Genomic DNA, 132,500 nt, shown 5'->3' on the forward strand with positions numbered 1-132,500 from the left:
GAACTGTTCAGACAGACCAGTGGAACTGTTCAGACAGACCAGTGGAACTGTTCAGACAGACCAGTGGAACAGTTTAGACAGACAGACCAGTGGAACAGTTTAGACAGACAGACCAGTGGAACAGTTTAGACAGACAGACCAGTGGAACAGTTTCGACAGACAGACCAGTGGAACAGTTTAGACAGACAGACCAGTGGAACAGTTTAGACAGACAGACCAGTGGAACTGTTCAGACAGACCAGTGGAACAGTTTAGACAGACAGACCAGTGGAACAGTTTAGACAGACAGACCAGTGGAACAGTTTAGACAGACAGACCAGTGGAACAGTTCAGACAGACAGACCAGTGGAACAGTTCAGACAGACAGACCAGTGGAACAGTTCAGACAGACAGACCAGTGGAACAGTTCAGACAGACAGACCAGTGGAACAGTTCAGACAGACAGACCAGTGGAACAGTTCAGACAGACAGACCAGTGGAACTGTTCAGACAGACAGACCAGTGGAACAGTTTAGACAGACAGACCAGTGGAACAGTTTAGACAGACAGACCAGTGGAACAGTTTAGACAGACAGACCAGTGGAACTGTTCAGACAGACCAGTGGAACTGTTCAGACAGACCAGTGGAACTGTTCAGACAGACCAGTGGAACTGTTCAGACAGACCAGTGGAACTGTTCAGACAGACCAGTGGAACAGTTTAGACAGACCAGTGGAACAGTTTAGACAGACAGACCAGTGGAACAGTTTCGACAGACAGACCAGTGGAACAGTTTAGACAGACAGACCAGTGGAACAGTTTAGACAGACAGACCAGTGGAACTGTTCAGACAGACCAGTGGAACAGTTTAGACAGACAGACCAGTGGAACAGTTTAGACAGACAGACCAGTGGAACAGTTCAGACAGACAGACCAGTGGAACAGTTCAGACAGACAGACCAGTGGAACAGTTCAGACAGACCAGTGGAACAGTTCAGACAGACAGACCAGTGGAACAGTTCAGACAGACAGACCAGTGGAACAGTTCAGACAGACAGACCAGTGGAACAGTTCAGACAGACAGACCAGTGGAACAGTTTAGACAGACCAGTGGAACAGTTTAGACAGACCAGTGGAACAGTTTAGACAGACCAGTGGAACAGTTTAGACAGACCAGTGGAACTGTTCAGACAGACAGACCAGTGGAACAGTTTAGACAGACAGACCAGTGGAACAGTTCAGACAGACAGACCAGTGGAACAGTTCAGACAGACCAGTGGAACAGTTTAGACAGACAGACCAGTGGAACTGTTCAGACAGACCAGTGGAACAGTTCAGACAGACCAGTGGAACAGTTTAGACAGACAGACCAGTGGAACAGTTTAGACAGACAGACCAGTGGAACTGTTCAGACAGACCAGTGGAACTGTTCAGACAGACCAGTGGAACAGTTTAGACAGACAGACCAGTGGAACAGTTTAGACAGACAGACCAGTGGAACAGTTTAGACAGACCAGTGGAACAGTTTAGACAGACAGACCAGTGGAACAGTTTAGACAGACAGACCAGTGGAACTGTTCAGACAGACCAGTGGAACTGTTCAGACAGACCAGTGGAACTGTTCAGACAGACCAGTGGAACTGTTCAGACAGACCAGTGGAACTGTTCAGACAGACCAGTGGAACAGTTTAGACAGACCAGTGGAACAGTTTAGACAGACAGACCAGTGGAACAGTTTCGACAGACAGACCAGTGGAACAGTTTAGACAGACAGACCAGTGGAACAGTTTAGACAGACAGACCAGTGGAACTGTTCAGACAGACCAGTGGAACAGTTTAGACAGACAGACCAGTGGAACAGTTTAGACAGACAGACCAGTGGAACAGTTCAGACAGACAGACCAGTGGAACAGTTCAGACAGACCAGTGGAACAGTTCAGACAGACCAGTGGAACAGTTCAGACAGACAGACCAGTGGAACAGTTCAGACAGACAGACCAGTGGAACAGTTCAGACAGACAGACCAGTGGAACAGTTCAGACAGACAGACCAGTGGAACAGTTTAGACAGACCAGTGGAACAGTTTAGACAGACCAGTGGAACAGTTTAGACAGACCAGTGGAACTGTTCAGACAGACAGACCAGTGGAACAGTTTAGACAGACAGACCAGTGGAACAGTTCAGACAGACAGACCAGTGGAACAGTTCAGACAGACCAGTGGAACAGTTCAGACAGACCAATGGAACAGTTTAGACAGACAGACCAGTGGAACTGTTCAGACAGACCAGTGGAACAGTTCAGACAGACCAGTGGAACAGTTTAGACAGACAGACCAGTGGAACAGTTTAGACAGACAGACCAGTGGAACTGTTCAGACAGACCAGTGGAACTGTTCAGACAGACCAGTGGAACAGTTTAGACAGACAGACCAGTGGAACAGTTTAGACAGACAGACCAGTGGAACAGTTTAGACAGACCAGTGGAACAGTTTAGACAGACAGACCAGTGGAACAGTTTAGACAGACAGACCAGTGGAACAGTTTAGACAGACCAGTGGAACAGTTTAGACAGACCAGTGGAACAGTTTAGACAGACAGACCAGTGGAACAGTTTAGACAGACAGACCAGTGGAACAGTTTAGACAGACAGACCAGTGGAACTGTTCAGACAGACCAGTGGAACTGTTCAGACAGACCAGTGGAACAGTTTAGACAGACAGACCAGTGGAACAGTTTAGACAGACAGACCAGTGGAACAGTTTAGACAGACAGACCAGTGGAACAGTTTCGACAGACAGACCAGTGGAACAGTTTAGACAGACAGACCAGTGGAACAGTTTAGACAGACAGACCAGTGGAACTGTTCAGACAGACCAGTGGAACAGTTTAGACAGACAGACCAGTGGAACAGTTTAGACAGACAGACCAGTGGAACAGTTTAGACAGACAGACCAGTGGAACAGTTTAGACAGACAGACCAGTGGAACAGTTCAGACAGACAGACCAGTGGAACAGTTCAGACAGACAGACCAGTGGAACAGTTCAGACAGACAGACCAGTGGAACAGTTCAGACAGACAGACCAGTGGAACAGTTCAGACAGACAGACCAGTGGAACAGTTCAGACAGACAGACCAGTGGAACTGTTCAGACAGACAGACCAGTGGAACTGTTCAGACAGACAGACCAGTGGAACAGTTTAGACAGACAGACCAGTGGAACAGTTTAGACAGACAGACCAGTGGAACAGTTTAGACAGACAGACCAGTGGAACAGTTTAGACAGACAGACCAGTGGAACTGTTCAGACAGACCAGTGGAACTGTTCAGACAGACCAGTGGAACTGTTCAGACAGACCAGTGGAACTGTTCAGACAGACCAGTGGAACTGTTCAGACAGACCAGTGGAACTGTTCAGACAGACCAGTGGAACAGTTTAGACAGACCAGTGGAACAGTTTAGACAGACAGACCAGTGGAACAGTTTCGACAGACAGACCAGTGGAACAGTTTAGACAGACAGACCAGTGGAACTGTTCAGACAGACCAGTGGAACAGTTTAGACAGACCAGTGGAACAGTTTAGACAGACAGACCAGTGGAACAGTTTAGACAGACAGACCAGTGGAACAGTTTAGACAGACAGACCAGTGGAACAGTTCAGACAGACAGACCAGTGGAACAGTTCAGACAGACAGACCAGTGGAACAGTTCAGACAGACAGACCAGTGGAACAGTTCAGACAGACAGACCAGTGGAACAGTTTAGACAGACAGACCAGTGGAACTGTTCAGACAGACAGACCAGTGGAACAGTTTAGACAGACAGACCAGTGGAACAGTTCAGACAGACAGACCAGTGGAACAGTTCAGACAGACCAATGGAACAGTTTAGACAGACAGACCAGTGGAACAGTTCAGACAGACCAGTGGAACAGTTCAGACAGACCAGTGGAACAGTTCAGACAGACCAGTGGAACAGTTTAGACAGACAGACCAGTGGAACAGTTTAGACAGACAGACCAGTGGAACAGTTTAGACAGACAGACCAGTGGAACAGTTTAGACAGACAGACCAGTGGAACAGTTTAGACAGACAGACCAGTGGAACAGTTTAGACAGACAGACCAGTGGAACAGTTTAGACAGACAGACCAGTGGAACAGTTTAGACAGACAGACCAGTGGAACAGTTTAGACAGACAGACCAGTGGAACAGTTTAGACAGACAGACCAGTGGAACAGTTCAGACAGACAGACCAGTGGAACTGTTCAGACAGACAGACCAGTGGAACTGTTCAGACAGACAGACCAGTGGAACTGTTCAGACAGACAGACCAGTGGAACAGTTCAGACAGACAGACCAGTGGAACAGTTCAGACAGACAGACCAGTGGAACAGTTCAGACAGACAGACCAGTGGAACAGTTCAGACAGACAGACCAGTGGAACAGTTCAGACAGACAGACCAGTGGAACAGTTCAGACAGACAGACCAGTGGAACAGTTTAGACAGACAGACCAGTGGAACTGTTTAGACAGACAGACCAGTGGAACTGTTTAGACAGACAGACCAGTGGAACTGTTTAGACAGACAGACCAGTGGAACTGTTTAGACAGACAGACCAGTGGAACTGTTTAGACAGACAGACCAGTGGAACAGTTTAGACAGACAGACCAGTGGAACAGTTCAGACAGACAGACCAGTGGAACTGTTTAGACAGACAGACCAGTGGAACTGTTCAGACAGACAGACCAGTGGAACAGTTCAGACAGACCAGTGGAACAGTTTAGACAGACAGACCAGTGGAACTGTTCAGACAGACAGACCAGTGGAATTGTTTAGACAGACCAGTGGAACAGTTTAGACAGACAGACCAGTGGAACTGTTCAGACAGACAGACCAGTGGAACAGTTCAGACAGACAGACCAGTGGAACTGTTCAGACAGACAGACCAGTGGAACAGTTTAGACAGACCAGTGGAACAGTTTAGACAGACCAGCGGAACAGTTCAGACAGACAGACCAGTGGAACAGTTCAGACAGACCAGTGGAACAGTTTAGACAGACAGACCAGTGGAACAGTTTAGACAGACAGACCAGTGGAACAGTTCAGACAGACAGACCAGTGGAACAGTTTAGACAGATCAGTGGAACAGTTCAGACAGACAGACCAGTGGAACAGTTTAGACAGACCAGTGGAACAGTTCAGACAGACAGACCAGTGGAACAGTTCAGACAGACAGACCAGTGGAACAGTTCAGACAGACAGACCAGTGGAACAGTTCAGACAGACAGACCAGTGGAACAGTTCAGACAGACAGACCAGTGGAACAGTTTAGACAGACCAGTGGAACAGTTCAGACAGACAGACCAGTGGAACAGTTTAGACAGACCAGTGGAACAGTTCAGACAGACAGACCAGTGGAACAGTTCAGACAGACAGACCAGTGGAACAGTTCAGACAGACAGACCAGTGGAACAGTTTAGACAGACAGACAGTGGAACAGTTTAGACAGACAGACCAGTGGAACAGTTTAGACAGACAGACCAGTGGAACAGTTTAGACAGACAGACCAGTGGAACAGTTTAGACAGACAGACCAGTGGAACACTTTAGACAGACAGACCAGTGGAACAGTTCAGACAGACCAGTGGAACAGTTCAGACAGACAGACCAGTGGAACTGTTCAGACAGGCAGACCAGTGGAACAGTTTAGACAGACCAGTGGAACAGTTCAGACAGACAGACCAGTGGAACTGTTCAGACAGACCAGTGGAACTGTTCAGACAGACCAGTGGAACTGTTCAGACAGACCAGTGGAACTGTTCAGACAGACCAGTGGAACAGTTCAGATAGACAGACCAGTGGAACTGTTCAGACAGACAGACCAGTGGAACAGTTTAGACAGACAGACCAGTGGAACAGTTCAGACAGACAGACCAGTGGAACAGTTCAGATAGACAGACCAGTGGAACAGTTTAGACAGACAGACCAGTGGAACTGTTCAGACAGACAGACCAGTGGAACTGTTCAGACAGACCAGTGGAACAGTTCAGACAGACAGACCAGTGGAACAGTTTAGACAGACAGACCAGTGGAACTGTTCAGACAGACAGACCAGTGGAACAGTTCAGACAGACAGACCAGTGGAACAGTTTAGACAGACAGACCAGTGGAACAGTTCAGACAGACAGACCAGTGGAACAGTTCAGACAGACAGACCAGTGGAACATCTCAGACAGACAGACCAGTGGAACTGTTCAGACAGACAGACCAGTGGAACTGTTCAGACAGACAGACCAGTGGAACAGTTCAGACAGACAGACCAGTGGAACAGTTTAGACAGACAGACCAGTGGAACAGTTTAGACAGACAGACCAGTGGAACAGTTTAGACAGACAGACCAGTGGAACTGTTCAGACAGACCAGTGGAACTGTTCAGACAGACAGACCAGTGGAACTGTTCAGACAGACAGACCAGTGGAACTGTTCAGACAGACAGACCAGTGGAACTGTTCAGACAGACAGAGCTATTGCTCTAAATGCTGCATCTGCAGGTTGAGGGAGTGAATTGGATCTCATGGAGGGAAAGAGAATGAGGACAGTGAATTGAATCTCATGGAGGGAAAGAGAATGAGGACAGTGAATTGAATCTCATGGAGGGAAAGAGAATGAGGACAGTGAATTGAATCTCATGGAGGGAAAGAGAATGAGGACAGTGAATTGAATCTCATGGAGGGAAAGAGAATGAGGACAGTGAATTGAATCTCATGGAGGGAAAGAGAATGAGGACAGTGAATTGAATCTCATGGAGGGAAAGAGAATGAGGACAGTGAATTGAATCTCATGGAGGGAAAGAGAATGAGGACAGTGAATTGAATCTCATGGAGGGAAAGAGAATGAGGACAGTGAATTGAATCTCATGGAGGGAAAGAGAATGAGGACAGTGAATTGAATCTCATGGAGGGAAAGAGAATGAGGACAGTGAATTGAATCTCATGGAGGGAAAGAGAATGAGGACAGTGAATTGAATCTCATGGAGGGAAAGAGAATGAGGACAGTGAATTGAATCTCATGGAGGGAAAGAGAATGAGGACAGTGAATTGGATCTCATGGAGGGAAAGAGAATGAGGACAGTGAATTGAATCTCATGGAGGGAAAGAGAATGAGGACAGTGAATTGAATCTCATGGAGGGAAAGAGAATGAGGACAGTGAATTGAATCTCATGGAGGGAAAGAGAATGAGGACAGTGAATTGAATCTCATGGAGGGAAAGAGAATGAGGACAGTGAATTGGATCTCATGGAGGGAAAGAGAATGAGGACAGTGAATTGAATCTCATGGAGGGAAAGAGAATGAGGACAGTGAATTGAATCTCATGGAGGGAAAGAGAATGAGGACAGTGAATTGAATCTCATGGAGGGAAAGAGAATGAGGACAGTGAATTGAATCTCATGGAGGGAAAGAGAATGAGGACAGTGAATTGGATCTCATGGAGGGAAAGAGAATGAGGACAGTGAATGTGTATCCCATCCTTTTAAGTAACCATTATCTAAACCCTCTACTTTGATGATGATGATGTCATTACAGGCTCTTTGATTTATATAAGCCCCAGTGTCATGTACAGCATTCTTTTTGCATAGGCTACCCCTTTAAAATACATGCAGTCTTGATTCTGTCATACATTTTCAACGTTGATGTGTTGATTTTGCATAAGTCATGGCAAAGACATTCTTTATCTTTTATCGAGTCATTTAGTAGTCTAGTACAAGCAGCCTATAGGCCAAGCCAGTGAGGTTAGTACATTTGGGTGGTCAGGTGTGTATAAACTATGTACGCCTGCCTCTGTCATCATAGCAAAGCTTTTGACGCCCTGATGATGCACAAGCAGGTTCCTAAGAGGCGAGGCGGATGAATCCCGACAGATGGCTCCCGGTCCCGTTAACTCATTGCCATTGCCGTCCCGGTGCGCGTGGATTCCCCGCATTGACTCGTGATGAGTTCAGCAGCAGAGGAGGCGCGCGGAGAGAAAAGAGGAGGGGGAAATCAGGGGGCCCGCGCGCGCCACACGGGTTTCAGCCGGTGACGTAGCTGCCTGTTAACTCACCAAGCGACATTACCGTATTTACATTTCTGTATCAGAGAACTCGCGAGGTGTAGGCCTGCTTCCTACCGGCATTTTATCAGTACGTTTCTAAAATATCCCTTATATACAGCGTATATATATACAGCGTACGCGAATATCTGACAATGATCGTCCCACACCACTGATTTCCCCCTATTTAACCACCAATCTGGTAAGTGTATAAACTTTTAGTTTATGATTTTGCTTGTTTCATGTTAAAGCCTCGTTTTGTCTGGTCTCTTCTGCTATTGGTTAGATAGCTTTTTGAACGTTTTATAAGTTTATGTAAGGTATAGCTAGATTTGTACTTTAGAGCTGGTTCTTACAATGAAGATGTTTCACTCCCGATTAAATTGAATCGGAGTTGTGGTGTTTTAATGTCTTGCTATAGCATGCAACCCCATTTTGTTAATAGCCTATACTTTTGAAGATCTATAAGGATGGGAAGTATATGTACCACTTTGTTTGGTTGTATTCACTGAAACGATGTCACCACGAGTTAATGCTTGTGTTCAAGTTTATCCTAATGTCATACTTTTGTTGTGAAGTCCATGTTTAGGATAGGCTATTGTAACATATTTTGGTGGTGTATGTGTATTGTGTTGCTCTGTCTGAGTTTGTGGGATAGTAAAATGAAAGTAATTGGCGAATTTAGAGAGATGCATCTCCCTAGCCACAGAAGGCAGTGCTGTTCCCTCGTCAGCAATGCTACAATGTCTCATGGCGAGTGGAAATATGGACAGCGCATGATGCCATGTCTTTATGACTCATGTGTCGCATATAGCTTAGATGAACTTGAGCAGTAGCCAATGCCGGGCTATATCCATAATACATCATGAAAATGGTATAACCTGTTATTAGGGCACAATAAACATAGACGTTCATTGTTAAAAAGTTGTCAAAACTTAGAGGTTCTTCTGTCAATTTTTTTCAACTCGCTTCTAAAGTATCCGGATAGTCTGTGAGGGAAACGTTTTACGTGAGATGTGATCCGTTACATTGTAACTAAGTGTGCGTGATGACTTCACTGTAGCTAATTAATCATGGAACCTTCAGGGGTTCCGCTAATGACAACTGCCACTCGGTCATAATTGACTATATCGTAAATATTTTAATTTGGTTTAAGGTCAGGGTTAGGCATAAAGTTAGCAGTGTGGTTAAGGTTTGGTTTAAAATGACATTTTAAGAAGATAAATTGTAGAAATAGGCGGGGTTTATTACTTTGTGGCTGTGGTAACTAGTGATGACCACAGTGGATAGACTATTTGATTCTTCAAAGTAGCCACCCTTTGCCTTGATGATAGCTTTGCACACTCTTGGCGTTCTCTCAACCAGCTTCACGAGGTAGTCACCTGGAATGCATTTAAATTAACAGGTGTGCCTTTATTTCCTTCTTAATGCGTTTGAGCGAATCAGTTGTGTTGTGACAAGGTAGGGGGGTATACAGAAGATAGCCCTGTTTGGTAAAAGACCAAGTCCATATTATGGCAAGAACAGCTCAAATAAGCAAAGAGAAACGACAGTCCATCATTACTTTAAGACATGAAGGTCAGTCGATATGGAATATTTCAGGACTTTGAAAGTTTCTTCAAGTGCAGTCGCGAAAACCATCAAGCTCTATGATGAAACTGTCTCTCGTGAGGACCGCCACGGGAAAGGAAGTCCCGGAGTTCTTTGCTGCAGAGGATAAGTTCATTAGCGTTAACTGCACCTTAGATTGCAGCCCAAATAAATGCTTCACAAAGATTAAGTAACAGACACATCTCAACATCAACTGTTCAGAGGAGACTGTGTGAATCAGGCCTTTATGGTCGAATTGCTGCAAAGAAATAAGAAGAGACTCTCTTTTGCCAAGAAACACAAGCAATGGACATTAGACAGGTGGAATTCTGTTCTTTGGTCTGATGAGTGCAAATGTGCGATTTTTGGTTACAACCGCCATGTCTTTGTGTGGTTCCCACCGTGAAGCATGGAGGAGGAAGTGTAATGGTATGGGGGTGCTTTGCTGGTGACACTGTCAGTGATTTATTTAGAATTCAAGGCACACTTTACCAACATGGATACCACAGCATTTTGCAGCGATACTCCATCCTATCTGGTTTGCGCTTAGTGGGACTATCATTTGTTTTTCAACAAGACAAAGACCAAAAACACACCTCCAGGCTGTGTAAGAGCTATTTGACCAAGAAGGAGAGTGATGGAGTGCTGCATCAGATGACCTGGCCTCCACAATCACCCAACCTCAACCCAATTTGAGATGGTTTGGAATGAGTTGGACCGCAAAGTGAAGGAAAAGCAGCCAACAAGTGCTCAGCATATGTGGGAACTCCTTCAAGTCTGTTGGAAAAGCAATCCTCATGAAACTGGTTGAGAGAATGCCAAGAGTGCAAAGCTGTCATCAAGGCAAAGGGTGTCTACTTTGAAGAATCTCAAATATATTTTGATTTGTTTAATACTTGTTTGGTTACTACATGATTCCGTATGTGTTATTTCATAGTTTTGATGTCTCACTATTCTACAATGTAGAAAATAGTAAAAATAAAGAAAAACCCAGCAATGAGTAGGTGTGTCCAAACTTTTAACTGGTTGTGTGTGTGTGTGTGTGTGTGTGTGTGTGTGTGTGTGTGTGTGTGTGTGTGTGTGTGTGTGTGTGTGTGTGTGTGTGTGTGTGTGTGTGTGTGTGTGTGTGTGTGTGTGTGTGTGTGTGTGTGTGTGTGTGTGTGTGTGTGTGTGTGTGTGTGTGTGTGAAATAAAATATCCCAGAAATGTTCCATACCCACGAAAAGCTTATTTCTCTCAAATTCTGTGCAGGAATTTGTTTACATCCCAGTTAGTGAGTATTGCTCTTTTGCCAAGATAATCCATCCACCGGACAGGTGTGGCATATCAAGAAACTGATTAAACAGCATGATCATTACACAGGTGCAGCTTGTGCTGGGGACAATGAAAGTCCACTTGTGCAGTTTTGTCTCACAACATAATGCCACAGTTGTCTCAAGTTTTGAGGTAGCGTGCAATTGGCATGCTGACTGCAGGAATGTCCACCAGAGCTGTTGCCAGAGAATTTATGTTCCCTTGTTGGTGGGGTTATGGTATGGGCGGGCATAACCGAAAGACAACAAACACAATTGCATTTTATCGATGGTACAGAGACACCGTGATGAGATCCTGAGGCCTATTGTCGTGCCATTCATCCACCACCATCACCTCCATGTTTCAGCATGATAATGCACGGCCCCATGTCGCAAGGATCTGTACACAATTCCTGGAAGCTGAAAATGTCCCAGTTCTTCAATGGCCTGCGTACTCTTCAGCCATGTCACCCATTGTGTCTGTTTGGGATGCTCTGGATCGACGTGTATGACAGCGTGTTCCAGTTCCCGCCGATATCCAGCAACCTCGCACAGCCATTGAAGAGGAGTGGGACAACATTCCACAGGCCATAATCAACAGCCTGATCAACTCTATGCGAAGGAGATGTGTTGCACTGCATGAGGCAAATAGTGGTCACACCAGATACTGACTGGTTTTCGGATCCACATCCCTATCTTTATTTTTAAGATGCGTATCTGTGACCTACAGATGCATATCTGTGTCCCCAGTCATGTGAAATCCATAGATTCCGGCCAAATGAATTCATTTCAATTGACAGATTTCCTGATATGAACTGTAACTTAGGAAAAATCTTTGAAATTGTTGCATGTTGCATTTCCATTTTTGTTAAGTGTATATCGATCATTCATAGGTTTAGGTAAGACTGAACTTGAATGACATGCCTGTGACTCCAACATATTTAAATGGAGTCTACTGTGGTACTACTATAGCCATCTGACATAACTTTGATACCGTAGATGTCTATAGAGCCACACTATCAACATCTTCACTTAACTTCTTATGGCTGGGCGCAGTATTGAGTAGCTTGGATGAATAAGGTGCCCAGAGTAATCTGCATGCTACTCATTCTCAGAAGCTAAGATATGCATATTATTATTATATTTGGATAGGAAACATTCTGAAGTTTCAAAAACTGTTTGAATGATGTCTGTGAGTATAACAGAACTCATATTGCAGGCAAAAACCTGAGAAAAAATCCAACCAGGAAGTGGGAGGTTTGACATGTTTCTACGGACTGTAAAATAACCAGATGTTTTTGGAACTACTAAACATAACGCGCCAATGTAAACTGAGATGTTTTTATATAAATATGAACTTTATCGAACAAATCATACATGTATTGTGTAACATGAAGCCCTATGAGTGTCATCTGATGAAGATCATCGAAGGTGATGATTTTTGTGACTCCTCTCTTTGGCTGGAAAAATGTTTGTGTTTTTCTGTGACTTGGCTCTGACCTAACATAATCGTTTGTGGTGCTTTCGTCGTAAAGCCTATTTGAAATCAGACGCTGTGATGGGATTAACAAGAAGTGTATCTTTAAAATGGTGTGAAATGTTTGAGGAATTTTAATTATGAAATTTCTGTTTGAATTTGGCGCCCTGCACTTTCACTGGCTGTTGTCAAATCAATCCCGTCATCCCAAAGAGTTTTTAAAGTGGAATTTGGTACAAGGCACTATCTGGGCCATTGACACCAGCCCAAAGCAGTTGCAGAGAGAATAATTCAATGTTGTATCAACAATAAATAGCTTTAGTTGATTTAGTTTTTGATGCGTTATTGTCAGCAGTGTCAGCAGTGAATAGCATCCTGTGGCGGACTGCACTAGTCCCCGCGATATGCAACTTTTCAGAGAAGTCAGAACCAATACACACAGTCAGTTAGGAAACACACACAGTCAGCTTACCGATCGCTGCAGCTGTACACAGCCCATCTGTAAATAGCCCATCTGTAAATAGCCCATCTGTAAATAGCCCATCTGTAAATAGCCCATCCAACTACCGAACTCATCCCCATATTGTTTTTATATACTTTTTTGCTCTTTTGCACAGCAGTATATTTCTACTTGCACATTCATCATCTGCACATCTGTCACTCCGGTGTTAATTTGCTATATTGTAATTACTTCGCTACTATGGCCTATTTATTGCCTTACCTCCTTACGCAATTTGCACACACTGTATGTAGACATTTTGTTTGTTTATTCCATGTGTAACTCTGTGTTGTTGTTTATTCCATGCGTAACTCTGTGTTGTTGTTTATTCCATGTGTAACTCTGGGTTGTTGTTTATTCCATGTGTAACTCTGGGTTGTTGTTTATTCCATGTGTAACTCTGGGTTGTTGTTTATTCCATGTGTAACTCTGGGTTGTTGTTTATTCCATGTGTAACTCTGGGTTGTTGTTTATTCCATGTGTAACTCTGGGTTGTTGTTTACTCCATGTGTAACTCTGTGTTGTTGTTTATTCCATGTGTAACTCTGTGTTGTTGTTTGTGTCACACTGCTTTGCTTTATCTTGGCCAGGTCGCAGGTGTAAATGAGAACTTGCTCTCAACTGGCCTACCTGGTTAAATAAAGGTGTTCTCAACTGGCCTACCTGGTTAAATAAAGGTGGAATGAACTGACGGTTGGTCTGTGACACTATCCACAGGTGTGACCTACTAATTATGACATAATTGTTCCATCATTGTAATGCCTTGCTTACTGGGTGTGTCAGGTCTATCTGTAATATCTACTGTATTTGTCTGTGTGTGTTTTGGCAAACCATGGATTGCCCCTGTGCAGAACTGTGAATCCATTTTATGGATGTCATTTAACTGGCCACAGACTGTAGCCAGCCAGTAATTTAGACATGCATTTCATTTCTCTTAAAACTATATTCTGTCATTGCCCACAAAAGGAAAATGGCCCAGCAGTGATTAAAGTGTTTGATGTCCCCGGAGGAGGACATACTGTATCAGCGTTAACCCTGCTGACACACAGACACGTGTACTATGGACACACACACGCATGTACTATGGACACACACACACGCATGTACTATGGACAAACACACACACATGTACTATGGACACAGACACGTGTACTATGGACACACACACACACATGTACTATGGACACAGACACGTGTACTATGGACACACACACACACGCATGTACTATGGACACACACACACATGTACTATGGACAAACACACACACATGTACTATGGACACAGACACGTGTACTATGGACACACACACACACACGCATGTACTATGGACACACACACACACGCATGTACTATGGACACACACACGCATGTACTATGGACACACACACGTACTATGGACAAACACACACACACACGTACTATGGACAAACACACACACACATGTACTATGGACAAACACACACACGCATGTACTATGGACAAACACACACATGTACTATGGACACACACACACGCATGTACTATGGACACACACACACACGTACTATGGACACACACACGCATGTACTATGGACACACACACGCATGTACTATGGACAAACACACACACACATGTACTATGGACACACACACACGCATGTACTATGGACACACACACACGCATGTACTATGGACACACACACACGCATGTACTATGGACACACACACATGTACTATGGACAAACACACACACGCATGTACTATGGACAAACACACACACGCATGTACTATGGACACACACACACGCATGTACTATGGACACACACACACACATGTACTATGGACACACACACACACACATGTACTATGGACACAGACACGTGTACTATGGACACACACACACACATGTACTATGGACAAACACACACACGCATGTACTATGGACACACACACGCATGTACTATGGACAAACACACACGCATGTACTATGGACAAACACACACACATGTACTATGGACACACACACACACATGTACTATGGACACACACACACATGTACTATGGACACACACACGCATGTACTATGGACAAACACACACACATGTACTATGGACACACACACACACACACACATGTACTATGGACACACACACACACACATGTACTATGGACACACACACACACACATGTACTATGGACACACACACACACACATGTACTATGGACACACACACACACATGTACTATGGACACACACACACACATGTACTATGGACAAACACACACACACATGTACTATGGACAAACACACACACACATGTACTATGGACAAACACACACACACACATGTACTATGGACACACACACACACGCATGTACTATGGACACACACACACACGCATGTACTATGGACACAGACACTGATGCTCCTGAAGCTTTCTCCAAGAGGAGGAGAGTCATGTTATCATGCAGGCCAAATTCTTGGCAGAAAGTTCCATTGTAAAGGGCCAAATTCCTGCTCGATTAAATAAATAGGCGCCATCCCACTGTAGCTGAGGAGAGGAGAGGGTCTTTCATAATTCACTCCTCGCTGTCCTTCCTTCCTTCCTTCCTTCCTTCCTTCCTTCCTTCCTTCCTTCCTTCCTTCCTTCCTTCCTTCCTTCCTTCCTTCCTTCCTAGTGGCCTGGTTATGTAATGTGTAGGGCTTTGTGACCTGACCAGGGGAAACTCTGTGTTCTAAATGAGAGGGGTTCACCCCAATACCTTCTGGTAGAGTTGGCACGGCCTGGATATAGACGAGGGTGTGTCTATGTGGGAGTGTATCCCCTTATTGGTTTGTCATTTCTTTGAGTGAATGTCTTGTCTAAAGGAGGAGGGAAAGAAGTGGAGTGGATAAGGAGTGAAAGGAAGAGATTAAGAACAGTGGATAAGGAGTGAAAGGAAGAGATTAAGAACAGTGGATAAGGAGTGAAAGGAAGAGGTTAAGAACAGTAGATAAGGAGTGAAAGGAAGAGGTTAAGAACAGTGGATAAGGAGTGAAAGGAAGAGGTTAAGAACAGTAGATAAGGAGTGAAAGGAAGAGGTTAAGAACAGTGGATAAGGAGTGAAAGGGAGAGGTTAAGAACAGTGGATAAGGAGTGAAAGGAAGAGGTTAAGAACAGTAGATAAGGAGTGAAAGGGAGAGGTTAAGAACAGCAGATAAGGAGTGAAAGGGAGAGGTTAAGAACAGTAGATAAGGAGTGAAAGGAAGAGGTTAAGAACAGTGGATAAGGAGTGAAAGGAAGAGGTTAAGAACAGTGGATAAGGAGTGAAAGGGAGAGGTTAAGAACAGTAGATAAGGAGTGAAAGGAAGAGGTTAAGAACAGTAGATAAGGAGTGAAAGGAAGAGGTTAAGAACAGTAGATAAGGAGTGAAATGAAGAGGTTAAGAACAGTAGATAAGGAGTGAAAGGGAGAGGTTAAGAACAGTGGATAAGGAGTGAAAGGGAGAGGTTAAGAACAGTGGATAAGGAGTGAAAGGAAGAGGTTAAGAACAGTGGATAAGGAGTGAAAGGAAGAGGTTAAGAACAGTGGATAAGGAGTGAAAGGAAGAGGTTAAGAACAGTAGATAAGGAGTGAAGGGGAGAGGTTAAGAACAGTGGATAAGGAGTGAAAGGAAGAGGTTAAGAACAGTGGATAAGGAGTGAAAGGAAGAGGTTAAGAACAGTAGATAAGGAGTGAAAGGAAGAGGTTAAGAACAGTGGATAAGGAGTGAAAGGAAGAGGTTAAGAACAGTGGATAAGGAGTGAAAGGAAGAGGTTAAGAACAGTGGATAAGGAGTGAAAGGGAGAGGTTAAGAACAGTGGATAAGGAGTGAAAGGAAGAGGTTAAGAACAGTGGATAAGGAGTGAAAGGAAGAGGTTAAGAACAGTGGATAAGGAGTGAAAGGAAGAGGTTAAGAACAGTGGATAAGGAGTGAAAGGAAGAGGTTAAGAACAGTGGATAAGGAGTGAAAGGAAGAGGTTAAGAACAGTGGATAAGGAGTGAAAGGAAGAGGTTAAGAACAGTGGATAAGGAGTGAAAGGAAGAGGTTAAGAACAGTGGATAAGGAGTGAAAGGGAGAGGTTAAGAACAGTGGATAAGGAGTGAAAGGAAGAGGTTAAGAACAGTGGATAAGGAGTGAAAGGAAGAGGTTAAGAACAGTGGATAAGGAGTGAAAGGAAGAGGTTAAGAACAGTGGATAAGGAGTGAAAGGAAGAGGTTAAGAACAGTGGATAAGGAGTGAAAGGAAGAGGTTAAGAACAGTAGATAAGGAGTGAAAGGAAGAGGTTAAGAACAGTGGATAAGGAGTGAAAGGAAGAGGTTAAGAACAGTGGATAAGGAGTGAAAGGAAGAGGTTAAGAACAGTAGATAAGGAGTGAAAGGAAGAGGTTAAGAACAGTGGATAAGGAGTGAAAGGAAGAGGTTAAGAACAGTGGATAAGGAGTGAAAGGAAGAGGTTAAGAACAGTAGATAAGGAGTGAAAGGAAGAGGTTAAGAACAGTGGATAAGGAGTGAAAGGAAGAGGTTAAGAACAGTGGATAAGGAGTGAAAGGAAGAGGTTAAGAACAGTGGATAGGGAGGAGGAGAAGGAGTGAAAGGAATGTCACCCAGCATGCCTCGACAGACAGACAGACAAACAGGCAGACCTACGGGCAGACAGACAGAAAAGAGGAGACACCACAATCAAGCTCTTAAATGTCCCAGCTGATAGTGACTGTAACTGTGGTTACTCCAACAGCAACAGGAAGCTTACTGCAGCCTCTCACCTCTGAGGAGTTGGGACAAGAGGAGGAAACCAACCTAAACTACACACATTACACTGTATTCACTGGGAACACACACACACACACACACACACACACACACACACACACACACACACACACACACACACACACACACACACACACACACACACACACACACACACACACACACACACACACACACACACACACTGTACAAAGTCATACATGATCTATGGTAATAGTTAATGGGTTTGTTCCGGTTCCGGTTGGAGCGAGTGGTCGCATCTGCACGTCGCTCCAACGGGTAACTTTTTCATTATATTTCATTATATCACAACGGTTTGATTTGTCTTATCTTAGCAATTTCTTCTCAGCTAGCTACATAGCCGTCTTTGTATCAAAGATAATTGCGTAATTATCGTATTTCGCCGTCCTAACGTAGTCTTCACTAGCCAGCTAGCTAACGTCCACTGATTAGCTGCACTGGAGAAACTGTTACACTCAACTGAACGACTTCATTAGTTTAGTGTTAGCTAGCTACATAGCTGTCTTTGCTGTCTTCGTATCATCGTATCATCGTATCCAAGATAATTGTGTTGTTTAGGTTTAGAGTGTGTAGTCTTAGAGTGATTATCTTAATTTACCGAGGTTAGCTAGCCAGCTATCTGTCGTCCTTAACGTAGGTGACTCTGCTAGCTAGCCAACAGCTAGCCAACGCTAGCCAACGTCTTCTGTATAGAACTCAACTACCCGGTCGCATTCACAGGTTGTATCACATTTTCACTTCATTTTCATTACAGTACAACGGTTTGATTTGTTTGATCGTAGCTAGCTACTTAGCTAGCTACATAGCCGTCTTTGTATCAAAGATAATTGTGTAGTCTAGAGCGATTTTCTAGGTTCGCTAGCCATCTATTGTCGTTATTTTAACGCAACGTAACGTAAACAACACTGCTAGCTAGCCTGCTAGCCCCCGATTAGCAACACTGCAGAAACTATTACACTCAACGGAACGACTTGATTAGTGTAGTGTCAACAACGCACCCACTGCCAGCTGGCCTACTTCAGCAGTACTGTATCATTTTAATCATTTTAGTCAATAAGATGCTTGCTACGTAGCTTAACTTTCTGAACATTCGAGACGTGTAGTCCACTTGTCATTCCAATCTCCTTTGCATTAGCGTAGCCTCTTCTGTAGCCTGTCAACTATGTGTCTGTTTATCCCTGTTCTCTCCTCTCTGCACAGACCATACAAACGCTCCTCACCGCGTGGCCGCGGCCACCCTACTCTGGTGGTCCCAGCGCGCACGACCCACGTGGAGTTCCAGGTCTCCGGTAGCCTCTGGAACTGCCAATCTGCGGTCAACAAGGCAGAGTTCATCTCAGCCTATGCCTCCCTCCAGTCCCTCGACTTCTTGGCACTGACGGAAACATGGATCACCACAGACAACGCTGCTACTCCTACTGCTCTCTCTTCGTCCACCCACGTGTTCTCGCACACCCCGAGAGCGTCTGGTCAGCGGGGTGGTGGCACCGGGATCCTCATCTCTCCCAAGTGGTCATTCTCTCTTTCTCCCCTTACCCATCTGTCTATCGCCTCCTTTGAATTCCATGCTGTCACAGTTACTAGCCCTTTCAAGCTTAACATCCTTATCATTTATCGCCCTCCAGGTTCCCTCGGAGAGTTCATCAATGAGCTTGATGCCTTGATAAGCTCCTTTCCTGAGGACGGCTCACCTCTCACAGTTCTGGGCGACTTTAACCTCCCCACGTCTACCTTTGACTCTTTCCTCTCTGCCTCCTTCTTTCCACTCCTCTCCTCTTTTGACCTCACCCTCTCACCTTCCCCCCTACTCACAAGGCAGGCAATACGCTCGACCTCATCTTTACTAGATGCTGTTCTTCCACTAACCTCATTGCAACTCCTCCAAGTCTCCGACCACTGCCTTGTATCCTTTTCCCTCTCGCTCTCATCCAACACCTCCCACACTGCCCCTACTCGGATGGTATCGCGCCGTCCCAACCTTCGCTCTCTCTCCCCCGCTACTCTCTCCTCTTCCATCCTATCATCTCTTCCCTCCGCTCAAACCTTCTCCCACCTATCTCCTGATTCTGCCTCCTCAACCCTCCTCTCCTCCCTCTCTGCATCCCTTGACTCTCTATGTCCCCTATCCTCCAGGCCGGCTCGGTCCTCCCCTCCCGCTCCGTGGCTCGATGACTCATTGCGAGCTCACAGAACAGGGCTCCGGGCAGCCGAGCGGAAATGGAGGAAAACTCGCCTCCCTGCGGACCTGGCATCCTTTCACTCCCTCCTCTCTACATTTTCCTCCTCTGTCTCTGCTGCTAAAGCCACTTTCTACCACGCTAAATTCCAAGCATCTGCCTCTAACCCTAGGAAGCTCTTTGCCACCTTCTCCTCCCTCCTGAATCCTCCGCCCCTCCCCCTCCTCCCTCTCTGCAGATGACTTCGTCAACCATTTTGAAAAGAAGGTCGACGACATCCGATCCTCGTTTGCTAAGTCAAACGACACCACTGGTTCTGCTCACACTGCCCTACCCTGTGCTCTGACCTCTTTCTCCCCTCTCTCTCCAGATGAAATCTCGCGTCTTGTGACGGCCGGCCGCCCAACAACCTGCCCGCTTGACCCTATCCCCTCCTCTCTTCTCCAGACCATTTCCGGAGACCTTCTCCCTTACCTCACCTCGCTCATCAACTCATCCCTGACCGTTGGCTACGTCCCTTCCGTCTTCAAGAGAGCGAGAGTTGCACCCCTTCTGAAAAAACCTACACTCGATCCCTCCGATGTCAACAATTACAGACCAGTATCCCTTCTTTCTTTTCTCTCCAAAACTCTTGAACGTGCCGTCCTTGGCCAGCTCTCCCGCTATCTCTCTCTGAATGACCTTCTTGATCCAAATCAGTCAGGTTTCAAGACTAGTCATTCAACTGAGACTGCTCTCCTCTGTATCACGGAGGCGCTCCGCACTGCTAAAGCTAACTCTCTCTCCTCTGCTCTCATCCTTCTAGATCTATCGGCTGCCTTCGATACTGTGAACCATCAGATCCTCCTCTCCACCCTCTCCGAGTTGGGCATCTCCGGCGCGGCCCACGCTTGGATTGCGTCCTACCTGACAGGTCGCTCCTACCAGGTGGCGTGGCGAGAATCTGTCTCCTCACCACGCGCTCTCACCACTGGTGTCCCCCAGGGCTCTGTTCTTGGCCCTCTCCTATTCTCGCTATACACCAAGTCACTTGGCTCTGTCATAACCTCACATGGTCTCTCTTATCATTGCTATGCAGACGACACACAATTAATCTTCTCCTTTCCCCCTTCTGATGACCAGGTGGCGAATCGCATCTCTGCATGTCTGGCAGACATATCAGTGTGGATGACGGATCACCACCTCAAGCTGAACCTCGGCAAGACGGAGCTGCTCTTCCTCCCGGGGAAGGACTGCCCGTTCCATGATCTCGCCATCACGGTTGACAACTCCATTGTGTCCTCCTCCCAGAGCGCCAAGAACCTTGGCGTGATCCTGGACAACACCCTGTCGTTCTCAACTAACATCAAGGCGGTGGCCCGTTCCTGTAGGTTCATGCTCTACAACATCCGCAGAGTACGACCCTGCCTCACACAGGAAGCGGCGCAGGTCCTAATCCAGGCACTTGTCATCTCCCGTCTGGATTACTGCAACTCGCTGTTGGCTGGGCTCCCTGCCTGTGCCATTAAACCCCTTCAACTCATCCAGAACGCCGCAGCCCGTCTGGTGTTCAACCTTCCCAAGTTCTCTCACGTCACCCCGCTCCTCCGTTCTCTCCACTGGCTTCCAGTTGAAGCTCGCATCCGCTACAAGACCATGGTGCTTGCCTACGGAGCTGTGAGGGGAACGGCACCTCAGTACCTCCAGGCTCTGATCAGGCCCTACACCCAAACAAGGGCACTGCGTTCATCCACCTCTGGCCTGCTCGCCTCCCTACCACTGAGGAAGTACAGCTCCCGCTCAGCCCAGTCAAAACTGTTCGCTGCCCTGGCCCCCCAATGGTGGAACAAACTCCCTCACGACGCCAGGACAGCGGAGTCAATCACCACCTTCCGGAGACACCTGAAACCCCACCTCTTTAAGGAATACCTAGGATAGGTTAAGTAATCCCTCTCACCCCACCCCCCCTAAGTTTTAGATGCACTATTGTTAAGTGACTGTCCCACTGGATGTCATAAGGTGAATGCACCAATTTGTAAGTCGCTCTGGATAAGAGCGTCTGCTAAATGACCTAAATGTAAATGTAAATGTATACTCTTTGTAAGTTGTGGATCTTACTTTGACTCTCCTACACACCTTGGGAACGTTTAATGCCCTGACTTAAAAACATTTTGGCCTGTGTGTGTGTGTGTGTAGGATACAGAGGTGTGGCTGGGCTGTTATGAAGCCGTCCGTCTGTCCTGCCGTACATACAGGAAATGGATCAGTTGGGAACACATCCAGGCGTCCCGTGCCACTGCAGTCCCCATTCCAATGTCAGCCAAGAATATCCCTGCCAAGGAAATTCCCACTTCAATCCCAAGTCTCAATTCGACCTGGGCCCAGTTCTCTGGACACAGGGCTCAGGAACATTGTAATTGAAGGAGAGACTGCGACACGAGCTAGAGGGGGAACTATTTCAGACCTGGAACGCTATATCCTAGTCTTAGTGATCAGAGGGGGAACTATTTCAGACCTGGAACGCTATATCCTAGTCTTCGTGATCAGAGGGGGAACTATTTCAGACCTGGAACGCTATATCCTAGTCCAAGTGATCAGAGGGGGAACTATTTCAGACCTGGAACGCTATATCCTAGTCTTAGTGATCAGAGGGGGAACTATTTCAGACCTGGAACGCTATATCCTAGTCTTTGTGATCAGAGGGGGAACTATTTCAGACCTGGAACGCTATATCCTAGTCTTAGTGATCAGAGGGGGAACTATTTCAGACCTGGAACGCTATATCCTAGTCCTAGTGATCAGAGGGGGAACTATTCCTGAGACACAAACCATATGGGGAACTATTTCTGAGACACGAGCCATATGGGAAACTATTCCTGAGACTCTGAGACACGAGCCAGAGGGGGAACTATTCCTGAGACACGAGCCAGATGGGGAACTATTCCTGAGACTGAGACACAAGCCAGATGGGGAACTATTCCTGAGACACGAGCCAGATGGGGAACTATTTCTGAAACACGAGCCAGATGGGGAACTATTTCTGAGACACGAGCCAGATGGGGCACCATTCCAGAGACTCTGAGACACGAGCCAGATGGAGAACTATTCCAGAGACTGTGAGACACGAGCCAGATGGGGAACTATTCCTGAGACACGAGCCAGATGGGGAACTATTTCTGAAACACGAGCCAGATGGGTTACTATTTCTGAGACACGAACAAGATGGAGTACTATTCCAGAGACTGAGACACGAGCCAGATGGGGAACTATTCCTGAGACACGAGCCAGATGGTGAACTATTCCAGAGTCTCTGAGACACGAGCCAGATGGGGAACCATTCCTGAGACACGAGCCAGATGGGGAAAATATTCCTGAGACACGAGCCAGATGGGGAACTATTCCTGAGACTCTGAGACACGAGCCAGATGGGGAAACTATTCCTGAGATTGTGAGACACGAGCCAGATGGAGAACCATTCCAGAGACTGTGAGACACGAGCCAGATGGGGGACCATTCCAGAGACTGTGAGACACGAGCCAGATGGGTACCATTCCAGAGACTGTGAGACACAAGCCAGATGGGGAACCATTCCCGAACCCGGAGAGCTGTATCCCAGTGATCTCGGTTTTAGACACGCAGCGGAATTACAAGTTTCAGGAGATGCTCAGAAACACGGCATTGGAATTAGGTTCTCTAATTCTATAAAATAGACACAGAAGCACACACACCTGATGAACCACATCTCAATTTCCTCTGAAATATTTGTGATTATAACCAAAGGCTTTTCTGCTCTCTCTTTTGTTAATTTGATTGAATGAATCCAGGAGATGGGAGGGGCTAATATATTATGAAGAGGGGTGGGTCTAGGGGAGAAGGAAGAAATGGTGAAACCATCTATTCATTCAAGGTCAAAGTGTGAGATGTCAGGGAGTGCATGACTTTAGGAATGTCCTCTTCAGAACTGGGGTCAGCTGAAGCCACAGAAGAGAGACCACAGGAGTGGCAGCCATCTTAGAAAACGAGAAGCGACAAAAGCCACACTGCTGACAAACTGAGCAAGATGTGGCCACAGCTACATCCAGCCAAACCTCATCACGCGCACACACACACAAACACACATATACATACATGCACACACACACACAAACACACACATACATACATACATGCACACACACGCACAAACACACATACATACATGCACACACATGCATACGTACATATGTAACAGTATAACTTTAGTCTGTCCCCTCGCCCCGACCCGGGCGCGAACCAGGGACTCTCTGCACACACAGACAACAGTCACCCATGAAGCATCGTTACCCATCGCTCCACAAAAGCCGCGGCACACTACTTCAAGGTCTCAAAGCGAGTGACGTCACCGATTGAAACGCTATTAGCGCGCACCACCGCTAACTAGCTAGCCATTCACATCGGTTACACATACACACACACACACACACACACACATACATACATACATACACTAGAGGTCGACTGATTGTGATTTTTCAACGCCCACATCGATACCGATTATTGGAGGACCAAAAATGCCGATACCAATTAATCGGACAATTTTATTATTATTATTTTTTTGCAATAATGACAGTTACAACAATACTGAATGAACACTTATTTTAACTTAATATATCAATAAAATCTATTTAGCCTCAAGTAAATAATGAAACATGTTCAATTTGGTTTAAATAATGCAAAAACAAAGTGTTGAAGAAAGTAAAAGTGCAATATGTGCCATGTAAGAAAGCTAACGTTTAAGTTCCTTGCTCAGAACATGAGAACATATGAAATCTGGTGGTTTCTTTTAACATGAGTCTTCAATATTCCCAGGTAAGAAGTTTTAGGTTGTAGTTATTATAGGAATTGTAGGACTATTTCCCTCTATACCATTTGTATTTCATTAACCTTTGACTATTAGATGTTCTTATAGGCACTTTAGTATTGCCAGTGTAACAGTATAGCTTCCGTCCCTCTCCTCGCTCCTCTCTGGGCTCGAACCAGCAACACAACGACAACAGCCACCATCGAAACAGCGTTACCCATGCAGAGCAAGGGGAACAACTACTAGAAGGCTCAGAGCGAGTGATGTTTGAAATGCTAATTCCTCGCGCTAACTAGCTAGCCATTTCACTTCGGTTTCACCAGCCTCATCTCGGGAATTGATAGGCTTGAAGTCATAAACAGCGCAATGCTTGACACACAACGAAGAGCTGCTGGCAAAACGCACGAGAGTGCTGTTTGAATGAATGTTTACGCGCCTGCTTCTGCCTACCACCGCTCAGTCAGATACTTAGATACTTGTATACTTAGTCAGATCATATGCAACGCAGGACACGCTAGATAAAATCTGGTAATATCATCAACCGTGTGTAGTTAACTAGTGATTATGATCGTTTTTTATAAGATAAGTTTAATGCTAGCTAGCAACTTACCTTGGCTTACTTCATTCACGTAACAGGCAGTCTCCTCGTGGAGTACAACGAGAGAGAGGCAGGTCGTTAATTGCGTTGGACTAGTTAACTGTAAGGTTGCAAGATTGGATCCCCCGAGCTGACAAGGTGAAAATCTGTCGTTCTGCCCCTGAACGAGGCCAGGCAGAACTGAATTTAGCCTCAGTCAATCATGCAACTATTTCAGCAGCCATGTTTGATGCCTAACTGCCTGACTATGACTGTGTCTGAAAACAGAACAACCACCAAGTAATGACATGGCATTCAGCAGGAAATTGAGACCTTGAATTTCCGCAGGCAGCATAAAGATATTGAACCCAACTAAAATGTTTATGATGCATATGATGCAAAAAATATAAATAATTAAAGCTGTCATTCTTCACTTTAACTTTGAAGTACGGAGACAAAACAACAACATTGTCACCATCCCAAATTGTTTTGAGCTCACTAGATATGGTGTATCTATCAATGGGGCCGTGTGATTCATTCCCTAACCTGAGCTCACTGTAGATATGGTGTATCTATCAATGGGGCCGTGTGATTCATTCCCTAACCTGAGCTCATTGTACATCCTTGACAGAGGCTGCTAAGTGTGTCATGCTGTGTTGCTGAGGGAAACGGGGACAGTGTAGCTCTGCACCACTAGTGTCCCTCTTCTGTTTCCATTGTGACATCAGATGTCGTACTCCAACTTGCCGGAGAACTGGATGAAACCACTGACTTGCGAGTTGATGTGATGAGCACCACCGCATGTAGTTTAGAGGGGATATCCTGTCCACTAACTCTATGGCTCTGTGTGTTATCCTGTCCACTAACTCTATGGCTCTGTGTGTTATCCTGTCCACTAACTCTATGGCTCTGTGTGTTATCCTGTCCACTAACTCTATGGCTCTGTGTGTTATCCTGTCCACTAACTCTATGGCTCTGTGTGTTATCCTGTCCACTAACTCTATGGCTCTGTGTGTTATCCTGTCCACTAACTCTATGGCTCTGTGTGTTATCCTGTCCACTAACTCTATGGCTCTGTGTGTTATCCTGTCCACTAACTCTATGGCTCTGTGTGTTATCCTATCCACTAATTCTATGGCTCTGTGTGTTATCCTGTCCACTAACTCTATGGCTCTGTGTGTTATCCTGTCCACTAACTCTATGGCTCTGTGTGTTATCCTGTCCACTAACTCTATGGCTCTGTGTGTTATCCTGTCCACTAACTCTATGGCTCTGTGTTATCCTGTCCACTAACTCTATGGCTCTGTGTGTTATCCTGTCCACTAACTCTATGGCTCTGTGTGTTATCCTGTCCACTAACTCTATGGCTCTGTGTGTTATCCTGTCCACTAACTCTATGGCTCTGTGTGTTATCCTGTCCACTAACTCTATGGCTCTGTGTGTTATCCTGTCCACTAACTCTATGGCTCTGTGTGTTATCCTGTCCACTAACTCTATGGCTCTGTGTGTTATCCTGTCCACTAACTCTATGGCTCTGTGTGTTATCCTGTCCACTAACTCTATGGCTCTGTGTGTTATCCTGTCCACTAACTCTATGGCTCTGTGTGTTATCCTGTCCACTAACTCTATGGCTCTGTGTGTTATCCTGTCCACTAACTCTATGGCTCTGTGTGTTATCCTGTCCACTAACTCTATGGCTCTGTGTGTTATCCTGTCCACTAACTCTATGGCTCTGTGTGTTATCCTGTCCACTAACTCTATGGCTCTGTGTGTTATCCTGTCCACTAACTCTATGGCTCTGTGTGTTATCCTGTCCACTAACTCTATGGCTCTGTGTGTTATCCTGTCCACTAACTCTATGGCTCTGTGTGTTATCCTGTCCACTAACTCTATGGCTCTGTGTGTTATCCTGTCCACTAACTCTACTGGCTCTATGGCTCTGTGTGTTATCCTGTCCACTAACTCTATGGCTCTGTGTGTTATCCTGTCCACTAACTCTATGGCTCTGTGTGTTATCCTGTCCACTAACTCTATGGCTCTGTGTGTTATCCTGTCCACTAACTCTATGGCTCTGTGTGTTATCCTGTCCACTAACTCTATGGCTCTGTGTGTTATCCTGTCCACTAACTCTATGGCTCTGTGTGTTATCCTGTCCACTAACTCTATGGCTCTGTGTGTTATCCTGTCCACTAACTCTATGGCTCTGTGTGTTATCCTGTCCACTAACTCTATGGCTCTGTGTGTTATCCTGTCCACTAACTCTATGGCTCTGTGTGTTATCCTGTCCACTAACTCTATGGCTCTGTGTGTTATCCTGTCCACTAACTCTATGGCTCTGTGTGTTATCCTGTCCACTAACTCTATGGCTCTGTGTGTTATCCTGTCCACTAACTCTATGGCTCTGTGTGTTATCCTGTCCACTAACTCTATGGCTCTGTGTGTGTTATCCTGTCCACTAACTCTATGGCTCTGTGTGTGTTATCCTGTCCACTAACTCTATGGCTCTGTGTGTGTTATCCTGTCCACTAACTCTATGGCTCTGTGTGTTATCCTGTCCACTAACTCTATGGCTCTATGTGTGTTATCCTGTCCACTATAATACTAATTCAATGGCTCTGTGTGTTTGTCTCTCTGACACACCACGAGTGAGGGATGTCACCATGTCATTCCAGTGGAATTTTACCCCAGTGACATCACATAGTCTCTACTGTGTCTCTGTAAGAGATTGTATGTATCTGGTTGGCTTCTCTCTACTCCCCAGTCAGATGAACACTGCACAAGCTGAGAGGGTGGAATATTATCTTGATTGTGCCTCATTAAATCCCCCCCCCCTCCCTCCCCAATAGAAGTCAAAGATAAGACAAGGAGAATGCTGGCAGGGATAATGTACCCCAGATACCTATATTAAAAAATAGAGCACTCGCAGACTTATTCCAGTCACTCTTTTTGTGACTGTTGTGGTTACATGCCTCCTATTTCCCTGTTTCTTTAACCCCAAGGTTTTTCTCAGTGTGGCCAAGCATGACATCATGGGCCCAAAAAAATACTTGACACACTGTGGTGGTGATTTCAGACTTCACCCGAAACCACCGTGGAATGATGCACATGTTTATGCCATCTATTCATTTTGTTGTCTTTTTCAGCCCGCTAACAAAACAAAAACTTGACCGTCAAACAGTGGGCATCATATCCTATGTTTTTCATTGGTCAATCAAAGATGGGGGAGTTTGGCAAAGCCCAATAATTACTGCTTAACACAGCTGACCAGATTTAAATTGTATTTCTCCTTCTCTCCTGTTCTTAACTTCCTATTCCTCTCTATCCTTTGTTTTTTCATTTTCAGTGCCATCTTCTGCGTTTGTGTTGGTTCTTTATTATAGTCCGATGCATTTTTGGAGATTTCAGTTATTTTCAGTTACTTCACACTCTATTCCTCAGTCCATCGCTCTACATCTGCGTGCCTCTCACTTCCTCTCTACATCTGCGTGCCTCTCACTTCCTCTCTACATCTGCATGCCTCTCACTTCCTCTCTACATCTGCATGCCTCTCACTTCCTCTCTACATCTGCGTGCCTCTCATTTCCTCTCTACATCTGCGTGCCTCTCATTTCCTCTCTACATCTGCATGCCTCTCATTGCCTCTCTACATCTGCATGCCTCTCACTTCCTCTCTACATCTGCGTGCCTCTCACTTCCTCTCTACATCTGCATGCCTCTCATTGCCTCTCTACATCTGCATGCCTCTCATTGCCTCTCTACATCTGCGTGCCTCTCACTTCCTCTCTACATCTGCGTGCCTCTCACTTCCTCTCTACATCTGCGTGCCTCTCACTTCCTCTCTACATCTGCATGCCTCTCATTGCCTCTCTACATCTGCATGCCTCTCATTGCCTCTCTACATCTGCATGCCTCTCATTTCCTCTCTACATCTGCGTGTCTCTCATTGCCTCTCTACATCTGCGTGCCTCTCATTTCCTCTCTACATCTGCGTGCCTCTCATTTCCTCTCTACATCTACATGCCTCTCATTTCCTCTCTACATCTGCATGCCTCTCATTTATGTGCATGCCTCTCATTTCCTCTCTACATCTACATGCCTTTCATTTCCTCTCTACATCTACATGCCTTTCATTTCCTCTCTACATCTGCGTGCCTCTCATTTCCTAAACATCCTCATGCCTCTCATTTCCTCTCTACATCTGCATGCCTCTCATTTATGTGCATGCCTCTCATTTCCTCTCTACATCTGCGTGCCTCTCATTTCCATTCTACATCTGCGTGCCTCTCATTTCCTCTCTACATCTGCGTGCCTCTCACTTCCTCTCTACATCTGCGTGCCTCTCACTTCCTCTCTACATCTGCGTGCCTCTCACTTCCTCTCTACATCTGCGTGCCTCTCATTTCCTCTCTACATCTGCATGCCTCTCACTTCCTAAACATCTGCATGCCTCTCATTTCCTCTCTACATCTGCATGCCTCTCACTTCCTAAACATCTGCATGCCTCATTGCCTCTCTACATCTGCATGCCTCTCACTTCCTAAACATCTGCATGCCTCTCACTTCCTCTCTACATCTGCGTGCCTGTCATTTCCTCTCTACATCTGCGTGCCTGTCATTTCCTCTCTACATCTGCGTGCCTCTCATTTCCTCTCTACATCTGCGTGCCTCATTGCCTCTCTACATCTGCGTGCCTCTCATTTCCTCTCTACATCTGCATGCCTCTCATTTCCTCTCTACATCTGCGTGCCTCTCACTTCCTCTCTACATCTGCATGCCTCTCATTTCCTCTACATCTGCGTGCCTCTCATTTCCATTCTACATCTGCGTGCCTCTCATTTCCTCTCTACATCTGCGTGCCTCTCACTTCCTCTCTACATCTGCGTGCCTCTCACTTCCTCTCTACATCTGCGTGCCTCTCACTTCCTCTCTACATCTGCGTGCCTCTCATTTCCTCTCTACATCTACATGCCTCTCACTTCCTAAACATCTGCATGCCTCTCATTTCCTCTCTACATCTGCATGCTTCTCATTTCCTCTCTACATCTGCATGCCTCTCATTTCCTCTCTACATCTGCGTGCCTCTCATTTCCTCTCTACATCTGCGTGCCTCTCTGCCTCTACATCTGCGTGCCTCTCATTTCCTCTCTACATCTGCGTGCCTCTCATTTCCTCTCTACATCTGCATGCCTCTCATTTCCTCTCTACATCTGCATGCCTGAATGAGTGAATTGGTTAGCGGGATGGAACAGAGAGGAGAGACTGAGAAAGGGGTAGTGAGCGGGATAGAAGAGGGATGGGGGAGAGAGGAGGAGAGAGAGAGAGGAGGGATGGAAGAGAGAGGGAAAGAGGAGGGATGGAAGAGTCAGAGAGGAGGGATGGAAGAGAGAGAGAGGGGAGGGATGGAAGAGGGAGAGAGGGGAGGGATGGAAGAGAGGGGCGGGAGAGGAGAGGGAGGGATGGAAGAGAGGGGAGGGAGGGGGAGAGAGGAGGGATGGAAGAGGGGGAGGGGGAGAGAAAGGAGGAATGGAAGAGGGGGAGGGGGAGGGAATGGAAGAGAGAGAGAGGGGAGGGAATGGAAGAGAGAGAGAGAGGGGAGGGAATGGGAGAGAGAGAGAGAGAGGGGGGGAGGGATGGAAGAGAGGGGAGAGAGAGAGGGGAGGGATGGAAGAGAGGGGAGGGAGAGAGGAGGGATGGAAGAGAGAGGAGGGAGAGAGAGGAGGGAGGGAGGGAGAGGGAGGGATGTGAGAGAGAGGAGGGATGGAAAGAGAGGAGAGAGAGGAGGGAGGGGAGAGGAGGGATGGAAGAGAGGGGGAGAGAGGAGGGAGGGAAGAGAGAGGGGGAGGGAGAGAGAGGAGGGAGGGAAGAGAGAGGGGGAGAGAGGAGGGAGGGAAGAGAGAGGGGGGAGGGAGGGAGAGAGGAGGGAGGGAAGAGAGAGGGGGGAGACGAAGTGGAAAACATTTAGGTCAATGTTCTCTGGTTTCACTCCTGGAAACCATTCAAAGGATTCTCTTGATCAGAGCTTGATGATTGGTGGATTACTTTCATCTGGGGTGTTGGTGCTGGACTGCAGCAGACATGTTCACACCCCATGGTTCCTAAAAGGACGCTCCCAAATCATTCCAATTTGTTACTTGACAAGTTCCAAAACAGCAACTGTTAATTGCTTGTCCGGTTTTGTTCCTTCTCGTGGTTTTATTGATCAGGAGGTTTTTCTCAAGCTGTCCCAAAGCCACAGCTTCTTAAGGCAGAGGAGCAATATGCTTGGCCAACGACCTGTAATTAGCCTACATCCAACCCCTTTAACCAAGGGTTTAAATATCACGCCTTATCTGCTAATGTAAACCTGTCTCTGTCGACCTCTCCTCTTTCTCTCTCTGTCCTTCTCTCTCTCTATCCAGCTTTCCCTCTCTCTCGCTCACCCTCAGTTTAGAGAGGCAACTCCTCTCATCATTTTTGTTGTTTGAAGTGGTGTTTTTTAAAACTCTCAGATGGTCGTTCTCCCTCTCAGTTTATCGTTCTCCCTCTCAGATGGTCGTTCTCCCTCTGATGGTCGTTCTCCCCCTCAGTTTATCTTTCTCCCTCTCAGATGGTCGTTCTCCCTCTGATGGTCGTTCTCCCCCTCAGTTTATCTTTCTCCCTCTCAGATGTCGTTCTCCCTCTCAGTTTATCTTTCTCCCTCTCAGTTTATCTTTCTCCCTCTCAGATGTCGTTCTCCCCCTCAGTTTATCTTTCTCCCTCTCAGATGTCGTTCTCCCCCTCAGTTTATCTTTCTCCCTCTCAGATGGTCGTTCTCCCTCTCAGATGGTCGTTCTCCCTCTCAGATGGTCGTTCTCCCTCTCAGTTTATCTTTCTCCCTCTCAGTTTATCTTTCTCCCTCTCAGTTTATCGTTCTCCCCCTCAGATGGTCGTTCTCCCTCTCAGTTTATCTTTCTCCCTCTCAGATGGTCGTTCTCCCTCTCAGTTTATCGTTCTCCCTCTCAGATGGTCTTTCTCCCTCTCAGTTTATCTTTCTCCCTCTCAGTTTATCGTTCTCCCTCTCAGTTTATCGTTCTCCCTCTCAGTTTATCTTTCTCCCTCTCAGATGGTCGTTCTCCCTCTCAGATGGTCGTTCTCCCTCTCAGTTTATCGTTCTCCCTCTCAGATGGTCTTTCTCCCTCTCAGATGGTCGTTCTCCCTCTCAGATGGTCTTTCTCCCTCTCAGATGGTCGTTCTCCCTCTCAGATGGTCGTTCTCCCTCTCAGTTTATCGTTCTCCCCCTCAGATGGTCGTTCTCCCTCTCAGTTTATCTTTCTCCCTCTCAGATGGTCGTTCTCCCTCTCAGTTTATCGTTCTCCCTCTCAGATGGTCTTTCTCCCTCTCAGTTTATCTTTCTCCCTCTCAGTTTATCGTTCTCCCTCTCAGTTTATCGTTCTCCCTCTCAGTTTATCTTTCTCCCTCTCAGATGGTCGTTCTCCCTCTCAGATGGTCGTTCTCCCTCTCAGATGGTCGTTCTCCCTCTCAGTTTATCGTTCTCCCTCTCAGATGGTCGTTCTCCCTCTCAGATGGTCGTTCTCCCTCTCAGTTTATCGTTCTCCCTCTCAGATGGTCGTTCTCCCTCTCAGTTTATCGTTCTCCCTCTCAGATGGTCGTTCTCCCTCTCAGTTTATCGTTCTCCCTCTCAGATGGTCGTTCTCTCTCTCAGTTTATCGTTCTCCCTCTCAGATGGTCGTTCTCCCTCTCAGATGGTCGTTCTCCCTCTCAGATGGTCGTTCTCCCTCTCAGATGGTCGTTCTCCCTCTCCCTGAAATGATTCCCCGGAACCCTGTCATTTGCCACAGCCGCCATGTTTAGGTCCTCAGGCGAAAAATCTGAAACTCAAATGTTGTATGTGAAAATGTTTTGTATTTGTGGGTACTAAGAGATCGTTGGTCGTTGGTTCAGAGGCATGAATCTGCAGAGGTTGTTTCTGGAAGTGTGTGAGACTGGGAGGATGGGAGTGCTTTCCAGACCTGTGTTAAGTTACAGCCGAGACACACACACCCCCCACTGCCCTCAGTTTAGTCATGGTACACAGATGTAAATATCCAACTGTTTACTAGGACTGTGTAGAGCAGATGAATATATTAAACTGTTTACTAGGACTGTGTAGAGCAGATGAATATATTAAACTGTTTAGTAGGACTGTGTAGAGCAGATGAATATATTAAACTGTTTAGTAGGACTGTGTAGAGCAGATGAATATATTAAACTGTTTAGTAGGACTGTGTAGAGCAGATGAATATATTAAACTGTTTAGTAGGACTGTGTAGAGCAGATGAATATATTAAACTGTTTACTAGGACTGTGTAGAGCAGATGAATATATTAAACTGTTTACTAGGACTGTGTAGAGCAGATGAATATATTAAACTGTTTAGTAGGACTGTGTAGAGCAGATGAATATATTAAACTGTTTAGTAGGACTGTGTAGAGCAGATGAATATATTAAACTGTTTAGTAGGACTGTGTAGAGCAGATGAATATATTAAACTGTTTACTAGGACTGTGTAGAGCAGATGAATATATTAAACTGTTTACTAGGACTGTGTAGAGCAGATGAATATATTAAACTGTTTAGTAGGACTGTGTAGAGAAGATGAATATATTAAACTGTTTACTAGGACTGTGTAGAGCAGTAAGGAATGGCATACAAAGGCATTCATCATTCAAATCACCAGGTGTGTGTGTGTTTAAGGTGAGCCCAGTACTGGACAGTGTGATGTTGACCCCAGACCACACAGCAAAACATATTAGTTAGTGTCACCGGTCATAACCAATACTTTACCCTGTCTAATCACTGTGTGTGTGTGTGTGTGTGTGTGTGTGTGTGTGTGTGTGTGTGTGTGTGTGTGTGTGTGTGTGTGTGTGTGTGTGTGTGTGTGTGTGTGTGTGTGTGTGTGTGTGTGTGTGTGTGTGTGTGTGTGTGTGTGTGTGTGTGTGTGTGTGTGTACGTGAGCAGAGGGTGCTGGAGAGCATATAGGGGCAGGGCCAGTGAGCAGGAAGGGGTGTGGCTGGTGAGAGGGACAGTATAAATGATGACAGTTATTTAGTCACAGGTACACTACAGCCAGCCTAGCCTAAGAGAGAGAATAATAAGTGTGTATGTACATGTATGTGTGTGTGTTCAAAGAGAGTGAGAGAGAGCGTGTGTGTGTGCCACTCTGAGTGTTCTGTAGGGCTAGGCAGTGTAAGGTGTGTGCAAGTTCACTTTGCTTGTGTCACGGACCTCTCTGCCCAACTGAGAGAACAGTGTGTGTGTGTCTGGTAGAAAGAGAGAGACCCAAACAGTGTATGTATTTCCTTGACTCAGCATTGTAGCATCATCCGTAGCATCCTCAGTCTGTTGCCAGGGCAACTGAGTCCAAGTCCACTGCCAGTCTGGGGTGAGTTTGCCCACACTCTGTGTCTCTCTCTCTCTCTCTCTCTCTCTCTCTCTCTCTCTCTCTCTCTCTCTCTCTCTCTCTCTCTCTCTCTCTCTCTCTCTCTCTGTGTCTCTCTGTGTGTGTTTAAAACTGTGATTTAGGGGCAGTTTTATTGACCACAGAGAGGAGAGGAATCCTCTGAAAGTTAATTGTTCCTTTATTTAGCTGCTGGACAACTTTCCACTTTGTCTCAGTGGAACAGCACAGAGAAGGAGGGAGAGAGAGCGTTGCAGAGAGAGGGGAGGGAGGGGGAGGGAGGGAGAGGGAAGGAGGGAGAGAGAGAGCGTTGCAGAGGGGAGGGAGAGAGAAGGGGAAGGAGAGAGAGAGCGTTGCAGAAGGGAGGGAGAGAGAAGGGGAAGGAGGGAGAGAGAGCGTTGCAGAGAGGAGAGAGAGAGAGGAAAGGGGGGAGAGAGAGTTGCAGAGAGAGGGAAGGAGGGAGAGAGAGCGTTGCAGAGAGGAGAGAGAGAGGGGGAAGGAGGGAGAGAGAGAGAGTTGCAGAGAGGAGAGGGAGAGGGAAGGAGGGAGAGAGAGAGAGTTGCAGAGCGAGGGAACGAGGAAGAGAGAGAGCGTTGCAGAGAGGAGAGAGAGAGAGAGGGAAGGAGGGAGAGAGAGAGAGTTGTAGAGCGAGGGAAGGAGGGAGAGAGAGCGTTGCACAGAGGAGGGAGAGAGAGAGAGAGGGAAGGAGGGAGAGAGAGAGCGTTGCACAGAGAGGGAAGGAGGGAGAGAGGCCAAATGGAGCTCCGTACCACAATGCAGGGGGCTCTGTGTAGCTCCATAGCGCTCCATATCGCACCGTATATCTACGTATAGCTCCAAATACATTTTCTATAGGATTGAGGGCTTTGTGATGGCCACTCCACTCTAAGGTTGCGAGATCGAATCCCTGAGCTGCCAAGGTAAAAATCTTGTTCTGCCCCTGAACAAGGCAGTTAACCCACTGGTCCTAGGCCGTCATTGAAAATAAGAGTTTGTTCTTAACTGACCTGCCTAGTTAAATAACGGTAAAATAAATAAAAAATACCTTGACTTTGTTGTCCTTAAGTCATTTTGCCACAACTTTAGAAGTATGCTTGGGGTCATTGTCCATCTCTTGGTCATTGTCCATCTCTTGAAACGCGTCTCCTTCCTAAGCGGTATGACGGCTGCGTGGTCCCATGGTGTTTATACTTGCGTACTATTGTTTGTACAGATGAACGTAATACCTTCAGCCGTTTGGAAATTGCTCCCAAAGATAAACCAGCGTTGTGGAGATCTTGGCTGATTTATTTTGAGTTTCCCATGATGTCAAGCAAAGAGGCACTGAGCTTGAAGGTACATTCACAGGTACACCTCCAATTGACTCAAATGATGTCAATTAGCCTATCAGAAGCTTCTAAAGCCATGACATCATATTCAGGAATTTTCCAAGCTGTTTAAAGGCACAGTCAACTTAGTGTTTGTAAACTTCTGACCCACTGGAATTGTGATACAGTGAAATTATAAGTGAAATAATCTGTCTGTAAACAATTGTTGGAAAAATGACTTGTGTCATGCAAAGTAGATGTCCTAACCAACTTGCCAAAACTATAGTTTGTTAACAAGAAATTTGTGGAGTGGTTGAAAAACGAGTTTTAATGACTCCAACCTAAGTGTATGTAAACTTCCCACTTCAACTGTAATTATATGATGTATTCTTAGAAACCTCCATGACCAAACTATCTATTTGTGGCTCTGCTGTCACCTCTGAATATCTCTTTGTGTCACTGTCTGACCTGTGACCACTGTCCATGAACACTGGCTGTTACCTCAATACTATTTACCAGCCTGTAACTGTCTCTCAGTCATTGTTGTGACAGTATTTATTATGTCAGGTTATTACTGTAATGATTCAGGAGTGTGTTATGTCAGGTTATTACTGTAATGATTCAGGAGTGTGTTATGTTGGGTTATTACTGTAATGATTCAGGAGTGTGTTATGTCAGGTTATTACTGTAATGATTCAGGAGTGTGCTATGTTGGGTTATTACTGTAATGATTCAGGAGTGTGTTATGTCAGGTTATTACTGTAATGATTCAGGAGTGTGTTATGTTGGGTTATTACTGTAATGATTCAGGAGTGTGTTATGTCGGGTTATTACTGTAATGTTTCAGGAGTGTGTTATGTCAGGTTATTACTGTAATGTTTCAGGAGTGTGTTATGTCAGGTTATTACTGTAATGATTCAGGAGTGTGTTATGTCAGGTTATTACTGTAATGATTCAGGAGTGTGTTATGTCAGGTTGTTGCTGTAATGATTCAGGAGTGTGTTATGTCAGGTTATTACTGTAATGATTCAGGAGTGTGTTATGTTAGGTTGTTGCTGTAAACAGCAAGTAATGCAGATGTAGAAGCACGGTGACTAGGAAAAACTCCCTAGAAAGGCATTAACCTAGGAAGAACCTAGAGAGGAACCAGGCTCTGAGGGGTGGCCAGTCCTCTTCTGGCTGTGCTGGGTGGAGATTAAAACAGAACATGGCCAAGCTGTTCAAATGTTCATAGATGACCAGCAGGGTCAAATAATAATAATCACAGTGGTTGTAGAGGATGCAACAGGTCAGCACCTCAGGAGTAAATGTCAGTTGGCTTTTCATAGCCGATCATTCAGAGTTAGAGACATCAGGTGCGGTAGAGAGAGAGTCAAAAACAGCAGGTCTGGGACAAGGTAGCACGTCCGGTGAACAGGTCAGTGTTCCATACCACAGGCAGAACATTTGAAACTGGAGCAGCAGCACGGCCAGGTGGACTGGGGACAGTAAGGAGTCATCAGGCCAGGTAGTCCTGAGGCATGGTCCTTGGGCTCCAGTCCTCCGGGAGGGAGAGAGAATTAGAGGGATCCTACTTAAATTGACACAGGACACCGGATAAGACAGGAGAAGTACTCCAGATATAACAGATTCACCCCAGCCTCCTGACACATGTTGAATCACGCTTTAGTCAGAGGTCTATCTCCTCAGGCAAAACCAGACTTCTTGATTATGCATTCGATTTCCTCCCTGACTATAGCTCACCCGTTGTCCCATGATCCTCTCTGTTCTAGATCATATGTTCATAGAAGAATACCTGGAAGAAGATGAGGAACCACCTTTGCTGCTCAGCTCTTGTCCTTCTCACGGTGTGTGTGTGTGTGTGTGTGTGTGTGTGTGTGTGTGTGTGTGTGTGTGTGTGTGTGTGTGTGTGTGTGTGTGTGTGTGTGTGTGTGTGTGTGTGTGTGTGTGTGTGTGTGTGTGTGTGTGTGTGTGTGTGTGTGGCTCAGCTCTTGTCCTTCTCACGGTGTGTGTGTGGCTCAGCTCTTGTCCTTCTCACGGTGTGTGTGTGTGGCTCAGCTCTTGTCCTTCTCACGGTGTGTGTGGCTCAGCTCTTGTCCTTCTCACGGTGTGTGTGTGTAATTATTTGTGTCACTGATCTGTGTGTGTATTCCAGGTGTTTGGCACTGGAGGGACTGTAGCCGTGCAGTGTCGGTGGGGGGAGGGGTGTGTGTGTCTGGAGTGCCCCAGTGGCCAAGAGCCAATCAAGGTAGGACAGAAGTTCTAACATAACTCACCTCTCATTACCCTGTCATCATAACTCACCTCTCATTACCCTGTCATCCTAACTCACCTCTCATTACCCTGTCCTCCTAACTCACCTCTCATTACCCTGTCATCCTAACTCACCTCTCATTACCCTGTCATCCTAACTCACCTCTCATTTTCCTAACTCACCTCTCATTACCCTGTCATCCTAACTCACCTCTCATTTTCCTAACTCACCTCTCATTACCCTGTCATCCTAACTCGCCTCTCATTACCCTGTCATCCTAACTCGCCTCTCATTACCCTGTCATCCTAACTCGCCTCTCATTACCCTGTCATCCTAACTCGCCTCTCATTACCCTGTCATCCTAACTCACCTCTCATTACCCTGTCATCCTAACTCACCTCTCATTACCCAGTCATCCTTACTCACCTCTCATTACCCTGTCATCCTAACTCACCTCTCATTACCCTGTCCTCCTAACTCACCTCTCATTACCCTGTCCTCCTAACTCACCTCTCATTACCCTGTCATCCTAACTCACCTCTCATTACCCTGTCATCCTTACTCACCTCTCAGTACCCTGTCATCCTTACTCACCTCTCAGTACCCTGTCATCCTAACTCACCTCTCATTACCCTGTCATCCTAACTCACCTCTCATTACCCTGTCCTCCTAACTCACCTCTCATTACCCTGTCCTCCTAACTCACCTCTCATTACCCTGTCATCCTTACTCACCTCTCATTACCCTGTCCTCCTCACTCACCTCTCATTATCCTGTCATCCTTACTCACCTCTCATTACCCTGTCATCCTAACTCACCTCTCATTACCCTGTCATCCTAACTCACCTCTCATTACCCTGTCATCCTAACTCACCTCTCATTACCCTGTCATCCTTACTCACCTCTCATTACCCTGTCATCCTAACTCACCTCTCATTACCCTGTCCTCCTAACTCACCTCTCATTACCCTGTCCTCCTAACTCACCTCTCATTACCCTGTCCTCCTAACTCACCTCTCATTACCCTGTCCTCCTAACTCACCTCCCATTACCCTGTCCTCCTAACTCACCTCTCATTACCCTGTCCTCCTAACTCACCTCCCATTACCCTGTCATCCTAACTCACCTCCCATTACCCTGTCCTCCTAACTCACCTCTCATTACCCTGTCATCCTAAATGTTTTTATAACTCACTTGTCACTATACAGGCCAAACCCCCCACCCTCTCTTCCACTACATTACCACCGTCAATCCCTCTGTCAACAGAGGCCACCTCTACCTCTCCACTTTCTCCTCCTTCTCACTACATGGAAGTTGTGTTTCTCCCCACTGGGAACAGATGTCAATTCAACGTCTACTCCACGTTGGTTCAACGTAGTTTCATTGAAATGATGGTGAAACAACTTTGAAACAACTTTTCCCAGTGGGTCTGCTCTTATTCTATATATGACCAATATGCAGATGTAGGATCTTAATTTGATCACTCTTTTGTTGCTGAGAATTGTCCTCCTCATCTGGAAGAACAGATGAGTTTTGGGATTAACATCAATTCACGGAAAACCAACGTTAACACATGGTTATATTGACCGCATTCTTTTGTCCAGCTAATAGACAAACCACCAATGAAGCAACATCATGGACGATACGTTAAAATCCTGTTGCTGCAGGATTGTTTTGCCACGACAGCACTGGTCAAATTAAGATCCCACATTTGTACTATGTTTTTGTTAATTTGTTGATACATGCCTAATATATATATACAGTTGAAGTCAGAGGTTTACATAAACTTAGTTTGGAGTCATTAAAACTCAATTTTCAATCACCCCACAAATTTATTGTTAACAAACTATAGTTTTGGCAAGTCTGTGAGGACATCTACTTTGTGCATGACACAAGTAATTTTTCCAACAATTGTTTTCAGATAGATTATTTCACTTATAATTCACTGTATCACAATTCCAGTGGATCAGAAGTTTACAAACACTAAGTTGACTTCTGCCTTTAAACAGCTTGGAAAATTATGTCATGGTTTTAGATGCGTCTGATAGGCTAATTGACATAATTTGAGTCAATTTGAGGTGTACCTGTGGATGTATTTCAAGGCCTACCTTCAAACTCAGTGGCTTTTTGTTTGACATCATGGGAAAATCTAAATAAATCAGCCAGGACCTCAGAAAAATAATTGTAGACCCCCACAAGTCTGGTTCATCCTTGGGAGCAATTTCCAATCGTCTGAAGTTACCACGTTCATCTGTACAAACAATAGTATGCAAGTATAAACACCATGGGACCATGCAGCCGTCATACCACTCAGGAAGGAGATGAATGTACTTTGGTGTGAAAAGTGCAAATCGATCCCAGAACAACAGCAAAGGACCTTGTGAAAATGCTGGAGGAAATAGGTACAAAAGTATCTATATCCACAGTAAAATGTGTCCTATATCGACATAACCTTAAAGGCCACTCAGCAAGGAGTAAATACCGCCATAAAAGGTCAGACTACGGTTTGCAGCAGCACATGGGGACATGTCCTCTGGTCTGATGGAACAAAAATAGAACTGTTTGGCCATAATGACCATCGTTATGTTTGGAAGAAAAAGTGGGAGGCTTGCAAGCCGAAGAACACCATCCCAACCGTGAAGCACGGGGGTGGCAGCATCATGTTGTGGGTGTGCTTTGCTGCAGGAGGGACTGGTGCACTTCACAAAATAGATGGCATCATGGGGTAGGAAAATTATGTGGATGTCTTGAGATGTTGCTTCAATATATCAATCAGGAAGTTAAAGCTTGGTCGCATATGGGTCTTCCAAATGGACAATGACCCCAAGAATACTTCAAAAGTTGTGGCAAAATGGCTTAAGGACTTCAAAGTCAAGGTATTGGAGTGGCCATCACACAGCCCTGACCTCAATCCTATAGAAAATTTGTGGGCAGAACTGAAAAAGTGTTTTGCGAGCAAGGAGGCCTACAAACCTGACTCAGTTACACCAGCTGTGTCAGGAGGACTGGGCCAAAATTCACCCAACTTATTGTGGGAAGCTTGTGGAAGGCTACCCAAAACGTTTGACCCAAGTTAAACAATTTAGAGACAATGCTACCAAATATCTAATTGAGTGTATGTAAACTTCTGACCCACTGTGAATTTCACATTCTTAAAATAATGTGGTGATCTTAACTGACAGGGATCTTAACTGACAGGGATTTTTTTACTAGGGATTTTTTACTAGGATTAAATGTCAGGAATTTTGAAAAACTGAGTTTAAATTTAGTTGAGTAAGGTGCATGTGAACTTCCGACATCAACTGTATATATAAAAAATAATTGGTTTCATATGAAAATGTGTACATATGAATCTGAAAAACAGGTAATGTATCTTAGTTTCTGTCCAAAACGGCAGTGTTAGTTATTTTGGAACATCTTATTGAACACAGAACACTGTAATTACAGTGGTTCATGTACTCTGTTCTGAGATGTGAGGATGTGTTCTCCTGCCAGGCATGCTGGCAGGTCGAGTGGCCAGGCGAGGCGATGCGATGCCAATCTTGTCCAGCTGGTACTTTTTCGGACGGCTATGACTCTGATCAATGCCGCCCACATTCCTCCTGTGGGGTCCTCAACAAAAAGGTTGTGACCTCTGGTACATCGCACTCTGATGCTGTCTGCGGAGACTGTCTGTATGGGTATGTATCCACATACAAGACAATCTCTACCCTCTCCCTTTGTAATCTCAATATTCACCAAACAAGTCGGACAAGTACCAACAAGCACCAACAAGCATGTGTTTTTCTTCATAAGCCACATTAGATACAGGCAAAACGGTTGAATGATTCTTCTGCTGTAAAACAACACTGCAACACAATAATCTCTCTCTCTCGGTGGCCCTGCTTAGTAAACAGGTGTATTACTGTGGTCCTACATCTTCATTTGTTATTTGATGTTATTTGCGGGTGTAGCGAAATGCTTGTATCCTGACCAGTCACTGTATAGCCCGGTTAGCATGTCTCTACCCTCCGACCAGGACCACCCCTCTCTACAGAAATAGACTGTTGACCTTTAAATATGGTCAGTTGGAAAAGTTTTACTTACTAGGACTTTGATATGGGGTTGTCTCACTTAGCTACCTTAAGACGAATGCACCAATAGTAAGTTTGTCTGGATAAGAGCGTCTGCTAAATGACCATGAAATGAATACACTGCTATGATAACATGGTATGGTTCTGTTGTGATATTAATATGTGCCTGTGTTGGTGCCACCAGGTTCCACCCCACTGCTGGGAGGACAGCCTCTTCCCTGGCCTGTGTGAGAGGTGAGTGTGGACAGAAACAATATCACGCCAACAAATAGTTGAATCGATTGTTTCCACTGGAGGAATAATGGTTTTAACAGAGCCATATTCTCTCACTTTCTCTCTCCCTACCCCCCTGCCCCCCCAGCCCAGTCTACCCACGTGCGCGTGGTGCGTACGGTGGATAAAGGTTCGACGGGCAGTGGCGGCCTGCCGGTGAACGGTACAGCAGTGCGGAGCCCGGAGGAGAAGAGTACAGAGTATGCAGTGTTCGCCCTGGTGCCAATCTTCTGTGTGATGGGACTCCTGGGGATCCTCATCTGTAATATCCTCAAGAAGAAAGGATACAACTGCACTGCTGAGAAGGAGGGAGGAGACGAGGAGAATGCTACACCACAGAAAGAGGGTGAGAGAGACACAGATAGAAAGACACAGATAGAGACAGATAGAGACAGATAGAGAGACAGATAGAGAGACAGAGAGAGACAGAGAGAGACAGAGAGAGACAGAGAGAGACAGAGAGAGACAGAGAGAGAGACAGAGAGAGAGACAGAGAGAGAGACAGAGAGAGAGACACAGAGAGAGAGACAGAGAGAGAGACAGAGAGAGACACAGAGACAGAGAGAGACACAGAGAGAGAGACACAGAGAGAGAGACACAGAGACAGAGAGAGAGACACAGAGACAAGAGAGAGAGAGACACAGAGACAAGAGAGAGAGAGACACAGAGACAAGAGAGAGAGACACAGAGACAAGAGAGAGAGACACAGAGACAAGAGAGAGAGACACAGAGACAAGAGAGAGAGACACAGAGACAGAGAGAGAGACACAGAGACAGATATACAGGTATCTGGGCTGTGCCTTTTAGATTTTCTCTTGAATAAGTGTTTTCAAGGGTCCTTACAACAATGCATGAACTGATATTTTGGATGACCAGAGGAGACACCAGGGCCCAGTTTTTCATGATCAGAGGAGACACCAGGGCACAGTTTTTCATGACCAGAGGAGACACCAGGGCACAGTTTTTCATGACCAGAGGAGACACCAGGGCACAGTTTTTCATGATCAGAGGAGACACCAGGGCACAGTTTTTCATGACCAGAGGAGACACCAGGGCACAGTTTTTCATGACCAGAGGAGACACCAGGGCACAGTTTTTCATGACCAGAGGAGACACCAGGGCACAGTTTTTCATGACCAGAGGAGACACCAGGGCACAGTTTTTCATAATTATCCGGATCCTTTAATCCTGTTATTTGGTGTCCAGCCTTTAATTGCTGTTGAGCCTGTTTAAAAAAAAAGAAAAAAAGAAAATAATCAGATAAGATAATTCTGATCCAGATACCACAATATCAAGATCAAAGAATCTGGATAGATTTTCAGTGCTTTGAACAGGACTACGCCTTGCCATCTACTAGTCAGGTTGTGGTACTACATCTACACATTTCTTTACCTTTATTTAACCAGGTAGGCCAGGTGAAAACTCCTTTATTTAACCAGGGAGGCTAGTTGAGAACACCTTTATTTAACCAGGTAGCCTAGTTGAGAACACCTTTATTTAACCAGGTAGGCTAGGTGAGAACACCTTTATTTAACCAGGGAGGCTAGGTGAGAACACCGTTATTTAACCAGGGAGGCTAGTTGAGAACACATTTATTTAACCAGGTAGGCTAGTTGAGAACAAGTTCTCATTTACAACTGCGACCTGGCCAAGATAAAGCATAGCAATTTGACACATACAACAACACAGAGTTACACATGGAATAAACAAAACATACAGTCAATAATACAGTAGAACAAAATAAAACAAAATGTCTATGTACAGTGAGTGCAAATGAAGTAAGATAAGGGAGTTAAGGCAATAAATAGTCCGTGGTGGCGAAGTAATTACAATATAGCAATTAAACACTGGAATGGTAGATGTGCAGAAGATGAATGTGCAAGTAGAGATACAGGGGTGCAAAGGAACAAGATGAAGAAATAAATACCAGTATGGGGATGAGGTAGGTAGATAGATGGGCTGTTTACAGATGGGCTATGTACAGGTGCAGTGATCTGAGCTGCTCTGACTGCTGGTGCTTAAAGCTAGTGAGTGAGATATGAGTCTCCAGCTTCAGAGATTTTTTCAGTTCGTTCCAGTCATTGGCAGCAGAGAACTGGAAGGAAAGACGACCAATGGGAGAATTGGCTTTGGGGGTGACCAGTGAGATATACCTCCTGGAGCGCGTGCTGCTATGGTGACAATTGAGCTGAGATAAGGCGGGGCTTTACCTAGCAGAGACTTGTAGATAACCTGTAGCCAGTGGGTTTGGCGACGAGTATGAAGCGAGGGGCCAACCAACGAGAGAGTACAGGTCGCAATGGTGGGTAGTGTATGGGGCTTTGGTGACAAAACGGATGGCACTGTGATTGTCATGTTTTGTCATTGATTATCATGTCTTGTCCCTGTGCTTCCCCTTCTATTCGTTTCCCTCTGCTGGTCTTATTAGGTTCTTTCCCTCTTTCTATCCCTCTCTCTCCCCCTCCCTCTCTCACTCTCTCGCTCTCTCTTCTCTCTATCGTTCCGTTCCTGCTCCCAGCTGTTCCTATTCCCCTAATCAATCATTTAGTCTTCCCACACCTGTTCCCGATCCTTTTCCCTGATTAGAGTCCCTATTTCTCTCCTTGTTTTCCGTTCCTGCCCTGTCGGATCCTTGTCTATTGTTCACCGTGCTGTGTCTGTGTATCGCCCTGTCGTGTCGTGTTTCCCTCAGATGCTGCGTGGAGAGCAGGTGTCTGAGTCTGCTAGGTTCAAGTGCCTTCCCGAGGCAACCTGCAGTTCTTGATCGAGTCTCCAGTCTGTTCTCGTCATTACGAGTGGAATTATGTCTTATGTTTGTAGAATTACTTTACTGGATTAAAGACTCTGTTTTCGCCAAGTCGCTTTTGGGTCCTCATTCACCTGCATGACAGTGATAGACTGCATCCAGTTTGTGAGTAGAGTGTTGGAGGCTATTTTATAGATGACATCACCGAAGTCGAGGATCGGTAGGATGGTCAGTTTTACAAGGGTATGTTTGGCAGAATGAGTGAAGGATGCTTTAATTGCGATATAGGAAGCCAATTCTAGATTTAATTTTGGATTGGAGATGATTAATGTGACTCTGGAAGGAGAGTTTACAGTCTAACCAGACACCTAGGTATTTGTAGTTGTCCACATATTCTAAGTCAGAGCCATCCAGAGTAGTGATGCTGGACAGGCAGGCAGGTGCAGGCAGCGATCGGTTGAATAGCATACATTTAGTTTTACTTGTATTTAAGAGCAATTGGAGGCAACGGAAGGAGAGTTGTATGGCATTGAAGCTCGTCTGGAGGTTACTTAACACAGTGTCCAAAGAGGGGTCAGAAGTATACAGAATGGTGTCGTCTGCGTAGAGGTGGATCAAAGAATCACCAGCAGCGAGAGCAACATCATTGATGTATACAGAGAAGAGAGTCGGCCCGAGGATTGAACCCTGTGGCCCCATAGAGACTGCCAGAGGTCCGGACAACAGGCCCTCCGATTTGACACACTGAATATCAGAGAAGTAGTTGGTAAACCAGGCGAGGCAATCATTTGAGAAACCAAGGCTGTTGAGTCTGCCAATAAGAATGTGGTGATTGACAGAGTCAAAAGCCTTGGCCAGGTCAATGAATACGACTGCACAGTAATGGCTCTTATCGATGGCGGTTAAGATATCATTTAGGACCTTGAGCGTGGCTGCACCCATGACCAGCTCTGAAACCAGATTGCATAGTGGAGAAGGTACGGTGGGATCCTTTAACCTCTTGCTCCTACCTGACACGCAGGCGTCCCATCTAGACATCTGGAAATGCAAATGCACTACGCTAAATGCTAATAGTACTAGTTAAAACTCAAACGTTCATTAAAATACACATGCAGGGTATTGAATTAAAGCTACACTCGTTGTGAATCCAGGCAACAAGTCAGATTTTTAAAATGATTTTCGGTGAAAGCATGAGAAGCTATTATCTGATAGCATGTAACACCCCAAAAGACCCGCAGGGGATGTAAACAAAATAATTAGCATAGTCGTCGCTACACAAACCGCCCAAATAAAATATAAAACATTCATTACCTTTGACCATCTTCTTTGTTGGCACTCCTAGATGTCCCATAATCACTATTGGGTCTTTTTTTCGATTAAATCGGTCCATATATAGCCTAGATATCGATCTATGAAGACTGTGTGATAAACGGAAAAAAATAGCGTCTTATAACATAACGTCATTTTTTTCAATTAAAAAAGTTGACGATAAACTTTCACAAAACACTTTGAAATACTTTTGTAATGCAACTTTAGGTATTAGTACACGTTAATAAGCGATCAAATTGATCACGAGGCAATGTATATTCTATAGCTGTACGTCTGGAAATAATGTTCGGGTAAATCTCAACCAAAATATCTGGTCGGAGACCTGAACAAATGGCTTGTCTCTTCTTCGTTTGACCAAGAAACAAAGCCTAGGCAAATGACAAGACTGTTGACATCGTGTGGAAGCTGTAGGTATTGCAACCTCAGCCCCATTTAATGTGGTTCGCCTTTAACAATGGGTTGAAGTGGCGGATGGATATATTTTTCCATTTTCAGTGATCAGATTTTCCTGCGCTTTTCAATGAAACGCACGTTCTGTTATAGTCACAGCCGTGATTTAACCAGTTTTATGAGTGTTTTCTATCCACACATACTATCCACACATACTAATTATATGCATATACTATATTCCTGGCATGAGCAGCAGGGCGCTGAAATGTTGCGCGATTTTTTACAGAATGTTCGAAAAAGTAGGGGGTAGGAGTAACAGGTTAATGACATACAATCCTGATTTAAGGTTAGATTGGATTACCAAATCCTTATCCCTATCCGGAGGATCAGAATCTAATTTTCAGATTAGAAAAATCCCAATTCTAACATTTAACCCTATCCTATTGTCAAAATTAGATCATATCACTTTACAAAAACTGGGTCTCGACAGTAACCCTGACTCCTCAGACTCTAATTCAAACCTGGCATCTATTTTCAAAGCCTTCCCCCAATATGGGTAACCTAGTTTTAGCTCTTCAATGGTTGCTTAGCTTTATACGTAAGGGGATACACATGGGCATCGCATGTCCTGTTGCTCACACACTGGGAAGCAGGGCCCTGAAACAACATACTATTATGTCTCTAAGGACAGAGAGAAATGAAGGTCCTCTGGTACAGATGGTAGCTGTGTCACGACTACACCTCTCACGATCACAGGGCACAAACACATCTCTTCTTTCAGCCCTTTTCATAGACAGTAGTCATGTTAGACTATAAGCCATGTAGACAGTGTGGTGGTGGGAACTAAACGTTGGATTAAACTCTGACGCTTGGGAATGACACATTCTAACCCCCTACAGGTCAGAGGGCAGCTCTCTGGAAATACAATGCATTCCTAATCATACCACACACACACACACACACACACACACACACACACACACACACACACACACACACACACACACACACACACACACACACACACACTCCTAATCTGGTTGGCAGTCTCCACCTCTTTGTCTAGTGTTGCTAGTGTCTCAGTCTCCATCTCCTTGTCTAGTGTTGCTAGTGGCTCAGTCTCCATCTCCTTGTCTGGTGTTGCTAGTGTCTGTCTCCACCTCTTTGTCTGGTGTTGCTAGTGTCTGTCTCCACCTCTTTGTCTAGTGTTGCTTGTGTCTCAGTCTCCATCTCCTTGTCTAGTGTTGCTAGTGGCTCAGTCTCCATCTCCTTGTCTGGTGTTGCTAGTATCTCAGGCTCCATCTCCTTATCTGGTGTTGCTAGTATCTCAGTCTCCATCTCCTTATCTGGTGTTGCTAGTGTCTCAGTCTCCATCTCCTTGTCTAGTGTTGCTAGTGGCTCAGTCTCCATCTCCTTATCTGGTGTTGCTAGTGTCTCAGTCTCCATCTCCTTGTCTAGTGTTGCTAGTGGCTCAGTCTCCATCTCCTTGTCTGGTGTTGCTAGTATCTCAGGCTCCATCTCCTTATCTGGTGTTGCTAGTATCTCAGTCTCCATCTCCTTATCTGGTGTTGCTAGTGTCTCAGTCTCCATCTCCTTGTCTAGTGTTGCTAGTGTCTCAGTCTCCATCTCCTTATCTGGTGTTGCTAGTGTCTCAGTCTCCATCTCCTTGTCTAGTGTTGCTAGTGGCTCAGTCTCCATCTCCTTGTCTGGTGTTGCTAGTATCTCAGGCTCCATCTCCTTATCTGGTGTTGCTAGTATCTCAGTCTCCATCTCCTTATCTGGTGTTGCTAGTGTCTCAGTCTCCATCTCCTTGTCTGTTGTTGCTAGTAACTGTTCAGTTCAGTTGAGCGTACTAGTGCTTCACCCGTCTACCGAAAGTTGATGCTGTTGCTATGCAATCTCTTGCTAGCTAGTTAGCATAACACATAACTAGCTAGACATTTTACGACTTCGGGTGTGTTCTTAAAGTTAATCTAGAATGCCAGAGTGCGCAAATCCAGAGCGTTATCAGATTGTCTGTTTGTAAATTCAGAGCGTTTCACTCTCGGGTCTTACACTGGACGCTCTGGCCGAGGAGGGTTGATCCAAGCGTTCTGACTTCACAACGGCAGTCAAGCACCCAAGCTAACTGGCTAACATTGACTATCTTGCTAGCTACTTCCATCACAAAAGAGAGAACACCTCACTCTGACCATTTTACTCACCCTAGCAGAGCTGGTTAGGATGTTTTCATGTTGTCTAGAGCGTTGGTGACTAACTGTGCTGCTGGCAACAATTTAATTACGCTTGTTTTTGCTGACGTTTATTGACACCGGCCATATTGAACGGGTGTTGTGTTCGTAAATTCATCAGTTATTCTGCGCTCTGGCACACTCAGACGAGACTGCTCTGAAACCGGAGTAGATTGCCAGAATTAACAATGCCGATTGAGAACTCACAACGACTATACCACTTAGCTAAGAATGACGTAAATAATCAAATCAATAAATGCTGGCTAGTTAGTTAAATAGCATATAGTTAATATACTGCCTGGCAAGTTCCATGTATTAGTAGCCAACTAACGTTAGGACGGTAACTAGCTAACATACCGGTACAAACTGTAATGCTATGTGGTTCGTAAGGATAGAGTAGCTAACAAATTGTCAGCCAACTTATTTGAAAAGTCATTACTTTATTACATTGCTCAACATTTTCTCAACATTTGTCATAATTAGTTAAAGTAATGAATTTGTATCCACTGTCGTCTGACTATTTTTCACCATTTTCTACAAATCTGAAAGCGTTGTGAAGCCACGCCCATTTTCAGAAGAATTTGCATTATGGGCCCTAAAAGCACAGAAATGGTCTCCACTGCAAATATACTTTGTATTTTGGTGAATTTAGTACGACATCTGGGAACTTTTAGCATACTAACTATATCCATACTATGACCAATAAGCATAGTATATACTCAATTTACATCACAAATAGTACAGTTAGTGAGGTTAGTATGAGTAATGGAACACAGTTCCTGTATTGTGAAACCGTAGCTGCCCTGTACCATGTAGAAACACCCACCCCTCCTTCTTCTCTATCAATCTATCTCTCCTTTCCCAGATCAATTATTCAATAATTTATTCTCTACTTTCCTATCTCTTCTATCATACACTTCTCTTCTCCTTTCCTATCTCTCCTATCATCCACTTATCCTCTCCTTTCCTATCTTTCCTATCTCTCCTATCCTCCACTTCTCCTTTCCTATCATCTACTTCTCCTTTCCTTTCCTATCTCTCCTTTCCTATCTCTCCTATCACCCACTTATCCTCTCCTATCCTCTCCTTTCCTATCTTTCATATCAGCTACTTCTCCTTTCCTTTCCTATCTCTCCTATCATCCACTTATCCTCTCCTTTCCTATCTCTCCTATCATCCACTTATCCTCTCCTTTCCTATCTCTCCTATCATCCACTTATCCTCTCCTTTTCTATCTTTCCTATCATCCACTTATCCTCTCCTTTCCTCTCTATCATATCATCCACTTCTCCTCTCTTTTCCCTTCCTATCCTCCACTTCTCCTTTCCTCTCCATCATATCATCCACTTCTCCTCTCCTCTCTCCCCTCCCTGCTCCGTCCCTCGGTGTCAGTGTGTTGCTGTGTGTTTGGACATGTTCCAGGTCTCAGGTCTTTAGGGTTTACTGTTGCGTGCAGCATTGAGGGCAGCTGCTGCAGTGGTGCAGAGACAGACAGAAAGAGAGAGACTGAGAGAGAGCGAGATGGGGGGGGGGTAAAGAGAGGAGGATGGTGTCAAGTGATGGGTAATAGTGAAAAATAAAAGGAACTATGAAAGATGAAGAGGGGAGAGCGAAGAGCAATACTGGGTGATAGAGGGAATGAGGCAACAGAGGTTAGAACTCATCTAATTAACATCCCTCCTGTTCATCCATCTCTCTCTCTCTCTCTCTCTCTCTCTCTCTCTCTCTCTCTCTCTCTCTCTCTCTCTCTCTCTCGCTCTCTCTCTCTCTCTCTCTCTCTCCCCCCTACTCTCTCTCTCTGTATATATGCTTACATAACAGTGCTGTCTGACAGTGGGCTAATCCTGAGTGGGCTGAAGAGAAATCCCTTACACCAGCACTTTACCCATTCGTGTGTGTGTGACACCTTTTCCTACGTCAGTTCTCTTTTAACTCCACTCAAGGGGAACACTCATTTGAGAACATGGGGTTGTACAAGCTCTACAGAATACGTATCTGCTAGCATTAGCTGGCTGTGATACGTATCTGCTAGCATTAGCTGGCTGTGATACGTATCTGCTAGCATTAGCTGGCTGTGATACGTATCTGCTAGCATTAGCTGGCTGTGATACGTATCTGCTAGCATTAGCTGGCTGTGATACGTATCTGCTAGCATTAGCTGGCTGTGATACATATCTGCTAGCATTAGCTGGCTGTGGAAGCACACAGAGATAGGTCAACTCAGGCTGCTGCTGAGATATTGTTGTCCATGGAGACCAACACACACACTCTAGCAAACACCGAGTGTTGAATGGAGCGTGTAGCGGAGTGAGCTATTCTAGTTCCCCCATCTGATCACCTCTGGTGCTATGGGTTGGTGCCGGTTGCTACAGAGACATCTATTCTCTGTTGGTTGCTCTCATACATACATACCTTTTATCAGAGAGGCTGAATACAGAGCGAGACAGATCAGAAAGAGTGTGAGAGAGAGTGTGAGAGAGGGAGAGAGTTTTATTTTACCTTTATTTAACCAGGTAGGCTAGTTGAGAACAAGTTCTCATTTGCAACTGCTACCTGGCCAAGATAAAGCATTGCAGTGTGAACAGACAACACAGAGTTACACATGGAGTAAACAATCAACAAGTCAATAACACAGTAGGAAAAAAAAACATTTTAAAAATGGGAGTCTATATACATTGTGTGCAAAAGGCATGAGGAGGTTTTGCAGATTAACACTGGAGTGATAAATGATCAGATGGTCATGTACAGGTAGAGATATTGGTGTGCAAAAGAGCAGAAAAGTAAATAAATAAAAACAGTATGGGGATGAGGTAGGTAAAAATGGGTGGGCTATTTACCGATAGACTATGTACAGCTGCAGCGATCGGTTCGCTGCTCAGATAGCAGATGTTTGAAGTTGGTGAGGGAGATAAAAGTCTCCAACTTCAGCGATTTTTGCAATTCGTTCCAGTCACAGGCAGCAGAGAACTGGAACGAAAGGCGGCCAAATGAGGTGTTGGCTTTAGGGATGATCAGTGAACTGAGATAAGGCGGAGCTTTACCTAGCATGGACTTGTAGATGACCTGGAGCCAGTGGGTCTGGCGACGAATATGTAGCGAGGGCCAGCCGACTAGAGCATACAAGTCGCAGTGGTGGGTGGTATACGGTGCTTTAGTGACAAAACGGATGGCACTGTGATAAACTGCATTCAGTTTGCTGAGTAGAGTGTTGGAAGCAATTTTGTAGATGACATCGCCGAAGTCGAGGATCGGTAGGATAGTCAGTTGTACTAGGGTGTGTGAGAGAGAGAGAATTCACAAATGGGACAAACACCAAATTGAAACTCTGCATGCAGGATTATGCAAAAAAGATTGTCTGTGTACAACGTAAAACACCAAATAATGCATGCAGAATAGGATTAGGCCGATACCCACTAATGATCAAAATCCAGAAAAGAGACGTTAAATTCTACAAACACCTAAAAGGAAGCGATTCACAAACCTTCCATAACAGAGAGATGAACCTGGAGAAGAGTCCTCTAAGCAAGCTGGTCCTGGGGCTCTGTTCACAAACACACCCCACAGAGCCCCAGGACAGCAACACAATTAGACCCAATCAAATCATGAGAAAACAAAAAGATTATTACTTGACACATTGGAAAGAATTAAGAAAAAACAGTGAAAAACTAGAATGCTATTTGGACCTAAACAGAGAGTACACAGTGGCAGAATACCTGACTACCGTGACTGACCCTAAACAGAGAGTACACAGTGGCAGAATACCTGACTACCGTGACTGACCCAAACCGAAGGAAGCTTAGTGAGCATAGCCTTGCTATTGAGAAAGTTGGCAGACCTGGCTCTCGAGAGAAGACATGCTATGTGCACACTGATCACAAAATGAGGTGGAAACTGAGCTGCACTTCCTAACCTCCTGCCCAATGTATGACCATATTGGAGTCACATATTTCCCTCAGATTACACAGATCCACAAAGAATTTGAAAACAAACCCAATTTTGATAAACTCCCATATCTACTGGGTGAAATACCACAGTGTGATGTCATAGCAGCAATATTTGTGACCTGTTGCCACAAGAAAAGGGCAACCAGTGAAGAACACACACTGTTGTAAGTACAACCCATAATTATGTTTATTAATTTTCCCTTTTGTTCTTTAACCATTTGGACATCGTTACAACACTGTAAAAATACATATGACATTTGAAATGTATTTATTATTTTGGAACTTCTGTAAGTGTAATGTTTACTGTTTTTTTATTGTTTATTTCACTTTTGTTTATTGCTATGGCAATATTAACATATGTTTCCCATGCCAATTTAGCCCTTAAATTGAAATTAAATTAGAGAGAGAGAATTTCAGAACAGAACGGGAGATTTAGCAAGTTTACTCATCTCTGTTGGTGTGCAACAGCCCTACAGTTTTTTCACATACATCACACTGAAGTGTCACTCAAACACATACATCACACTGAAGTGTCACTCAAACACATACATCACACCTATTCAAATAGACAAAGACCGTCTTCATGATTTCCTTTGTGCCTCTTTAATGAAAAGTAATTTTGGTTCAAATCCCTGTGGAATGTTTCCTTATTTCTAAACCCAGTTCCGTCACTGTCTGGTTCCCCGGTCTGTTACTTAAAAATGGCCTGTCTTTTTCTCTGGGTAGTAATGTTGAATATTTCTCTCCCTCCGTCTCTCTTTCTCCCTCACTCCCTCTGCGCCCCCCCCCCTCTGTAGGTAATGCTTGTCCCTACATCGTAGACGATCCTAATGAAGACACCATCAGTGTTCTAGTGCGCCTCATCACAGAGAAGAAAGGTACTAGTTCATTTATGATGACGTCACTGTTTCTGATGACGTCACTGTTTCTGATGATGTCATGGGCCTGAGTGTAAAGCAACCCCTAGCCTTTACCCCTTCTGTGTTGGTGATTTGAAAGTGAAAATGATGGGTGTGGGCTCTCCTATGCCCATTACAAGGCCAGGTTTAGGCATATTGCCTAGTCTGTTCAGATCTGCAAACACAGAGAGACGTCTCTGCTAATAGGTTTGTGGGTTTTGAAACCACTAACTTCATCAATACGAGATAATAGCCAATTGAGTTTGAGCGCGGTCATCACACTGATCTGATTTCATCCACCGTCAATAATATCTTCCCTAAAGAATCTCTCTCTGTGTGTGTGTGTGTGTGTGTGTGTGTGTGTGTGTGTGTGTGTGTGTGTGTGTGTGTGTGTGTGTGTGTGTGTGTGTGTGTGTGTGTGTGTGTGTGTGTGTGTGTGTGTGTGTGTGTGTGTGTGTGTGTGTGTGTGTGTGTGTGCGTGCGTGTGCGTGTGTGTGTGTGTGTGTGCGTGCGTGCGTGCGTGCGTGTGTGTGTGCGTGCGTGCGTGGGTGCAATCACTCCTACAGTTATGTATGTAGTAATTCTAGGCAGTATTTGCTGAAGTGCTGTATGTGTTGTAGAGAACGCTGCTGCCCTGGAGGAGCTGCTACTGGAGTACGAGAGTAAACAGATGGCCATCAGCAAAGCCTCTTCAATCAAGTGAGAACCCTAAATATAATACATGCATAGACATACCTACCTTAAACAGTGTTCTGCTCAGTCCTATTGGGTGAGAGCAAGGCCTGTACTCAGATCCTTCACAAGGTATTCATACCCCTTGACTTATTCTACGTTGTGTTACAGCCTGAATTCAAAATGGATGACATGTATTTATTGCTCACCCATCTACACACAATACACAATAATGACTAAGTGAAAATATGTTTTTAGAATTTTTTGGCAAATTTATTGAAAATTAAATACAGACGTATCTCATTGACATAAGTATTCACACCCCTGAGTCAATACTTTGTAGAAGCACCTTTGGCAGTAAATACAACTGTGAGTCTTTCTGTATAAGTCTCTAACAGATTTCCACGCCTGGATTGTGCAACATTAGGCAATTTTTATTTTCTAAATATGTCAAGTTCTGTCAAAATGGCTGTTGGTCATTGTTAGACGGTCATTTTCAGGTGTTGCCATAGATTATCAAGCATATTTAAGAGAAAACTGTAACTCTGCCACTCCGGAACGTTCACTGTCTTCTTGGTAAGCAACTCCAGTGTAGATTTGGCCTCGTGTTTTAGGTTATTGCCCGGCTGAAAGGGAAATTAATCTCCCATTGTCTGGTGGAAAGCAGAGTGAACTAAGTTTTCCTTTAGGATTCTGCCTGTGCTTAGCTCATTTCCTTTCTTTTTTATCCTGAAAAACTTGCCCGTTCTTAACAATTACAAGCATACCCATAGCATGATGCAGTCACCACTATGCTTGAAAATATGGAGTGGTACTCAGTAATGTGTTGTATTGGATTTGCCCCAAACATAGCACATTTGCAGTATTACTTTAGTGCCTTGTTGCAAACGGGATGCATGTTTTTGAATTTCTTATGTACAGGCTTCCTTCTTCTCACTCTGTCAACTAGGTTAGTATTGTGGAGTAACTACAATGTTGCTGATCCATCCTGAGTGGTTTCCTTCCTCTCCGGCAACTGAGTTAGGAAGGACGTCTGTATCTTTGTAGTGACTGGGTGTATTGATACACCATCCAAAGTGTCATTAATAACTTCACCATGCTGAAAGGGATATTCAATGTATTTTGTATTTTATTTTTACCTATCTACCAATAGGTGCCCTTCATTGCCAGGAATTGGTCTTTGTGGTTGAATCTGTGTTTGAAATCCTCAACCGAGGGACATTACATATAATTGTAAATGAGATAGTCATTCAAAAATCATGTTAAACATTATTGTTGCACACAGAATGAGTTCATGCAACATACACATTTAAAAAAACACACAAGTCCACTTTAACATTGTGGGTATTGTGAGTAAGCCAGTGACAAACCATCTTTATTCAGACTCTAACACAACTAAATGTATTCATACATGGTTTTCATGTGTTATATCTGTTTCCATATTATCCATGACTTTCTAGTAGAAGAGACCATAATGGTTCATGAGAAAATATCCTAATCAAGTAATCAATTACCTCAATTGTCACCAGTTTGACACCAGAACATTGACAACAAATATATTTTGACATTGTAAAATACATATATTTTCCTTAGTTTGTAGAAAATATATAAAGGATATTTCATGCTGAAACCCTCATATTAAAACACTTAGTATTCACTAAGTTGACAGTTTATATTAAGTATAATGATTTACAGCTTTGTCATTCTATTTAATTTATTGTAAAATAATTTGCTTAATGATTTCATATATTTGACATGTGGTAAGGCCTCACAGTGGGCCAGAGATAATTAGACACCTGAGATAATCTGAAGTTCCCAAAAGGGCCACTAGATGTTTTGTGATAAATGACAAAAAAATATAGAAAGATACAAGCATTCTGGTAGCTTACTGGTAAACTTAGAAAGTTTCCAGTAATATCCCCTCCCTTTGAGATCCTATGTGAAGACTCAATAGCCCATCTAAGCCAAATGACGTCCGTTAAGATGGTGTCTCATGAAGACATGACAGTTTGAGCTACTCCAGGAAGTGATGTTGCAGGGTACGTCAGTGCTCTCTCATTGAGTAACTCAAGTTAAAGGCCGACCGGGGTACTGCAAGCTACAATTAATCAGGGCTGTCAAACTCCTTCCATGGAGGGCCTACTGTCTGCTGGTTTTAGTTTTTTACTTTCAATTAAGACCTAGACAACCAGTTGTGGAAAGAGCCTTTGTAATCAGTGACCTTAGTTCATCAATCAAGTGCAAGGAAGGAGTGAAGACACTCGGTCCTCCGTGGAATGATTGTCGTCAAAACATGTTTTTATTTATACGAAGACTGACCACACAGTTTTCTTTTTTCCATTCACTAAAATGGTGGAACCTGTTTTCTGCCGACAATGCCTACAGTAGCGCGGTCGGCCTTGAATTCCTGTGTCTTCACACACACTGACTGACGGACCGGTTCTCTATACCCTGTGCTGTAAAACACAGGTTACAGGACAAGGTGTAAAACACAGGTTACAGGACAGGGTATAGCACACAGTGTATAGAACACAGGTTACAGGACAAGGTGTAAAACACAGGTTACAGGACAGGGTATAGAACACAGGGTATAGAACACAGGGTATAGAACACAGGGTATAGAACACAGGGTATAGAACACAGGGTATAGCACACAGGTTACAGGACAGGGTATAGAACACAGGTTACAGGACAGGGTATAGAACACAGGGTATAGAACACAGGTTACAGGAAAAGGTGTAAAACACAGGTTACAGGACAGGATATAGAACACAGGTTACAGGACAGGGTATAGAACACAGGGTATAGAACACAGGTTACAGGACAAGGTGTAAAACACAGGTTACAGGACAGGGTATAGCACACAGGTTACAGGACAGGGTATAGAGAACAGGTTACAGGACAGGGTATAGAGAACAGGTTACAGGACAAGGTGTAAAACACAGGTTACAGGACAAGGTGTAAAACACAGGTTACAGGACAGGGTGTAAAACACAGGTTACAGGACTGGGTATAGAACACAGGTTACAGGACAAGGTGTAAAACACAGGTTACAGGACAGGGTATAGAACACAGGGTATAGAACACAGGTTACAGGACAAGGTGTAAAACACAGGTTACAGGACAAGGTGTAAAACACAGGTTACAGGACAGGGTGTAAAACACAGGTTACAGGACAGGGTATAGAACACAGGGTATAGAACACAGGGTATAGAACACAGGGTATAGAACACAGGGTATAGCACACAGGTTACAGGACAGGGTATAGAACACAGGTTACAGGACAGGGTATAGAACACAGGGTATAGAACACAGGTTACAGGAAAAGGTGTAAAACACAGGTTACAGGACAGGATATAGAACACAGGTTACAGGACAGGGTATAGAACACAGGGTATAGAACACAGGTTACAGGACAAGGTGTAAAACACAGGTTACAGGACAGGGTATAGCACACAGGTTACAGGACAGGGTATAGAGAACAGGTTACAGGACAGGGTATAGAGAACAGGTTACAGGACAAGGTGTAAAACACAGGTTACAGGACAAGGTGTAAAACACAGGTTACAGGACAGGGTGTAAAACACAGGTTACAGGACTGGGTATAGAACACAGGTTACAGGACAAGGTGTAAAACACAGGTTACAGGACAGGGTATAGAACACAGGGTATAGAACACAGGTTACAGGACAAGGTGTAAAACACAGGTTACAGGACAAGGTGTAAAACACAGGTTACAGGACAGGGTGTAAAACACAGGTTACAGGACAGGGTATAGAACACAGGTTACAGGACAAGGTGTAAAACACAGGTTACAGGACAGGGTATAGAACACAGGGTATAGAACACAGGTTACAGGACAAGGTGTAGCACACAGGTTACAGGACAGGGTATAGCACACAGGTTACAGGACAAGGTGTAAAACACAGGTTACAGGACAGGGTGTAAAACACAGGTTACAGGACAGGGTATAGAACACAGGGTATAGAACACGGGTTACAGGACAGGGGTATAGAACACAGGTTTACAGGACAGGGTATAGCACACAGGTTTACAGGACAGGGTATAGCACACAGGTTTACAGGACAGGGTATAGCACACAGGTTTACAGGACAGGGTATAGCACACAGGTTTACAGGACAGGGTATAGCACACAAGTTACAGGACAGGGTATAGCACACAAGTTACAGGACAGGGTATAGCACACGGGTTTACAGGACAGGGTATAGAACACAGGTTACAGGACAGGGTATAGAATACAGGTTACAGGACAGGGTATAGAATACAGGTTACAGGACAGGGTATAGAACACAGGTTACAGGACAGGGTATAGAACACAGGTTACAGGACAAGGTGTAAAACACAGGTTACAGGACAGGGTATAGAGAACAGGTTACAGGACAGGGTATAGAGAACAGGTTACAGGACAGGGTATAGAATACAGGTTACAGGACAGGGTATAGAACACAGGTTACAGGACAGGGTATAGCACACAGGTTACAGGACAGGGTATAGAACACAGGGTATAGAGAACAGGTTACAGGACATGGTATAGAACACAGGTTACAGGACAGGGTATAGAGAACAGGTTACAGGACAGGGTATAGAGAACAGGTTACAGGACAGGGTATAGAGAACACGTTACAGGACAGGGTATAGAACACAGGTTACAGGACAGGGTATAGAGAACAGGTTACAGGACAGGGTATAGAGAACAGGTTACAGGACAGGGTATAGAGAACAGGTTACAGGACAGGGTATAGAGAACAGGTTACAGGACAGGGTATAGAACACAGGTTACAGGACAGGGTATAGAGAACAGGTTACAGGACAGGGTATAGCACACAGGTTACAGGACAGGGTATAGAACACAGGGTATAGAGAACAGGTTACAGGACATGGTATAGAACACAGGTTACAGGACAGGGTATAGAACACAGGTTACAGAACAGGGTATAGAACACAGGTTACAGGACAGGGTATAGAACACAGGGTATAGAACACAGGTTATTGGACAGGGTATAGAACACAGGTTACAGGACAGGGTATCGAACACAGCGTATAGAACACAGGTTACAGGACAGGGTATCGAACACAGGGTATAGAACACAGGTTATTGGACAGGGTATAGAACACAGGTTACAGGACAGGGTATCGAACACAGGGTATAGAACACAGGTTATTGGACAGGGTATAGAACACAGGTTACAGGACATGGTATCGAACACAGGGTATAGAACACAGGTTATTGGACAGGGTATAGAACACAGGTTACAGGACAGGGTATAGAACACAGGGTATAGAGAACAGGTTACAGGACATGGTATAGAACACAGGTTACAGGACAGGGTATAGAGAACAGGTTACAGGACAGGGTATAGAGAACAGGTTACAGGACAGGGTATAGAGAACAGGTTACAGGGCAGGGTATAGAACACAGGTTACAGGACAGGGTATAGAGAACAGGTTACAGGACAGGGTATAGAGAACAGGTTACAGGACAGGGTATAGAGAACAGGTTACAGGACAGGGTATAGAGAACAGGTTACAGGACAGGGTATAGAACACAGGTTACAGGACAGGGTATAGAGAACAGGTTACAGGACAGGGTATAGAGAACAGGTTACAGGACAGGGTATAGCACACAGGTTACAGGACAGGGTATAGAACACAGGTTACAGGACAGGGTATAGAACACAGGTTATTGGACAGGGTATAGAACACAGGTTATTGGACAGGGTATAGAACACAGGTTACAGGACAGGGTATCGAACACAGCGTATAGAACACAGGTTACAGGACAGGGTATCGAACACAGGGTATAGAACACAGGTTATTGGACAGGGTATAGAACACAGGTTACAGGACAGGGTATCGAACACAGGGTATAGAACACAGGTTATTGGACAGGGTATAGAACACAGGTTACAGGACAGGGTATCGAACACAGGGTATAGAACACAGGTTATTGGACAGGGTATAGAACACAGGTTACAGGACAGGGTATCGAACACAGGGTATAGAACACAGGTTATTGGACAGGGTATAGAACACAGGTTATTGGACAGGGTATAGAACACAGGTTACAGGACAGGGTATCGAACACAGGGTATAGAACACAGGTTATTGGACAGGGTATAGAACACAGGTTACAGGACAGGGTATCGAACACAGGGTATAGAACACAGACAACAGCAGAAGGATATAATGTGCAGCTTAATGGAAAAGACCTTCAGATGTTCTGAAATATTCTGCTGTTCTCTCCTGTGAGTTTGTGACATTGCCTGTCAGCTTGCGTTCTGGAACGCTCTACATGCTCACACACACACAAGCATTATGCACACATGCACACAAACAGACATACCTTTTCTGTGGTCCAGGGGTAACCAGAGGTTAGTGGGGGTCGTTGGGGTCAGAGATTCATCACAGGACCCTCCCACACAAAGGAACAATAGGCAGCTCTGCACTGGGTGGTTTCATAAAGGCTGGGATGGCAGAGCCGCTTGGACATTGCATTTTAATAAAGGGAGGCTCTGCCCCTTGCCAGGCATTTCCCTGGTAGGCTAGGGGCTTCAGTAGACCAGGGGCTTCAGTAGACCAGGGGCTTCAGTAAACCAGGGGCTTCAGTAGACCAGGGGCTTCAGTAGACCAGGGGCTTCAGTAGACCAGGGGCCTCAGTAGACCAGGGGCTTCAGTAGACCAGGGGCTTCAGTAGGCCAGGGGCTTCAGTAGACCAGGTGCTTCAGTAGACCAGGGGCTTCAGTAGACCAGGGGCTTCAGTAGACCAGGGGCTTCAGTAGACCAGGTTCTTCAGTAGACCAGGGGATTGAGTAGACCAGGGGCTTGAGTAGACCAGGGGCTTGAGTAGTCCAGGGGCTTGAGTAGTCCAGGGGCTTGAGTAGGCCAGGGGCTTGAGTAGGCCAGGGGCTTGAGTAGGCCAGGGGCTTGAGTAGGCCAGGGATTTCATAAGGCTAGTGGGGTTGGTTTCTGAAGAGGGCGATGTAGTTGGACAGAAACCAGATGTGGGGTATTGCTGTCTGTCCCTACCCTATTACACTTACACACACACACACGCCTAAACCATGTAAAAGTGTGTGTTTTGCATGTGTGAAGCACTATGGTCATTTCCCGGTCTGTGCATACCTGCTTTTGTGTGTGTGTGTGTGTGTGTGTGCCTGCAAACCTGCTCATACATGTTCTCTCTCTCTCTCCCAACTCCAGGTTCCCGGTGCTGTCTCCGTTGACTCATTTCCTCTCCTTACCCAGACTATGTCCTCACCAGTCTCACCTCCACACCATCTCTGGTCTGTCTGGCCTGTCTGGCCCCCGACACGGCTACTGCTGCTCCCGCTGTGCCCAGAAGAAATGGCCCCCCATCCTCCCGCCCCCCCTCGGCCCCCTCAAACCCCCAAAGTTCCTCCTGACCCCCTCAAACCCCCTCAGTCTCTCATGTTACCCCCTCTGGACCTCCAGAAGACCCCTCTCCTGCCCCCCGTGGACACACACCACTCCACCACTAAGATCTCCCAGACGCCCAGGGCTGGGTCAGGATTACTCCCTGAAGGGAAGTGGAGGATTCCTGGGGAGGTGACCCGGTCTGTTGGGAGGTGAGGATGGAAACACACACACATACTGTTGCTAAGTGTGAGCATTGTGTACATACAGTTGAAGTCGAAAGTTTACATACACCTTAGCCAAATACATTTAAACCCAGTTTTTCACAATTCCTGACATTTAATCCTAGTAAAAATTCCCTGTCTTAGGTCAGTTAGAATCACCACTTTACTTTAAGAATGTGAAATGTTAGATTAACAGTAGAGAGAATGATATATTTGAGCTTTTATTTATTTCATCACATCCCCAGTGGTTCAGAAGTTTACATACACTCAATTAGATATTTGGTTGCATTGCCTTTAAATTGTTGGGTCAAATGTTTTTGGTAGCCTTCCACAAGCTTCCCACAATAAGTTGGATGAATTTTGGCCCATTCCTCCTGACAGAGCTGGTGTAACTGAGTCAGGTTTGTGGGCCTCCTTGCTCGCAAACACTTTTTCAGTTCTGCCCACACAGCTTCTATGGGATTGAGGTCAGGGCTTTGTGATAGTCACTCCAATACCTTGACTTTGTTGTCCTTAAGCCATTTTGCCATAACTTTGGAAGTATGCTTGGGGTCATTGTCCATTTGGAAGACCCATATGCGACCAAGCTTTAACTTCCTGACTGTCTTGAGATGTTGCTTCAATATATTCATATAATTTTCCTTCTCATGTTGCCATCTATTTTGTGAAGTGCACCAGTCTCTCCTGCAGCAAAGCATCCCCCACAACATGATGCTGCCACCCCCGTGCTTCATGGTTGGGAAGGTGTTCTTCGGCTTGCAAGCCTCCCCCTTTTTCCTCCAAACATAACGATGGTCATTATGGCCAAACAGTTCTATTTTTGTTTCATCAGACCAGAGGACATTTCTCTAAAAAGTATGATCTTTGTCCCCATGTGCAGTTGCAAACCGTAGTCTGGCTTTTTTATGGCGGTTTTGGAGCAGTGGCTTCTTCCTTGCTGAGCGGCCTTTCAGGTTATGTCGATATAGGACCTGTTTTACTGTGGATATACAGTGGGGGGGAAAAGTATTTAGTCAGCCACCAATTGTGCAAGTTCTCCCACTTAAAAAGATGAGAGAGGCCTGTAAGTTTCATCATAGGTTCACTTCAACTATGACAGACAAAATGAGAAGAAAAAAATCCAGAAAATCACATTGTAGGATTTTTAATGAATTTATATGCAAATTATGGTGGAAAATAAGTATTTGGTCAATAACAAAAGTTTATCTCAATACTTTGTTATATACCCTTTGTTGACAATGACAGAGGTCAAACGTTGACTCAAATTATGGCAATTATCCTATCAGACACTTCTAAAGCCATGACATCATTTTCTGTAATTTTCCAAGCTGTTTAATTAAAGGCAACAGTCAACATAGTGTATGTAAACTTCTGACCCACTGGAATTGTGATACAGTGAAATAATCTGTCTGTAAACAATTGTTGGAAAAATTACTTGTGTCATGCACAAAGTAGATGTCCTAACCGATTTGCCAAAACTATAGTTTGTTAACAAGAAATTTGTGGAGCGGTTGAAAAATGAGTTTTAATGACTCCAACCTAAGTGTATGTAAACTTCCGACTTCAACTGTACGTAGGCATATCCATGCACCGTATATATCCATGCACCGTATATCCATGCACCAATCTTCCGCTTGATTGACAGGTTTCAGGTGGCTCAGATTCAGGAGCAGAGGCCTGGTTCCGTGGAGATGACGTTCTGCCCAGAGTCGAGTGACTCAGACTCAGTGGAGGATTCATCTCTGCTGGGGGCGAACAAGTCATCCTCGTCATCATCCTCACCAGCTGCCAGGGGTACACAGGAGGTGATGGTTACTTCCTGTCTTGCTGATACTCCCTCTCGTTTTATTTTCACCTCCTCTCTTCCTCTTTCCAGTCCACAGAACAATCTGCTTCTTGAGTTCTCTCAGGAGACCCTGGCAGCACACAGAGGAGATCATATTCTTCTAGTGACTGCTGAATTATGGAATAGTAACACATTGCCTGTCATTGTGGTGCTGGGAAGAACTCCCTCAACAACACACACTCACTCCCTAGTTAGTCATCAGTGACAAAAACACACATGTCTAGCTCAGCACGTTTAAATGTGACACACACAATCACGACACACTTACGGTTTGTCAGTGCTGACGAGTGAATGAATTAAATTGTATTTTTGCATCAAATTGCCAGTTGGCATCCCATCCCTGACAGTTAGTGAGGAAGCTACTGACCCCTGGTGGTGACATTGGGAACACACACACACACCACCTCTCAAGTCCTGCCTGTAAGTCACATTCCCATGAATCAACATCCTGTGAGTCAACGATCAACCATTCTAATAATCTCTCTCTCTCTCTCTCTCTCTCTCTCTCTCTCTCTCTCTCTCTCTCTCTCTCTCTCTCTCTCTCTCTCTCTCTCTCTCTCTCTCTCTCTCTCTCTCTCTCTCTCTCTCCTATCTCTCTTTGTCTCTCCGTGTCTCTTTCTCTCTCTGTCTCTGTCTCTCTGTGTCTCTCTCTGTCTCTCTCTCTCTCTCTCTCCTATCTCTCTGTGTCTCTCTCTCTCTCTCTGTCTCTCTCTCTCGCTCTCTCTCTCCCTCTCCTATCTCTCTCTGTCTCTCCGTGTCTCTCTCTCTGTCTCTGTCTCTCTCTCTCTCTCTGTCTCTCTCTCTGTCTCTGTCTCCGTCTCTCTCTCTCTCTCTCTCTCTCTCTGTCTCTCTCTCTCTCTCTGTCACTCTCTGTCACTCTCTGTCTCTCTCTCTCTCTGTCTCTCTCTCTCTGTCTCTCTCTCTCTCTCTGTCTCTCTCTGTCTCTCTGTGTCTCTCTCTGTCTCTCTCTCTCTCTCTGTCTCTCTCTGTCTCTCTGTGTCTCTCTCTCTCTCTCTCTCTCTGTCTCTCTGTCTCTCTCTCTGTCTCTCTCTGTCTCTCTGTGTCTCTCTCTGTCTCTCTCTCTCTCTCTCTCTCTCTCTCTCTCTCTCTCTCTCTCTCTCTCTCTCTCTCTCTCTCTCTCTCTCTCTCTCTCTCTCTCTCTCTCTCTCTCTCTCCTATCTGTCTCTCTCTCGCTCTCTCTCTATCTGTCTCCCTCTCGGTCTTTCTCTCGCTCTCTCTCTCCTATCTGTCTCTCTCCTATCTGTCTCTCTCCTATCTGTCTCTCTCTGTCTCGTCTGTCTCTCTCTCTTTCCACTTGCTCTCTCTCTTACAGGTTAACAGATAAACATTCGAAGAGAGGAATGCTGGGTAAAAATAACTCTACCTCGCTGATCGATGGATGTGATGGGATTCCAAAATGGCGACCAGAGAGGTTGTGATTTGGGAAGTTAGCCTGGGTGCCAGACAAAGGGAAACCCTTGTATTTTAACACAAACAAGTTGTATCTATTCCTATTGTCTTTAGAGGCAGGGAGAAGAGAGGAGGAACAAACTATGAATTAACCCAACCGTGTGGTCAACACAGTCTGCACTCGACACTGTGCAATACACACACACACACACACACACACACACACACACACACACACACACACACACACACACACACACACACACACACACACACACACACACACACACACACACACACACACACACACACACACACACACATGGGGGTAGGCCAACACACATAGAACGCATACAAAAAAGAACAAGTATTATTATAGGAAACGACTCCAATTTGTAGTGTAGAGAACTTTTAATCATTTTTCTAACACTTTCAGCTGTTTTGACTTGTTATATTTGAAACGCTGATTAGCGTAAGTTTTAGGCCTTCTTGATAATGTTGAATGTAGTCTCCAACATTGATAGAGAGACATAATAATATACAAACAGCATGAACTACATGTTGTACTCTTTAGCTCTTATAGATGGCATTTAACTTCATTTAGTTTCTGATTAAAGTTGAACATGTGGTAACAGCAGTGTAAATGACTGTATATATGTACATAGGGCTGTGAATATTGAAACTCTTAGATTTGACCAGAGGAGGGTCGGACAGCGACAGGGAGAGAGTCAGGGAGAGGGTCAGGGAGAGGGTCAGGGAGAGAGTCAGGGAGGAGGTCAGGGAGGAGGTCAGGGAGGTCAAGGAGGAGGTCAGGGAGAGAGTCAGGGAGAGAGTCAGGGAGGAGGTCAGGGAGGAGGTCAGGGAGAGAGTCAGGGAGAGAGTCAGGGAGAGAGTCAGGGAGGAGGTCAGGGAGGAGGTCAGGGAGGAGGTCAGGGAGGAGGTCAGGGAGAGTCAGGGAGAGAGTCAGAGTCAGGGACAGCGTCAGTCAGGGACAGCGTCAGTCAGGGTCAGGAACAGAGTCAGGGAGAGAGTCAGGGACAGGACAGTCAGGGACAGGACAGTCAGGGACAGAGTCAGTCAGGGACAGAGTCAGTCAGGGACAGAGTCAGTCAGGGACAGAGTCAGTCAGGGACAGCGTCAGTCAGGGACAGGGACAGCGTCAGTCAGGGTCAGGGACAGCGTCAGTCAGGGTCAGGAACAGAGTCAGGGACAGGAACAGAGTCAGGGACAGGAACAGTCAGGGACAGGAACAGAGTCAGGGACAGGAACAGAGTCAGGGACAGAGTCAGTCAGGGACAGAGTCAGTCAGGGACAGAGTCAGTCAGGGACAGGGCAGAGTCAGGGACAGGGCAGAGTCAGGGACAGCGTCAGTCAGGAATCGAGTCAGGGACAGGGCAGAGTCAGGGACAGCGTCAGTCAGGGATAAGACAGTCAGGGACAGGACAGCGTCAGTCAGGGATAAGACAGTTAGGGACAGGGTGTGGGTTTGCCAGTAGTTTGCGGTGCCTCTTTTGACGCACTTAAGTATGTCCCAGGCATTTTGGGGGAGATGTGCTTTGTCCTGTGACTTCCTCTCTCCTGGCGTGTCACAGATCTAGGATCAGTTGACCCTCCCAGCTACACTGACCATTGATCAGTGGCATCCTACTCCATGTGGCACTTAGCTCAAACCATGACCTCACTTCCTGCCTTGTGACAATTGCCTTTCAACAAACATAGACTAAGTTATTAGGATAATCAACAAGTCTCTTTTGCCCCCACAGATAAAGCACTACAGATGCATTATTCATTCCGTTTTCAGTCAACTGTTATTACGTATTGCTACACACACACACACACACACACACACACACACACACACACACACACACACACACACACACACACACACACACACACACACACACACACACACACACACACACACACACACACACACACACACACACACACACACACACACACACACACACAAACTGTCTTACTCCTCCAAGGAGAGCATGCAGACAGACACTATCATCTCTGGGTAATCTGAGTAAAAACTGTATTCTCAGTCCTCCTAAAGGGAACTACATTATCATAGGAATATTTAGACTTTGACCATCTCAATGTCCCTCAGCTGCATTTCAAGTGTTTTTACTTCAGTTTTTTGTTTGTTATTTGAATAGGTTTCCGAGTGGCTGACGGAGCTGCTTCACTGTGGAAACACTTTGGCTTTTGCAGTTTACATTTGATAAAGGGTGGACGATGATCAGGATCTAGTTGAACTATTTTTTATATTCTGTATGTTGCTGTTTTTGCCGTTTAGAACCATGGTCTGGATTTGATCATTTTTATTGGTTGAACATTTCCATGTTTTTATCTGATTTATAACCATGTTATAAACTGAAGTGTTGCAGAACGGAAAACAACTCATCTTCTTTACATTGTAGATTTGTATTTATTATGATATTGCATTTTTCTCTATGATATTTCTACTCTTGAAATAAATGAGCGGTTTATTTTGACTGGTCTGTGTGGTCTGTGTTATAATGCATGAACTTTCCACGGTAAACACGCATGTGAGTCTATATGAGCCCAGGGTAAACACGCGTGTGAGTCTATAAACACGCGTGTGAGTCTATATGAGCCCAGGGTAAACACGCGTGTGAGTCTATATGAGCCCAGGGTAAACACGCGTGTGAGTCTATATGAGCCCAGGGTAAACACGCGTGTGAGCCCAGGGGTAAACACGCGTGTGAGTCTATGAGCCCAGGGTAAACACGCGTGTGAGTCTATATGAGCCCAGGGTAAACACGCGTGTGAGTCTATATGAGCCCAGGGTAAACACGCGTGTGAGTCTATATGAGCCCAGGGTAAACACGCGTGTGAGTCTATATGAGCCCAGGGTAAACACGCGTGTGAGTCTATATGAGCCCAGGGTAAACACGCGTGTGAGTCTATATGAGCCCAGGGTAAACACGAGTCTATATGAGCCAGGGTAAACACGCGTGTGAGTCTATATGAGCCCACGGTAAACACGCGTGTGAGTCTATATGAGCCCAGGGTAAACACGCGTGTGAGTCTATATGAGCCCAGGGTAAACACGCGTGTGAGTCTATATGAGCCCAGGGTAAACACGCGTGTGAGTCTATATGAGCCCAGGGTAAACACGCGTGTGAGTCTATATGAGCCCAGGGTAAACACGCGTGTGAGTCTATATGAGCCCAGGGTAAACACGCGTGTGAGTCTATATGAGCCCAGGGTAAACACGCGTGTGAGTCTATATGAGCCCAGGGTAAACACGCGTGTGAGTCTATATGAGCCCAGGTAAACACGCGTGTGAGAGCCCAGGGTCACGCGTGTGAGTCTATGAGCCCAGGGTAAACACGCGTGTGAGTCTATATGAGCCCAGGGTAAATGAGCCCACACGCGTGTGAGTCTATATGAGCCCAGGGTAAACACGCGTGTGAGTCTATATGAGCTATATGAGCCCAGGGTAAACACGCGTGTGAGTCTATATGAGCCCAGGTAAACACGCGTGTGAGTCTATATGAGCCCAGGGTAAACACGCGTGTGAGTCTATATGAGCCCAGGGTAAACACGCGTGTGAGTCTATATGAGCCCAGGTAAACACGCGTGTGAGTCTATATGAGCCCAGGGTAAACACGCGTGTGAGTCTATATGAGCCCAGGGTAAACACGCGTGTGAGTCTATATGAGCCCAGGGTAAACACGCGTGTGAGTCTATATGAGCCCAGGGTAAACACGCGTGTGAGTCTATATGAGCCCAGGGTAAACACGCGTGTGAGTCTATATGAGCCCACGGTAAACACGCGTGTGAGTCTATAAACACGCGTGTGAGTCTATATGAGCCCAGGGTAAACACGCGTGTGAGTCTATATGAGCCCAGGGTAAACACGCGTGTGAGTCTATATGAGCCCAGGGTAAACACGAGTAAACACGCGTAGTCTATATGAGCCCAGGGTAAACACGCGTGTGAGTCTATATGAGCCCAGGGTAAACACGCGTGTGAGTCTATATGAGCCCAGGGTAAACACGCGTGTGAGTCTAGCGGGTAAACACGCGTGAGTCTATATGAGCCCAGGGTAAACACGCGTGTGAGTCTATATGAGCCCAGGGTAAACACGCGTGTGAGTCTATATGAGCCCAGGGTAAACACGCGTGTGAGTCTATATGAGCCCAGGGTAAACACGCGTGTGAGTCTAGGGTAAACACGCGTGAGAGTCTATATGAGCCCAGGGTAAACACGCGTGTGAGTCTATATGAGCCCAGGGTAAACACGCGTGTGAGTCTATATGAGCCCAGGGTAAACACGCGTGTGAGTCTATATGAGCCCAGGGTAAACACGCGTGTGAGTCTATATGAGCCCAGGGTAAACACGCGTGTGAGTCTATATGAGCCCAGGGTAAACACGCGTGTGAGTCTATATGAGCCCAGGGTAAACACGCGTGTGAGTCTATATGAGCCCAGGGTAAACAGGGTAAACACGCGTGTGAGTCTATATGAGCCCAGGGTAAACACGCGTGTGAGTCTATATGAGCCCAGGGTAAACACGCGTGTGAGTCTATAGCCCAGGGTGAGTCTATATGAGCCCAGGTAAACACTATATGAGCCCAGGGTAAACACGTGTGAGTCTATATGAGCCCCCAGGGTAAACACGCGTGTGAGTCTATATGAGCCCAGGGTAAACACGCGTGTGAGTCTATATGAGCCCAGGGTAAACACGCGTGTGAGTCTATATGAGCCCAGGGTAAACACGCGTGTGAGTCTATATGAGCCCAGGGTATGAGCCCAGGGTAAACACGCGTGTGAGTCTATATGAGCCCAGGGTAAACACGCGTGTGAGTCTATATGAGCCCAGGGTAAACACGCGTGTGAGTCTATATGAGCCCAGGGTAAACACGCGTGTGAGTCTATATGAGCCCAGGGTAAACACGCGTGTGAGTCTATATGAGCCCAGGGTAAACACGCGTGTGAGTCTATATGAGCCCAGGGTAAACACGCGTGTGAGTCTATATGAGCCCAGGGTAAACACGCGTGTGAGTCTATATGAGCCCAGGTAAACACGCGTGTGAGTCTATATGAGCCCAGGGTAAACACGCGTGTGAGTCTATATGAGCCCAGGGTAAACACGCGTGTGAGTCTATATGAGCCCAGGGTAAACACGCGTGTGAGTCTATATGAGCCCAGGGTAAACACGCGTGTGAGTCTATATGAGCCCAGGGTAAACACGCGTGTGAGTCTATATGAGCCCAGGGTAAACACGCGTGTGAGTCTATATGAGCCCAGGGTAAACACGCGTGTGAGTCTATATGAGCCCAGGTAAACACGCTATATGAGCCCAGGGTAAACACGCGTGTGAGTCTATATGAGCCCAGGGTAAACACGCGTGTGAGTCTATATGAGCCCAGGGTAAACACGCGTGTGAGTCTATATGAGCCCAGGTAAACACGCGTGTGAGTCTATATGAGCCCAGGGTAAACACGCGTGTGAGTCTATATGAGCCCAGGGTAAACACGCGTGTGAGTCTATATGAGCCCAGGGTAAACACGCGTGTGAGTCTATATGAGCCCAGGGTAAACACGCGTGTGAGTCTATATGAGCCCAGGGTAAACACGCGTGTGAGTCTATATGAGCCCAGGGTAAACACGCGTGTGAGTCTATATGAGCCCAGGTAAACACGCGTGTGAGTCTATGAGCCCAGGGTAAACACGCGTGTGAGTCTATATGAGCCCAGGGTAAACACGCGTGTGAGTCTATATGAGCCCAGGGTAAACACGCGTGTGAGTCTATATGAGCCCAGGGTAAACACGCGTGTGAGTCTATATGAGCCCAGGGTAAACACGCGTGTGAGTCTATATGAGCCCAGGGTAAACACGCGTGTGAGTCTATATGAGCCCAGGGTAAACACGAGCCCCAGGGTAAACACGCGTGTGAGTCTATATGAGCCCAGGGTAAACACGCGTGTGAGTCTATATGAGCCCAGGGTAAACACGCGTGTGAGTCTAGAGCCCAGGGTAAACACGCGTGTGAGTCTATGAGCCCAGGGTAAACACGCGTGTGAGTCTAGAGCCCAGGGTAAACACGCGTGTGAGTCTATGAGCCCAGGGTAAACGCGTGTGAGTCATATGAGCCCAGCACGCGTGTGAGCCCAGGGTCACGCGTATATGAGCCCAGGGTAAACACGCGTGTGAGTCTATATGAGCCCAGGGTAAACACGCGTGTGAGTCTATATGAGCCCAGGGTAAACACGCGTGTGAGTCTATATGAGCCCAGGGTAAACACGCGTGTGAGTCTATATGAGCCCAGGGTAAACACGCGTGTGAGTCTATATGAGCCCAGGGTAAACACGCGTGTGAGTCTATATGAGCCCAGGGTAAACACGCGTGTGAGTCTATATGAGCCCAGGGTAAACACGCGTGTGAGTCTATATGAGCCCAGGGTAAACACGCGTGTGAGTCTATATGAGCCCAGGGTAAACACGCGTGTGAGTCTATATGAGCCCAGGTAAACACGCGTGTGAGTCTATATGAGCCCAGGGTAAACACGCGTGTGAGTCTATATGAGCCCAGGGTAAACACGCGTGTGAGTCTATATGAGCCCAGGGTAAACACGCGTGTGAGTCTATATGAGCCCAGGGTAAACACGCGTGTGAGTCTATATGAGCCCAGGGTAAACACGCGTGTGAGTCTATATGAGCCCAGGGTAAACACGCGTGTGAGTCTATATGAGCCCAGGGTAAACACGCGTGTGAGTCTATATGAGCCCAGGGTAAACACGTGAGTCTATATGAGCCCAGGGTAAACCCACGCGTGTGAGTCTATATGAGCCCAGGGTAAACACGCGTGTGAGTCTATATGAGCCCAGGGTAAACACGCGTGAGTCTATATGAGCCCAGGGTAAACACGCGTGTGAGTCTATATGAGCCCAGGGTAAACACGCGTGTGAGTCTATATGAGCCCAGGGTAAACACGCGTGAGTCTATATGAGTCTATATGAGCCCAGGGTAAACACGCGTGTGAGTCTATATGAGCCCAGGGTAAACAGTCGAGCCCAGGGTAAACACGCGTGTGAGTCTATATGAGCCCAGGGTAAACACGCGTGTGAGTCTATATGAGCCCAGGGTAAACACGCGTGTGAGTCTATATGAGCCCAGGGTAAACACGCGTGTGAGTCTATATGAGCCCAGGGTGTGAGTCTATATGAGCACGCGTGTGAGTCTATATGAGCCCACGGGAGTAAAGCCCAGGGTAAACACGCGTGTGAGTCTATATGAGCCCAGGGTAAACACGCGTGTGAGTCTATATGAGCCCAGGGTAAACACGCGTGTGAGTCTATATGAGCCCAGGGTAAACAGGGTAAACCCAGGGTAAACACGCGTGTGAGTCTATATGAGCCCAGGGTAAACACGCGTGTGAGTCTATATGAGCCCAGGGTAAACACGCGTGTGAGTCTATATGAGCCCAGGGTAAACACGCGTGAGTCTATATGAGTCTATATGAGCCCAGGGTAAACACGCGTGTGAGTCTATATGAGCCCAGGGTAAACACGCGTGTGAGTCTATATGAGCCCAGGGTAAACACGCGTGTGAGTCTATATGAGCCCAGGGTAAACACGCGTGAGTCTATATGAGCCCAGTAAACACGCTGTGAGTCTATATGAGCCCAGGGTAAACACGCGTGTGAGTCTATATGAGCCCAGGGTAAACACGCGTGTGAGTCTATATGAGCCCAGGGTAAACACGCGTGTGAGTCTATATGAGCCCAGGGTAAACACGCGTGTGAGTCTATATGAGCCCAGGGTAAACACGCGTGTCTATATGAGTCTATATGTCTAGCCCAGGGTAAACACGCGTGTGAGTCTATGAGCCCAGGGTAAACACGCGTGTGAGTCTATATGAGCCCAGGGTAAACACGCGTGTGAGTCTATATGAGCCCAGGGTAAACACGCGTGTGAGTCTATATGAGCCCAGGGTAAACACGCGTGTGAGTCTATATGAGCCCAGGGTAAACACGCGTGTGAGTCTATATGAGCCCAGGGTAAACACGCGTGTGAGTCTATATGAGCCCAGGGTAAACACGCGTGTGAGTCTATATGAGCCCAGGGTAAACACGCGTGTGAGTCTATATGTGAGTCTATATGAGCCCAGGGCGTGTAAAGCACGCGCGTGAGTCTATATGAGCCCAGGGTAAACACGCGTGAGTCTATATGAGCCCAGGGTAAACACGCGTGTGAGTCTATATGAGCCCAGGGTAAACACAGTCTATATGAGCCCAGGTAAACACGTGAGTCTATATGAGCCCAGGGTAAACACGCGTGTGAGTCTATATGAGCCCAGGGTAAACACGCGTGTGAGTCTATATGAGCCCAGGGTAAACACGCGTGTGAGTCTATATGAGCCCAGGGTAAACACGCGTGTGAGTCTATATGAGCCCAGGGTAAACACGCGTGTGAGTCTATATGAGCCCAGGGTAAACACGCGTGTGAGTCTATATGAGCCCAGGGTAAACACGCGTGTGAGTCTATATGAGCCCAGGGTAAACACGCGTGTGAGTCTATATGAGCCCAGGGTAAACACGCGTGTGAGTCTATATGAGCCCAGGGTAAACACGCGTGTGAGTCTATATGAGCCCAGGGTAAACACGGTGAGTCTATATGAGCCCAGGGTAAACACGCGTGTGAGTCTATATGAGCCCAGGGTAAACACGCGTGTGAGTCTATATGAGCCCAGGGTAAACACGCGTGTGAGTCTATATGAGCCCAGGGTAAACACGCGTGTGAGTCTATATGAGCCCAGGGTAAACACGCGTGTGAGTCTATATGAGCCCAGGGTAAACACGCGTGTGAGTCTATATGAGCCCAGGGTAAACACGCGTGTGAGTCTATATGAGCCCAGGGTAAACACGCGTGTGAGTCTATATGAGCCCAGGGTAAACACGCGTGTGAGTCTATATGAGCCCAGGGTAAACACGCGTGTGAGTCTATATGAGCCCAGGGTAAACACGCGTGTGAGTCTATATGAGCCCAGGGTAAACACGCGTGTGAGTCTATATGAGCCCAGGGTAAACACGCGTGTGAGTCTATATGAGCCCAGGGTAAACACGCGTGTGAGTCTATATGAGCCCAGGGTAAACACGCGTGTGAGTCTATATGAGCCCAGGGTAAACACGCGTGTGAGCCCAGGGTAAACACGCGTGTGAGTCTATGAGCCCAGGGTAAACACGCGTGTGAGTCTATATGAGCCCAGGTAAACACGCGTGTGAGTCTATATGAGCCCAGGGTAAACACGCGTGAGTCTATATGAGCCCAGGGTAAACACGCGTGTGAGTCTATATGAGCCCAGGGTAAACACGCGTGTGAGTCTATATGAGCCCAGGGTAAACACGCGTCTATATGAGCCCAGGGTGAGTCTATATGAGCCCAGGGTAAACACGCGTGTCTATATGAGTCTATATGAGCCCAGGGTAAACACGCGTGTGAGTCTATATGAGCCCAGGGTAAACACGCGGTATATGAGCCCACGGTAAACACGTGTGAGTCTATATGAGCCCAGGGTAAACACGCGTGTGAGTCTATATGAGCCCAGGGTAAACACGCGTGTGAGTCTATATGAGCACGCGTGTGAGTCTATATGAGCCCAGGGTAAACACGCGTGTGAGTCTATATGAGCCCAGGGTAAACACGCGTGTGAGTCTATATGAGCCCAGGGTAAACACGGGTAAATGAGCCCACACGCGTGTGAGTCTATATGAGCCCAGGGTAAACACGCGTGTGAGTCTATATGAGCCCAGGTAAACACGCGTGTGAGTCTATATGAGCCCAGGGTAAACACGCGTGTGAGTCTATATGAGCCAGCTATATGAGCCCAGGGTAAACACGCGTGTGAGTCTATATGAGCCCAGGGTAAACACGCGTGTGAGTCTATATGAGCCCAGGGTAAACACGCGTGTGAGTCTATATGAGCCCAGTAAACACGCGTGTGAGTCTATATGAGCCCAGGGTAAACACGCGTGTGAGTCTATATGAGCCCAGGGTAAACACGCGTGTGAGTCTATATGAGCCCAGGGTAAACACGCGTGTGAGTCTATATGAGCCCAGGGTAAGTCTACACGCGTGTGAGTCTATATGAGCCCAGGGTAAACACGCGTGTGAGTCTATACCCAGGGTAAACACGCGTGTGAGTCTATATGAGCCCAGGGTAAACACGCGTGTGAGTCTATATGAGCCCAGGGTAAACACGCGTGTGAGTCTATATGAGCCCAGGGTAAACACGCGTGTGAGTCTATATGAGCCCAGGGTAAACACGCGTGTGAGTCTATATGAGCCCAGGGTAAACACGCGTGTGAGTCTATATGAGCCCAGGGTAAACACGCGTGTGAGTCTATATGAGCCCAGGGTAAACACGCGTGTGAGTCTATATGAGCCCAGGGTAAACACGCGTGTGAGTCTATATGAGCCCAGGGTAAACACGCGTGTGAGTCTATATGAGCCCAGGGTAAACACGCGTGTGAGTCTATATGAGCCCAGGGTAAACACGCGTGTGAGTCTATATGAGCCCAGGGTAAACACGCGTGTGTCTAGAGCCCAGGGTAAACACGCGTCTAGTCTATATGAGCCCAGGGTAAACACGCGTGTCTATATGAGCCCAGGGTAAACACGCGTCTAGTCTATATGAGCCCACGGTAAACACGCGTGTGAGTCTATATGAGCCCAGGGTAAACAAACACGCGTGTGAGTCTATATGCGTGTGAGTCTATATGAGCCCAGGGTAAACACGCGTGTGAGTCTATATGAGCCCAGGGTAAACACGCGTGTGAGTCTATATGAGCCCAGGGTAAACACGCGTGTGAGTCTATATGAGCCCAGGGCGTGTGAGTCTAACCCACGGTAAACACGTGTGAGTCTATATGAGCCCAGGTAAACACGCGTGTGAGTCTAACACGGTAAACACGCGTGTGAGTCTATATGAGCCCAGGGTAGTCTATATGAGCCCACACGCGTGTGAGTCTATATGAGCCCAGGGTAAACACGCGTGTGAGTCTATATGAGCCCAGGGTAAACACGCGTGTGAGTCTATATGAGCCCAGGGTAAACACGCGTGTGAGTCTATATGAGCCCAGGGTAAACACGCGTGTGAGTCTATATGAGCCCAGGGTAAACACGCGTGTGAGTCTATATGAGCCCAGGGTAAACACGCGTGTGAGTCTATATGAGCCCAGGGTAAACACACGCGTGTGAGTCTATATGAGCCCACGGTAAACACACGCGTGTGAGTCTATATGAGCCCAGGGTAAACACGCGTGTGAGTCTATATGAGCCCAGGGTAAACACGCGTGTGAGTCTATATGAGCCCAGGGTAAACACGCGTGTGAGTCTATATGAGCCCAGGGTAAACACGCGTGTGAGTCTATATGAGCCCAGGGTAAACACGCGTGTGAGTCTATATGAGCCCAGGCGTGTGAGTCTATATGAGCCCACGGTAAACACGCGTGTGAGTCTATATGAGCCCAGGGTAAACACGCGTGTGAGTCTATATGAGCCCAGGGTAAACACGCGTGTGAGTCTATATGAGCCCAGGGTAAACACGCGTGTGAGTCTATATGAGCCCAGGGTAAACACGCGTGTGAGTCTATATGAGCCCAGGGTAAACACGCGTGTGAGTCTATATGAGCCCAGGGTAAACACGCGTGTGAGTCTATATGAGCCCAGGGTAAACACGCGTGTGAGTCTATATGAGCCCAGGGTAAACACGCGTGTGAGTCTATATGAGCCCAGGGTAAACACGCGTGTGAGTCTATATGAGCCCAGGGTAAACACGCGTGTGAGTCTATATGAGCCCAGGTAAACACGCGTGTGAGTCTATATGAGCCCAGGGTAAACACGCGTGTGAGTCTATATGAGCCCAGGGTAAACACGCGTGTGAGTCTATATGAGCCCAGGGTAAACACGCGTGTGAGTCTATATGAGCCCAGGGTAAACACGCGTGTGAGTCTATATGAGCCCAGGGTAAACACGCGTGTGAGTCTATATGAGCCCAGGGTAAACACGCGTGTGAGTCTATATGAGCCCAGGGTAAACACGCGTGTGAGTCTATATGAGCCCAGGGTAAACACGCGTGTGAGTCTATATGAGCCCAGGGTAAACACGCGTGTGAGTCTATATGAGCCCAGGGTAAACACGCGTGTGAGTCTATATGAGCCCACGGTAAACACGCGTGTGAGTCTATATGAGCCCAGGGTAAACACGCGTGTGAGTCTATATGAGCCCACGGTAAACACGTGTGAGTCTATATGAGCCCACGGTAAACACGCGTGTGAGTCTATATGAGCCCAGGGTAAACACGCGTGTGAGTCTATATGAGCCCAGGGTAAACACGCGTGTGAGTCTATATGAGCCCAGGGTAAACACGCGTGTGAGTCTATATGAGCCCAGGGTAAACACGCGTGTGAGTCTATATGAGCCCACACGCGTAAACCCACACGCGTGTGAGTCTATATGAGCCCAGGGTAAACACGCGTGTGAGTCTATATGAGCCCAGGGTAAACACGCGTGTGAGTCTATATGAGCCCAGGGTAAACACGCGTGTGAGTCTATGAGCCCAGGGTAAACACGCGTGTGAGTCTATATGAGCCCACGGTAAACACGCGTGTGAGTCTATATGAGCCCAGGGTAAACACGCGTGTGAGTCTATATGAGCCCACGCGCGTGTGAGTCTATATGAGCCCACGGTAAACACGCGTGTGAGTCTATATGAGCCCACGGTAAACACGCGTGTGAGTCTATATGAGCCCAGGGTAAACACGCGTGTGAGTCTATATGAGCCCAGGGTAAACACGCGTGTGAGTCTATATGAGCCCAGGTAAACACGCGTGTGAGTCTATATGAGCCCAGGTAAACACGCGTGTGAGTCTATATGAGCCCAGGGTAAACACGCGTGTGAGTCTATATGAGCCCAGGGTAAACACGCGTGTGAGTCTATATGAGCCCAGGTAAACACGCGTGTGAGTCTAACCCAGGGTACGCGTGTGAGTCTATATGAGCCCAGGTAAACACGCGTGTGAGTCTATATGAGCCCACACGCGTGTGAGTCTATATGAGCCCAGGGTAAACACGCGTGTGAGTCTATATGAGCCCACGGTAAACACGCGTGTGAGTCTATATGAGCCCACGGTAAACACGCGTGTGAGTCTATATGAGCCCAGGGTAAACACGCGTGTGAGTCTATATGAGCCCAGGTAAACACGCGTGTGAGTCTATATGAGCCCAGGGTAAACACGAGTCTATATGAGCCCAGGGTAAACACGCGTGTGAGTCTATATGAGCCCAGGGTAAACACGCGTGTGAGTCTATAGCCCAGGGTAAACACGAGTCTATATGAGCCAGGGTAAACACGCGTGTGAGTCTATATGAGCCCAGGGTAAACACGCGTGTGAGTCTATATGAGCCCAGGGTAAACACGCGTGTGAGTCTATATGAGCCCAGGGTAAACACGCGTGTGAGTCTATATGAGCCCAGGGTAAACACGCGTGTGAGTCTATATGAGCCCAGGGTAAACACGCGTGTGAGTCTATATGAGCCCAGGGTAAACACGCGTGTGAGTCTATATGAGCCCACGGTAAACACGCGTGTGAGTCTATATGAGCCCAGGGTAAACACGCGTGTGAGTCTATATGAGCCCACGGTAAACACGCGTAGTCTAATGAGCCCACACGCGTGTGAGTCTATATGAGCCCAGGGTAAACACGGTAAGCCCACACGCGTGTGAGTCTATATGAGCCCAGGGTAAACACGCGTGTGAGTCTATATGAGCCCAGGGTAAACACGCGTGTGAGTCTATATGAGCCCAGGGTAAACACGCGTGTGAGTCTATATGAGCCCAGGGTAAACACGCGTGTGAGTCTATATGAGCCCAGGGTAAACACGCGTGTGAGTCTATATGAGCCCAGGGTAAACACGCGTGTGAGTCTATATGAGCCCACGGTAAACACACGCGTGTGAGTCTATATGAGCCCAGGGTAAACACGCGTGTGAGTCTATATGAGCCCAGGGTAAACACGCGTGTGAGTCTATATGAGCCCACGGTAAACACGCGTGTGAGTCTATATGAGCCCACGGTAGTCTAACCCACACGCGTGTGAGTCTATATGAGCCCAGGTAAACACGCGTGTGAGTCTATAAGCACGCGTGTGAGTCTATATGAGCCCAGGGTAAACACGCGTGTGAGTCTATATGAGCCCAGGGTAAACACGCGTGTGAGTCTATATGAGCCCAGGGCGTGTGAGTCTATATGAGCCCAGGGTCTAACACACGCGTGTGAGTCTATATGAGCCCACGGTAAACACGCGTGTGAGTCTATATGAGCCCACGCGTGTGAGTCTATATGGGTAAACACGCGTGTGAGTCTATATGAGCCCAGGGTAAACACGCGTGTGAGTCTAATGAGCCCACGGTAAACACGCGTGTGAGTCTATATGAGCCCACGGTAAACACGCGTGTGAGTCTATATGAGCCCAGGGTAAACACGCGTGTGAGTCTATATGAGCCCACGGTAAACACGCGTGTGAGTCTATATGAGCCCAGGGTAAACACGCGTGTGAGTCTATATGAGCCCAGGGTAAACCCACACGCGTGTGAGTCTATATGAGCCCAGGGTAAACACGCGCGTGAGTCTATATGAGCCCAGGGTAAACACGCGTGTGAGTCTATATGAGCCCAGGGTAAACACGCGTGTGAGTCTATATGAGCCCAGGGTAAACACGCGTGTGAGTCTATATGAGCCCACGGTAAACACGCGTGTGAGTCTATATGAGCCCAGGGTAAACACGCGTGTGAGTCTATATGAGCCCAGGGTAAACACGAGCCCAGGGTGTGAGTCTATATGAGCCCACGGTGAGTCTAATGAGCCCACACGCGTGTGAGTCTATATGAGCCCACGGTAAACACGCGTGTGAGTCTATATGAGCCCAGGGTAAACACGCGTGTGAGTCTATATGAGCCCAGGTAAACACGCGTGTGAGTCTATATGAGCCCAGGGTAAACACGCGTGTGAGTCTATATGAGCCCAGGGTAAACAGTCTATATGAGCCCAGGGTAAACACGCGTGTGAGTCTATATGAGCCCAGGGTAAACACGCGTGTGAGTCTATATGAGCCCAGGGTAAACACGCGTGTGAGTCTATATGAGCCCAGGGTAAACACGCGTGTGAGTCTATATGAGCCCAGGTGAGTAAACACGCGTGTGAGTCTATATGAGCCCAGGGTAAACACGCGTGTGAGTCTATATGAGCCCAGGGTAAACACGCGTGTGAGTCTATATGAGCCCAGGGTAAACACGCGTGTGAGTCTATATGAGCCCAGAGGTAAACACGCGTGTGAGTCTATATGAGCCCAGGGTAAACACGCGTGTGAGTCTATATGAGCCCAGGGTAAACACGCGTGTGAGTCTATATGAGCCCAGGGTAAACACGCGTGTGAGTCTATATGAGCCCAGGCGTAAACCCACACGCGTGTGAGTCTATATGAGCCCAGGGTAAACACGCGTGTGAGTCTATATGAGCCCAGGGTAAACACGCGTGTGAGTCTATATGAGCCCACGGTAAACACACGCGTGTGAGTCTATATGAGCCCAGGTAAACACGCGTGTGAGTCTATATGAGCCCACGGTAAACACGCGTGTGAGTCTATATGAGCCCAGGGTAAACACGCGTGTGAGTCTATATGAGCCCAGGGCGTGTGAGTCTATATGAGCCCAGCAAACACGCGTGTGAGTCTATATGAGCCCAGGGTAAACACGCGTGTGAGTCTATATGAGCCCAGGGTAAACACGCGTGTGAGTCTATATGAGCCCACGGTAAACACGCGTGTGAGTCTATATGAGCCCACACGCGTGTGAGTCTAACCCACACGCGTGTGAGTCTATATGAGCCCACGGTAAACACGCGTGTGAGTCTATGAGCCCACGGAGCCCACGGTAAACACGCGTGTGAGTCTATATGAGCCCACGGTAAACACGCGTGTGAGTCTATATGAGCCCACGGTAAACACGCGTGTGAGTCTATATGAGCCCACGGTAAACACGCGTGTGAGTCTATATGAGCCCAGGGTAAACACGCGTGTGAGTCTATATGAGCCCAGGGTAAACACGCGTGTGAGTCTATATGAGCCCAGGGTAAACACGCGTGTGAGTCTATATGAGCCCAGGGTAAACACGCGTGTGAGTCTATATGAGCCCAGGTAAACACGCGTGTGAGTCTATATGAGCCCAGGGTAAACACGCGTGTGAGTCTATATGAGCCCAGGGTAAACACGCGTGTGAGTCTATATGAGCCCACGGTAAACACGCGTGTGAGTCTATATGAGCCCACGGTAAACACGCGTGTGAGTCTATATGAGCCCACGGTAAACACGCGTGTGAGTCTATATGAGCCCAGGGTAAACACGCGTGTGAGTGAGTATATGAGCCCAGGGTAAACACGCGTGTGAGTCTATATGAGCCCAGGGTAAACACGCGTGTGAGTCTATATGAGCCCACGGTAAACACGCGTGTGAGTCTATATGAGCCCACGGTAAACACGCGTGTGAGTCTATATGAGCCCACGGTAAACACGCGTGTGAGTCTATATGAGCCCAGGGTAAACACGCGTGTGAGTCTATATGAGCCCACACGCTATATGTGTGAGTCTATATGAGCCCACGGTAAACACGCGTGTGAGTCTATATGAGCCCACGGTAAACACGCGTGTGAGTCTATATGAGCCCAGGTAAACACGCGTGTGAGTCTATATGAGCCCACGGTAAACACGCGTGTGAGTCTATATGAGCCCACGGTAAACACGCGTGTGAGTGAGTCTATATGAGCCCACGGTAAACACGCGTGTGAGTCTATATGAGCCCAGGTAAACACGCGTGTGAGTCTATATGAGCCCAGGGTAAACACGCGTGAGTCTATATGAGCCCAGGGTCACGCGTGTGAGTCTATATGAGCCCAGGGTAAACACGCGTGTGAGTCTATATGAGCCCAGGTAAACACGCGTGTGAGTCTATGAGCCCACGGTAAACAGTCTATATGAGCCCAGGGTAAACACGCGTGTGAGTCTATATGAGCCCACGGTAAACACGCGTGTGAGTCTATATGAGCCCAGGGTAAACACGCGTGTGAGTCTATATGAGCCCACGGTAAACACGCGTGTGAGTCTATATGAGCCCACGGTAAACACGCGTGTGAGTCTATATGAGCCCACGGTAAACACGCGTGTGAGTCTATATGAGCCCACGGTAAACACGCGTGTGAGTCTATATGAGCCCACGGTAAACACGCGTGTGAGTCTATATGAGCCCACGGTAAACACGCGTGTGAGTCTATATGAGCCCACGGTAAACACGTGTGAGTCTATATGAGCCCAGGGTAAACACGCGTGTGAGTCTATATGAGCCCACGGTAAACACGCGTGTGAGTCTATATGAGTCTGTGAGTCTATGAGCCCACGGTAAACACGCGTGTGAGTCTATATGAGCCCACGGTAAACACGCGTGTGAGTCTATATGAGCCCACGGTAAACACGCGTGTGAGTCTATATGAGCCCAGGGTAAACACGCGTGTGAGTCTATATGAGCCCAGGGTAAACACGCGTGTGAGTCTATATGAGCCCACGGTAAACACGCGTGTGAGTCTATATGAGCCCACGGTAAACACGCGTGTGAGTCTATATGAGCCCAGGGTAAACACGCGTGTGAGTCTATATGAGCCCAGGGTAAACACGCGTGTGAGTCTATATGAGCCCACGGTAAACACGCGTGTGAGTCTATATGAGCCCACGGTAAACACGCGTGTGAGTCTATATGAGCCCACGGTAAACACGCGTGTGAGTCTATATGAGCCCACGGTAAACACGCGTGTGAGTCTATATGAGCCCACGGTAAACACGCGTGAGCCCACGAGTCTATATGAGCCCACGGTAAACACGCGTGTGAGTCTATATGAGCCCACGGTAAACACGCGTGTGAGTCTATATGAGCCCACACACGCGTGTGAGTCTAACACCCACGGTAAACACGCGTGTGAGTCTATATGAGCCCAGGTAAACACGCGTGTGAGTCTATATGAGCCCACGGTAAACACGCGTGTGAGTCTATATGAGCCCACGGTAAACACGCGTGTGAGTCTATATGAGCCCAGGGTAAACACGCGTGTGAGTCTATATGAGCCCAGGGTAAACACGCGTGTGAGTCTATATGAGCCCACGGTAAACACGCGTGTGAGTCTATATGAGCCCACGGTAAACACGCGTGTGAGTCTATATGAGCCCACGGTAAACACGCGTGTGAGTCTATATGAGCCCACGGTAAACACGCGTGAGCCCACGGTAAACACGCGTGTGAGTCTATATGAGCCCACGGTAAACACGCGTGTGAGTCTATATGAGCCCACGGTAAACACGCGTGTGAGTCTATATGAGCCCACGGTAAACACGCGTGTGAGTCTATATGAGCCCACGGTAAACACGCGTGTGAGTCTATATGAGCCCACGGTAAACACGCGTGTGAGTCTATATGAGCCCACGGTAAACACGCGTGTGAGTCTATATGAGCCCACGGTAAACACGCGTGTGAGTCTATATGAGCCCACGGTAAACACGCGTGTGAGTCTATATGAGCCCACGGTGAGTCTATATGTAAACACGCGTGTGAGTCTATATGAGCCCAGGTAAACACGCGTGTGAGTCTATATGAGCCCACGGTAAACACGCGTGTGAGTCTATATGAGCCCAGGGTAAACACGCGTGTGAGTCTATATGAGCCCAGGGTAAACACGCGTGTGAGTCTATATGAGCCCAGGGTAAACACGCGTGTGAGTCTATATGAGCCCACGGTAAACACGCGTGTGAGTCTATATGAGCCCACGGTAAACACGCGTGTGAGTCTATATGAGCCCACGGTAAACACGCGTGTGAGTCTATATGAGCCCACGGTAAACACGCGTGTGAGTCTATATGAGCCCACGGGTAAACACGCGTGTGAGTCTATATGAGCCCAGGTAAACACGCGTGTGAGTCTATATGAGCCCAGGGTAAACACGCGTGTGAGTCTATATGAGCCCAGGGTAAACACGCGTGTGAGTCTATATGAGCCCAGCACGCGTGTGAGTCTATATGAGCCCACGGTAAACACGCGTGTCTATATGAGCCCACGGTAAACACGCGTGTGAGTCTATATGAGCCCACGGTAACACGCGTGTGAGTCTATATGAGCCCACGGTAAACACGCGTGTGAGTCTATATGAGCCCACGGTAAACACGCGTGTGAGTCTATATGAGCCCAGGTGTGAGTCTATATGAGCCCACGGTAAACACGTGTGAGTCTATATGAGCCCAGGGTAAACACGCGTGTGAGTCTATATGAGCCCACGGTAAACACGCGTGTGAGTCTATATGAGCCCACGGTAAACACGCGTGTGAGTCTATATGAGCCCACGGTAAACACGCGTGTGAGTCTATATGAGCCCAGGTAAACACGGTGAGTCTAAGCCCACGCGTGTGAGTCTATATGAGCCCCCACGGTAAACACGCGTGTGAGTCTATATGAGCCCACGGTAAACACGCGTGTGAGTCTATATGAGCCCACGGTAAACACGCGTGTGAGTCTATATGAGCCCACGGTAAACACGCGTGTGAGTCTATATGAGCCCACGGTAAACACGCGTGTGAGTCTATATGAGCCCACGGTAAACACGCGTGTGAGTCTATATGAGCCCAAACACGGTAAAACAGCGTGTGAGTCTATATGAGCGTGTGAGTCTATATGAGCCCACGGTAAACACGCGTGTGAGTCTATATGAGCCCACGGTAAACACGCGTGTGAGTCTATATGAGCCCACGGTAAACACGCGTGTGAGTCTATATGAGCCCAGGGTAAACACGCGTGTGAGTCTATATGAGCCCACGGTAAACACGCGTGTGAGTCTATATGAGCCCACGGTAAACACGCGTGTGAGTCTATATGAGCCCACGGTAAACACGCGTGTGAGTCTATATGAGCCCACGGTAAACACGCGTGTGAGTCTATATGAGCCCAGTCTATATGAGCCCACGGTAAACACGCGTGTGAGTCTAAACCACGGTAAACACGCGTGTGAGTCTATATGAGCCCACGGTAAACACGCGTGTGAGTCTATATGAGCCCACGGTAAACACGCGTGTGAGTCTATATGAGCCCACGGTAAACACGCGTGTGAGTCTATATGAGCCCAGGGTAAACACGCGTGTGAGTCTATATGAGCCCACGGTAAACACGCGTGTGAGTCTATATGAGCCCAGGGTAAACACGCGTGAGTGAGTCTATATGAGCCCACGGTAAACACGCGTGTGAGTCTATATGAGCCCACGGTAAACACGCGTGTGAGTCTATATGAGCCCACGGTAAACACGCGTGTGAGTCTATATGAGCCCACGGTAAACACGCGTGTGAGTCTATATGAGCCCACGGTAAACACGCGTGTGAGTCTATATGAGCCCACGGTAAACACGCGTGTGAGTCTATATGAGCCCACTATATGAGCCCACGGTAAACACGCGTGTGAGTCTATATGAGCCCACGCGTGTGAGTCTATATGAGCCCACGGTAAACACGCGTGTGAGTCTATATGAGCCCACGGTAAACACGCGTGTGAGTCTATATGAGCCCACGGTAAACACGCGTGTGAGTCTATATGAGCCCACGGTAAACACGCGTGTGAGTCTATATGAGCCCACGGTAAACACGCGTGTGAGTCTATATGAGCCCACGGTAAACACGCGTGTGAGTCTATATGAGCCCACGGTAAACACGCGTGTGAGTCTATATGAGCCCACGGTAAACACGCGTGTGAGTCTATATGAGCCCACGGTAAAGCCCACGGTAAACACGTGTGAGTCTATATGAGCCCACGGTAAACACGCGTGTGAGTCTATATGAGCCCACGGTAAACACGCGTGTGAGTCTATATGAGCCCACGGTAAACACGCGTGTGAGTCTATATGAGCCCACGGTAAACACGCGTGTGAAACCCACGCGTGTGAGTCTATATGAGCCCACGGTAAACACGCGTGTGAGTCTATATGAGCCCACGGTAAACACGCGTGTGAGTCTATATGAGCCCACGGTAAACACGCGTGTGAGTCTATATGAGCCCACGGTAAACACGCGTGTGAGTCTATATGAGCCCACGGTAAACACGCGTGTGAGTCTATATGAGCCCACGGTAAACACGCGTGTGAGTCTATATGAGCCCACGGTAAACACGCGTGTGAGTCTATATGAGCCCACGGTAAACACGCGTGTGAGTCTATATGAGCCCACGGTAAACACGCGTGTGAGTCTATATGAGCCCACGGTAAACACGCGTGTGAGTCTATATGAGCCCAGGTAAACACGCGTGCCCACGGTAAACACGCGTGTGAGTCTATATGAGCCCACGGTAAACACGCGTGTGAGTCTATATGAGCCCACGGTAAACACGCGTGTGAGTCTATATGAGCCCACGGTAAACACGCGTGTGAGTCTATATGAGCCCACGGTAAACACGCGTGTGAGTCTATATGAGCCCACGGTAAACACGCGTGTGAGTCTATATGAGCCCACACGCGTGTGAAAGCCCACGGTAAACGTGTGAGTCTATATGAGCCCACGGTAAACACGCGTGTGAGTCTATATGATGAAACACGCGCCCACGGTAAACACGCGTGTGAGTCTATATGAGCCCACGGTAAACACGCGTGTGAGTCTATATGAGCCACACGGTAAACACGCGTGTGAGTCTAAACACGCGTATCTATATGAGCCCACGGTAAACACGCGTGTGAGTCTATATGAGCCCACGGTGAGTCTATATGAGCCCACGGTAAACACGCGTGTGAGTCTATATGAGCCCACGGTAAACACGCGTGTGAGTCTATATGAGCCCACGGTAAACACGCGTGTGAGTCTATATGAGCCCACGGTAAACACGCGTGTGAGTCTATATGAGCCCACGGTAAACACGCGTGTGAGTCTATATGAGCCCACGGTAAACACGCGTGTGTCTAGTCCCACGGTATGTGAGTCTATATGAGCCCACGGTAAACACGCGTGTGAGTCTATATGAGCCCACGGTAAACACGCGTGTGAGTCTATATGAGCCCACGGTAAACACGCGTGTGAGTCTATATGAGCCCACGGTAAACACGCGTGTGAGTCTATATGAGCCCACGGTAAACACGCGTGTGAGTCTATATGAGCACCAGTCTATATGGCCCAAAACACGCGTGTGAGTCTATATGAGCCCACGGTAAACACGCGTGTGAGTCTATATGAGCCCACGGTAAACACGCGTGTGAGTCTATATGAGCCCACGGTAAACACGCGTGTGAGTCTATATGAGCCCACGGTAAACACACGCGTGTGAGTCTATATGAGCCCACGGTAAACACGCGTGTGAGTCTATATGAGCCCACGGTAAACACGCGTGTGAGTCTATATGAGCCCACGGTAAACACGCGTGTGAGTCTATATGAGCCCACGGTAAACACGCGTGTGAGTCTATATGAGCCCACGGTAAACACGCGTGTGAGTCTATATGAGCCCACGGTAAACACGCGTGTGAGTCTATATGAGCCCACGGTAAACACGCGTGTGAGTCTATATGAGCCCACGGTAAACACGCGTGTGAGTCTATATGAGCCCACGGTAAACACGCGTGTGAGTCTATATGAGCCCACGGTAAACACGCGTGTGAGTCTATATGAGCCCACGGTAAACACGCGTGAGTCTATATGAGCCCACGGTAAACACGCGTGTGAGTCTATATGAGCCCACGGTAAACACGCGTGTGAGTCTATATGAGCCCACCCACGGTAAACACGCGTGTGAGTCTATATGAGCCCACGGTAAACACGCGTGTGAGTCTATATGAGCCCACGGTAAACACGCGTGTGAGTCTATATGAGCCCACGGTAAACACGCGTGTGAGTCTATGAGCCCACGGTAAACACGCGTGTGAGTCTAATGAGCCCACGGTAAACACGCGTGTGAGTCTATATGAGCCCACGGTAGTCTATATGAGCCCACGGTAAACACGTGTGAGTCTATATGAGCCCACGGTAAACACGCGTGTGAGTCTATATGAGCCCACGGTAAACACGCGTGTGAGTCTATATGAGCCCACGGTAAACACGCGTGTGAGTCTATATGATGAGTCTATAAGCCCAGTCTATATGGTAAACACGCGTGTGAGTCTATATGAGCCCACGGTAAACACGCGTGTGAGTCTATATGAGCCCACGGTAAACACGCGTGTGAGTCTATATGAGCCCACGGTAAACACGCGTGTGAGTCTATATGAGCCCACGGTCTAAACCCACGGTAAACACGCGTGTGAGTCTATATGAGCCCACGGTAAACACGCGTGTGAGTCTATATGAGCCCAAAAACACGCGTGTGAGTCTATATGAGCCCACGGTAAACACGCGTGTGAGTCTATATGAGCCCACGGTAAACACGCGTGTGAGTCTATATGAGCCCACGGTAAACACGCGTGTCTATATGAGCCCACGGTAAACACGCGTGTGAGTCTATGAGCCCACGGTAAACACGCGTGTGAGTCTATATGAGCCCACGGTAAACACGCGTGTGAGTCTATATGAGCCCACGGTAAACACGCGTGTGAGTCTATATGAGCCCACGGTAAACACGCGTGTGAGTCTATATGAGCCCACGGTAAACACGCGTGTGAGTCTATATGAGTCCCCACGGTAAACACGCTATATGTGTGAGTCTATATGAGCCCACGGTAAACACGCGTGTGAGTCTATATGAGCCCACGGTAAACACGCGTGTGAGTCTATATGAGCCCACGGTAAACACGCGTGTGAGTCTATATGAGCCCACGGTAAACACGCGTGTGAGTCTATATGAGCCCACGGTAAACACGCGTGTGAGTCTATATGAGCCCACGGTAAACACGCGTGTGAGTCTATATGAGCCCACGGTAAACACGCGTGTGAGTCTATATGAGCCCACGGTAAACACGCGTGTGAGTCTATATGAGCCCACGGTAAACACGCGTGTGAGTCTATATGAGCCCACGGTAAACACGCGTGAGTGAGTCTATATGAGCCCACGGTAAACACGCGTGTGAGTCTATATGAGCCCACGGTAAACACGCGTGTGAGTGAGTCTAGTCTATGAGCCCACGGTAAACACGCGTGTGAGTCTATATGAGCTCAAGGTAAACACGCGTGTGAGTCTATATGAGCCCACGGTAAACACGCGTGAGTCTATATGAGCCCACGGTAAACACGCGTGTGAGTCTATATGAGCCCACGGTAAACACGCGTGTGAGTCTATATGAGCCCACGGTAAACACGCGTGTGAGTCTATATGAGCCCACGGTAAACACGCGTGTGAGTCTATATGAGCCCACGGTAAACACGCGTGTGAGTCTATATGAGCCCACGGTAAACACGCGTGTGAGTCTATATGATCCCACGGTAAACACGCGTGTGAGTCTATATGAGCCCACGGTAAACACGCGTGTGAGTCTATATGAGCCCACGGTAAACACGCGTGTGAGTCTATATGAGCCCACGGTAAACACGAGCGTGTGAGTCTATATGATCCCACGGTAAACACGCGTGTGAGTCTATATGAGCCCACGGTAAACACGCGTGTGAGTCTATATGATCCCACGGTAAACACGCGTGTGAGTCTATATGAGCCCACGGTAAACACGCGTGTGAGTCTATATGAGCCCACGGTAAACACGCGTGTGAGTCTATATGAGCCCACGGTAAACACGCGTGTGAGTCTCTATGAGCCCAAGGTAAACACTGTTATTGAGCATTTATCCTTTCCATCCACCTGACAGGTGTGGCATATCAAGAAGCTGAGTAAACATCATGATAATTACACAGATGCACCTTGTGCAGAGACCATAAAAGGCCACTCTAAAATGTGCAAATTTGTCACACAACACAACGTCACTGATGTCTCAAGTTTTGAGGGAGCGTGCAATTGGCAGGCTGACCATGAATGTTCACCAGAGCTGTTGCAATAGAATTTAATGATCATTTCTCCAATGTGATTTTAGAGAATATAGCAGTACGTCCAACCAGCCTCAAACCACAGACCACGTGTAATCACTCTGCTGCAGAGGATAAGTTCATTATAGTTATCTGCATCTCAGAAATTGCAGCCCAAATAAATGCTTCACAGATACATCTCAACATCAACTATTCAGAGACTGTGTGAATCAGGCCTTTATGGTTGAATTGCTGGAAAAGAAAAGGCTACTAAAGGACACCAATAAGAAGAAGAGACTTGCTTGGGCCAAGAAACACGAGCAATGGACATTAGACCGGTGGAAATCTGTCCTTTGGTCTGCTGAGTCCAAATTTGAGACTTTTGGTTCCAACCTCCGTGTCTTTGTGAGACGCAGAGTAGGTGAACGGATGATCCTCGCAAGTGTGGTTCCCTCCGTGAAGCATGGAGGAGGAGGTGTGATGGTGTGGGGGTCCTTTGCTGGTGACACTGTATGTGATTTATTTAGAATTCAAGGCACACTTACCCAGCATGGCTACCACATCATTCTGCAGTGATACGCCATCCCATCTGGTTTGCGCTAAGAGGGACTATCATTTGTTCTTCAACAGGACAATGACCTAACACACCTCCAGACTGTATAAGGGCTATTTGACTGAGAAGGAGAGTGATGGAGTGCATCAGATGACCTGGCCTCTACAATCACCTGACCTCAACTCATTTGAGATGGTTTGGGATGAGTTGGACCGAAGAGTGACAGAAAAGCAGATTTGTTGGATTTTGTTTAATTTGTTTAACATTTTTCTGGTTGCTACATGATTCCCATATGTGTTATTTCATAGTTTTGATGTCTTCACTATTATTCTACCCTGTAGAAATAAAGAAAATCTCTTGAATGAGTAGGTGTTCTAAACTTTTGACTGGTACTGTATATAAAAATAATACTATATATGAATAAAAAATGTTAAGTTATTCAAGTATAAATTACCACAGTTATGATAGATTGCTATAGATTTTTTGTTAATTACCAAAATTACTGAAGATTCTGGTAACTTTGGTAAATTACAGGTAGCATTGTTTAAGCATGAGTTTTTTCTCTGTAATTTGTAGTCGTGCCAGCAGTGAGCCTGTGTTGCTTCTATAAAACTATCTGGATTATATCCAGCACCATCTGTGTGTCTTTGGGATGTTAATGAATGATTTTCCAGACACACCCTAGAACCTGTCCAAGTCATGCCTGGGCCTGAACCTCTTTCTCTGACAGCTCTCAAGAGGAGGTCCTCTTCAGACTGGCTTACAGTCTGTGTGTGGTGTATGCATTTCTGAAGATAGGTTTGTTAGATACACTACAATCAGTGGCCCCTAAAGATATAATAACTGTCTATTGTGATTACAATAGTGATTAGAATATCACTAACATCACTATCATGTTGTTACAGCATATATGCTCTCTACACTGTCAGCATCAACCAGTGTATTTCTCTCTGCCTTTAGCTAAGGAAGCTAAGTCAGATTTCAATCAATGAGTTACAGTATACCCCTCTCACTTTCAAGTAATACGTCTGGTATTTGTATTGTATGTGAAATCTCCCATTATTTACCAGTCAGGGATAAAACATTCAATAAAATATGCCCACTTTGTTTGACACCGTTAATTCTCTTTCAAACAGTCGTCATCCCATAGAATTAGGAATAGTAGGATCTCTATGGGTCATCCGATCCGTATCGGATAATGATATTCAGTTCAAAGGAGCCAGTCATCAAATCAAATGTGTTTATATAGACCTTCTTACATCAGCTGATGTCTCAAAGTGCTGTACAGAAACCCAGCCTAAAAGCCCAAACAGCAAGTAATGCAGGTGTAGAAGCACGGTGGCTGGGAAAAACTCCCTAGAAAGACCAAAACCTAGGAAGAAACCTAGAGAGGAACCAGGCTATGAGGGGTGGCCAGTCCTCTTCTGGCTGTGCCGGGTGGAGATTATAACAGAACATGGCCAAGATGTTCAAATGTTCATAAATGACCAGCATGGTCAAATCATCCATCCAGTGTCTTTGTCCAACTGTGTTCTCTCCATTCCAATGGAATACACAATGTGTTCCATAGCTATTCAGATAATAGATTGATCTTCCTGTCGGTCAGAGCTGCGTTGAGAGTGCCCCAGTCACGCTTCCTGGTTTCATTTGTGATGCCCTGCTTCTGTTAGTGAAGTTGCTACGGAAACCCTGTCCAGCCATGAAGTAGAGGATGGGATCCACACAGCTGTTGGCGCTGGCCAGGGGGCGTGTCACCTTATAGGCCATGCTGGACACCTTCAGCAGCTCACAGCTCACCTGGGGATGAATAAAAACTCTTATGATTTAAACATGAATTCTGTTGACACTGTGCCTTTTAAAGAGCAACTGCCTTTAAAAGGCAGCAAATCCCTTTGAAAACGACCTATGAGGCATCCCTTTGAAAACGACCTATGAGGCATCCCTTTGAAAACGACCTATGAGGCATCCCTTTGAAAACGACCTATGAGGCATCCCTTTGAAAACGACCTATGAGGCATCCCTTTGAAAACGACCTATGAGGCATCCCTTTGAAAACGACCTATGAGGCATCCCTTTGAAAACGACCTATGAGGCATCCCTTTGAAAACGACCTATGAGGCATCCCTTTGAAAACGACCTATGAGGCATCCCTTTGAAAACGACCTATGAGGCATCCCTTTGAAAACGACCTATGAGGCATCCCTTTGAAAACGACCTATGAGGCATCCCTTTGAAAACGACCTATGAGGCATCCCTTTGAAAGATTTCCCTTTGAATTATCTTAGGCATCCCTTCAAAACGACCAATGAGGCATCCCTTCAGTGGCATCCCTTTAAAGGCCTATGAGGCATCCCTTTGAAAACGACCTAGAGGCATCCCTTTGAAAACGACCAGTGGCATCCCTTTGAAAACGATGTGAGGCATCCCTTTGAAAATTAGGCATCCCTTAAATGTCAAGGACCTTTGAAAACCCAGCATCCCTTTGAAAAGGATAAGGCATCCCTTCAAAACAACAATCATAGTGGCATCGATGACAGATTTCTTGAATTATCTTAGATTCCTTCACGTGCCAATCGGCATGTTCAGTGGCTGTTTAAAGGCAATGTTACCAGGCTCGCAGAGATCCTACTTAAGTTCAGTGCTGCAGATGTCGTCTCCGTAGTGGAAATTACATTTAAATGTCAATGACCTTTGAATCCCAGCCTATACAAGGATAAGGACCATATCAACAACAACAATCATAGTAGCAGTGGTTCAATTGAGCCTGAGATACCTGGAACTCCTGCATCTTGGGTGACAGGGAGAGCTACCTGGAGCCAGACTCCTGCATCTTGGGTGACAGGGAGAGCTACCTGGAGCCAGACTCCTGCATCTTGGGTGAAAGGGAGAGCTACCTGGAGTGAAAGGGAGAGCTACCTGGAGCCAGACTCCTGCATCTTGGGTGACAGGGAGAGCTACCTGGAGCCAGACTCCTGCATCTTGGGTGAAAGGGAGAGCTACCTGGAGCCAGACTCCTGCATCTTGGGTGACAGGGAGAGCTACCTGGAGCCAGACTCCTGCATCTTGGGTGAAAGGGAGAGCTACCTGGAGCCAGACTCCTGCATCTTGGGTGACAGGGAGAGCTACCTGGAGCCAGACTCCTGCATCTTGGGTGAAAGGGAGAGCTACCTGGAGCCAGACTCCTGCATCTTGGGTGACAGGGAGAGCTACCTGGAGCCAGACTCCTGCATCTTGGGTAAAAGGGAGAGCTACCTGGAGCCAGACTCCTGCATCTTGGGTGACAGGGAGAGCTACCTGGAGCCAGACCCCTGCATCTTGGGTGACAGGGAGAGCTACCTGGAGCCAGACTACTGCGTCTTGAGTGACAGGGAGAGCTACCTGGAGCCAGACTCCTGCATCTTGGGTGACAGGGAGAGCTACCTGGAGCCAGACTCCTGCATCTTGGGTGACAGGGAGTGCTACCTGGAGCCAGACTCCTGCATCTTGGGTGACAGGGAGAGCTACCTGGAGCCAGACTCCTGCATCTTGGGTGACAGGGAGAGCTACCTGGAGCCAGACTCCTGCATCTTGGGTGACAGGGAGAGCTACCTGGAGCCAGACTCCTGCATCTTGGGTGACAGGGAGAGCTACCTGGAGCCAGACTCCTGCATCTTGGGTGACAGGGAGAGCTACCTGGGGCCAGACTCTTGCATTGCATCTTGGGCGACAGGGAGAGCTACCTGGAGCCAGACTCCTGCATCTTGGGTGACAGGGAGAGCTACCTGGAGCCAGACTCCTGCATCTTGGGTGACAGGTGAAGCCAGGCAGAGCCTTTAAAAGCGTAGGATTCCAATGGTTGTGGTACTGTACCTGGGAGGGATCCATCTGCTCCAGGTATCTGAGGGAGTAGTACAGACTTCTGGTCAGGTGGAAGGGTAGGAAACACAGCATGAACACTGCCAACACGATGATTATCATCTTCACAGACTTGTGTTTGGAGCGATGAGCAGCGAGCCCCCCGACTCCTCTCGACTGGCTCCCTCCTGCCCCCCAGGTGGGCTCCAGAAGCTTCCTCACCATCAGTCCATAGCACACCATCACCACCATGAAAGGGAACGCAAACATCAGGACAGACACCACCGAGCTGTACACCAGGAAGTCATGAAATAACTCTGGACTGGATGTGTCGAAACACACCCTCTCTGTCCCCTCGTCCCTGGTGCGTGAGAAGTAGAGCACGGGAGCCTGGCACATCAACACACACGCCCACACCGCCGCAGACACCAGCCGGGCTCTCCGGGAGCTGACCCAGCTCAGTGACCTCATCGGGTAGCACACACCCAGGAATCGGTGCAGGCTGATGCAGCACAAGAACAGGATGGAACCGTAGAGGTTAGCGTAGAACAGGAAGCGGATGAGTTTGCAGAACGGTTCGCTGAAGGGCCAGTCGTTCTCGTCGGCGTAGTAGTAGATTAGGAAGGGTAGGGTGAGGATATAGAGGGTGTCGCACACTGTCAGGTTGAACATGTACACCGTGGAGGGCTTCCAGCGTTTTGTACGGAACAGGATCACGTACATGGCCGTGACATTCAGGGCTAGGCCAATCACGAAGACCAGAGTGTAGCTGACAGGAAGCAGGATGTACTTGAAGTCCTCCTTGAATTGACAGCGCCAGCTGTGCCCGCTGCTCTCATTGGTTGAGTGGTTGGCGAAGGTAGCCATCTTTGAGGAGGATGCAGATCTGAGGAGGATACAGATGTTAACTAATGCTCACCCACATACCCACATACCCACACACCCACATACCCACATACCCACACACCCACATATCCACACACCCACTCACCCACATACCCACTCACCCACATACCCACACACCCACTCACCCACTCACCCACATACCCACACACCCACATACCCACACACCCACATACCCACACACCCACATACCCACATACCCACTCACCCACATACCCACACACCCACATACCCACTCACCCACATACCCACATACCCACACACCCACATACCCACTCACCCACTCACCCACACACCCACTCACCCACATACCCACACACCCACTCACCCACACACCCACTCACCCACATACCCACACACCCACTCACCCACATACCCACACACCCACACCCCACTCACCCACACACCCACATACCCACACACCCACATACCCACACAACAACACACCCACACACCCACATACCCACACACCCACATACCCACACACCCACTCACCCACATACCCACACACCCACATACCCACTCACCCACATACCCACACACCCACATACCCACACAACAACACACCCACACACCCACATACCCACACACCCACTCACCCACATACCCACACACCCACATATCCACACACCCACATACCCACACACCCACTCACCCACATACCCACACACCCACTCACCCACATACCCACACACCCACACACCCACATACCCACACACCCACATACCCACACACCCACATACAGAATGAGAGAGAGAAGACAAGTGTGATAGTAAATATCAACTGTACTAGCCACTTGTATAACACTCCACAGTAAAGCTAAATGAGTATCAATGTCTCTATTGACTTCAAATAGTATTGGTCACATACACATGGTTAGCAGATGTTATTGTGGGTGTAGCGAAATGCTTGTGCTTCTAGTTCCGACAATGCAGTAATATATAACAAGTAATCTAACAAATTCACAACAACTACGCGTGCATGAAGGCACATGCTGGAAGCAGAAGCTCATTTTGACATAATACCCATAATTTCTTCATTTGTATCTTTCCTCAATCCCCTTACGAGTCCAAGTTAAGAGAGGGTTGGAGTGGAGGAAGTTGGATGTTTTGTCCTTAGATAGTGATAGATGTTATAGCTGTTCCAACAGGTTTGGATCCCACAGAGAGCACATTGAACGTTTAAGTTAATGATTCATCAGGAAGTTATGGTCCTACTTTCACAGGTTCCGAGCATGGTGACAGGATATGATAACTAAGGTTGCATAAGGAAGGTATATCACTGAAAACGTTCAAAGTTTACCAGTAAACTCTCAGAGTTTTGATATCTTTCAAGGATTTTATGTAAAATATATTAAATAAATAAATAAGATGATTTTAAAATAAGATATACAATGACTAAACTGTAAAACATCCTAAATATAAACTGTCAACTTAGTGAATACCACTGCTGTTCAACATTAGGGTTTCAGCATGAAATATCCTTCATATTTATTTTTGATTAACTTTGATTTATTAGACTATGTCAGTATATATATTTGTTGTCAATGTGTTGGTGTCAAACTGGTGGTAGTTGTGAATAAAACAATAATGTCATTGTTGATTAGATGCTTCTGTCATTAATTAGGCCATTTTCTCTGGAACCATATGGTCTGTCTACTAGAAACTCATGAACAATATGGACACAGATATAATAAATTAACACTATATATGAATACATTTTCTTAAGTTATTCAAGTATAAAATACCAAAGATTACTATAGATTTTCAGTTAATTACCACAATTACTGAAGATTCTGGTAAAGTTGTTAGTTTTGCAACCTTAATGATAACACAGAGAAATAGACATGGCATGGTACAGCAACACATCAGCATGAATGTATTGTCACGTTCCCCAGTTTCTGTGTTGTGGGTTTGTGTATATGTATGTGTGTATTTCAGGAAATGGCTTCCTGGATTCCACCAAGCAGCTGATTGGTCAGCCCAATTGCAGATCGGAGCATTGATCCCGCCCTCTTGTTAGGGGATACAGCTGTCGGCAATTACCGACTCCTGCTGGCAGCTTGAAAAGCCAGAGTACCTTTGTTAGGAGAGGGAGCTTCCTGGATGTCCTGGGTTGGTTGTGACTCAGGGACAGTTTTGTTGGAAGTATTTATAGCCGCTACTTCTGAGTTATTTCTGTGCCAATAGGACTCAGTGTTTTTCATTATTGAAAAACGTGAGTAATTATTCTGTTTTTGTTCCCAGGGGGAGGGGAAGGCACCTTGGGAGTGTTTAGGCAAGAAGCCTGTGGCCATACATGTACCCGTGGAACGTACTCTGTCTATGCCACTAGGTAAGACCTGGGCAGGCCACCCCCGTATTGTGGTTAGCGCGCCAGGAGGCGTTAAGAATAAGTATGTGTGTAGGAAAGGGGGCTCTTTAACTTTTACTTTCTTTGTTTCTTTGTTCCATCCAGCCCCTTTTCCCCGAATTACTGTGTAAAGGAAGAATAAATTCCCTGTAAACGGTAATATTCTCTGCCTCTGTCATCCTTACCTACAATCACATATCTCTTTCACTCCACGGGGAGTTGAGTGTAGCAGTAGTTTTATAACACAGAGACACACACACACACTCCAAGAGACGTGTGTAACAGTAGTTTTATAACACAGAGACACACGCACACATAGATCGAGGGTGGGGGTGGTGCAATTATTTTCCATCAACAGACATCTGCACAGGCCTGTTAATACAGGACTAGTAAAGGTCTGTTAATACAGGACTAGTAATACAGGACTAGTAAAGGTCTGTTAATACAGGACTAGTAAAGGTCTGTTAATACAGGACTAGTAAAGGTCTGTTAATACAGGACTAGTAAAGGTCTGTTAATACAGGAATACTAGTAAAGGTGTTAATACAGGACTAGTTAATACAGGACTAGTAAAGGCCTGTTAATACAGGACTAGTAAAGGTCTGTTAATACAGGACTAGTAATACAGGACTAGTAATACAGGACTAGTAAAGGCCTGTTAATACAGGACTAGTAAAGGTCTGTTAATACAGGACTAGTAAAGGCCTGTTAATACAGGACTAGTAATACAGGACTAGTAAAGGCCTGTTAATACAGGACTAGTAAAGGTCTGTTAATACAGGACTAGTAAAGGTCTGTTAATACAGGACTAGTAATACTAGTAAAGGTCTGTTAATACAGGACTAGTAAAGGTCTGTTAATACAGGACTAGTAAAGGTCTGTTAATACAGGACTAGTAAAGGTAATACAGGACTAGTAAAGGCCTGTTAATACAGGACTAGTAAAGGTCTGTTAATACAGGACTAGTAAAGGTCTGTTAATACAGGACTAGTAAAGGCCTGTTAATACAGGACTAGTAAAGGCCTGTTAATACAGGACTAGTAAAGGTCTGTTAATACAGGACTAGTAAAGGCCTGTTAATACAGGACTAGTAATACAGGACTAGTAAAGGCCTGTTAATACAGGACTAGTAAAGGTCTGTTAATAGTAAAGGTCTGTTAATACAGGACTAGTAAAGGTCTGTTAATACTAGTAAAGGTCTGTTAATACAGGACTAGTAAAGGTCTGTTAATACAGGACTAGTAAAGGTCTGTTAATACAGGACTAGTAAAGGACTAGTAAAGGTCTGTTAATACAGGACTAGTAAAGGTCTGTTAATACAGGACTAGTAATACAGGACTAGTAAAGGTCTGTTAATACAGAACTAGTAAAGGCCTGCTAATACAGGACTAGTAAAGGCTGTTAATACAGGACTAGTAAAGGCCTAATACAGGACTAGTAATACAGGACTAGTAAAGGCCTGTTAATACAGGACTAGTAAAGGTCTGTTAATACAGGACTAGTAAAGGCCTGTTAATACAGGACTAGTAATAGTAAGGACTAGTAATACAGGACTAGTAAAGGCCTGTTAATACAGGACTAGTAAAGGTCTGTTAATACAGGACTAGTAAAGGCCTGTTAATACAGGACTAGTAAAGGTCTGGACTAGTAATACAGGACTAGTAAAGGCCTGTTAATACAGGACTAGTAAAGGCCTGTTAATACAGGACTGTTAATACAGGACTAGTAAAGGTCTGTTAATACAGGACTAGTAAAGGCCTGTTAATACAGGACTAGTAATACAGGACTAGTAAAGGTCTGTTAATACAGAACTAGTAAAGGCTGTAATACAGGACTAGTAAAGGCCTGTTAATACAGGACTAGTAAAGGTCTGTTAATACAGGACTCTGTTAATACAGGACTATAGTAAAGGTCTGTTAATACAGGACTAGTAAAGGTCTGTTAATACAGGACTAGTAATACAGGACTAGTAAAGGCCTGTTAATACAGGACTAGTAAAGGTCTGTTAATACAGGACTAGTAAAGGCCTGTTAATACAGGACTAGTAAAGGTCTGTTAATACTAGTAAAGGCCTGTTAATACAGGACTAGTAAAGGTCTGTTAATACAGAACTAGTAATACAGGACTAGTAAAGGTCTGAACTAGTAAAGGTCTGTTAATACAGGACTAGTAAAGGCCTGTTAATACAGGACTAGTAAACTAGTAAAGGTCTGTTAATACAGAACTAGTAAAGGTCTGTTAATACAGGACTAGTAAAGGTCTGTTAATACAGGACTAGTAAAGGCCTGTTAATACAGGACTAGTAAAGGTCTGTTAATAGTAAAGGCAATACAGGACTAGTAATACAGGACTAGTAAAGGTCTGTTAATACAGGACTAGTAAAGGCCTACAGGACTAGTAAAGGTCTGTTAATACAGGACTAGTAAAGGTAATACAGGACTAGTAAAGGTCTGTTAAGGACTAGTAAAGGCCTGTTAATACAGGACTAGTAAAGGCCTGTTAATACAGGACTAGTAAAGGTCTGTTAATACAGGACTAGTAAAGGTCTGTTAATACAGGACTAGTAAAGGTCTGTTAATACAGGACTAGTAAAGGCTGTTAATACAGGACTAGTAAAGGTCTGTTAATACAGGACTAGTAAAGGCCTGTTAATACAGGACTAGTAAAGGCCTGTTAATACAGGACTAGTAATACAGGACTAGTTAATACAGGACTAGTAAAGGTCTGTTAATACAGGACTAGTAATGTTAATACAGGACTAGTAAAGGTCTGTTAATACAGGACTAGTAATACAGGACTAGTAATAAGGTCTGTTAATACAGGACTAGTAATGTTAATACAGGACAGGACTAGTAAAGGTCTGTTAATACAGGACTAGTAATACAGGACTAGTAAAGGTCTGTTAATACAGGACTAAAGGTCTGTTAATACAGTAAAGGCCTGTTAATACAGGACTAGTAATCTGGACTAGTAATACAGGACTAGTAAAGGTCTGTTAATACAGGACTAGTAAAGGCCTGTTAATACAGGACTAGTAAAGGTCTGTTAAGGACTAGTAAAGGCTGTTAATACAGGACTAGTAAAGGCCTGTTAATACAGGACTAGTAAAGGTAATACAGGACTAGTAAAGGTCTGTTAATACAGAACTAGTAAAGGTCTGTTAATACAGGACTAGTAAAGGCCTGTTAATACAGGACTAGTAAAGGCCTGTTAATACAGGACTAGTAATACAGGACTAGTAAAGGTCTGTTAATACAGGACTAGTAAAGGCCTGTTAATACAGGACTAGTAAAGGTCTGTTAATACAGGACTAGTAAAGGCCTGTTAATACAGGACTAGTAATGTTAATACAGGACTAGTAAAGGTCTGTTAATACAGAACTAGTAAAGGACTAGTAAGGTCTGTTAATACCTGTTAATACAGGACTAGTAAAGGCCTGTTAATACTAGGACTAGTAAAAGGTCTGTTAATACAGGACTAGTAAAGGTCTGTTAATACAGGACTAGTAATGTTAATACAGGACTAGTAAAGGCCTGTTAATACAGGACTAGTAAAGGCCTGTTAATACAGGACTAGTAAAGGTCTGTTAATACAGACTAGTAATACTAGTAAAGGTCTGTTAATACAGGACTAGTAAAGGCCTGTTAATACAGGACTAGTAATACAGGACTAGTAAAGGTCTGTTAATACAGAACTAGTAAAGGTCTGTTAATACAGGACTAGTAAAGGACTAGTAAAGGTCTGTTAATACAGGACTAGTAAAGGTCTGTTAATACAGGACTAGTAAAGGTCTGTTAATACAGGACTAGTCTGTTAATACAGGACTAGTAAAGGTCTGTTAATACAGGACTAGTAAAGGCCTGTTAATACAGGACTAGTAAAGGTCTGTTAATACAGGACTAGTAATACAGGACTAGTAAAGGTCTGTTAATACAGGACTAGTAATACAGGACTAGTAAAGGTCTGTTAATACAGGACTAGTAATACAGGACTAGTAAAGGTCTGTTAATACAGGACTAGTAAAGGCCTGTTAATACAGGACTAGTAAAGGTCTGTTAATACAGGACTAGTAAAGGTCTGTTAATACAGGACTAGTAAAGGTCTGTTAATACAGGACTAGTAAAGGTCTGTTAATACAGGACTAGTAAAGGCCTGTTAATACAGGACTAGTAAAGGTCTGTTAATACAGAACTAGTAAAGGTCTGTTAATACAGGACTAGTAAAGGCCTGTTAATACAGGACTAATACAGGACTAAAAGGTAATACAGGACTAGTAAAGGTCTGTTAATACAGGACTAGTAAAGGCCAGGACTAGTAAAGGTCTAATACAGGACTAGTAAAGGCTGTTAATACAGGACTAGTTAATACAGGACTAGTAATAATACAGGACTAGTAATGTTAATACAGGACTAGTAAAGGTCTGTTAATACAGGACTAGTAAAGGTCTGTTAATACAGGACTAGTAAAGGCCTGTTAATACAGGACTAGTAATACAGGACTAGTAAAGGTCTGTTAATACAGGAACTAGTAAAGGCTGTTAATACAGGACTAGCTAAATACAGGACTAGTAAAGGCCTGTTAATACTAGTAAAGGCCTGTTAATACAGGACTAGTAAAGGTCTGTTAATACAGGACTAGTAAAGGTCTGTTAATACAGGACTAGTAATACAGGACTAGTAAAGGCCTGTTAATACAGGACTAGTAAAGGTCTGTTAATACAGGACTAAAGTAATACAGGACCTGTTAATACAGGACTAGTAAAGGTCTGTTAATACAGGACTAGTAAAGGTCTGTTAATACAGAACTAGTAAAGGTCTGTTAATACAGGACTAGTAAAGGCCTGTTAATACAGGACTAGTAAAGGTCTGTTAATACAGAACTAGTAAAGGTCTGTTAATACAGGACTAGTAAAGGTCTGTTAATACAGGACTAGTAAAGGCCTGTTAATACAGGACTAGTAAAGGCCTGTTAATACAGGACTAGTAAAGGTCTGTTAATACAGGACTAGTAATACAGGACTAGTAAAGGTCTGTTAATACAGGACTAGTAATACAGGACTAGTAAAGGTCTGTTAATACAGGACTAGTAAAAAGGTCTGTTAATACAGGACTAGTAATACAGGACTAGTAAAGGTCTGTTAATACAGAACTAGTAAATACAGGACTAGTAAAGGTCTAATACAGGACTAGTAAAGGCCTGTTAATACAGGACTAGTAAAGGCCTGTTAATACAGGACTAGTAAAGGTCTGTTAATACAGGACTAGTAAAGGTCTGTTAATACAGGACTAGTAATACAGGACTAGTAAAGGCCTGTTAATACAGGACTAGTAAAGGTCTGTTAATACAGGACTAGTAAAGGCCTGTTAATACAGGACTAGTAAAGGTAATACAGGACTAGTAAAGGTGTTAATACAGGACTTAATACAGGACTAGTAAAGGTCTGTTAATACAGGACTAGTAAAGGCTGTTAATACAGGACTAGTAAAGGTCTGTTAATACAGGACTAGTAAAGGTCTGTTAATACAGGACTAGTAAAGGTCTGTTAATACAGGACTAGTAAAGGTCTGTTAATACAGGACTAGTAAAGGTAATACAGGACTAGTAAAGGTCTGTTAATACAGGACTAGTAAAGGTCTGTTAATACAGGACAGGACTAGTAAAGGTCTGTTAATACAGGACTAGTAATAATACAGGACTAGTAAAGGTTCCGTTAATACAGGACTAGTAAAGGTCTGTTAATACAGGACTAGTAAAGGTCTGTTAATACAGGACTAGTAAAGGTAATACAGGACTAGTAAAGGTCTGTTAATACAGGACTAGTAAAGGCCTGTTAATACAGGACTAGTAATACAGGACTAGTAAAGGTCTGTTAATACAGGACTAGTAAAGGCTGTTAATACAGGACTAGTAATACAGGACTAGTAAAGGTAATACAGGACTAGTAAAGGTAATACAGGACTAGTAAAGGCTGTTAATACAGGACTAGTAAAGGTCTGTTAATACAGGACTAGTAAAGGTCTGTTAATACAGGACTAGTAAAGGTCTGTTAATACAGGACTAGTAATAATACAGGACTAGTAAAGGCCTGTTAATACAGGACTGTAATACAGGACTAGTAAAGGCCTGTTAATACAGGACTAGTAAAGGGACTCTGTTAATACAGGACTAGTAAAAGGCCTGTTAATACAGGACTAGTAAAGGTCTGTTAATACAGGAATACTAGTAAAGGTCTGTTAATACAGGACTAGTAAAGGTCTGTTAATACAGGACTAGTAATACAGGACTAGTAATACAGGACTAGTAAAGGTCTGTTAATACAGGACTAGTAAAGGTCTAATACAGGACTAAAAGGTCTGTTAATACAGGACTAGTAAAGGTCTGTTAATACAGGACTAGTAAAGGCCTGTTAATACAGGACTAGTAAAGGTCTGTTAATACAGGACTAGTAAAGGTCTGTTAATACAGGACTAGTAAAGGTCTGTTAATACAGGACTAGTAATACAGGACTAGTAAAGGTCTGTTAATACAGGACTAGTAAATGTCTGTTAATACAGGACTAGTAAAGGCCTGTTAATACAGGACTAGTAAAGGTCTGTTAATACAGGACTAGTAAAGGTCTGTTAATACAGGACTAGTAAAGGTCTGTTAATACAGGACTAGTAATACAGGACTAGTAAAGGTCTGTTAATACAGGACTAGTAAAAGGTCTGTTAATACAGGACTAGTAATACAGGACTCTGTTAATACAGGACTAGTAAAGGTCTGTTAATACAGGACTAGTAAAGGACTATGTTAATACAGGACTAGTAAAGGCCTGTTAATACAGGACTAGTAAAGGCCTGTTAATACAGGACTAGTAAAGGCCTGTTAATACAGGACTAGTAAAGGCCTGTTAATACAGGACTAGTAAAGGACTAGTAAAGGTCTGTTAATACAGGACTAGTAAAGGCCTGTTAATACAGGACTAGTAAAGGCCTGTTAATACAGGACTAGTAAAGGTCTGTTAATACAGGACTAGTAAAGGTCTGTTAATACAGGACTAGTAAAGGTCTGTTAATACAGGACTAGTAAAGGCCTGTTAATACAGGACTAGTAAAGGCCTGTTAATACAGGACTAGTAAAGGTCTGTTAATACAGGACTAGTAATACAGGACTAGTAATACAGGACTAGTAAAGGTCTGTTAATACAGGACTAGTAAAGGCCTGTTAATACAGGACTAGTAAAGGTCTGTTAATACAGGACTAGTAAAGGTCTGTTAATACAGGACTAGTAAAGGTCTGTTAATACAGGACTAGTAAAGGTCTGTTAATACAGGACTAGTAAAGGCCTGTTAATACAGGACTAGTAAAGGTCTGTTAATACAGGACTAGTAATACAGGACTAGTAAAGGTCTGTTAATACAGAACTAGTAAAGGCCTAGCTAATACAGGACTAGTAAAGGCCTGTTAATACAGGACTAGTAAAGGCCTGCTAAATACAGGACTAGTAAAGGTCTGTTAATACAGGACTAGTAAAGGCCTGCTGTTAATACAGGACTAGTAAAGGTCCTGTTAATACAGGACTAGTAAAGGCCTGTTAATACAGGACTAGTAAAGGCCTGTTAATACAGGACTAGTAAAGGTCTGTTAATACAGGACTAGTAAAGGTCTGTTAATACAGGACTAGTAAAGGTCTGTTAATACAGGACTAGTAAAGGACTCTGTTAATACAGGACTAGTAATACAGGACTAGTAAAGGCCTGTTAATACAGGACTAGTAAAATACAGGCCTGTTAATACAGGACTAGTAAAGGTCTGTTAATACAGGACTAGTAAAGGTCTGTTAATACAGGACTAGTAAAGGTCTGTTAATACAGGACTAGTAAAGGTCTGTTAATACAGGACTAGTAAAGGCCTGTTAATACAGGACTAGTAAAGGTCTGTAAAGCCTGTTAATACAGGACTAGTAAAGGTCTGTTAATACAGGACTAGTAAAGGTCTGTTAATACAGGACTAGTAATACAATACAGGACTAGTAATAATACAGGACTAGTAAAATACAGGACTAGTAATACAGGACTAGTAAAGGTCTGTTAATACAGGACTAGTAAAGGCCTGTTAATACAGGACTCTGTTAATACAGGACTAGTAAAGGTCTGTTAATACAGGACTAGTAATACAGGACTAGTAAAGGTCTGTTAATACAGGACTAGTAAAGGTCTGTTAATACAGGACTAGTAAAGGTCTGTTAATACAGGACTAGTAATACAGGTCTGGTCTAAATACAGGACTAGTAAAGGTCTGTTAATACAGGACTAGTAAAGGCCTGTTAATACAGGACTAGTAAAGGTCTGTTAATACAGGACTAGTAAAGGTCTGTTAATACAGGACTAGTAAAGGTCTGTTAATACAGGACTAGTAGGACTAGTAATACAGGACTAGTAAAGGTCTGTTAATACAGGACTAGTAATACAGGACTAGTAAAGGTCTGTTAATACAGGACTAGTAAAGGTCTGTTAATACAGGACTAGTAAAGGTCTGTTAATACAGGACTAGTAATACAGGACTAGTAAAGGTCTGTTAATACAGGACTAGTAAAGGTCTGTTAATACAGGACTCTGTTAATACAGGACTAGTAAAGGTCTGTTAATACAGGACTAGTAAAGGTCTGTTAATACAGGACTAGTAATACAGGACTAGTAAAGGTCTGTTAATACAGGACTAGTAAAGGTCTGTTAATACAGGACTAGTAAAGGTCTGTTAATACAGGACTAGTAAAGGTCTGTTAATACAGGACTAGTAAAGGTCTGTTAATACAGGACTAGTAAAGGTCTGTTAATACAGGACTAGTAAAGGCCTGTTAATACAGGACTAGTAAAGGTCTGTTAATACAGGACTAGTAAAGGTCTGTTAATACAGGACTAGTAAAGGTCTGTTAATACAGGACTAGTAAAGGTCTGTTAATACAGGACTAGTACAGGACTAGTAATACAGGACTAGTAAAGGTCTGTTAATACAGGACTAGTAAAGGTCTGTTAATACAGGACTAGTAAAGGTCTGTTAATACAGGACTAGTAAAGGTCTGTTAATACAGGACTAGTAAAGGTCTGTTAATACAGGACTAGTAAAGGTCTGTTAATACAGGACTAGTAAAGGTCTGTTAATACAGGACTAGTAAAGGCCTGTTAATACAGGACTTAAAGGCCTGTTAGGACTGTCTGTTAATACAGGACTAGTAAAGGTCTGTTAATACAGGACTAGTAAAGGCTGTTAATACAGGACTAGTAAAGGTCTGTTAATACAGGACTAGTAAAGGTCTAGTAAAGGTCTGTTAATACAGGACTAGTAAAGGTCTGTTAATACAGGACTAGTAAAGGTCTGTTAATACAGGACTAGTAAAGGTCTGTTAATACAGGACTAGTAAAGGTCTGTTAATACGGGACTAGTAAAGGCCTGTTAATACAGGACTAGTAAAGGTCTGTTAATACAGGACTAGTAAAGGTCTGTTAAATCAGGACTAGTAAAGGTTTGTTAATACAGGACTAGTAATACAGGACTAGTAAAGGCCTGTTAATACAGGACTAGTAAAGGTCTGTTAATACAGGACTAGTATAGGTCTGTTAATACAGGACTAGTAAAGGTCTGTTAATACAGGACTAGTAAAGGTCTGTTAATACAGGACTAGTAAAGGTTTGTTAATACAGGACTAGTAATACAGGACTAGTAAAGGCCTGTTAATACAGGACTAGTAATACAGGACTAGTAAAGGTCTGTTAATACAGGACTAGTAAAGGCCTGTTAATACAGGACTAGTAAAGGTCTGTTAATACAGGACTAGTAAAGGTCTGTTAATACAGGACTAGTAAAGGTCTGTTAATACAGGACTAGTAATACAGGACTAGTAAAGGTCTGTTAATACAGGACTAGTAAAGGTCTGTTAATACAGGACTAGTAAAGGTCTGTTAATACAGGACTAGTATAGGTTCAGCGTTACAGATGTCTATATAGGTTTTCTTCTAAGAGTGTACACTACACCATACGTTTTAACAGATAAGCAAGTTGGAGTCTGCTATTGGATCAGGTCTCTCTTGTTAAAGAGATGTTATCACAATGAGAAAAACCTGCATAAAATGTTGTTTTTTAAGTTTGCATACTCTCTCTCTCTCTACAGAAAGAAGAGCAATGCATTTTTTAAAGGCTTCTACGCACTGCAGAAGGAACACGTCAGAGCTTCTCCTGTCCTGCAACATTGCACATTTTACCAGTACTAGTTACTCACAGTGAGAAACGCTGTTCAGTCTTGAAGGAACACACTCCGGATATGTACAGCAACTATGTCCAAGTCCTGCACTAGACTCAAACATACCTGGATTACTGATGCCCCACTCCAGCTAGCAGAGCTTGTACCTGTCTCTATCTGCTGGTTAGGCCTATTTACTGTAATCCTCTGAATGCGTCTTCCTCTCGGAGATACACAGAATGCTTTACACAATGTTTCTCCATGCTCGTGTGTGAGCGTGTAACAGTCCAGTTATTTGGCTTGGTGCTGAACCTGAGTAGGCGTGAACATGTTTGGCAAGCTGCAGCCTGTACACACACAGACAGGGATGGAAATCATGATCAAGATGCACCTACTGTACACACACAGACAGGAATCAATCACAACCTACAGTAGGCTGCGACCCACAAGGAATCAATCACAACCTACAGTAGGATACGACCCGCAAGGAATCAATCAAAACCTACAGTAGGCTGCGACCCACAGGGAATCAATCACAACCTACAGTAGGCTGCGACCCACAAGGAATCAATCACGACCTACAGTAGGCTGCGACTCACAAGGATTCAATCACAACCTACAGTAGGCTGCGACCCACAAGGAATCAATCACTACCTACAGTAGGCTGCGACCCACAAGGAATCAATCACGACCTACAGTAGGCTGCGACCCACAAGGAATCAATCACTACCTACAGTAGGCTGCGACCCACAAGGAATCAATCACGACCTACAGTAGGCTGCGACCCACAAGGAATCAATCACAACCTACAGTAGGCTGCGACCCACAAGGAATCAATAACAACCTACAGTAGGCTGCGACCCACAAGCAATCAATCACGACCTACAGTAGGCTGCGACCCACAAGGAATCAATCACAACCTACAGTAGGCTGCGACCCACAAGGAATCAATCACAACCTACAGTAGGCTGCGACCCACAAGGAATCAATCACACCCTACAGTAGGCTGCGACCCACAAGGAATCAATCACAACCTACAGTAGGCTGTGACCCACAAGGAATCAATCACGACCTACAGTAGGCTGCGACCCACAAGGAATCAATCATGACCTACAGTAGGCTGCGACTCACAAGGATTCAATCACAACCTACAGTAGGCTGCGACCCACAAGGAATCAATCACTACCTACAGTAGGCTGCGACCCACAAGGAATCAATCACGACCTACAGTAGGCTGCGACCCACAAGGAATCAATCACTACCTACAGTAGGCTGCGACCCACAAGGAATCAATCACGACCTACAGTAGGCTGCGACCCACAAGGAATCAATCACGACCTACAGTAGGCTGCGACCCACAAGGAATCAATCACAACCTACAGTAGGCTGCGACCCACAAGCAATCAATCACGACCTACAGTAGGCTGCGACCCACAAGGAATCAATCACAACCTACAGTAGGCTGCGACCCACAATGAATCAATCACAACCTACAGTAGGCTGCGACCCACAAGGAATCAATCACACCCTACAGTAGGCTGCGACCCACAAGGAATCAACTCAAACCAGCAGTGAGTCCCAAACCACCATTTGGAAAACACTGCACCATTTCATGTACACATAACTACTCTCCACATCTGACACACACATGAGCAGGGACAGGGACAGGGACAGGGACAGGGACAGGGACAGGGACAGGGACAGGGACAGGGACAGGGACAAGGACAGGGACAAGGACAAGGACAGGGACAGGGAAAATGAGAGGGACAGGGACAAGGACAAGGACAATGACAATGACAGGGACAATGACAGGTACAAGGACTGGGACAATGACAGGGGCAGGGACAGGGACAGGGACAAGGACAGGGACAATGACAGGGACAATGACAGGGACAAGGACAAGGACAGGGACAGGGACAAGGACAGGGACAATGAGAGGGACAGGGACAAGGATAATGACAGGGACAAGGACAGGGACAGGGACAATGACAGGGACAATGACAGGGACAGGGACAATGACAGGGACAATGACAGGGACAGGGACAGGGACAGGGCAAGCACACAAATCTCTTTAGGCCTTTATGTGTAAGTAAATTGACAAATGTACAATGACCCAAATGTTGCACAGTTCAACCTTTTTCACTCCCCCACCCTTCCCCAATCCATCACAACCCCCCATTACACACAAACATTACTGTAATCTACTGTACACTACAACCACCCAATACACACAAACATTACTGTAATCTACTGTACAACCACCCATTACACACAAACATTACTGTAATCTACTGTACAACCCTCCATTACACACAAACATTACTGTAATCTACTGTACAACCACCCATTACACACAAACATTACTGTAATCTACTGTACAACCCCCCATTACACACAAACATTACTGTAATCTACTGTACAACCACCCAATACACACAAACATTACTGTAATCTACTGTACACTACAACCACCCAATACACACAAACGTTACTATAACCTACTGTACAACCACCCAATACACACAAACGTTACTATAACCTACTGTACAACCCCCCATTACACACAAACATTACTCTAATCTACTGTACAACCACCCAATACACACAAACATTACTGTAATCTACTGTACACTACAACCACCCAATACACACAAACGTTACTATAACCTACTGTACAACCACCCAATACACACAAACATTACTATAACCTACTGTACACTACAACCACCCAATACACACAAACATTACTGTAATCTACTGTACACTACAACCACCCAATACACACAAACATTACTGTAATCTACTGTACAACCCCCCATTACACACAAACATTACTGTAATCTACTGTACACTACAACCACCCAATACACACAAACATTACTGTAATCTACTGTACAACCACCCATTACACACAAACATTACTGTAATCTACTGTACAACCCCCCATTACACACAAACATTACTGTAATCTACTGTACACTACAACCACCCAATACACACAAACATTACTGTAATCTACTGTACAACCACCCATTACACACAAACATTACTGTGATCTACTGTACAACCCCCCATTACACACAAACATTACTGTAATCTACTGTACAACCACCCAATACACACAAACATTACTGTAATCTACTGTACACTACAACCACCCAATACACACAAACGTTACTATAACCTACTGTACAACCACCCAATACACACAAACGTTACTATAACCTACTGTACACTACAACCACCCAATACACACAAACATTACTATAACCTACACTACAACCACCCAATACACACAAACATTAATGTAATCTACTGTACACTACAACCACCCACTACACACAAAACCACATTACTATAACCTACTGTACAACCCCCAATACACACAAACGTTACTATAACCTACTGTACACTACAACCCCCACTCCACACAAACATTACTATAACCTACTGTACAACCACCCAATACACACAAACGTTACTATAACCCACTGTACAACCCCCCATTACACACAATCATTACTATAACCCACTGTACACTACAACCCCCCACTCCACACAAACATTACTATAACCTACTGTACACTACAACCACCCACTACACACAAACGTTACTATAACCTACTGTACACTACAACCCCCACTCCACACAAACATTACTATAACCTACTGTACAACCCCCCATTACACACAAACATTAATGTAATCTACTGTATACTACAACCACCCAATACACACAAACATTACTATAACCTACTATACACTACAACCCCCCAATACACACAATCATTACTATAACCCACTGTACACTACAACCCCCCACTCCACACAAACATTACTATAACCTACTGTACACTACAACCACCCAATACACACAAACATTACTGTAATCTACTGTACACTACAACCACCCAATACAACCCCCCATTACACACAAACGTTACTATAACCTACTGTACAACCCCCCATTACACACAAATATTACTATAACCTACTGTACAACCCCCCATTACACACAAACATTACTGTAATCTACTGTACACTACAACCACCCAATACACACAAACATTACTATAACCTACTGTACAACCCCCCATTACACACAAACGTTACTATAACCTACTGTACACTACAACCACCCAATACACACAAACATTACTATAACCTACTGTACAACCCCCCATTACACACAAACGTTACTATAACCTACTGTACACTACAACCACCCAATACACACAAACATTACTATAACCTACACTACAACCACCCAATACACACAAACATTACTATAACCCACTGTACAACCCCCCATTACACACAATCATTACTGTAATCTACTGTACACTACAACCACCCAATACACACAAACATTACTGTAATCTACTGTACAACCCCCCATTACACACAAACATTACTGTAATCTACTGTACACTACAACCACCCAATACACACAAACATTACTGTAATCTACTGTACAACCACCCATTACACACAAACATTATTGTAATCTACTGTACAACCCCCCATTACACACAAACATTACTGTAATCTACTGTACAACCCTCCATTACACACAAACATTACTGTAATCTACTGTACAACCACCCATTACACACAAACATTACTGTAATCTACTGTACAACCCCCCATTACACACAAACATTACTGTAATCTACTGTACAACCACCCAATACACACAAACATTACTGTAATCTACTGTACACTACAACCACCCAATACACACAAACGTTACTATAACCTACTGTACAACCACCCAATACACACAAACGTTACTATAACCTACTGTACAACCCCCCATTACACACAAACATTACTGTAATCTACTGTACAACCACCCAATACACACAAACATTACTGTAATCTACTGTACACTACAACCACCCAATACACACAAACGTTACTATAACCTACTGTACAACCACCCAATACACACAAACATTACTATAACCTACTGTACACTACAACCACCCAATACACACAAACATTACTGTAATCTACTGTACACTACAACCACCCAATACACACAAACATTACTGTAATCTACTGTACAACCCCCCATTACACACAAACATTACTGTAATCTACTGTACACTACAACCACCCAATACACACAAACATTACTGTAATCTACTGTACAACCACCCATTACACACAAACATTACTGTAATCTACTGTACAACCCCCCATTACACACAAACATTACTGTAATCTACTGTACACTACAACCACCCAATACACACAAACATTACTGTAATCTACTGTACAACCACCCATTACACACAAACATTACTGTAATCTACTGTACAACCCCCCATTACACACAAACATTACTGTAATCTACTGTACAACCACCCAATACACACAAACATTACTGTAATCTACTGTACACTACAACCACCCAATACACACAAACGTTACTATAACCTACTGTACAACCACCCAATACACACAAACGTTACTATAACCTACTGTACACTACAACCACCCAATACACACAAACATTACTATAACCTACACTACAACCACCCAATACACACAAACATTAATGTAATCTACTGTACACTACAACCACCCACTACACACAAACATTACTATAACCTACTGTACAACCCCCCAATACACACAAACGTTACTATAACCTACTGTACACTACAACCCCCCACTCCACACAAACATTACTATAACCTACTGTACAACCACCCAATACACACAAACGTTACTATAACCCACTGTACAACCCCCCATTACACACAATCATTACTATAACCCACTGTACACTACAACCCCCACTCCACACAAACGTTACTATAACCTACTGTACACTACAACCCCCACTCCACACAAACATTACTATAACCTACTGTACAACCCCCATTACACACAAACATTAATGTAATCTACTGTATACTACAACCACCCAATACACACAAACATTACTATAACCTACTGTACACTACAACCCCCCATTACACACAAACATTACTGTAATCTACTGTACACTACAACCACCCAATACACACAAACATTACTATAACCTACTGTACAACCCCCCATTACACACAAACGTTACTATAACCTACTGTACACTACAACCACCCAATACACACAAACATTACTATAACCTACTGTACAACCCCCCATTACACACAAACGTTACTATAACCTACTGTACACTACAACCACCCAATACACACAAACATTACTATAACCTACACTACAACCACCCAATACACACAAACATTACTATAACCCACTGTACAACCCCCCATTACACACAATCATTACTGTAATCTACTGTACACTACAACCACCCAATACACACAAACATTACTGTAATCTACTGTACAACCCCCCATTACACACAAACATTACTGTAATCTACTGTACACTACAACCACCCAATACACACAAACATTACTGTAATCTACTGTACAACCACCCATTACACACAAACATTATTGTAATCTACTGTACAACCCCCCATTACACACAAACATTACTATAATCTACTGTACAACCACCCAATACACACAAACATTACTGTAATCTACTGTACACTACAACCACCCAATACACACAAACGTTACTATAACCTACTGTACAACCACCCAATACACACAAACATTACTATAACCTACTGTACACTACAACCACCCAATACACACAAACATTACTATAACCTACTGTACAACCACCCAATACACACAAACGTCACTATAACCTGCTGTACAACCACCCAATACACACAAACATTACTATAACCTACTGTACACTACAACCACCCAATACACACAAACGTTACTATAACCTACTGTACACTACAACCACCCAATACACACAAACATTACTATAACCTACACTACAACCACCCACTCCACACAAACGTTACTATAACCTACTGTACACTACAACCCCCCACTCCACACAAACATTACTATAACCTACTGTACACTACAACCCCCCATTACACACAAACATTACTATAACCTACTGTACAACCCCCCAATACACACAATCATTACTATAACCCACTGTACACTACAACCCCCCACTCCACACAAACATTACTATAACCTACTGTACACTACAACCACCCAATACACACAAACATTACTGTAATCTACTGTACACTACAACCACCCAATACACACAAACATTACTATAACCTACTGTACAACCCCCCATTACACACAAACATTACTATAACCTACTGTACAACCCCCCATTATACACAAACATTACTATAACCTACTGTACAACCCCCCATTACACACAAACATTACTGTAATCTACTGTACACTACAACCACCCAATACACACAAACATTACTATAACCTACTGTACAACCCCCCCACTACTATAACCTACTGTACAACCCCCCACTCCACACAAACATTACTATAACCTACTGTACACTACAACCCCCCCCACTCCACACAAACATTATTACACACAAACATTACTATAACCTACTGTACAACCACCCAATACACAATCATTACTATAACCCACTGTACACTACAACCCCCCAATACACACAATCATTACTATAACCCACTGTACACTACAACCCCCCACTCCACACAAACATTACTATAACCTACTGTACACTACAACCACCCAATACACACAAACATTACTGTAATCTACTGTACACTACAACCACCCAATACACACAAACATTACTATAACCTACTGTACAACCCCCCATTACACACAAACGTTACTATAACCTACTGTACACTACAACCACCCAATACACACAAACATTTCTATAACCTACACTACAACCACCCAATACACACAAACATTACTATAACCCACTGTACAACCCCCCATTACACACAATCATTACTGTAATCTACTGTACACTACAACCACCCACTCCACACAAACGTTACTATAACCTACTGTACACTACAACCCCCCAATACACACAATCATTACTATAACCCACTGTACAACCCCCCAATACACACAATCATTACTATAACCCACTGTACAACCCCCATTACACACAAACGTTACTATAACCTACTGTACACTACAACCCCCAATACACACAATCATTACTATAACCCACTGTACAACCCCCCAATACACACAATCATTACTATAACCCACTGTACAACCCCCCATTACACACAATCATTACTGTAACTTGTGATCACAGGTATAAACATCAACGCTGAGACTCACCTGACTGACTGACGAAAAGCTAAATCATAAAACCAAACCACACATAAAACCTGAGTGAACAGATGATGAGATCTTATAAAGGTACAGTCGGACAGATGGCAGCCCCCCCCCCCTCTCTGTGGAATAGAGGCTTGTGTGGGTGGTGAGAGAGGTGAGAAAGTGGGATTAATGTCTCACCTGCTCCAAAAACACAGTGTATTAATGATTGCCTTGAACTTAACCATAACCATAACGCCAGGCCGGCTCCCTGCTCTCTGCTCTGGGGCAAAGCTCCGTCAACACACTGGTCCACCTGGATGATTAACCAGTTGTCACGGATAGAGGTGTGAGGATATCCTACACTGGACACCTTTACAAACACACATACAGATGGATGTGTCAATACACTGGAGTACCAGTGAGGATATCCTACACTGGACACCTTTACAAACACACATACAGATGGATGTGTCAATACACTGGAGTACCAGTGAGGATATCCTACACTGGACACCTTTACAAACACACATACAGATGGATGTGTCAATACACTGGAGTACCAGTGAGGATATCCTACACTGGACACCTTTACAAACACACATAGAGATGGATGTGTCAATACACTGGAGTACCAGTGAGGATATCCTACACTGGACACATTTACAAACACACATACCGATGGATGTGTCGATACACTGGAGTACCAGTGAGGATATCCTACACTGGACACCTTTACAAACACACATACAGATGGATGTGTCAATACACTGGAGTACCAGTGAGGATATCCTACACTGGACACCTTTACAAACACACATACAGATGGATGTGTCAATACACTGGAGTACCAGTGAGGATATCCTACACTGGACACCTTTACAAACACACATACAGATGGATGTGTCAATACACTGGAGTACCAGTGAGGATATCCTACACTGGACACCTTTACAAACACACATACAGATGGATGTGTCAATACACTGGAGTACCAGTGAGGATATCCTACACTGGACACCTTTACAAACACACATACAGATGGATGTGTCAATACACTGGGGTACCAGTGAGGATATCCTACACTGGACACCTTTACAAACACACATACAGATGGATGTTTCAATACACTGGAGTACCAGTGAGGATATCCTACACTGGACACCTTTACAAACACACGTACAGATGGATGGATCAATACACTGGAGTACCAGTGAGGATATCCTACACTGGACACCTTTACAAACACACATACAGATGGATGTTTCAATACACTGGAGTACCAGTGAGGATATCCTACACTGGACACCTTTACAAACACACGTACAGATGGATGGATCAATACACTGGAGTACCAGTGAGGATATCCTACACTGGACACCTTTACAAACACACATACAGATGGATGTTTCAATACACTGGAGTACCAGTGAGGATATCCTACACTGGACACGTTTATACAGCTGTTGAGAAGTCATTGATAGTAATCTGACAATGTTTTTCATTAAGAAATATATAAGGGGATCATAGATATATTCAATCAAATTCACAAGTCAAATCAAATTAAATCAAACTGTATTAGTCACATGCTACGAATACAACAGGTGTTCACCTTACAGTGAAATGTTTACTTACGAGCCCCTAACCAACAATGCATTAAAAAAAATATGAATAAGAAATAAAAGGAACAAGTAATTAAAGAGCAGCAGTAAAATAACAATAACGAGACTATATACAGGGGGTACCGGTACAAAGTCAATGTATGGGGGCACCGGTTAGTCGAGGTAATTGAGGTAATAATTAAAATGGCTATGCATAGATAATAACAGAGTAGCAGCGTCGTAAAAGAGTGAAAGAGTGTGTGGGGGGGGGGATGCAAATAGTCTGGGTAGCCATTTGATTAGATGTTCAGGAGTTTTATGGTTTAGGGGAAGAAGCTGTTTAGAAGCTTCTTGGACCTAGACTTGGCACTCCCGGTACCAATTACAGTGCGGTAGCAGAGAGAACAGTCTATGACTAGGATGGCTGGAGTTTTTGACCATTTTTAGGGTCTTCCTCTGACACCGCATGGTATAGAAGTCCTGGATGGCAGGAAGCTTGGCCCCAGTGATGTACTGGGCCATACGCACTACCCTCTGTAGTGCCTTGTGGTCGGAGGCTGAGCAGTTAATGATGGTGTTGGAGTTGTGCCTGGCCGTGCAGTCATGAGTGAACAGGGAGTACGGGATGGGACTGAGCATGCACCCCTGAGGGGCCCCTGTGTTGAGGATCAGAATTGCGGATGTGTTGTTACCTACCTTTACCACCTGGGGGTGGCCTGTCAGGAAGTCCAGGATTCAGTTGCAGGGGGAAGTATTTAGTCCCAGGGTCCTTAGCTTATTGATGAGCTTTGAGGGCACTATGATGTTGAGCGCTGAGTTGTAGTCAATGAATAGCATTCTCACGTAGGTGTTCCTTTTGTCCAGGTGTGAAAGGGCAGTGTGGAGTGCAATAGAGATAGCATCATCTGTGAATTTCTTGGGGCGGTATGCAAATTGGAGTGGGTCTAGGGTTTCTGGGATAATGGTGTTGATGTGAGCCATGACCAGCCTTTCAAAGAACTTCATGGCTACAGACATGAGTGCTATGGGTTGATAGTCATTTTTGCAGGTTACCTTAGTGGTCTTGGGCACAGGGACTATGGTGGTCTGCTTAAAACATGTTGGTATTATAGACTCAAGACAGGGATAGGTTGAAAATGTCAGTGAAGACACTTGCCAGTTGGTCAGCACATGCGCATTCGTACATGTCCTGGTAATCCGTCTGGCCCTGCGGCCTTGTGAATGTTGACCTGTTTAAGATCACACAGTCATCCGGAACAGCTGGTGCTCTCATGCATGTTTCAATGTTATTTGCCTCGAAGCAAGCATAGAAGTAGTTTACATCGTCTGGTAGGCTTGTGTCACTGGGCAGCTCTCGGCTGTGCTTCCCTTTGTAGTCTCTAATAGTTTGCAAGCCCAGCCACATCCGACGAGCGTTGGATCCGGTGTAATACAAATCGATCTTTGTCCTGTATTGATGCTTTGCCTGTTTGATGGTTCATCGGAGGGCATAGCAGGATTTCTAATAAACTACCGGATTAGAGTCCCGCTCCTTGAAAGCGGCAGCTCTAGCCTTTAGCTCAGTGCGGATGTTTCCTGTAATCCATGGCTTCTGGTTGGGGTATGTAGGTACGGTCACAATTGGGACGACATCATCAATGCACTTATTGATAAAGCCAGTGACTGATGTGGTGTTCTCCTCAATGCCATCGGAAGAATCCCGGAACATATTCCAGTCTGTGCTAGCAGAAAAATCCTGTAGATTATCATCTGCTTCATCTGACCACTTTATTATTGACCGAGTCACTGGTGCTTCCTGCTGAATTTTCTCTTGTAAGCAGGAATCAGGAAGATATAATTATTGTCAGATTTGCCAAATGGAGGGCGAGGGAGAGCTTTGTATATCTCTGTTTGTGGAGTAAAGGTGGTCTAGAGTTTTTTCCCCTCTGGTTGCACACTTAACATGCTGATAGAAATTTGGTAAAAATGGATTTAAGTTTCCCTGCATTAAAGTCTCCGGCCACTAGGAGCACCGCCTCTGGATGAGCGTTTTCCTGAGTCGATTTAAAATCTATGTTTAATCCTTTATCATCGTCTTGACGTATTTGTCCAAAATCGTGTGACATAAAACATTACTTTTCTGTCCTTGTGTTTATGGCAGTGTAAGTTGTCATTCTGTCCTTGTATTTATGGCAGTGTAAGTTGTCATTCATTCTGTCCTTGTATTTATGGCAGTATAAGTTGTCATTCTGCCCTTGTATTTATGGAAGTGTAAGTTGTCATTCTGTCCTTGTATTTATGGCAGTGTAAGTTGTCATTCTGTCCATGTGTTTATGGCAGTGTAAGTTGTCATTCTGTCCTTGTATTTATGGCAGTGTAAGTTGTCATTCTGTCCTTGTGTTTATGGCAGTGTAAGTTGTCATTCTGTCCTTGTTATGCACGTGAGTGAGGACCCAAAAGCGGTTTAACAGATACAGAGTCTTTTAATGTCAAAACACAGGGAAGACATAGATCCTCTTCAGATGTATAAAAATGGCAAAATAGACAACCCACAGAGAGGGCGACAAAAGAATAATAAAGTCCCTCTGAATATTACAGAAGAGTCCCCCTCTTAGCAGCAGAGGAGAATAGCTGGGTTAGAGTCCCCTTCTTAGCAGCCGAGGAGAATAGCTGGGTGAGCGGCGACAGACTGCTGGTCTCTCTGGGTAGGCGCGGGTCGTAGAGGACAGAGGTACCTGATCACACGTAGCATCAGATGAACAGGTAGATTCCGACAGGACGGGACAAGGGTGAAGCAAACAAGACGATAGTTTGGTTCTGGCATGAGAAACTCAAACGAGAATCTGACAAAGACAGAAGCAGGAACAGAGAGAGAAATAGAGACCTAATCAGAGGGAAAAAGGGAACAGGTGGGAAAAGGGTGAACGAGGTAGTCAGAGAAGATGAGGGACAGCTGGGGGAAGGAAAGGAAGAGAAGGTAACCTAATACGACCAGCAGAGGGAGACTGAGTGAAGAGAAAGAACAGGAACAAGACATAATATGACAATACATGACAGTACCCCCCCACTCACCGAGCGCCTCCTGGCGCACTCGAGGAGTAAACCTGGCGGCAACGGAGGAAATCATCGATCAGCGAACGGTCCAGCACGTCCCGAGAGGGAACCCAACTCCTTTCCTCAGGACCGTACCCCTCCCAATCCACTAAGTACTGATGACCACGGCCCCGAGAACGCATGTCCAAAATCTTACGGACCCTGAAGATAGGTGCGTCCTCGACAAGGATGGGGGGGGGAAGACGAGCGGGGGGCGCGAAGAACGGGCTTAACCCAGGAGACATGGAAGACCGGGTGGACACGACGAAGATATCGCGGGAGAAGAAGTCGCACTGCGACAGGATTAATGATCTGAGAAATACGGAACGGACCAATGAAACGCGGGGTCAACTTGTGAGAAGCTGTCTTAAGGGGAAGGTTTTGAGTGGAGAGCCATACTCTCTGACCGCGACAATATCTAGGACTCTTAGTTCTACGCTTATTAGCGGCTCTCACAGTCTGCGCCCTATAACGGCAAAGTGCAGACCTGACCCTCTTCCAGGTGCGCTCACAACGTCGGACAAAAGCCTGAGCGGAGGGGACGCTGGACTCGGCGAGCTGAGACGAGAACAGCGGAGGCTGGTATCCGAGGCTACTCTGAAAAGGAGATAGCCCGGTCGCAGATGAAGGAAGCGAGTTGTGGGCGTATTCTGCCCAGGGGAGCTGTTCTGACCAAGACGCAGGGTTACGAAAAGAACGACTGCGTAAGATGCGACCAATAGTCTGATTGGCCCGTTCTGCTTGACCGTTAGACTGGGGGTGAAAACCGGAAGAGAAACTGACGGAAGCCCCAATCAAACGGCAAAACTCCCTCCAAAATTGAGACGTGAATTGCGGACCCCTGTCCGAAACGACGTCTGACGGAAGGCCATGAATTCTGAAAACATTCTCGATGATGATTTGTGCCGTTTCTTTAGCAGAAGGAAGCTTAGCGAGGGGAATAAAATGAGCCGCCTTAGAGAACCTATCGACAACCGTAAGAATAACAGTCTTCCCCGCTGATGAAGGCAGTCCGGTGATAAAATCTAAGGCGATGTGAGACCACGGTCGAGAGGGAATGGGAAGCGGTCTGAGACGGCCGGCAGGACGGAAGTTACCGGACTTAGTCTGCGCGCAGACCGAACAAGCAGCCACGAAACGACGCGTGTCACGATCCCGAGTGGGCCACCAAAAATGCTGCCGAATGGAAGCAAGCGTACCCCGAACGCCGGGGTGGCCGGCTAACTTGGCAGAGTGAGCCCACTGAAGAACGGCCAGACGAGTAGGAACGGGAACGAAAAGAAGGTTCCTAGGACAAGCGCGCGGTGACGGAGTGTGAGTGAGTGCTTGCTTTACCTGCCTCTCAATTCCCCAGACGGTCAACCCGACAACACGCCCCTCAGGGAGAATCCCCTCGGGGTCGGTGGAGACTACTGACGAACTGAAGAGACGAGATAAAGCATCAGGCTTGGTGTTCTTAGAGCCCGGACGATAAGAAATAACGAACTCAAAACGAGCGAAAAACAGCGCCCAACGAGCCTGACGCGCATTAAGTCGTTTGGCAGAACGGATGTACTCAAGGTTCCTATGGTCAGTCCAAACGACAAAAGGAATAGTCGCCCCCTCCAACCACTGTCGCCATTCGCCTAGGGCTAATCGGATGGCGAGCAGTTCGCGGTTTCCCACATCATAGTTACGTTCCGACGGCGAAAGGCGCTGAGAAAAATACGCGCAAGGATGGACCTTGTCGTCAGAGAGGGAGCGCTGAGAGAAAATGGCTCCCACGCCCACCTCTGACGCGTCAACCTCGACAACGAACTGTCTAGAGACGTCAGGTGTAACAAGGATAGGTGCGGATGTAAAACGATTCTTGAGAAGATCAAAAGCTCCCTGGGCGGAAACGGACCACTTAAAGCATGTCTTGACAGAAGTAAGGGCTGTGAGAGGAGCTGCCACCTGACCGAAATTACGGATGAAACGACGATAGAAATTCGCGAAGCCGAGAAAGCGCTGCAGCTCGACACGTGACTTAGGGACGGGCCAATCAATGACAGCTTGAACCTTAGCGGGATCCATCTTAATGCCTTCAGCGGAAATAACGGAACCAAGAAATGTGACGGAGGAGCCATGAAAAGTGCACTTCTCAGCCTTCACATAAAGACAATTCTCTAAAAGGCGCTGGAGGACACGTCGAACGTGCTGAACATGAATCTGGAGTGACGGTGAAAAAATAAGGATATCGTCAAGGTAAACGAAAACAAAGATGTTCAGCATGTCTCTCAGGACGTCATTGACTAATGCCTGAAAGACAGCTGGAGCGTTAGCGAGGCCGAAAGGAAGAACCCGGTATTCAAAGTGCCCTAACGGAGTGTTAAACGCCGTTTTCCACTCGTCCCCCTCCCTGATGCGCACGAGATGGTAAGCGTTACGAAGATCCAACTTAGTGAAAAACCTGGCTCCCTGCAGGATCTCGAAGGCTGAAGACATAAGAGGGAGCGGATAACGATTCTTAACTGTTATGTCATTCAGCCCTCGATAATCTACGCAGGGGCGCAGGGTACCGTCCTTTTTCTTAACAAAAAAAAACCCCGCTCCGGCGGGAGAGGAGGTGGGGACTATGGTACCGGCGTCGAGAGCTACAGACAAATAATCTTCGAGAGCCTTACGTTCGGGAGCCGACAGAGAGTATAGTCTACCCCGGGGGGGGGTGGTTCCCGGAAGGAGATCAATACTACAATCATACGACCGGTGCGGAGGAAGAGAGGTGGCCCTGGACCGACTGAACACCGTGCACAGATCGTGATATTCCTCCGGCACCCCCGTCAAATCACCAGGCTCCTCCTGTGAAGAAGAGACAGAGGAAACAGGAGGGATAGCAGACATTAAACATTTCACATGACAAGAAACGTTCCAGGAGAGGATAGAATTACTAGACCAATTAATAGAAGGATTATGGCAAACTAGCCAGGAATGGCCCAAATCAACAGGTGTAAAAGGTGAACGAAAAATTAGAAAAGAAATGGTCTCGCTATGATTACCAGAGACAGTGAGGGTTAAAGGTAGCGTTTCACGCTGAATCCTGGGGAGAGAACTACCATCCAAAGCGAACAAGGCCGTGGGCTCCCTTAACTGTCTGAGAGGAATGTCATGCTCCCGAGCCCAGGTCTCGTCCATAAAACAGCCCTCTGCCCCAGAGTCTATCAAGGCACTGCAGGAAGCAGACAAACTGGTCCAGCGTAGATGGACCGACAAGGTAGTGCAGGATCTTGAAGGAGAGACCAGAGTAGTAGCGCTCACCAGTAGCCCTCCGCTTACTGATGAGCTCTGGCTTTTACTGGACATGAAGTGACAAAATGACCAGCGGAACCGCAATAGAGACAGAGGCGGTTGGGGATTCTCCGTTCCCTCTCCTTAGCCGAGATGCGGATACCCCCCAGCTGCAGCTCCCCCAGCTGCATAGGCTCAGCACCCGAGCCGGCGGAGGAAGATGGTAGTGATGCAGAGAGGGGGGCAACGGAGAACGCAAGCTCCTTTCCACGAGCTCGGCGACGAAGATCTACCCGTCGCTCTATGCGAATAGCGAGTTCAATCAAGGAATCCACGCTGGAAGGAACCTCCCGGGAGAGAATCTCATCCTTTACCTCTGCGCGGAGACCCTCCAGAAAACGACCGAGCAAAGCCGGCTCGTTCCAATCACTGGAGGCGGCAAGAGTGTGAAACTCAATAGAGTAATCTGTTATGGACCGATTACCTTGACATAGGGAAGACAGGACCCTGGAAACCTCCTCCCCAAAAACAGAACGATCAAAAACCTGCATCATCTCCTCCTTAAAGTCCTGATACTGGTTAGTACACTCAGCCCTCGCCTCCCAGATTGCCGTGCCCCACTCACGAGCCCGTCCAGTAAGGAGAGATATGCCGTAGGCGATACGAGCTGTGCTCCTGGAGTACGTGTTGGGCTGGAGAGAAAACACAATATCACACTGGGTGAGGAACGAGCGGCATTCAGTGGGCTCCCCAGAGTAACACGACGGGTTATTGATTCTGGGCTCCGGAGATTCGGAAGACCTGGAAGTGGCCGGTGGATCGAGGCGGAGATGGTGAATCTGTTTAGTGAGGTCGGAGACTTGGGCGGCCAGGGTCTCAACGGCATGTCGAGCAGCAGACAATTCCTGCTCGTGTCTGCCTAGCATCGCTCCCTGGATCTCAACAGCCGAGTGGAGAGGATCCGAAGTCGCTGGGTCCATTCTTGGTCAGATTCTTCTGTTATGCACGTGAGTGAGGACCCAAAAGCGGTTTAACAGATACAGGGAGAATAGCTGGGTTAGAGTGCCCTTCTTAGCAGCCGAGGAGAATAGCTGGGTGAGCGGCGACAGACTGCTGGTCTCTCTGGGTAGGCGCGGGTCGTAGAGGACAGAGGTACCTGATCACACGTAGCATCAGATGAACAGGTAGATTCCGACAGGACGGGACAAGGGTGAAGCAAACAAGACGATAGTTTGGTTCTGGCATGAGAAACTCAAACGAGAATCTGACAAAGACAGAAGCAGGAACAGAGAGAGAAATAGAAACCTAATCAGAGGGAAAAAGGGAACAGGTGGGAAAAGGGTGAACGAGGTAGTCAGAGAAGATGAGGGACAGCTGGGAGAAGGAAAGGAAGAGAAGGTAACCTAATACGACCAGCAGAGGGAGACTGAGTGAAGAGAAAGAACAGGAACAAGACATAATATGACAATACATGACAGTCCTTGTATTTATGGCAGTGTAAGTTGTCATTCTGTCCTTGTATTTATGGCAGTGTAAGTTGTCATTCTGTCCTTGTGTTTATGGCAGTGTAAGTTGTCATTATATCATATATTAAGCATTAATCAGTTAAATTAGACATTGAATCCTGGCTCTAGCTGTTAGACAGTTTTTCTTATAGAGATCTCAGACATGTCTTCTTTTGTTACTTGGTGAAAATAGTTTTTATGGGCACACAAATCCAAAAGAATAAATGTGATTGCAAATAAAATGCTTCTAATCAAAAGAAACCCTAATTACCTTGATACTGTAAGTAAAACCTAAATCCACACTGTCATTAATGTGGTTCAGTAATTATGCATAATACTTATTCGATGCACATTTGGTGTCCAGCTGACTAGTTACACTATGATATGTTCACATTGTCATCTGATTTAGAAAGGAATTTTCACAATGACAGTAAAGTGACCAACAGCTGTTGTAATAGCGCATGCGATGCAACATCAGCCCATGTGCTGGAAGAAAGGTGTTACCAAGGAATGTCCAGAATATTTCTTGTGTCTCATTCATTATGCTGAACAGAAAGGGGGATACCTAGTCAGTTGTTTAACAGAAAGGGGGATACCTAGTCAGTTGTTCAACAGAAAGGGGGATACCTAGTCAGTTGTTTAACAGAAAGGGGTATACCTAGTCAGTTGTTTAACAGAAAGGGGGATACCTAGTCAGTTGTACAACTGAATGCCTTCAACTGAAATGTGTATTGTGCATTTAACCCAACCCCTCTGAATCAGAGCGGTGCGGTCGGCTGCCTTAATCAACATCCACGTCTTTGGTGCCCGGGGAACAGTGGGTTAACTGCCTTGCTCAGGGGCAGAATGGCAGAAGGATAGATTTTTACCTTGTCAGCTCGGGGATTTGATCCAGCAACCATTAGGCTACCTGAAGCCCCCATAATGAGTTAATGTTTTCATATGTTTTTGTGCCTCTGATTGGACACCGAGTCTACTGTGCACAATTGTGTAGGATAGACTATTGCACAACACCCAATGCCATTCCTATTAATTATTCTGCTAACCTAGTCTCAGAACATTTTGTATAATTATGTACATGTACGTAAATCCGAGACACTCCATTTAGTATGATATGTTGTGTTTTGTATGGTATGTATTAATTTGTGCATGTCCATCACCCATTTTGTATTATATGTTACGAATTACAATCCATATTACACATATTACGAATTTGCTAAATGTACAATATGTTACGAATTCTAGCTAGGTGGCTAGCTGGCTAACGTTAGCTAGGCTATGGTTTAGTGGTTTCAGTGAAGGTTAGGGTTAAGTTCAGGAGTTCGGTTAAAGAGTTGAAGTTAGGGTTAGAGGAAGGGTTAGCTAAAAGGGTAAAGGTTAGGGGAAGGGTTTTCTAACATGCTAAGTAGTTTCAAAGTAGTTAAACAGTAGTAAATAGTTGAAAAGTTGCTAATTAGCTAAAAAATCTTTGTCCTTGATGAGATTTGCACTCAGAACCTTTGGGTTGCTAGACACTCACATTATACCATATCAAACATAACATGTTTTACTAATCTGAGTGTCCTGGATTTACATTTACTATGTTTGGTCAAGTCTATGAGACCAGGTTGACTCTGGATATAATGATACTAAATTACAAAGAATATTGGGTTTATTGACAATATAATCTGGTACTTCAATTAAAAATAAATGTCGTTTTCCATGTTATACCTGCAATTTTAAACAAAACAATTGGCTTGAAGTAGCCTACTGGAACATAAATTTGGAGCTCAGAAATGCAAGTACTGCAATAGACCTATATTGAACACAATTTCCTCAATTTGGTGCTTTAAAGGTCCTTGTAATCATTGTAGCCTGTTTCTAAGGTCTCTTGCTCCCTTATAATTATCCGTGGTTTCAAATTGTATCCGTTTTTGTGAGAGATGGAGCCACTTTCGTTATTTTCTTGCTGCTTCAAGTGAAGGGTGTGGCGCTTCTCTGTTGCGGTGAAACCACATGCGGTTACTATGACGATTATAACGTCTAATGTTGGCTTCAACTTGGCTTCCAAAAAAACCCTTCCATTAAAAAAGGAACCTGTTATTTTGGTAACTTTCTTATTATAAAAACAACCATTGTAATATTCAAATGGGGAGATGAATGCTATTCATGGCTTTCTTATGTATATTTGCGTTGGCCTCAAAGCATACAGAAAAATCGCCATACATGCATCCACTCTATTTAGCCTGGCAATGTCCAAATTATTCTCACATATTTTAGAATGTAATAATGATTTGAATATCAATTCTTTGGCAAGTCCTAAAAAATGCATTATTCTTAAAGTGGTAATGGCCTACTTTGATGTATTTATTTTGACACTTTTTGCATACTTTATGCAAAGTTTATTAGGCCCTATATGTACAATTCTATAAATTATACAATTGTATAAGAATGCGTTCCTTAAAAATTACAATTAATTGATCTAAAAAGTATCTGACAATTCATGTTGCTGTCCTCTCAACTGTACCATATCTTTCACGTCGGAGATCGATACAGGTGCCAACTCATTACATGGACTTCAAACAATCTCAATGGAAATGCATTCCTTCAACTGATGGCTCATTGGAGTGTAGTGCCCTACTAAACCACTGGGACTGGGATTGTATGTGTGTGTGGTACATGTTTTACTATAGCTGTGGGTACCAGATTTCCTCACAGGAACAGTATACCAACTCAAATTCAGAGAAGTAAGAACAATGTGCTGGTCCTCACTTGTAAAAAAGGCTATTTTAGGTTTAGGGGTTAGGTTAGGGTTAGGGTTCAGGTTATGGTTAGCATTAGGGTTAGAGGTAAGGGAAAATATGATTTTGAATGGGAATCAATTGTTGGTTCCCAAAAAGTCCTCACAAGTAAAGTATGCCATAGATGTGTGTCTGTATGTGTTTGACTTGAACTGAAATAAAGAGCGTGAATTCATGAAGGGCGAAAATCTATATATCTGGGATAGGCATATCTGGCTTTTCTACCTTCAATCGATGTTTCCCCGATCGACTACACGTTCTTGTTGCTATGCAGGTCCAGAGACGCAGCCAGTCTCCTGGCGAAGCAGCAACGGCGTAATGTCGTCACGACATGTTTCACGTAAAAACCACCGTTCGTTTCTGTATTTTGTTTTTGTTTGTTTGTTGCCGCTATTACAAGAGCTACATATTCGGATGTTGATGTTAGCGGTTTAAAACAAGAAAGGACTGTTATATAGAGCTATGTAAAGAAATAAAAAATAAAGGAACGTTTTTGGCGCTGTTTTGATGTGCCATTTACCCCCCATCAACACAGGGTGGTGCAGTTGTGCGTCATTACGCAGGGAAGCCTCCACACCTCTGGTCTCAATTGGTTTCCCCATCATTTCCCAGTCCTCTCTGAAACCCGCCTGCGGTGTTGTCCCGACGAAGTCTGTTAGTATAGAGTGGGTTTAGCCAGCGCTCGCGTTAATTATTTAATCGCCAGAGTACAAATCTGACTGTAATTTTCATATCTTCCCTCCGTGCAGACTTGACGAATTATCCAGCCCACATTGGATGTATTTGTAATAAAGATTTCTTCAGGAATACGCCATTCATATCAATGCTTCAACATGCAGCCCCCACCGAGAAAGGTGAGATTTTCCCTTTACTTGACTATTTCTCTTTGAGTAGCAAACAGTGGGATGTTGACTTGCTAATAACATTGATGTGTAACATTAGCTACTTAGCTAGCTTGCTAGTATTATAAGCCACATGTGGTGTTGCAAATGTTGAAACTATAGTATTTGTATTCGGTTGTCAATTTCAAGCCTGGTTCTAGTTATGCCAACCAGCTATGCACTACGAGCTGTCTGGTTAGCGAGGTAGCCAGATAATTAGGTCTGGTTGAGGTCTTGGGGAACCGCTGTCTGCTCGCTTGTTGACCGCAGATAGAAGAGCTCAGTATCTTTGGCTAACGTCAGCGAAATGTTGAATAGCCCGACAGATATAACTAACGTTAGTCTTCCAGAACGATATAACTGTAGTTAGGTAGTTGATAATGTTTCGAAACACCATCTGAAGTAACGTTACGCTGATGAACGGGACATAAACATGCATGACAGCTCCGATGTTATTGCTGTCATCTGGACTGGAGAGAAGTGAGGGATTCTTCCCCTCGTAAAACACTGTTAACCAGAAGATAGGATGCGAGTGTGCATTTGGTTGCCACAACAATGTTCCATTGTGTGATTTTAACACACCCTTGCCTTGACTTTTAGTGTATTTGGACAAAACGTAGCTAGCTAACTATTTTATTCTCGCGGTTAAGTCAAAAGACGGAGAAGGAATGTTCCGCTGTTAGTCAGCGAACGGTTAATAACGTTGTTAATCACAGCTGTCTGGTTATTACCGACTGCACACACACAACACACACGGTGCATTTATTTTCCGTATTATAGAGACAAGTAGTCAGTCATCAGGTTTCTCACCGGTAATTAACGACATGGCCTCTGCGGGTAGTGCAGTATGTCCATGGGACATTGTTTACAGTGCACACGTCTTCCCTTTGTGCGTGTGTTTTGCGACAACTCTCTGGTACAATGTAGAATATACTGTAACAAAGCATAGTGTCCCTTTGTTCTTTCTGTCTGCCATTCACATGTTGTGTGTGAGAGAGGGAGTCTGTGTTTCTCTTTCATGATGATCTTAGTTATTCTAGAAGAGGTGTCTGAGAACCAATTACTGGCTTGCAGTACCTCGCACAGCTTTCAGTTAATTATCGGATATTCCCGGGTGCTGTTGCTGCTCCACTGGGTCTGTCAGACACATTGTGGGCAGACTGAACATGTCACCTCCTGTCCTCCCCTTTATGGGTCAGATAGAGAGTACATCTCTTCCTCCCCATCTCTCTCTCTCTCTCTCTCTCTCTCTCTCTCTCTCTCTCTCTCTCTCTCTCTCTCTCTCTCTCTCTCCTCCTCTCTCTCTTCCTCCCCCTCTCTCTCTCTCTCTTCCTCCCATCTCTCTCTCTCTCAGTCCCCATCTCTCTCTCTCTCCCTTTGTCCCTCATCTAGCTTTCCTCTCTCTCCCTGCCCCCTCTCTCATTTTTTTCTGTCTCATATGTGACTGACTGTGACTGACTGAAAGGAGAGATGGAGTGAAGTCACTGTTCCCTGATAAGCTCCACCACGGACCACTGTCTTCAAAGACAGGCAACATGAAAGCTACAGCACACACTGATTGTGCTCTGTGTTGTTGATTTGTCTAGAGCAGTCATGAATCTCCGACTGCATAACCCCAGTGAATAGTCAGTGGAATTCTCCCCCCAAGAGACAATGAGTACTGTTGCATGCACACAATAGTAAGATTGTATTATGGATAGTCAGGCTAATATAATAGGTAATTTAAAACGTTGACATGCTTTGCAAGAAGAACGATTTCCCTAATAATCCTGTTTAAATGACACATCTGAAATCGGGCGACCTGATGGGACTTAAATAAATTCAGAAAATCACTGTTCAAAATTCATTTTGTGTGTTTCTTGTTTGAAGTGCAGTAGTGTAATAATCAGGTTCTCTTATCGGTTATTCCCGACACAATAAGTGTGTTATCTATTTGTGTATTTGTGTGACATAGGATTTGTACAACTTAGTTGTATTTGTGTTTTGTTTGCAAAAGGGTAATAGTGTAATAAATCAATTATCTTTTTTATTTGTATTTATATACTACAATTTGTTTCTAAACTCAGCAAAAAAAGAAATGTCCTCTCACTGTCAACTGCGTTTATTTTCAGCAAACTTAACATGTGTAAATAATTGTATGAACATAACAAGATTCAACAACTGAGACATAAACTGAACAGGTTCCACAGACATGTGACTAATGTAATAATGTGTCCCTGAACATAGGGGGGGGTTAAAAGTAACAGTCAGTATCTGGTGTGGCCACCAGCTGCTTTAAGTACTGCCAGTTCTTGCTGTGAGATGTTTCCCCACTCTCCCAGATATGTCTGGGGGGAATGGCCCTAGCCCTCACCCTCCGATCCAACAGGTCCCAGACGTGCTCAATGGGCTTGAGATCCGGGCTCTTCGCTGGCCATGGCAGAACACTGACATTCCTGTCTTGCAGGAAATCACGCACAGAACGAGCAGTACGGCTGGTGGCATTGTCATGCTGGAGGGTCATGTCAGGATGAGCCTGCAGGAAGGATACCACATGAGGGAGGAGGATTTCTTCCCTGTAATGCACAGTGTTGAGATTGCCTGCAATGACAACAATCTTAGTCTGATGATGCTGTGACACACTGCC

General features: G+C 45.5%; 2 protein-coding genes and 1 pseudogene across 7 annotated transcripts in view; 2 read left to right on the forward strand and 1 right to left on the reverse strand.

Annotated features, from left to right (window-relative positions):
• Positions 1-6,566: 6,566 nt before the first annotated feature.
• On the forward strand, positions 6,567-66,448 carry LOC123992537 (annotated as a pseudogene).
• A 26,223-nt stretch (positions 66,449-92,671) lies between these two features.
• On the reverse strand, positions 92,672-116,889 carry LOC123993879 (P2Y purinoceptor 2-like). Of its 4 annotated transcripts, none has more exons than XM_046296339.1 (3): positions 116,814-116,889; positions 95,135-96,005; positions 92,672-93,082 (listed from the first exon to the last, which is right to left on the reverse strand). In XM_046296339.1, exons 2-3 carry the CDS (start codon positions 95,984-95,986, stop codon positions 92,888-92,890), a joined length of 1,047 nt encoding a protein of 348 aa, XP_046152295.1. In that variant the 5' UTR covers positions 95,987-96,005; positions 116,814-116,889; the 3' UTR covers positions 92,672-92,887. The 4 variants fall into 4 exon arrangements, with proteins under 4 accessions (XP_046152295.1, XP_046152294.1, XP_046152292.1 ...); XM_046296338.1 differs by lacking the exon at positions 116,814-116,889 and adding an exon at positions 108,720-108,857; XM_046296336.1 differs by lacking the exon at positions 116,814-116,889 and adding an exon at positions 108,633-108,849.
• Positions 116,890-129,452: 12,563 nt separating this feature from the next.
• LOC123992538 (F-BAR and double SH3 domains protein 2-like) overlaps positions 129,453-132,500 on the forward strand; it is a 94,787-nt gene continuing 91,739 nt past the window's right edge. The window contains exon 1 of one of the 3 annotated variants that reach the window (XM_046293741.1): positions 129,453-129,847. In XM_046293741.1, the coding sequence (XP_046149697.1) occupies positions 129,827-129,847 (21 nt within the window). In that variant the 5' untranslated portion in view covers positions 129,453-129,826. The remainder of the gene's footprint in view (positions 129,848-132,500) is intronic. The other 2 variants (XM_046293743.1, XM_046293744.1) reach the window with 2 other exon arrangements.

This window comes from Oncorhynchus gorbuscha, linkage group LG13, assembly GCF_021184085.1.
Source record: "Oncorhynchus gorbuscha isolate QuinsamMale2020 ecotype Even-year linkage group LG13, OgorEven_v1.0, whole genome shotgun sequence".
NCBI classification, from domain to species: Eukaryota; Metazoa; Chordata; class Actinopteri; order Salmoniformes; family Salmonidae; genus Oncorhynchus; species Oncorhynchus gorbuscha.

What these genes read in the sequence shown, in the direction of transcription:
- LOC123993879 (XM_046296339.1), bottom strand. Translation starts at nt 95,986, where the DNA reads ATGGCTACCTTCGCCAACCACTCAACCAATGAGAGCAGCGGGCACAGC. An exon ending in AGCAGATGGATCCCTCCCAG is followed by an intron (nt 93,083 to 95,134) that starts GTACAGTACCAC and finishes ATTCATCCCCAG; the next exon opens with GTGAGCTGTGAGCTGCTGAA.